The sequence below is a fragment of the Sinohyriopsis cumingii genome, chromosome 2, assembly GCF_028554795.1.
Source record: "Sinohyriopsis cumingii isolate HCF-2022 chromosome 2, ASM2855479v2, whole genome shotgun sequence".
Classification (NCBI taxonomy): domain Eukaryota; kingdom Metazoa; phylum Mollusca; class Bivalvia; order Unionida; family Unionidae; genus Sinohyriopsis; species Sinohyriopsis cumingii.
Genome location: NC_142962.1, coordinates 34,129,201 through 34,244,833, shown reverse-complemented (window position 1 = coordinate 34,244,833; position 115,633 = coordinate 34,129,201). Strand labels below are relative to the sequence as shown.

General features: G+C 36.5%; 2 protein-coding genes across 19 annotated transcripts in view; one reads left to right on the top strand and one right to left on the bottom strand.

Moving 5' to 3' along the window:
• The window catches only part of LOC149804603 (SPARC-related modular calcium-binding protein 1-like), a 144,316-nt gene extending 140,817 nt beyond the window's left edge, over nt 1-3,499 (top strand). For all 10 annotated transcript variants that reach the window (XM_089942303.1, XM_089942319.1, XM_089942325.1 and 7 more), the window contains one exon: nt 2,122-3,499. In XM_089942303.1, coding sequence (XP_089798429.1) covers nt 2,122-2,201 — 80 coding nt within the window. In that variant the 3' untranslated portion in view covers nt 2,202-3,499. The remainder of the gene's footprint in view (nt 1-2,121) is intronic.
• Nucleotides 3,500-27,783: 24,284 nt separating this feature from the next.
• LOC149804602 (uncharacterized) lies at nt 27,784-88,584 on the bottom strand. 9 transcript variants are annotated; one of them, XM_089942203.1, is made up of 10 exons: nt 88,453-88,561; nt 83,207-83,353; nt 82,531-82,602; nt 76,517-76,609; nt 75,560-75,653; nt 63,235-63,479; nt 60,946-61,089; nt 38,364-38,450; nt 28,989-29,071; nt 27,784-28,618 (listed from the first exon to the last, which is right to left on the bottom strand). In XM_089942203.1, the coding sequence occupies exons 4-9, from the start codon at nt 76,588-76,590 to the stop codon at nt 29,002-29,004; spliced, it is 714 nt and encodes a 237-aa protein (XP_089798329.1). In that variant the 5' UTR covers nt 76,591-76,609; nt 82,531-82,602; nt 83,207-83,353; nt 88,453-88,561; the 3' UTR covers nt 27,784-28,618; nt 28,989-29,001. The 9 variants fall into 9 exon arrangements, 8 of the variants coding, with proteins under 8 accessions (XP_089798329.1, XP_089798321.1, XP_089798374.1 ...); XR_016416192.1 differs by lacking the exons at nt 82,531-82,602; nt 83,207-83,353 and adding an exon at nt 35,475-35,547 and having other exon boundaries at nt 88,453-88,569; XM_089942195.1 differs by lacking the exon at nt 82,531-82,602.
• Nucleotides 88,585-115,633: the final 27,049 nt, after the last annotated feature.

The window sequence follows — 115,633 nt, the reverse complement described above, 5'->3', positions numbered from 1 at the left end:
CATCTCACTTCTGATCGCGTGGGCTCTAGTATCGGGCTCGGCCAATGTGGGTATGTGAGAAATCTTGCCAGTAGCTATCCTTGCGTCAGTGGACCTTGCCGGGGTTTTCCCGTGTTCTTCCTCCACCAGCTATACTGGACGCCATGTATAGCCTATTGTGTGCTGAAAAATGGCTTTAAACCCAAAACATTAAACAAACAACAAACATTTATAGGTATAACTTTATTGTTCCTTACCTATTTCCTTCACTTTTTCATATTTTTTTCAAAATGAAATTCAGTGCATTAGTTATAAGTTCAGGTGTAACAAGATTGACCTGTTTATGAAACAACGTTAAAAAAATCAGCATGGGTCATTTTGCATTATTTAGAAATAGTTGCAATCAATTAAAAGAAATAACTGGATCGTTAGTATATATGTCCTTTTCGGAATCAGTCGAATCAGACTTCTTAAATTGTCATCGTTCGTAAAAGCCAACAAGCAGAACTCAATATATATATTTTGTTTTCTCTTTAGACTTTTATGCTATTTTCAGCTGAATGGTTAGCAAATCTCCATATAAATCAGAGAAAACATAAACGACTTATTTAGAGACTCTAATATAGGATGCAATTACAACTCATTGGCTCAGTTAGTGTAGTGATACCATATATCAGGTGGTCCAACATCTTCAACAATGTGGACCACATAGTTAAAAAAATGCTAAGTCCCCCCCCCCCTTCTCTCTCTCTCTCTCTCTCTCTCTCTCTCTCTCTCTCTCTCTCACACACACACACACACACACACACAGAGTAAATATACTTTAATTATAGTATGAGCGCGGGCCACAGTTGTCTAATGGGCCTGTAGTTGGACCGCTCTGCTTTATACGATGAATTACAATGGAACGATTCTTCTTTTACTTAAACTACAGACTTAACTGACAGTCTCATGTTTGACTCTGAAAGCTTAATTTCGATACAAAATATTTATTCATGTCATCTTTGGGTCAATCCAACGCTATTTTCTGCTGCCTAATTGTCAAAAGTGATGAAACTCCAGATGAGTTATAATTTCCTGCATTGTGATAATGCTGATAAACATCGAGATGTTAATATGGCCCAATTAGTAAAATGCTTGCATGATGGTATGATTTATCTGAAGCTCGAATTAATCCCAATAAAAATTGGATGCAACGGACTTTGTCAGATAAACGACAATTTACTGTATGTTTCCCGAACTTGTGTGTGTGTGTGTGTGTGTATGTGTGTGTGTGTGTGTGTGCGATTTGGATTTTTAACGTAGATTTAACAATTGTTCAGTCATATCGCTACGATGTCTGCAGTGTGGCAGTTTATAGTGATGTCTAGCACTGGAGCATCATGCCGCAGACATGTAGCAGGATGTCCCACCCAGTCACATTATCCTGACACCAGGCTGACCAGTCCTAACACTAAGCTCTTAATGCTGAGCGACAAGCGAAGCAGCTGTTAGTACCATCTTTGTAAGTCTTTGGTATGACTCGGCCGGGATCGAACCCACGACCTCCCGTATCCTTGAGGCGGACGCTCTTACCACTAGGCCACCGGAGTTCTCGAACTTAAAGATTTGTGACTCGAACTCTGTCAAAAAGTGTGTGTGTGTGTGAGTGTGTGTGTGTGTGTGTGTGTGTTCTGAGTAAACCAGATTTTCTCCCTTCTAAAATTTGTCTTTGTTTTTCCTTCTCTCTTCGATATCGAAATTTAAAGACAAAATATGTTAAGCATTAATTATGTGCGATCTCAGTAATTTACAGCAGTTTTGATGGCAGGTATTTTCTAAGTTCACCTGATTAAAGACCAAAGCACAATATCACTATTTGTGGTGTAAATTCATTTTAGTCTAAGAAAGGCTTACATTCAATGAATGTAGAAAAAAAATCTGCTATTAATACTGCTATTATTAGCGTACAAAGACGGTAGTGGATTTTCACATGACATTCTCTGTCAAGGATTTTCGCAAATTACGAATTAAGACACACAAAACACACACAAGCAAATATGTTTTCAAGACAAAGGAAACTCGATCTAGTTCCTAGAAGAGTTTAGATGAATGGAGCTCTACTGTATGAATTTTAATAATTTTTCTGTTCCATTTTGATAGAAAAATTATCATCGAGTCTACCTTCAAATCCGAAAAGGAAGGGGAGGAATCCATTTGACCAGTTTCTTCAAGAGAGTTAGTAGCTGGATTTCTTGTAGTGATACTGTCTCTTGTACTAGTAAACGATCGAACCCAACCCCCCTCCCCTTTGCCAGGAAGAACAATATGGAACCGAAGTGCAACTTTCAAGGTACAAAATTACAAGACTGATTTTTTAACATTTTGATGTGTGTGATTCTATAGGAAGATGAATCACATCGATAGAAGAATGTGCGTTGTGAATTTACCCACGACACATTTACAGAAAATATATCACATGTGATGAAGCAGACGTGCCTTGCTCGTTTCCTGACAAAAAAAAAAAACAACGCTGTTTTCAGGAAGTATATTTAAGGAGCCCAGCCTGCATTAGGACAGAAAATTCAGTGATTATACATGCTTGATTTTGAAACTTCTTGTGAATTCCCATCTTGGAAGATGCATTCATTAATTCATGTTATGGATGGATTTCAAGACTGTACTAAAAGTGTCGATTTTAGGAAGAGATCTTGTGCTAAATACACGTGGCAAGCCTTGTTTTGATATTTCTCTGAGTGAAGCACCCATCAACAATTTTTGGAAGTATTCAACATCAAAACAGGTGGGCAACATAATTCGTATAACAATTGCATTTACAAATTGCCTGGTACCCTGATTCCTATCCTGTCGTAATTATGCTACTAGTGTATTGAGCTAGGGTACCAAACGAATCTAATACATATAATAGAGTGTCGTATACAGTTTTGAAAGTTCTGTGATTTCCTGAGCTGTTTTATTTAAAATGCCACGTTGTTTAAAAGTGGAATATGCTTACCCTTAAACTTGTTTCGATATGGCGAAATTGCAAAGCTTAGACGTCATGATTTCAGCCTATGTCTTCATTTGATCAGCTGAGGCTTGTGCGAAAGCTGCTTTGTAAGTGATTGTACATACCCTCTCCCCATTATTTTGTTTTGAGCATACATCAGGATTTGCGGTCATGGCATGGATGGTTTTAAATCCAGACCAATAGTGATTAGCAAGGGTGTACACATGTTTGTATTCAATGGCATTCGCATTTTATGGCAGATGTCCTGCTTCCGTCAAATTCTTATTTGTCGAAGACTAACCCTTACTTCGAAGTGTACTTTTTTAATTCTGATATACGGATGTTCATTTATACGCAGAGTAGGTGATTGGCAAAACAAAGATATAAACAAATAAATAAACTACCACAATCACTCATCTATGGATTGCAAATGTACAAAATAACGAACGTTTTCAAAACCTGCTGAAACGACATCATTATGATCTTCATTCTTCAAAAGTAGTAATAAAGATATGTATCGTTGTTTTTGCACATATTTTTGACTGAGTTTAATTATAATCTGAATTATGTATAGAGAATGTTGGTGTATATAAAAATACCTCTTTTCCTAAAGTACTGTTTAGTAGGTATTAGAAAACATCGCTGTTAAAATCAGCATGAGAACGATGACAAGAAACCACGGATACTCAAGCTAAAGCTTACACTATTTGTGCACTTGATGTGAACTTGCTCTACACCAGTCGTTCACAGAGGAAGCACACACCAGGCACTTCTACCTAATGCGTCACTACATTCTTAGCAATGCAAGAAACACTGGAGGTTAGCAGATGTATTATCGCTGTTTAGAAAAGGGGACAAATATATTACTTTCTACTAAAGATTCACGTAACTCCTCAAGAACGTCGGTAAGGTGTTCGAAAGAATGCTTTTATCTCATTCAAAATAGTATAACAAAATGTACGGTTTCGACACTCTCCTACCCTGCCTGCGTTGATCGCGGAACTTAACTGAATTACCAATAATCTTAAAGTGTGTGTCAATGTGGTCATGTAAGCACATTTACTAATCTGAAATTAAATATTAATTGTTGTTCTATAATTTAATACTAATATAGTTTAATTAAAGTCTATTTAGTCCTGATTATTGGAATGCTCTGCACAAAAATTATTGATCGCTAAAGACTATTATTATGTTTTCCAGGAACTAAAAGGGATTTTAAAAAAAATAGACGTTGAGTCTAATCATAACAAATAACAACGCAGAACGAATTCTTTTAAATGTACGCAGCTTTCATTGCGATAGCGCGCGACATTCAGTTCAGTTAGTCTTTATCACACCTCCAGATTGACTTAATCCCAAAAGGTCCACGTACTTTAAAATTGATTTTGCCTTATGTATTTCTTTGGGCGTGAGTACAATGATCTTCCGAGCAATATGGATGTAGCTGATGAATACTCACCATTTAATGGTATGTGTAATCAAATCCTAACAATAGACACTGATTACTGAAATAGTAGGTACGAGCGCATACATGATCTGTATTAATTGTACTATACTGTAAATATGATCTATTTCGGGGAGATCTGATTCCTCCTGATCCTACAGAGAATGATTAACTTCTCCGTGTAACTAAATTATAATCAAAAATAATATTTCAATAACTGAGCATTCTAGATTATGATACAGATGTTATTACTCTATGTTTGAAAGTGACTCATGTACCATTGAACGGGACAGCTGCATTTAAATTGAAACGCACAATTGATTTTTCAAATCAAGGGGATTTACCAATACCTATATGAGTTTTAGTTATAGTACTGTTTTATAGTCATATCATTCACAAAATAAATTAACAGATAGGCCCCATACTGATTACCAAATGAAGTTTCTTTTTCTAAAAATTATTATTATTATTATTATTATTATTATTATTATTATTATTATTATATATATATATATATATATATATATATATATATATATATATATATATATATATATATATATATATATATATATATATATATATATATATATATATATATTTTAAATTGAAAATATTGATTGTGTATACCTCTAGTCTACATGCTGATACCTTTAGAATGGAGAGGAACCAGCAAGTTGGAAAACATACTTTCGATCCATTAGCCTTGTAGAGGTTTTCCCTATCCCAGTACATTATCTTTAAGTTACATTTATGGGTGTAATGGAGTGCACACTATGTAAGATTTAGTGCAGCTAGTAATTCGAGAGCTGGATAAATAAGAAATATCATTTTGGGACTGATACATATGACCTTTCGTAAGTTATCTAAAGAACCATTTTCTCTTTACAATTTAAGATCTCTTACAGTGCTGTCAGTCTGAAAAAGGCACCATTTTATTTCTACTTTTCAGTGGGTTTTATTCTGTATGGTTTTTCCAGTTTGCTAGAGTATTGCATCGACCAAACAAATTTAATAAAATATTAAAAGATAAGTAGATCCATCTATTATATTACTCAAGAACGTCTTGAGGATAAAAACTGAACTCTGGCTTTCAACTATAGGAATTTAATTGTTAAATATCCCCGCTTTCAGTAAAATTACAATCATCCGAGAAACAGATGTTCTTATAAGCAGTACAAATATAAATACCAAATTTCAATAACATTTTTAACTGTTTGCTCAACTATTTTAAACTGAAATCTTAAGTATAAGCTGACTCTTTCAGCTAGGACATTTTTGTGCCAGTATGAATAGCTTTTCGTTCGCAGTCGTCCTGGAATCACAATGGAAACTACAAGTGCATATGTTTCCACGTTGCTAGCACCTCGGTTATTTGTAGCTTCGAATCGTACGGATCATCACTCGAGTGTATGTTGATAGCTGCCGTTCGGGTAACCTCAGTTATTTACGAAACAATAACTGACCAGATTTGTCTTTCGTAACTTCTCTGTTAATCCTAAGGTCAATTCAGTCGTAGAAATAGATGAGGTGGTACGAATAGATTACGCTTTCCTTTCTGCGAAAAAAAAAATCGCGGTTAAGAAAATGTATGACTTTTCTGTAAATTACTTTGCCAACATGTATCAGAGACATATTTCGCCGCTGATAAACAGCCGAAGTGGTCCGAATGGCACTTGCGTATGTAAATATGTATAAAATGAATGTTAATCTAAAAACTGATATAAAGGCAGATCTTCCACTCATTGATACCACAATCACATATTTTCAAACTCTTTTAAATTTATTGTCTGTGAACAGTGTAAAATATGTTGCGCTTAATAATGCATACGAAAAACTAAAACTTTACAAGTTACTGTCTTCTCATTTGTATATTAACTATAGGTCAAGCGCCGCGCATTAGAAATATAACTTATCACGATCCCATCTTAGATAATATGAAAATACATTTTTATTCTCATTTTTTGTGTATTAACTTACAATGCATTCCGCCGTACTGACAAAAGTTTTTGCACACAAAAACAGAATACAGAATTTAATCAAGACAACACATTTGGAAACAAAATGATCACGGTAGTTAGGCATTAGGAAATTAATACAAAAATATGTTGCAAACTACTTTCTTTCTGCATTTAAAAAAGCAAACCTTTATTCTAGATCAAGTTATTGAAATCATGTTTTTTAGTTTTAGAGTTCAGTTAACATCGTGCGCTCATGGTGTTTCTCAGTGACGAAATCTGGTCATATGAGGCCAATCAATATGTGTTGTGACGTCACTTCAAGACCAAGGCTCAAGAGGGAGCTTGTACCATTTCTTTTATTCTGAAGATCCCTGTCATATAAAGAGCAAGTTTATTTTTCTAAGAATGTATACCTGATCACTTCAACGTTAATAAAATAAACTATGCTACCTCCTGAATCCATCTCTCCCGAAAAGACGAAAAAAAATTCGTCATTTCCGTTCATGAGCAGTATAAACAATGGGAAGAAATGCTTAACATTACCTCCCCTTACCACCGCTGGATGCCTTTCCTTCAATCGGGTGTATACCAGTTTTACCCTGAGTGACGCATCAACTAGGATGTTCGTATGTGCGGGGAGGTGTTGGAAGGTTTTAATATTAATGCGACCGGGTAAGTATTCTCGAAGAAACTTAATTCACTAAAACCAAAGTTTGCTTTCACCTTTGGAAACGTGTCCCAATCACACAAACGATAGAAGAAATAGGTAATAGGAGTAGAAAATGCCGAGCTTCACACCTCTACACCGGGCACCATTCGGGAAAAGAATGATTACATTTCATATATAAAGGATTAACCACTCTCCTAACATGAGAGCAGCACAACCGACAGCTAAGTAACCCTTGACGATGACGACCATAGCTTGATACGAAGAAAACAAAGATTTCTTCTCACTAATAAAAAAAAAATCCAGAAAATCTAACGAAAGCACTAAACCCACGCACGCCAGGAGATTAGGTCTGGTGGTTATCTGGGATGAACCACTGGAACCACTATATTCAATTCTTGTCTCTGCTGTGAAGCTACATCACGGAGAAAGAAACTCGTTAAGGTTGAATGTATGTCTTACAAGATCTAGTATGCTCTGGATCGCGCGGGCGCGCGTGTGATTTTGATTTTTAACTTAGCTTTAAAAAAGATTCAGTCACATCTCTACGATGTCTGCAATGTGGCAGTTGATAATGATGTGTATAGCACTGGGGAATCATGCTGCAGACATAGCTTCATGTTCCACTCAGTCACATTACCCTAACACCAGGACGATCAGTCATAATACTAAGCCCTTAATGCTGAGCACCAAGTGAGGCAGCTGCTTGTACTATATTTATGTCTTTGGTATGACTTGGCCGGGGTTCGAACCCGTGACCTCCCGCATCCGAGGATGATATAACCATTTATGACACTGGAGCGGTAATTGGGGTGGGGGAGCAGTACATTATGATCCTTCCTGACGACCCCACCCCACCCCCGAGGGAGGGGGTAGGAAGGATCAGAATTTGCTGCTGCATTGAAAAAACAGAGGCGTTGCGAAAATGTGCTCGTTGAAATGAATCCCTTTTGGATATCGACTATAATCCGCGCCATGCGTACGTGAATGAGATGGACAAGACTGAGATTGATCAGGAGCTCCATGACCAGGTGGAACAAAATGCCTAGGTGGATTGAGGCCCGACCTTTCCTGTTCACTAAAATGACTAGATGGCCTGAAAGGGCCAGAAGATGGTTGCAGCCCGTTAGCAAAAATGAACTTACCATGGGTCTTTCGAGGATATTGCCCAGATGCGCAGCTGTCGCTGTTGACAAAGTCGATTGGAACCGAATGGCAACGCTTTCGATGACGTTTGCGAATGCCTTATAATTGAGGTTGAGATCGAATGGCAGTACAAGAAATTGATATAATTTTCGTTGTAGGCAGATCAAGGGAACTTGCGTGTAGCCGGATGAATAGGGCGGGGCGTGAAAGCATGCGTCTATTGAGTCTAGACTGTTAGCAAATTTATGCATTTTATGAAACGCATGAATGACTATACCATTTTTAATATTTTACTTCGTCGTGGCAAAGTATATGTTTAGCTAGCTGATGTCTATGTCTTGCCTGAGTTTCACACTATCTTTGGTCAGTAGAAAAAGATCGGAACAAAACCCCGCTTGTCGAATAGCGATCAGATCTTTTGCAACATTTTCGCTTTATCCAAATCTGACGACCCAATACTGATGAAAATTAATGTCTGACGCAAACCGTAGGCTGTCTGTGGACGAATGAGGTCGCGAATCAAAGAAGGTTGTTTGGAGGGTTTTGGAAGGAGAAAACATGCTCCTTATCCCTTTTAACTCAATTGCCTCCCGTTCTGAGGGAATTGTTCCTGCCTGAAACTGTTGTTTTTAGTCAGTATTCAGCCTCATCTCTTTTCCGACCACCATCTCTACGCTGAGGATAAGACTGGTTCAGCCTGAACGGCAAGTTGGAGAGGTAGTTCATGTGCTGCCTGCCTCCGCACGTCCTCTATTCTACTACCAAACAGTAATGGCGACCCGAAGAGTATTACACAGACAAGGAAGGAGTGATGAAGAGCGTCTCATATTACTAAATCTAAGTTAGCTGAAATCATAGAATTGTGCTCAGCCCTGTTAATGACCTTGGAAATGCTAGCAGTAGACTTATATGCGAGGCTTTGTTTTACATAGAAGATGTTGCCACACTGTTACGCACGAGCATAGACGCAATATGGAAAACATTTTTTCCCCATGCAAAACAGCGGGTCGTCATATGCACCTGTGTATTTTTTTTAAGTATGTAATGTCGGAAACTCAGTGGTAAATGTGTTCGATACCAGCGTGACGAAAACGTACCTGGTAGCTGGCTTTCTGAAATATATCACATAAATTATATAAGATGCGGTACGCTAGTTCCATTTTCTATGTCTTCTGCGGCAGCAGACGGAAGAAGGAACGTTCCTCCTCGTCTTCCAAGTCTACTGAAGCCTTCACTTTATATCGCAAAGTGGTGGGCATTCGGAAGTCGGCAACACACCATATACGAGGGGAATTAAAAAATAAATTAGTGCGCTGTACAACATAGTTCGTTATTTGTGAACAGTACGTAAGCACATCTCCTCAAAGTATTCCCCACGCACCACTTCAGACCTTCTTAGTCTGATTATCAAATTATTAAATGCTATTTTCCTTTCACTTTTTTTATATGTTGTTCATACACCGGAGAATCGCTCTTTCAACCGCATGGCTACTTTCAAGTCGTCTGCCCCCTCAACGAACCTGTGATGTGATTTGTGATGTGTGATTTGGATTTTTAACGTAGCTTTAACAATTTTTCAGTCATATCGCTACGATGTCTGCAATGTGTCAGTTTATAGTCATGTCTAGCACTGGGGCATCATGCCGCAGACATGTAGCATGATGTCCCACCCAGTCACATTATCCTGACATCGGGCCGACCAGTCCTAACACTAACCTCTTAATGCTGAGCGCCAAGCGAGGGAGCTGTTAGTACCATTTTTGTAAGTCTTTGGTATGACTCGGCCGGGGATCGAACCCACGACCTCATGCATCCGAGGCGGACGCTCTAACCACTAGGCCCCTGGAGCGGTACTCAACGAACCTGTCAGTACGGGACAAGATTATGTCAAAGTTTGTATGTTGTGCTGGCGAGTGCATGTTTGGTGATTTCAACTCCATTCTGATTTATATCAGCTTTAAAAAATGCAGGACGCATCTTCCACAAAGCATTCTGTGTCTCACTTGATTCGTCTCTATATTAAAAACAACTGAATAATTTATGCCAATGATAATTGTTATGACTCTATGGTCACAAACTAAGTAACATAAAGAAGAAAAGCCAACAAAACTTAAATGATTTAATTATCAAAGTTATAAAGGATAATGTGAGAGGAACTTACAATATTATGAAATGAATCCAAAATAATCCTGAAAACGTTCTATTAAAGTCCAAAAGAATGAAAAGTTCCGTATAAATATCAGAACCAGAAAGGCACTGGTCCGTCAAGAATCGTGACATTGTCAAGAAGTGGTTGTCCAGAATTCCTTTGAATAATTCACTAATATTATAGTGCAAATAATGAGCACTTTCTGTTTCCACTGAACAGTCCTAACAAATCGTTTTCCTCTCGAAATATATCTAAACCATAAAACACGTCTGCAGACTTTCAACAGGAAGACAAGAAATAAGGATGACTAAAAAATAAGTATTAATCTGACTGCTCAGTTCTCGCCTTATATACACATTCGTGTACGACTCATTTCACAACGTAACCAACTCCTCCGGTGGCACAGTGGTAAGAGCGTCCGCCTCGGATGCGAGAGGAAGGGTTCGAACCATGGCCAAGTCATACCAAAGACTTATAAAAAAAATGGTACTAACAGCTGTCTCGTTAGGCCCTCAGCATTAATAGGTTAGTGTTAGGACTGGTCGCCTGGTGTCAGGATAATGTGACTGGGTGGAAAAGTATGATACATGTCTGTGGCGTGATGCCCCAGTCCAAGACATCACTATAAACTGCCACACCGCAGACATCGTAGCGATATGACTAGAAAGAATGCAAGTGTAGGAATTTCGCAACACGTTGTTCCTCCAGTTCTCCTGATATAATCGTCGCAGTCTGCATCGCACGCAGAATTTTTCATGGTGGTTGGGAAACAATCATTACTATGCTGGTAATCGATGCAGTCTTCGGCCGAAGGCTCAATACGTCGAGCTCCGTCTGAGTCTTCACGTGTCTCTCCTTGCGCCTGATGCTGTTCCGAAACACAGTGGATCAGATGCCTTCTAGTCATAATACACAAACAATGCAGGCTGTGGATGATGAACATTAGTGCAAGCAAGACCCGTCTCGTGTGTTCTAATTAGGTTTCCATTTGTTACAGATACTGCATTTCCTAACCATTGCTTAACTGAAATGACAAAAACTAAATAAATTCGGAAAACACAACCCTAGAGTGTTTGCAAAATTGTAATAACAATACGACCTTCCTCATCTTTTCCAGAGGAAAGAAATTCGGGAGATAGTTTCTTTTCCTAATGCTGATGTGATTGGGGAATGTATTCAAAGGAAAAGTGACTCCTTGTCGTGATTTAATTGGCTGTTAGTAATTGAAAACTATATGAAATAGTGATTGTAACGGTGCAAAGTTTTGGAGATATTTCGCAGTACATCCTATCGTGGTCAGCGGGACACGTAACCACTAAGACTGACGTACGGGCTAGGCTCGCAATACAGTGCTGACTGCGAAGGGTATAATATGATCTATTTGTGGTATGAGTGGATTTTAATTAGGACCTGTAAGGAAAACGTCCTACAGATATGTAAATGTAGGGTTAATTGATGAAATGACATTGAGACAAGCCAGAGACATATATTGGGAAATCTTGGACTAGTTGAAATAGGTGTCATAAAATGATATTTTCCAGAATAATTATTAATAAAGGCGGACTAAAGAGAATTATTCTGAATTCGATGAGTGTTAAAATTTGGCGGCTAGAGAAAGTTAATTATGATTGGATAAGTTGTGTGTGTGTGTGTGTGTGTGTGTGTGTGTGTGTGTGTGTGTGTGTGCGTGCGTGTGTGTGTATGTGTGTGTGTGTGTGTTCAAAGACGAAATCATAAGTTTAAGTAATCTCCCTCGCGAAATCAGTCTTAAGTTTTCTGCTGGAAGGCTGAGGGACTCGGAGGAATTTAATAGGTAATTTATCTCGTTAAATAATTGTCCAGGGTACGTGGTTCTGGAAGCATTTGAGAGACCCGGAACCATAGAGAGAGAGAGAGAGAGAGATTTGGCTTCATGGAAAAGGGAGCAAGTATTCTGAAAGCACAAGTGAAAATAGCTCCATACTTCTGCACCACTTAGTGGGAGAAGATAGCAGACAGCCAAATTACGGTTGGTGACTCGAAGAGATTGGATGGAGAGAGATGAGAGAAAAGGAAAAGAAATACGCCAACTCTGACCTGTCACCAACATTGATTTGTAAAGGACAGGAAGCAATCAGGTTATGCTGACATGCCGGCAATTTGAGTTCGACCAATCATTCGAGTATACGATGAAATTTGTTTTATCATTATAACAGAAATTGCATTTCGATTAAATTTTGTAATTATGTTTCTAAGAGAAAGTGCATCCTTCAAATACCATGTTCAATTTAATTTTGTTTATGTGATTGATTAAATTTGTATATTTTACATATTTTACATATTTGGGCTCGTGTCATTCCATTCTATATCTCTGCTCAGATTTCGGTTATTCCATCCATTAATTTCATATTTTATGTTATTACATACTCGATCCGGGCCACAACGCCGTGGTCGATCACTCCTAGATAACGATAAACAAAGCACCAGAGCGGGTGGGGGATATAGCATGTATCATATTTCCCTCCACGCCCTAACATTGATTGGCAGCTGAAGTTTAACATCTTATTCACCATCTGTTACTCCACTCTACTACAACGATCTATTGGTGTTTTGCTATTTACACCTTGTCTGATACGGTTAAGTAACTTAGTTACATCTACTCACCGATCATAATTCATACTGAGATTACGGCACGTCTAACCGGTTTCGGACTTCGGTCATCAACAGAAATATTACAGAAACCGTGAGAGTATTTACTTTAAAAGAAAAAAAAAGCGCAAATGATACGATGCGTGAACTTATCGTCAATATTTTATTTTTAAAAAACATGAAAGATTAACGATACTTTCAATACGTGAATTATTATATTGCGATGTGACATTTTTTTATATTTTTTTATTTTTTTTTTTATAGTTGAGTCATAAACATTTAGCTCTTTTAAGTATTTCGTAATGAGATCACACGAATTGTCAATTAGTGATTCAGATAGTTATATGGGACGCTAGATTAGCTAAACTAAATGGCTGGAAACTACCTATTTTTCGCAAGCAATGAATTTACACTTTATCATAACATATAATAATGTATACGTTCAACGTACACGATATAAGTTTTTCTTCTTTTTTTAATGATCCGTCACGTTCCTCTACAGCCTACATTAAATTGTCACATTTAGTACTTTGTATTAAAGTTTAAATAAAACTTTTCACTATTTTGAGTTAGTACGTGCTTATCTTCTTTTTTTACCGAATAATTTTATCAATCACGGTAAACATAGTAACTGCCTTTTACAACCAGAAAATATGGTGCTTGGTGGAATAGAACAAACTCATAAAAATAAGACATTTAACAGAATGCATCTAAATGTTCCATTCTTTATTATTTAGCTGCGTTCATACTGGCATAATCACAGTTTTACATTCATATACTTTAAGATAGCTACTTATCATTTAATTAAAGAAAATATTGTAGCTCATGCTCGTTCCGTAAATTACTAATAGCCCCAGACCGCTCCGGTGGCCTAGTGGTTAGAGCGTCCGCCTCGGATGCGGGAGGTCGTGGGTTCGATCCTCGGCCGAGTCATACCAAAGACCTACAAAATGGTACTAACAGCTGCCTCGCTTGGAGCTCAGCATTAAGAGGTTAGTGTTAGGACTGGTCGGCCTGGTATCACGATAAAGTGACTGGGTGTGACATCCTGCTACATGTCTGCGGCATGATGCCCCAGGGCTAGATATCACTATAAACCGTCACACTGCAGACGTCGTAACGATATGACTGAAAAATTGTTAAAGCTACGTTAAAAATCCAAATCACACACACACACACACACACACACACACACACACACACACACACACAACCCATACTGGGAACTTTAACCTGATACAGGTGGCAGAATTCATAGCGTGATGCGAGTCAGTAAAATCGGTGAAACAAACCGTACCAAGTTCATCACGTTTAAAAAACTACCATTAATAGTGAAACGATAATATCATCATAATATTTAAGATATTCGTTTACACGATTTGATGAACCTAACGTCTCGAGTTTACATAGTACTGAACCATAACTTGAATAACTTTTGGCTCATCGGAAACAAGGGTGCGGGTCCAAATGAACACAGATGTGTGACATTAATCGTGTCACAAATAGTAGTTAAGGGCAAGTGATTGTGAATTAATAAGCGAGCTACAAGAAAGTTTTATTATACCGTATATACTCGCTCACACGTCGAGACAAAGTGTAAACAACAAAGAACCCGATCTACCGCAATGCATAATGCACCTGCAGATAAGGATCTATGTTGTTTGTTCTACTGATTACTTTTAACAAGCTGCAGAAACCCAGATCTGCTGGCGCGTTATGCGACGGCAGATATGGGTATGTGCAGTTTGCAGTTCGACTTGTGTTATAAGCGAGTACAAACGGTATATTGCTGCACCTGTCTTTTCATTTGCTTTCATTTACACGCATTCCAAATTCACGCTAGGTAATTTCGGGAGTATATTATTGCAGCATCTGTAATCTTGTATGTAAAGGTTACACACAAATTTAAAAACAAGTCTTAAGGTATATATTGGGAAACGAAATAAAGAACGTAATTAAAGCGAGAACAGAAAAAATGCAAAATTCATTTAGTGCAGCATTATCTACAGCAAATAATACAAAGGGAAGAAATCAAACGGTAAAACGAATTTATCAATCAGATTGATAATTCTGACATTTGAATTTGGTTTTTCTTCGATATCTGAATGCAACCATTTTACGCGTCCCATGCCCCCAAACGTAAAAGCAAAAGGCATTTCAAATCAGGCCAAGTTATTTAGTTGGGAATGCCCCATGTACCGTGATATTTAAATAACACTGAGATTTAAGTTGGATATATATCTTATTTTAGTTTAAAGTATTGTTTTGCCTTAAAATGAAGCAAAGGGATCGGACATTACTTTTTACAAAGAGATTGGAGACTAGTCCTCTTACTACGAGAAAAATTGCATACAGAGAAACCACAAATCATACATGGTATTTCGACAATGTATAAACCTGACTACTTCATCATATTAGTCATGGTATAAAAAAAGCGTAAAAACAAAGTATAAGCTAAAAACAAAACAAGCAAACGAAGGGATGAAAAAGAAAAATAGTAAAGAAACTATAACATAATGTATAGTAATATCCGAAATATTTACAAATAAGAGTATTGCTAACGGCACATGATACGCCCGTTTCGTGACCATGACCATACTAACGACCTTGATCTATGAGCAAGGAATTTGACTATTATATGATAAGGAACAGAACACAACAAAACTTTTCTGCCACTATTAAATTAATTATAGTGGTAATATAGCTGGTAGATAAAGATAGAAAAGAGATGGGAAGACAGATAAAAATATTTTGATCAATATTTAGATATATGCAATACAATGAAAAGAAAAAATCAAAATAGATGTAACTATGCTAAAAGAATGATGATACTATTAGTTCTGTATATTTACCCAATGTAAAAAGCACGTTAGCATTTATGCTCGTTTGTAACTCTATATTTTATGCATTAACATTTCTGAGATGACTTCTTACATATTGCCTTCAGCAAAATGTTGACGTTGAAAAAGAGGGTGAAATTTAACACCAGTGTCTTCTGAAAGGCATAATTTACATTTTCTTTCAGTTTGTTGATACTGATAATAAGTGCACATGAGTAAAGTTTCATCAAAATATCCGTTGTTGATAAGAGGTGACAACTAGAATAAGGAAACATGTCTCTGAGTTACATAATCCCTTGCTGTGAGCTTAAACTAGAGGCAAGGGTAAGAATGTGAATGAACAAGACACTGCTACGGCAAAATGTATAACAGGCTTAAGTTTCATTTACATATCATCATAAGTTTAAAAGTTATACCCGTTCATGCATACCGTCCACTGATTTATATTTCTCCTTTTCGTAACTTTGAAACTGAGGCAGGTTGGGTGGGGGTAGAGTGGGGTGGTGGACGTAGCTTTTTGCTACGTGACACTCTGTCCAGTCACAAAAATAACTTGCTAAAGCTTCATTAAACTATCTTACACGGTTCAAATCTTACAGTCTGAGCACAAGTCAGATATGCATCTTTTCCTTGCTGTGAACTTTATCTTGAGGCAGGGTGCATGGTCTGGTTTGTTGCTTTACGGTACAGAAACACAAGTAGGTTATTTAATGCCGAGGCACTGGGAGTAAAGTGCTTTGCCCAAAGGACACACCGTGGTAGCTGACAAAAGCTGGTCCAGTGGTAGAATCTGAGCCTACACCCTTTCGGTCTGAGTCCAGCGCGCTAACCTCACACATATATACTGGATAATACATATATTATGATAATGTATCAAACTATGATTACAATGTATCAAACATAAAGCGCACCGCTCCGGGGTGGCCTAGTGGTTAGAGCATCCGCCTCGGATGCGGGAGCTCGTGGGTTCGATCCCCGACCGAGTCATATTAAAGACTTACAAAAATGGTACTAACAGCTGCAACGCTTGGCGCTCAGCATTAAGAGGTTAGTGTTAGGACAAACCGGCCTGGTGTCAGGATAGTGTGACTGTGTGCGGGCATGATGCGTCATGTCTGCAGCATGATGCCCCAGCGCTAGACATAACTATAAACTGCCACACTGCAGTGATCGTAGCGATATGACTAAAATTTTGTTAAAGCTACGTTAAAAATCCAAATCACACACACACACACACACACACACACACACACACACACACAAACGTAAAGCACGAATTAGCGAATAACACTGTAATTGCTGTCACTATTTGCGAACGTAAAATGGTTACACTTTTTGATCAATATGAAAACTCAAACGGTGTTATTTGTTGTTTATATGATGGAAGCTGGTCGACTTACATTCAGAGCAAACGAGTCCCTATAACAAAAGTAAATCTAGTGTGAAAATATAAACACTTAAGGTTGAGCAAGTATTTTGCGATATCAATTTGAAACAAGGATACACTGATGTTTCAACGCTTCAGTGTGAACGACTGCTAATTTAGATACGTTTTTCCTCCTGATTCCATTTATTTTCTTCATCTACAGTAGATTTTTATTAGGTCGTCCATTCTTCAGCTTCTTTTTAGATGTTAACGGTAGCGGAAGATGTATTCACCATGATAATTACAATGACTATGCGCTGAATAAGTTCAAATTATATTCGGAATACGTTGCAAGCAATTAATTTGCACAGAGTGAGTAGGATATGCAGGATTTTCACTGTAATTCCATAGATTTCATCCAACGTTTCCCTTGACATTCACCATAAGCTGAATGTTCCAATTACTGAAATTTATAGAAGACATATAAATTACATTTAAATAGTTATTGCAAATTTTCATGCCATTCACGAACGATATTCTAAAAGATTTCTGGGGCTATGTTGTATTTCTCTATTGAAGTAAAAAAATAAATTCATTTGATGCATCTATTGCTTATTAGGTGATTTTCCCTTTTTAAACTAGTGCATATAATGTGAAAAAGAAACAGTTGCTGTAGTTAAATGTGCCTAAAAGATAAGCCAGAATTCTCCGGAAAGGCAGGTAAAACGAGTAACAACTCCAGGAAAGTGAACGGTGTGACACATTTGAACTCCCACCATAAAACGCTCCCATGACATTTGACAATGTAGAGCTTTATGCGGAGGAAGGTTCGCAAGCTCCGGAAATACCCCAAAATATTGCCACTGTGGATATATGTAAACAATGGCCAATTGCTTGATGATGAAACACACTCACGTAACTTTATGACCAAAAAAAAAATCACTGAAATCGATATTACATATTTGTTGTTTTTATACCCCGGTGAAGTGAGTGCTAATTATGAATCACTTTTTCAGTCTAACGCACCATCCCATCGCACATTCAACAAATACATATCTTGAATGCCTTATTACTGTAACAGGTTGTGAAAAATTCAACCGTCATTAGGTATCGAGTCCAGGAGTCTCGCTTTTAGGGCTAGAGCTGTATCACCGACCAATGGAAACCACGGTAGAATTGGCTATGAAATTATCACCATATTCAGATTATATTACCAAAACAAGATTTTGTTTTTTAAAATCAAGTATATTTATAGCAATATAGTACGGCTAGAGTTCAGGTTATTGCACTGCTTTTATCTCAAGAAAACAAAACAAAACAAAAAAAGAAAAAAAAAAAAAAAAAAAAAAGAGAGGGAAAAAAAACTGAAGGTAAACTAGCACCGCAATATGATCAATAAGTAAGGGGTCATCCATTTAGTACGTACGCAAGAATCTGGCAAAGCTTGACCCCTCCCCCTCCCTGTAAACACGCGTACTTTTTTTTACTACCCCACTTGCGTACGTACGCTTGACGCACCCCACCCCCGAATCATGTAGAACGGCCTATATTTAATCCACGCAGAAACCATAAAGGATTAATAATATTAACGTGTTTAATAAAACAGATAGTCCACCGACGTTGAAAATCTGGCTACATCAAAGAAATAAGCTGCGAAACTTTAAACAGTTTGTCTAGTGTCCGCTAAAATTCAAACGCCGACTAAACCCAGTCGAACAGGTTACGTAGTAGACAAATTATTGTCGAGGTTTCACCCCACCCCCCGTTTCCTATGCGTACGTACATTATCAGTAGACCCCCCACCCCCACAACAAGCGTATGCATTTGGTGGCAGGGGCCAGTTTTATGTACAAATTTAATGCCGCAATCAGCGACCTAGTATTTAAAAAAATCATAAAAAGTCAAATACACAAGTGAGGGAAAAAACAAGTCCATATTTTTTTTTATACCTTTATTAAAACAAAGCATAATAATATTATCAACTTGACCAAAGAAGTCGATGGCAGTTCATAGCAGAAGTATATGCACCACAATCCCAAATTTCTACCTGCAATTTTCATGTCCGAAGGTCATTTTTGACACCATGTGATGCTCACAGAGCAACCACAAGCCCTTTTCCTAAATGACATTTCTGCAAAACAATGTGTACTAAACAGGCTGATGCAATTAAAAATAGTTGTCATCCAAGCCGTTTTTGAGATATTCTACTCGTCCCAAACCCATGTGTTTACTGCTATGGGATGCTAGCTTTTCTTCCTAGCCGACTATTGGTATTTCACTATCAACATACCGCAGAGTAACTATGGAAGGTGTACATGCCTGACATCAATTTCAAGAACATCACAAGCCCGAAACACCTAGTTCACAAATATATCCATCTCTTTAAATAGTAAACGATAATAGCTGAAAAAGTCACACCATAGCCTTAAGTTAAGAAATTTTCCCGGGGCCAATTTACGAAACTGTACCCTGCCACCTTTGTGTTACCCCCCTCCCCTTCCATGCGTACGTACTAAATGGACGGCCCCTAACCATCACCATTAACAGCTCCGACTGGGGCTTCTTATTAACGAAAATTGTCGGAGCGTTTTACGTTGGGGGAACGATTTAAGGCATAAGAGTGCGTGCCATCCACCAAATTTGGCCAAGGAATGTACTCTAGAACAATCGTTATTCTGCAACAATGACCAGAACCGTTGACTCCATAGTCAATAGGTTTCATCCATACATGAAGTGGAAGCTGTCCACAAACTCTAGTCACGGTTCGAGGTGTAAAATAATAAAACATATCTTCTGTCAGACTTTTGACCCCCAAATCTATAAACTTTCTTTTTTTACCCAAAATATGTGCCATCAATACATTATATTAAACGTATATCCTCGAGAACTGAAATTTGTGTGCCGAAACAATTTTTCTTCTTTTAGAAAGAGTGACATTGAATTCTGAACTCTTGATCCTCAAATCGATTTGCTTCTTTCTAATACCAAGTACAAGCTATCTACAGAGACTGAGCCAGTTGTGTGTGATGAAGAACTAATGTTGCTGTCTGGAAACCACTCCTCTTCTTTCTGTCAAAGTGACTTTGATCTTAAACATTTTGACCTAGAAATCAACAGGCTTCTTTCTTGCCCGCGGAGATTGATAGCTGTATATTGTTGCGAGTCCTAGTTATTGTGCGGAGATGAAATTGGTAACAGACGTTCGGACGGACGGACATCATGTAAATTACTAAAAAAGACTACAAAATATTTTCTGAGAGGCAGTTCCATGTAACCCAAATTTTGTCTGATTACGAATATTATTGGAAGATGAGAAGTGGACTGAATACGTTTTATTTGGTTTGAGGAGTTTAACGCCATTTTCAGTACGTGATAGGCTATATATGACGGCCGGCATATTTTGGTGGATGATAACCAGGAAGAACCACTGACCCACGGGAAGTTACTGATAAGCTTTCTCACATACCCATGCTGGTCGAGCCTAGACTCGAACACATGCGGACAGAGGTGAGATGTGTGAGTGATCTGTAAAGGCAGGTGCCTTAAACAACTCGGTCACCCGAAGCCCAGTGGACCGAATACAATTTACATTCGGCAATTTCATGCATTAATATAGAAATATATCCATACTGCATTTAAATTTTCATAATACGAATTTCTCTTTCTTTTTTTTTTAAAAAAAGGGCTCTGCACTGATTTTGTTTAATGCCACCCATAATCATAAACTGCGATAAAGAGTACTGAAATTGTTTGGTGTTTATTTTCCCCATATATCAGTTTTGATGTGAGCGGTTGATATTGGCATATAAATGATAAATGTAAAAATATTTCAGTAGTCTTCAGTCCATATTACCGAGATTATATCTTATGAAGGTTATTTTATGATTTAATAAAGTAAAGAGCGACAGAAATACAAATAAACTCATTTATTACTTTTGGACCGTAGAGTTACTGTGATGTTTCATTGGCTCTAATTTCATCAAAGTATAAAACAGAGAAAATAGGGGAAACATGTTGGGTGAGTAAGACTAAATTTAATTATGTGGGACCTGTCACTATTGTGAAGCTTTATCTTTCCGTGATGGAAAAACCTTGTCCGTGCTAGATGCAGCATTCTCCTGTTGTAGAAATGTTTTAAACATATGCATTGACCCAATGAGACCTACATCTCGGCACATGCGCAATCTAGCAGTTTTTTTTCTTTCAGAGCCCACAATACACATAAAAGGTACGCATTAAGATCCGCCAAAAGAGGATCTGATTGACCTTTGGAGAATTTAAATGTGTTTGAAAACGCAGCACTGAACATTTTTGTTTTTGAGAATGAACAAGATATCTCCTTGAAAAAGAAACAGAAAATCAGCTACTGCAAGAGAGGGGCTACTAGGATTAACGCGTTTCCTTGTGCAATAGTCACATAAGTTTATCCATTTTGCATTGCAGACCTTTGATGTAGAACATCGTAGGGCTTGAATGATGCAGTCGGAAACTTTGCTCTAAACATCTGCCTGGCGAATAAATCGCTGGGGATGAGCCAAGCGTGAAGTGGAAAATCTGAGGCTTGATGTGAAGCAAAGCATCCCTGTGTTGAGAGAGCAAATTCTTCCAGTGAGGGAATACCCTGGATTGGTCGAGGACGTCCCTGAACTATGACCTTTAAGGCCAATGGGGAGCAATCAGGATGATCTAACCTGTGAATGTCCTGACCTTGTGAATTACTTGTGTAATCAAGCGGAAGGGTGTGAATGCGCAAATGGACAATTTTCCCACTTCTACTGACAAAGCTTTTTGGACTGGGACTGGGGGACCATAAAATGAAAGTTTGTTGTTAAGTTTCCTCGCAAACAAGTCCTCTAGAGCTTTTCCCCAAAGACTGGACAGAGACTCTGCAACTGCTTGATCTAGAGACCATTCGGTTAGGACTGTCTGGCCATACTATCCGCAAGTATTTTTAACTTTCCTAGAATGTGACGAACTCTAAGTGTAATCCTTTCTAAACGGGCCAAACGTAGGAGGTTTAAAACGTCCACGCTGACAGAAGATGCATGAGCGCCTCTTTGTTGTCTGAGGCATGCCATCACTGATGTGTTATCTGAGGAGGCCATGATGCAGTATCCTTTGACATGAATTATATACTGTTTTAAAGACTGGAACAGGGCTTTCATTTCTAAATTACTGATGTAAAGGGAAACTCTTTCTGTGATTAACATCCTTGATGAAAGATATTCGATCAGATATCAAGTCTTTATGGGGTTTCCAGACAGCCAACAAGAGAAACCGAAATGAACGTAAATTCAGCCTTCCATGGGATCCCAGATCCGCTGCGGAATGTAAGGTTCCCAGAACATACAGGTAAAGACAAGCTAACAATGACGACTTGGTCTTTAAGAGTTCACAGATTTTGTGTATCATTTCTTGGGGATCATGAAGCCGACCCAGAGAGTTAAGGAAATTCATTCCACTGTACATGAACTCCTGATATTTCTCATGGTTGAGACTAGAAGTCCTAAGTTACTACGGGCCAAAAGCGGGTCATGTGACGTAAATAGAGACTGTTGTTATGTAGCAGCCAGTCGTGGAAGTGCTGGATTATTGGAATCCCCAGATACCTCAAGTGCGCAGCTATTACTACCATAATTCTGGTGAAGACCTGGGGCGTTGAGGCTGCATCCAATAGCATATCCCTTAAGTTTAATACTTCATGTCTGATCGAAAACCGGAAGTAATTTTGTGAGGAGGAATTGTCGAAATGTGCAATTACGTATCTTGAAGATGGACGGAAACTGTCCAGTCTGCAGGTCAGATGTGTTACGGCTGCCGTTTCCATCCTGAAGGCCTACTATCGTAATTTTAGGGGCGGGGCGGGGAATAATCAACCCAAGTTCTCAGCCCATTTTGGAGATTAGAAACGACTGGATACTTTTAACCCTTCTTTTAAAAATTATCTGACCCATGCCTGATCAGGTTGTATTCATTGTTTGGCCGGTTTCGATGAAACAGTAACCGACGAAAGGACCTAAGTTACTACGACGTACAAGTGAGAGGTTTTGACTGGCCCGAAAGGTGAATGAACACTATAGCTAGAGGCTTGGATTACGGTTCTGAGTAAAAGTGCTTAATACCCTTTACTATGTGTAGCCGATCTTTGTCCTTTGTTCTGCCTTTGGCAACTTCTCTGACCACAGGCGAACACGTAGGCTCTGTGCATATATTAGGGGAAGGACGCTTTGTATTCCATTAACGGCCTTGTCAAATGACCACCTCCCCATATATTCGATCACTTGCGATGTTTGATGAGAAGGGTTCCAAGTTCCAAGAAGGGGAGTGTGTACTCTGTCAACAGCAAATTCTTACGAATCAGTTAGATTTGACAAGGCCTTGTCATCTTTCTCTTCCAGACCGCGGTGGGATAAAGGAGCATTACACCCGGAACAATCTGTGTGAGGGGATTGCAGGGAAATAGGGACATATATGTTCTTGACACTTCATAAGAAGCGATTTAACTGTCCATACGGGTCATCTAAGGTTAATAGCGATCTAGATCTAATGGAACTTCCCTCAGAACTAAAAGATCCAGAACAAACGTATTACCCTCTTCCGGTTACGTGAACTGCTCTTGAAATGACCTTGGGTACTTGGAACTCAGTTGTACCCTACACGGGGAGGGTAATACTGTGCTTCTGGAAAGTACTTACCCTCCCTCCTATATCTGGAGAAGGGTGCACTCAATCACAGGAAGCTCAGCACCCTTAACAATAGATGCGTCCTTCTTAGAAGACCCGCTATTTTTGTTGAGGAAGGTGCTGCCTTTCCTTCTCTTATTCGGCATATATCAGTAGTTCCCTCTTGGTAGATGCTGCCTCTCCCGTTTTATTCGGAAAGACGTAGCCAATTCCAGGTCGACTATGAACTATATGATATCTACTTGATTCAAAAGGGAAGAAGAATACACTTGTTTCCTCTTCCTATACGTTCTCCGACTTTCGGTCAGGTCACAGGTGTTTTCTGACCATATAAAAGGGGCGCCCATGCAAACATATACATTGTGTGCACGAAACACGTGTAGTGTGAGTGCCACATGGGGTTTTCTTGTGCCTACTTGCCCACACAATCGCACATCTATAACTAAAGTATTTGAAACGAAGCCCTTTTGTATAAACAAGAACTGATGAAGAATAGCAAAGATGATTGCATTATCCCCATTGTTACTTGTTACTACTTATTTTTAATTAAAACAAACAAAAAATTTCATAATTTCCACGTATTTCGAAGAACATAATTGCTATGAATTACATTAACACTAAAGGCATCAGTGAAACAACTGGAGGAACGTGTAAACTCTACAAAATGTCGTTAACAGATTTCTTCTTGTTATTAACACTAGCTGTATTAATAATAATAGTGTATGAACCCCTCTACGACATGTAAACAAACCATGAAAACAAGGGTGGGATAATTTGATGATCTGTTAGAAATATACATATTCCTACAGGCAATTTCCGTGTCCTTTTTACGAGAAGCGAGGGTAGTTGGCTCGTTGTGTTAGACGCACTAATTAAAGTATCACTGGTACTTTTCAAAACGACAGTTTTTGATAACCTAGGGATGATATTTTGCTGAAAGAACATGAGTATCAAGCCCTGATATTTAGCAAAATAACTACTGACGCGTTTCTTCTTCAAACCAATATGTCCGCGTGTTACTTAAGATATCAGGAGAAGAAGGAGAAGGTGATGTTGGGAATGGGCCGACGACGTAGGGCACACAAGATCGATACACAAGTTCCAAGAATATCTAGTATAGGAGAACGTTGCGTTTAGCACATACGGAAAGGTAAAGCTTAACAAGAGCGACAGGTAAAGTAATATTGCCATTAAATATACTTCCATGATCATTTAGGTATGTAATAATTTTCAGTGTATTCAGAGTGGTCATTACATAACTAAAACGGTTATCCCCTGTGGTACCACATGTGCGCCGTAAGAAGTTGGCAATAATTAGGATGGAGACATCAATATATAGGTTCAGGCTATTTGTTAGTTATGTGATTTAACGCCATGTTTCCGCACATGATAGGCTATACACAGCGGTCAGTATATTTGGTGGAGGAAGAACCTAGAAAATCCCCGATAAGAACCACCGACCCACGGGAAGCTACTAACAAGCTTTCTCACACAACCACGTTGGCCGAACTGAGACCCGAAAACAAACGGACATATGTGAAATGTGAGTAATCTGTAAAGGCGAGCGCCTTAGACCAATAGACCATCAGGGGGTCATGGGTTCAGACGGAATTTAATTATTCTAAATTTTACAATGTAAATTTATGAAACCGTTAATTTCTATTATTTCCAAAATGCCCTTTTATAACGAAATGAAAACTCCAAATATGCATTATTCGTTTGTTTCCTGTCGGCACGCCGATAAAAATTTAGAGCCTCTCTGGATAGAAACTTTAAAATGTTAGTTTTTCTCGAATACATGCTAACCATAATCATGTTCTATATGTTTATGTATTGTGTTTTTAATGTACGTCAGTTTATTATAGATTGTGATGTTCTATTTGCTGAATATAACTGCGTTGTGACGTAGACTGAAGGACAAAGAACATACACAGGTTTCCACGATCCAAAATTATTATTTTAAGAATAAACAGAAGAGCAGCATGAATCACAGTAATTGAGTACAAAATAGAGTTAAATTACATTTTCTGAGAAACAAAACAGAAAATTATCACCGTAATTGGGTATAAAATAGAGTTAAATTACATTTTCTGAGAAACTAAACAAATAATTTCGACCAAGCTCGAAATAAGAAATACTGGTTTCCGAGGCCCTTTAATTTACTACACAATGACACCGATTCAGCCTCTGAAGCTGCCCTCAAACAACAATCTCTCGAAACGACTGACGCTTTAGAGTCCGAAGAGAATTTTGCTGGAATCCAAGATAAGACTTTATTTTATTTTTTTAGCCAAAGAGTGTTGAAAATATTTCTAATATTCCTGAGCGAATACAATATTTTAATATTGTTGTTATTCACTTTGAATATCAATCTAGGGGTAGAAATTAACTTGTCCGGCAGCCTGTAGAAACTTTACCAATGGAAAGTAAAAGTTTCTGACAAGTGCCCTTAAGTTTATATCAAGGTAATTTTCATGAAAATCCTGATTCTGAGCAACTGAAATATTTTAGGATTTTTCAAGCGCTGAAAGCATATTTGAAATCAGAGAGAATAGGGGTGAATTTGAAGAAAAAAAAATCGTATCACAAAGGCGTCGAAATCGAGCTACTTGGAGTTAATTGACGACCAAGGTATAAAAAAATCTCCCTGTGCCCAATGCCACCGCTCGAGCTGAAATTCATTCCGACGTTATATTGCATGACCATGTTTGACATGGGTAATCTCTCCCTCTCTCTCTCGACTGATCGGTCCAAACAAAGTTTTCCTAATAATGGAAAATCTTACAATGACATGACTAGCAACGTCATGACAGGGTTACACATATTGCTTGAAATTTAATTTCAAAATAACAAGTCATGCGAGAAACACATATCTTGGAGCCTCTGAAAGTGTTCTACGAAATCGACACAAATTTGACATCTCTGATTATAAAATGGTCAACGATTTCTTTTAAAAATATCACGTACTCCAGATTCTATTAAATGCACTGAGTGTCGCATCCTATTGCGAGACATCTACTGTTCTGTTCCCAATTTTTCAGTCTAATAAACGGCAGTCGGAATGCTCCCCTATGGTGGAACAGTAATTTAGCAGGAATGGCCAATATACATTCATGACAACTATCGACTGATTGTTAATACTTGATAGTGTCACCTCATGTCATCATTCTTGGGCTTTGAGAATCAATTCTCTTTGAAACGCATATACTCAAGCAGGTGCGCGTTAAGGGTTGTTTATAAAATGTAAATATTACTTGAGACCAAAGTAGATGCTTTTACAATGAAGCCAAAAATATAGTAAAGACATTTAGAACTTCACTTGTATCCAACAAAGGCAAGTGAGCTTATTCACAGATTTTATCATTTACGGGCTTCAGAATTATGCCTACGATGAAACAGGCTATAGCCACTCTAGACTACGAAGGTTGTAAGGAGTTTAAGAAGCGCAGTCGTTGGTACGCTCAGACCCAATGGATAAAAAAAATGTGCCATAGGCGAAAAGTTGTTATTAATATGGAATATATTGTAACCATGGCATTAGTTTCTAGTTACATGATACAACGAATTTAAGACATGAAAATGAGAGTTATTAAAACTGTTCTTGTAGTTTGATAGAGGAAATAATGGTGTAAGAAAGTATTTTACAGAACAGTAGAACAGAAAGATACCTTTACTGACTATAATATACAGTTCCTAGTTTAAAAAACAAAACAAAACGACAAATGAAAAAAATACTGATAAAATTAGTGTTTCCAAATAACTGGGACGAACTTTTGCAGTTAGCAAGAAACTTTTTGAAAGTAGCAATAATCTTTTCTTTTCTTTAAACGGGAGTAATAGAGAACGTGAACGTACATTGCTGAACTTCTGCTATGAGGAAAACCATCCACCCCATAAAATATTAATCAAACAATAGAACATAAAAAGTCAATTCAGATGCACTGTATTTATTGATAAAAAAAAGTCAAAGTCAACATCATAAAAAGCGAGTAATTACATTTCTAAATGTAACATCGTTGCAAATACACATTTTTAAACAGTTTCCTAAGTTGCAAAGTACAAATATTTCACTAGTACAATAACAAGAAACCCATTCAAAAGTCAGTCTGTACATAACTTACATTACTTATATCATACCGCACGCGCAGTAATATTCTGTACTTAAAGAGCTGCTGCATCGACATAAAACTGAGTTTTACGAAAATAAACGTGCTTCCTTAACTTTGAACTCATCACTGTAAACTCCAAAGTAAGAAACTCGGAAATTTGAATTCTGTATTAGTATTATTCCTATACAAAGTCATGATAAATATCGGTAACCTACTAACCTGGCTCACGTTGACTGAAGTTGAATCTAAACTATAATGTTATGACTTACTGGAATACATCCAAATATTTTATATTTCAAGATTAAAGCTGCGGAAAATACATTAAATATTGATATGAATATGCCAAAACGTTTTATTACTAATTTGCTTCTTGAGAATGTCTGACCCAATGTAAGAGGAGTTGACTGGAAATAAAGATATAAGCCTACCAGATGTAAAATTATGGCAAAACTAAATACAGTTATTAGGACGCACAGTGGGTTTTGTTTTTATTAAAAAGTTGACTTGATATTTAGAAAAATATAACAAGTTTAGTATATTTTTTCCATGTCTGAATCATCAGCATGGCTGTTCTTGCCACAATTTATGGATACTTCTTCCCCGAATCAGGTAGGCCACTAATATAATATATGAGAAAATGCAAACCACCGAGTAAACCTGAAAAATAATAATAATAATAATAATAATAATAATAATAATAATAATTAGTTCATTAAAATTGTTGCCTTTGAAACCTTCAATTCTAAATTATTCAAACCAATTTTCAAAATGTTATATAATGCACATGCCCCTCTGAACATGAAAGAAACAGCTTAAATGACTGATTTTAATTTTGTCGTTTACAGTACAACAACCCATGAAGGATAGTAAGTGCCAAAGTCGAAGAACATAAATAGAATTGTTGATTTGAATAACATTTTTTAGATGGACAGCTCAATGAGCATTAGAAAGACATTATCACAGGTTAAATAAATCTGTCAAACAAAAGAATTGTTAATGCGATCAGGCTCAGATTTTGGAAAAATACCTCCAAAATTTCATCATGTCTTCCTCGCCTTATTTTCATCCATTGCCAATTTCAACTTCTCTTTCAAAGCTCCCGGATGTTCTCTGAAGTAAAATAAAGAAGTTCAAGAAGGACCGAGAATATTCACTTAGATTACATTGGTAAAAAGTCAAATTCAACAGAAGTTAAACTGGGTAATTCTGGATTGAAAATCCTATTCTAACATGATTTCCTATTTTGTCCGGTTTGACAGATGCGATTTTTCTTTACGCCAGCCTTACTCAAACAAACGAATCACACAAGTTTCTTAGTACAGACTGTTAGCGCGTGATAAAAAATCCATTTTGTAGGTATCTGATATTTAATATGTTTTATGTGACTAATCATAAGTAACGATAATACACGGTTACCTGTCCGCCAAGGTCTGCATAACCACTTAGGAAGGACTCTAAACATTCGGACTAAAACTCTTTGTTCATATTCCGGTAAACGTTTCCTCACAGCAAACCATCTATGGTCCCTTTATAAATAATCCCTTAAGGTCCCATGTAAACAAGACTACTATTAAAATTAAATAAAATATTATATTTAAAATCTTGTTATCACTTCTGTTCACGTCGTTCTGTCTCCTTCAATAAACAGTCGCCAGATGGTTTTGTGCAAAAAAAACATACAAGGACATAGGACACCTAAAGCTACCTTCATATTTGGTTTTAAAAAATGGTTAAATGCTTTTGGTTGCAAAGTTGTTCCAAAGTCTCTTTTTCTTTAATTTTTCTTCCCTTGTTCCCTCCTATGACCACTCCGGTGGCACAGTGGTTACAGCGTCCGCCTCGGATGCGGGAGCTCGTGGGTTCGATCCCCGGCCGATCATCATATCAAAGACTTACAAAAATGGTACTAACAGCTGCCTCGCTTGGCGCTCAGCACTAAGAGGTTAGTGTTAGGACTGGTCAGCCTGGTGTCAGGATAATGTGACTAGGTGGGACATCATGCTACATGTCTGCTGCATGATGCCCCAGTGCTAGACATCACTATAAACTGCCATACTGCAGACATCGTAGCGATATGGTTAAAAAATTGTTAAAGCTACTTTGAAAATCTAAGTCACATACAAACACACACCCTCCTATGTCTAGTCAAAATGTCCAAAATACCGTATTTTCCAATCTTCAGATGTATCGCATTAATGAATTTGTTTTAGCGGAGTTCCTCTGCGATGAATCGCCACATTATTTTATATTATCAGTTTTACTATTACACATAAACAGGAAGAGATTTTTAAAAAAATATAGTAATTGCAACTGGTAAGTTGTGTAGTATATGATGTTGTAAAGCAAAACTTCTAAATTTATCTGAAAAATGACGAGTACAATATTATTATATATACTACAAATCAACGAAAAGAAAGCAAATTTTGTAAATTCATTTATTCTATAGCTTTTCTTTTTTATTTAAACATAAATATCATAAATATGAGTAGCCTTAAAATAATTATATATTATATATTATTCAGTATATTATTATTTTTGAAGAAGGTAAAACTGTTCCATGTGCATTGCAAAATCGAATAAACCTTTTTTATGTAAGAAAATAATCAAATGGTAAGAGAAGATGGGATAATATAAAAAAAAAGAGCAACCCTGGATGTCAGTCGAAATATGAGTGGTGGTGGTGGGTGGGATAAAAACACTGCATTTACAAGATTAAGATCTTACGAAACTAACTAACTAATAATAATAATAATAATAATAATAATAATAATAATAATAATAATTATAATAATAATAATCCTTTTGATTTATTAAAATTATAAACCTGATTGATATTTTATACATTTTCCTCATGTGATTGTAGTCGTGTACCAATTTTTGATTCGATGTTTAACAGTGACAATATTTATATGTGATAAGTTTAATATAACTTCTACATTAAAACATGATTTGTCAGTCTACGTCTCATGAAGTAAGATCTTAAAACATGATTTTCTACTATTTATCAATGACACAGCCTTTATCCAGCGCACTCTAACACATCTCTTTCGCTGACGATTCTACATTGCATCTATCTGGTAAATCTCAAGACACCATTAAAAATAAACTTCAAATCGACCTCAACAATATATCAGTTTGGTGTCATCAAAACAAAATGCATATTAACATTTCTAAAACGAAATGTATGACAATAGGAACAAGGCAGGGTCTATCTACTAACATGGATTTACTTCTAACTCAAAATGGCTTAGACGTATCTATTGTCAAAAATCAAAAACTTCTTGGTATCTGCATTGATCAAAACCTCAGCTGGAATGCACATATCGATCACCTATGTACAATGGTAGTCAAAAGAATAATTCTGTTAAAATTGCTTTCGAAATTTCTACCTTCCCAATTACTTGAACATTATTTATCGGGTTATATACTACCACTGATAGAAAACGGCTGTACCGTATGAGAAAACACTTCCAATTATAATCTGTCCAGAATTGATAATCCTAAGGATCATAAATCGAATGAATGCCGATAGCTGCCATTAGCTCTCTATCGGACCCTCTCGGGTATTTACGAAACAAGTATTGACTGAGGTGATGCGAATGCGTTGAACTAACTTTTTAATTTGCAACTTCAGGATCTACGATCAATCCAATCGTTGAAGTAGTAGTGGTAATCGGATAAAACTATTTTTTCTGCAAATTACTATGTCGACATAAATCCGAGTAGATATATATATATATATATATATATATATATATATATATATATATATATATATATATATATATATATATATATATATATAGCACAGAATTTGGAAAATCTCCCACTGTCTTTTGTACCATCTAGCGGCGCCCTTTTTCATAACCAAATGAGGACGCTGACATGGTGCGCGTCCATGTAAGGGGCCGTTTATACTTGCGCGGTGGCTAACGAGCCAGGGATGTAAACTATCGGTAACCGTATGCACGATAGTAAACGAGTGACACTTTCGCCAGGTGTTTCGAGGGCGAAATTTTTTGTAGTAATGCGTTTTTGATCAAAAGTCCAAAATTTGTGACCAATAACGTAAAGCCAATTTATTAAGATTTTTGAGGATAAAACGCGACACTGTTTGGCACATCTACATTTAGCTATTTATATATCACCAGCGAAGTGAGTTCATAGTTAGACTCGAAACAACACCCAAAACTCTACGTTTGGCCCTTAAAATGAAAACGAATCCACTTAAGTTTGTGTAATTATCAGATCATTTATTTAGCTTTTAACTGATACCAAATATGACTTTACTGAACTGAAGATGAAGAAATGCAAAGAATAGTACGCCTAGTACGTATTGTAAAGTTACGACAGAAGAGCAGTTCAAGTTAATTCAAAGACAGAACCTTGGACATGGCCAATAAAATCAAAAATAGCATTCATAAAGCTTTGTGCAGTCAGAAGAAAATTTTATTCAGCTTTTAATTAATACCAATATAACTCGTTTTAATGCAAGATGAAGAAATGGTTTATACAACTATGTCACGCAAATATTATCCACTGATTTGGCGATCGATGTCACACCAACCCGTTGGACTTACTAGTCTCATACTGAAATCAGACACGTGTGTGAAGAGTCGCTATTCCATCGGTTTGTTGTTGTTGAGTTTAATTATAGTGGCGTGCGCACAATTGTGCATGTGCCACTTTTTTCTGACTGCACCGCAGCCTGCTAGTTGTTCCTGGAAAAGGGAATGGTGCCACCTCCCCCAGGCTTTTATGGGTTCAAGGAACCCTGATAGTTTGACCTCAATCTGTGGGTCCATAAAGGTCCCTTACAACTGAATGGTTGGCTGTCATTAGTGGGAAGGAGAGCTCGGTAACGGTCCTGGTTGCTTCACATCGCTGGTTTCTTGCTGCATTTGACTGGTTTTCTTGCGGGTTTTTTAAATTATTTTTTTCTCGTTTTTTCCCCTCCAAAATGTTCTAAAAAAGGTGTGTGTGTGTGTGTGTGTGTGTGTGTGTTCTATGCTGTGTATAGAGGTTGTTAGTGGAAATCATGTATGAAGAGAGATTTTCAAGGTTATTATGGTATTACTAGTTGAGGTGTTTAGTGTGTGCTTCCTACGTTATGTTATTTATAAGCTTTTAGATATTGCTTCTTTAAGTTATTTATTTATTAATGTTTTTAGAGATTGAGTGTTATTTATACTTTATTTAGCAAGAGACCGGAGTCGTTAAGGACATCTAGGACCGGAGTCCTAGCTGATTACTCGGTTCGTTAAGGACATCTAGGACATCCGATTTTGCGGTTTCCTTAGTTTTTGATAGGTGCTTCGTCAGTGAATTATTTATTAATATTTTTATAAAATTGAATGATATGTTATGGGTTTTTATGTGGGGGCTTCTAATTTATTTAGCTAGTTACTGGGTCTTTTGGTTTTGTGGGGATAGTAATTATATTTTGTTCCTAAGTCCTGCTGAGTCTATGAATTTATTTATATTTTTATATGCTGATTGTTTATTTTTATTAGTGTCCATAATTAACTCTGGGTACGTGTGTTGTGATCCAATCTCTTTTTGGTTTTTGATAAATATTTTCCTAGCGGGTTGATATTTTGGGCATATACTGAATACGTGGTATAGATCCTCGGTGGTGTGGCAGTTAAAGCAGTTAATGGTTGCTGGTTTGGGTCCTATAAATCTTCCAAAACTGCTTGCTAGTTTAGTTTTTCCATTTATTATCCTGTTTATGGTTTTCTGTTCTAAATAGGTACCCTTAGGTAGCTGTATGTTCCTATCTAGGATTTTTTGGTTTCATGGTGCTTTTTACCCTTTGTGGAGGAGTTCCAAAACTCTTGCCATTTTTGGTCTATATATGTTTGTGCGAAGCTTAGTACTTCTGCAGAGCTATAGTTAAGCTTGATAGAGTTTTGATCTCCAAGTTTGGTTTGTGCAACTTTGTCTGCTGTTTCGTTGCCAGAGATTCCAGTGTACGACGGTATCCACATGAGCTCGACTAATTGATGTGCTGTGGTGATATCGTCGATTAATTGTTCCCTAGAGTGTGTATTGTGATTTTGGATCGATTTGATAACGCTTAGGGAATCGCTTATAATGACTGCTTTAGGTATTTGGTTGTCTTTGATCCATTGTAGTGATTCAAGTATAGCCCAGAATTCAGTGGTGTAAATGGAGCAATAGTCTGGTAATCTGGATCCCGTTTGTATACTGAATTCAGGGATGACTATTACTGCTGCTGTTCTTGGTGGGTTGTTTGTTTTTGATCCATCGGTATACATTTTAACATAGTCTGGGTATTTTTGGTTGATTTCGTTTACCAGTACAGGTTTTAGTAAGTTTTCTTGTCCTTCTTTATTGCCTAATTTGGTAGCTTCAATGTTAATCCTTGGTGATTTGTTCTGGTCTGTATTGTTTGTTACCTGTTTTTTAAGTAGAGGTATCTTTTCTTTTAGTTCAAGGATTACTTTGCCACTTGGTGTGGTGGGTATGATTTTGGGTTTGAAGACAACTTTACACTTGTTTATAGCTATTTTGGTGGGATGGTTGTCTGGGTGGGTATCTAATTGAATGGAGTATCGGAGGAGCAGTTCTTGCCTACGTAATTTTAAGGGTAGATCTGTTAGTGTTTGTAGTTCTTCTAATGATGTTGAGGGGAGTGTTCCTGTGCATAATAGTAAGGCTTTTCTCTGGATAGTGTCAAGTTTTTGTAGTACAGGTTGCTTAGCCGAGTTATATGCTTGGCAACCGTAAACCAGTTTTGATCTAATTAGGCTTTTATATATCGTGAGGAGGGTTTCCTGGTTGGATCCCCAGTCAGTCCCTGTGATGTTCCTGAGTAAATTGAGATCTTTGTTACAATTCTGGGTGAGTTGTTCAATGTGCTGTTTCCATGTGAGGTGGTTGTCAAAGAACATTCCTAGGAATTTTACTACTGTTACGTACTTGATTAATTGATTTTGTATATATAAGTTTGGATAGACTAGGTTGTTATTTCGTTTTGGGGTGAATATGATTGCCAGTTTTTTCATGAGATATTTTGAAACCCCATTTGTCTGCCTATCTTCTATGTTGTCTAGGCTCTGCTGGATTTCTTTAACTACTGTTTTATTGGCAGGATTCCCATTCCTCCATATGCCACTATCATCTGCAAATTGTGACAAGTTTATTTTTGTGGAGGCTGCATTGAGATCAAGGTCCTTTACCATTAGGTTAAATAGTAGGGGACTTATTACACTGCCTTGTGGTGTTCCATTTTCAATCGGTGATGTTAAACTCCTCATTAGATTGCTGAAATGTTGAATTTAGTCGATAATTTTGTCGATGTACTAAAATTCCTTCCATACATGTGTTATATGTCTCTGATGAAATCCAGATCTCATACATTTTCAAAGGAAAGATACAAGTGATAACGTCATTTTATTTTCCTATTAAATATTAATGATATATCCAAGAGATATCACATAATAATAAAATGAATCTAAATTTTGAGAAGCAATATAAAGCCACATACGTGCGTTTAAGGTAGACTCTTGCCACGTGAGTCTTCTCGCTTAATCGTGCAGTTCCAAGTAACGTACCGAGAGCTTTTTGGTTATAAAAAAAATATAAAAAATAAATAATTTTTTTTATAAAAAAAATCAGGCGGCTGTGACGTATGTCTCTCATCCAAAGCAAATCTATCTCGCATACATAGCCAAGGTGGTCCGAATGCAGCTGATTGTGACAGGAGTTACGTAACTTGCTTAAAGGTCGGAAGTCATTTGGGAACTTTCCCGAACTGATTTTTCGAATTCATTAAATTCTAAAAACGGAAAGCATCAAAGAAACATGTACCAAATAGGTCTCAATTTGAACATAAACCAGTTCTTTAAAAAAGTGCTGTATTTTAGCTAGCAATTTCCGACATTTTATATTATAATTACAGACATTTTTCTCCCATAAATTATGACTTTCTGAACTCTTCACTGCACTATAAAACACGATCTGTGCAAAAAGATCGATTCGACTATTTATCAGCGTTATTCTTAAGTTTAATACCATAAAAAGGTCATTTAAGTATGCTAAGATCACGCAATATCATGCGATACGTCTTGTGGTTTTAATCATAGTCACAACCGGTTTATATATATTTTTTTATTTTTATATCATTTATTTGGTACTTGCAGGTGCCGTTTATGCATATTTTCATCACCTTGATAGTCCCTCGTTCCAGGCACACAAAAAAAATGTAATGTTTCTATGCACGCTAAGTCAAGCGCAGCAACAAAGATCACTTCGTGTCTTCATAATCGATCAGTATGAGTCTATTCATTGTTTTACAAACTACATTCATCTGGAAATAACACTATTTCAACCAATGCAACGAATGCAAGACAATTCTCCGAGTACAATCAATACAATATATAAATAATTATTTTATTAGTTGTAACTAAGGAAGCACGAATGGATTTTTTTTATAGATCGGATTCGTACTAAGTCCGCTTGTGAAATCAATGTCGCTGAAAGAAGTTAAAAAGGTCCCTACAGAGTATCCTCTTACGCTGACACACTACCGCGTTTTGTTACATAGGCAAAATGTTACCTTGCAAAATCGCAATATTACGTGGCAAAGTTGCATAATGCATGAATGGACAATTAAACTGGCTGTCCCCGCAACTCATAACAAACGTTGTTTTTTACGCACTGAACAGCTCCAATGTCCAGAGGTCAATTTTGACGTAAAATTGTATTTTTTGAGAAGGAATTTCGACAATTACACAGATAAATAATGCAGATTTTAGTCTATTTAAGGTGTGTGACATTAAAATAAATGTCTTTGGTAAATTAGATCGAATTCTTTTATTTCTTGTGATATATAGTGTTGCTTTTCTAAGGAACTTGAATGGCCTTATGCATTAGGACGCAAGTCGCGTCTGCTTTTGGAGAAAGTTTAGATTTGCGTATTTGTCTCGTTACATTGTTGTATCACTGAGAAATTTAGTACATGACTGGCGTTTTATTTAGTTTCTTTTTATTTTGAAAATAGCGGTTGCTCAGGACGAACGATGCACTACAGACGACGCACAGAAGAACTCTACACCATACACAGGCTCAAATGGCCCTTCGCTAATATAAGCATATATCATATTCACCCGTGTATATCAACTACAAACAGCTTAGATTGAGATCTGTCCTCGTGTAATGCCATAGGCAGATTTGGGTCTATACTGCTGTCATGAAGTCGTTTGGAGAACAGACGGCGTAGAACCTGGACCGCCAGCACATTAGGCAGCACGAACCAGTTTCGTACGGCTGTCCATAGTAAATTTTTGATTCAAGAAAACATCTAGCCTTCGAATCTGTGCTGCTCCCTCGTTACTTGTAATGTGTCAAAAATGCATTATTTTGTTGTATGCACAAAAAGACGATTCCAGTGCGGAAGGTATTTATGCTAAGATAAAGTTTTGCTCAAAATGCTTATGAGCGGCTGTCCACTGCCTCTCAGCTGCTTTTATGCGTTTAAGGAAATTTGTTTCCCTTTGTAATTTTCGGGGAAATCGGCCCGTTCATGTTTCCCTTTGCAATTTTCGGGGAAATCGGCCCATTCATGTTTCCTTTGTATTTTTGGGGGAATTCAAGTTTCCCTTTGTAAATATCGGGGAAATCGGCCCGTTAATGTTTCAGTTTGTGTTTTTCGGGGAATTAATGTTTCCCTTTGTAAATTTCGGGGAAAGCGGCCCGTTCATGTTTCCCTTTGTACTTTTCGGGGAAACCGGCCCGTTCATTTTTCCCTTTGTAATTTTCGGGGAAATTGGCCCGTTCATGTTTCCCTTTCCTCCTCATTAAAGTAACATCTAAGACCCAAGTGTGAAATATCTATGATTGTTTTTTTTTTTAGCATAGGTTCTTTAGTTTGTGGGGTTACAACTTTGGAGTTTTATAGATTTGCACGAGTAGCTGGGGAGGGGATTTGTATGAATCTAATGAGGTAGTCATATAACGATTAGCTTTGTCAAGCCAACCTTATTTAATGATTTAGTTTCTCCATTTACTGACGAGCTTGAAAACGTTTTTCGTGTGCATGGCTACGTAGTTTTATTTTCATAGCGGGTGACATTAGAAATGAGAAGGTACATCCTCGATCTCGGCCATAACCGAAAACTTTTTTAGCGTTGCCTTATGCGAATGCAGATCTGGGTGCATACAATCAAATGCAGTAAATATAAATTATCAATTTTTTCTTACTTACGTAATATGATATATGTACTGTCAAGAAAGTATGTACCCAGTATATAATATTGAATCAATAAAGCCAAGTGACACAAATAAATCTTCCATCGAAATAGAAGTTGATTTTAAATGATCTATCATATATGTTAACTAACACGTTTTGAAGAAATCAATCAACGAAGTGTACTACCTGTTGTATCTGACATTTTCTTCATACTCCTGTAAAATACGTCTACTCCTGGCATCGATGGCATCCTTGTTCCTGTGGTACCTCTTCCTTTAATAAAGTAAAATGTTCAACAATTTATACAGAAATGACCTTTTACCAATGACGGACATATTCCTAATAAAAATCCTTCTTAAGGTTGTAGTGAATTACATATATCATTTCAGATTTCTTACTTATGTGTTCAAGGTGTTAAATGTATTTTACAGAAACTTGATGGTACAAAGCAACAGGACTTGACGAAATCTCACCAAAAATACTCAAACAATCAGCTCAAGTTGCAGTACCTTCCCTTGCTAGCTTGATAAATACAAGTATTGGTATGGAAATCTTTCCAACTAATCGTACTTCATCTTCTCCACTTTTTTTAAAAAGAAATATAATCTTCAACATAAATCACAGTCAGGTTTCAAAGAAAAGTATCTTTGCCAAACCACTCTCACAAAGTTGGTTGATATATGACTAATAGATATATACAGCAGTGTTAGGTATATTTGATTTAATTATATCTGATTTAATATATAATTATTTCAATTTAATTGTTTGTTTTTCAGTTTAAATTTTTTAAAAATATTTTTTCATTACATGCTATTGTAATGTAATTTTATTCACTGGAAATTATACTTTTTCCAAAAAATATTTTGACCTTGACTATTCGTTTTAGAAAACACAAGGTGTTGACCTAGATCCTGACCTTGATTCAAAATTAGTAGCAACCACGTACATAAGTTCTATTTTTATTTTAAAATGATTGGTTAGTGTCGAGGTTATGATGGGACTAATGATTTAAGATGTAAACAATTTTATAAATTTTATTTCTTAGAGTAAAATGATTGGGTCTTATCAAAGACGTACAGGGACAACGTGATTTTTTTAAATATGTAAACAAGACCACATGACCCTTATCCGGCGCGTAAAATTCAGGTGTTAAACCATCGTATTAGAGAAGTAAACACAGCTGGGCTTTTTCCTTTACACTGGAAGGTGTTGTGTCGTTTGGAGTTATTTCAAATTACTTGGATTCAAAAGGATTAATTCTTTTTTTCCTGGAAAATACATGTGCTCACATGAAATTCCTGAACAAAGACAGCTCTTGTAGCAATTTATTCAGATTTCCAAAACCGGAGTGATATTTCTTGTTTCTACAAGGAACTGTAGACTTCAACACGACACGTTACAGAATACGTCATCTTGTTCCATCTTTGATTCTTCGTTGGGGCTCGAACTTGAAATCATTAGAACATATTATTATTAGGACTTCAAAATTTTTATTCGTGGATTAATCTTGGATTATGTTTGGATTTGCTTCTTAAAACCGTAAGTTCATATTTTTAATGTTTCCAGACTTTTTCCAGCGAAATAAATTATATTTTTTCAAAGCTTGCTGTTTTCACTCTTTCTTGTGTTATGTTTATTCGAGCCGAAACATGTAAAAGCAGGAAAATAACTGGAACAATGCAGTCAGATTTAAAAAGCGTCTGATTTAGTAGAGTATGAAATATTGATGCAAAAACTAATGGCATACAAAATCTTTGATAATTCTCTTCCTGTGTTTGTTTCGTACTCAACAAGAAAGCAACAGTGTGTTTCTGTGGACATTTTCTATAACCTGGGTACCGTCATCGCTATATGGTTCATTTCTCAAAGTATTATTTCCTTTTTATTTTCCCGCTGAGAACCCGTCAAAAATAAATTATCATTAATTAATAGCAACATACTGAGACTCTGGCTATATAGGTGTTTTCCATGATGATTAACATATGAGCCTTAACTTATCCAAAACGAGTCAAGGATTATGGTGTAAGCACCTTTTGATATAATCCGATCTTCCATGGCAATAAATTCCATGATAAAAACGATCGCAAGGAACTCTGTTTTTAATTTTCGCGACAGCGAACAAAGATATGACAATAAATTCAAAACGAGGCGATGAGGATACCATGTCTATTTTAAGAAATTAAGACACTTTGATCAGAGTTATCAAGCGTGAAAGAAGCCCATTTAATTCGAAGGGTAAAACAGAGGGCATAAAACTTTATGACAATTGATCGGACTGTAACCCAGATCATATCTTCTTTAAAATACGTCAGAAGTGGAGTTCTCAAGTGCACTAATGAAATCGGAAGTCGATCAACTGAGAGAAACTGCTGTTGTGAAATATTACTATAAATCTGCAAATTTAGCATTCAATATGCTAATTCAATATGCTAATCACAATTCTAATCTTGATCTTCGATAGTCAAACGTGTTTATCTCAACGAAAGTGGTAAAAGTAGCATCTGTAGTATCGGATTGCGTATAATCAAGATGTTAGGAGTTTGTTTTAAGTATTGATTTACTGGTGGAAAGCAAGACTCAGTTACACGGAATTCGTCTGCCGCAATACGTGTTGCACTGAAGGATTTGAAACTTCAAAGGTCCGAAATGGACGGAAATTATGATCAAAGCAAAAACGCATTCGGACTTATCAGGATCATTGGAAAAGGGCATGGTCATGGGTTGAGTACAATATCAAGATGTATGTTTTGTTCAGCATGTACATAATACTCAGAGTCAGACAATCGTTCAAGCGCCTTATTCAACGATACGTTAAATTTTATAACTGACCCAATGATAGCACGTAAAAGAAGCAAAGACCATGTGATGTGATGTGATTTGGATTTTTAACGTAGCTTTAACAATTTTCCAGTCATATCGCTACGATGTCTGCAATGTGGCAGTTTATAGTGATGTCTAGCACTGGGGCATCATGCCGCAGACATGTAGCATGATGTCCCACCCAGTCACATTATCCTGACACCGGGCCGACCAGTCCTAACACTAACCTCTTAATGCTGAGCGCCAAGCGAAGCAGCTGTTAGTACCATTTTTGTAAGTCTTTGGTATGACTTGGCCGGGGATCGAACCCACGACCTCCCGCATCAAAGACCATGTTACTTGCACCAGAAAAGTTACTGATGGTAAACATATCCCTCCAAATCATCAAAACCCTGATTATATGAGCTTTTACAAAGCTGAGTGCACAACCAGTTATTCATCGTGTAAGAGACTATTGTCCACTGACTACTTTCTTTTGGAAAGCAAAACACTTGACACACACACGCTCCAATGGCCAAAGCAAAGTTTAAAGGTGAAAGATCAATCCGTCAACGTGCCGAGTAGTCCGTGTTTTCCCTGACCGTTTCATTTCCACCCCATTTTAGATATTTCGACAACAAAAACGCATCACTATCTGCCAAGCGAATAGTTTACCCTTGTGGCTACTGATTGATCATAAACTGAATTAATGGTTGTTGTTCCTTCTGTTTCACTGAACGAGCTTTTAATGCAAAATGTGTTCTTTTCTATTCGTGCGATTGATATCTTAGAGTATGAGAACTTTAAGACTTGAAGTATAAGTTAATTAAAGCAGTGAGATTCAAAGAGAATCCACCAATAAAATGCACGATCATATGATCTGAAGATTGTAAAATGTTATGGTTAGTAAAATATTTATATGACTGAATAAGCAATAAAGTGGTTATCTGAATATTGAGTTGCCATTCATTTTGTTGTTATTCATGCCTTTCGTTCATGCACTAAAGTAAATAACTGCGTATTAGATTCAGCTGTTGGATCAGCCCCTGGCTTATGAGGACATGGACAATTTATAGTCCTACTGGTCCTGAATCAGTGAGTCAAAAGCGAAATTTTCAGATATGTGTCAGAATCTATGCTAAAATGTTTTATAATAGATTTAATTTGTTAATTTACAATGGTTTCCTTGCAGTTGTAGAGTAAAGTGCTTTAAAGCTATTTTGCCATATAAATCTTTTCATAAAATGTCCCCGCACTATATCAACGATCTCTTAAATCGAGAACCCCGTTTTTTTTTTTTTAGTATTATCCAATACTCAATTTCTGAGAACTATCCAACACCCACTTTTCAAGTACTCTCGAAAACTCTATATTTGATTAATATCCAAGATCCACCTTTTGGTTACTATCCAACACCCGAAATTTAATATTACTATCGAGCACACCATATGTAGTGACCAATACTTGGATATCTACTATGCAACACCCCATACTATACTCCAACACTCACCTTTTTATTACTATCCTGCAGCACATTATGATTACTATCCAAAACGCCTTGCGTTGTAACCAAAACCCCACAAATAACATTGAGTGAATATGGTAGGATGTAACAGAAGTGGGATGAAATCACACAAGAACACTATGATACCATACCAAGGCTCAAGTTCGGTACGCAGATGTGAAGACCAAATTTTGAATTTTATCCAGGACACATTTTCTGAGTATAATACATCTACTTTTTAGAACTATCCAACAAGTTGTGTGGAGTGACAAACTCGAAGTCTGCTACCATGCAACATTATACTATCCAATAGCGACTTTTTGATTACTATCCAACACTTCACAAATACTATCCTAAACGTCTTCTTTAGTAACTAAAAACCCCACAAGGCCTATCCAACGAAAAGGGTATGATGAAACAGAAGGGGGATGAACTCAAACAAATATACTTTCATACCAATTTAAAGGCTAAGTTTGGTAGCCGTACGTGACGAAACACGTGTTGTTTTTACAAAGACAGAATGTGAATGAGTATGCTCAAAATGATTTTGAAATGAACAGAATAAATCTAAATATTTTTCTAAAATCAACATTTTTTGTTTGTTTAATAAGCCTCGCTAACTCAAAACTAACTAAAAGGGCTACTCCCTATATATACATGTATAAATACCAGACATTAAACATGAATGTATTTACAAGGTTGCAAGGTTGACAATGTAGTGGAGAGAGAGAGAGAGAGAGAGAGAGAGAGAGAGAGAGAGAGATCACTGAACTGAAAACTTTCCACAAAAAGATGGATTTAAATTTGAGATGGTTGATTGTGGATTTTACGGCGCACAAGCACTGTTAGGTACAGAATGGTTAAGATGTTCTAAACACATCTTAAGTGCAATGCACCTTCAAATGTTCTTCACATATAATGAATTTTTAATTCAGGGATGCAAGAATGGAGATATTAATATCATTTAAAGAGTTACCTTCAAGTACTTTTTATCACAGCTAAACGCTTTGCGAAAATCAACTAAATACATGAAATATAACTGGGTTGAATCCATATTTCGAAACCAAAAGGTATTAAATTTAAGAACGGATGCGTGGCGCCTGCAATACCTCAAAAAAGTGATGCCCACTTGCACAAACTGACTAAAAGTGATCATTGCATTCATATGTGGAATGACAGACAACAGTAAAGCTGGTACCACAAAAAATTTTGTACCACGGTATTTCGGAACATGCCGCGATATCTACCACGGTATACCTTAATTATGTTAGGGACCTACAAAAACTTATATTCTAAGACAAAAGCCGTCTGTCAATATCCGGAAGAAAATATCTTGCTCTGAGTTATAGCAAAATAATATAGTATGTCCATTATATTATCTAAAAACAAAAAACAAAAAAAAATCATCTTGAGAAAAAAGAAAATAAGATATCTCAGCTCAAAAGAAAATCGCACCCCATCCCAAGAAAGTAAAATGTCGGTAACTTATGATGAACGAATTTATTATGTATTTTTTGCTGTATAAATTATAATCTAAAAACTTTAAAGTGAATAATTAAGCTGACACTATAGTTGAAACAATATGAAGGCTGTGCTGAAATGAGAGAGAATGTTGATAAAAACAAGTGTTGACAGTGAAGCATACACTCTAGCTGACACAATATGAAGAGACTGCTGAAATCAGAGAGATTGTTGATAAAAATAGAAAGTGTTGCCACTGAAGCCTACAATTTACTACCTATACTAGGCATTGATTTTGAGTGGGGTGCCAACACTTAGGGAATATATTTATCAGAGAGAGCCAGTAAACATAAAACAAACTTACCAAACAAACGTGAAAATATTATGTGGAATTAAGAATTTATGTAAAATTCAAACTCAGCATTAAGAGGTTAGTGTTAGGACTAGTCGGCCTGGTGTCAGGATAATGTGACTGGGTGGCCCAGTGCTAGACATCACTATAAACTGCCACACTGCAGACATCGTAGCGATATGACTGAAAAATTGTTAAAGCTACATTAAAATTCAAATTTCTTTCTCACACACACGCGATAATAGTACATTTACTAAGTACGATTGGGCATGTAATCCAAACACGGCGATCTCAATTTACTCAGTGGTCACTGTGAGATTTCTTTTTAATATAGTGTGATGTCCACTTAACAAACATTAACATAAAAGCTATTGGTCATAGGCATGAACATAACAGCTTACAACTGTGTTTTATTTAAATGCAATTAGGCATGAATGTGTTGAACACAGGTAACAGGAAACATACACTGAATTCACTGCACAGTTCAAGGTGGGTATGCGTAATTGGTGGTAAAGTGCAGACCAATCGCGGACACTGATTAAAGCTTACAAATCTGAATACTAAATTTAAATAGAAAACAAAGAAAACAAATATACTTATACTTAAGTTCAGTGATTTCATTGGGGCAAAACTGGATAGTTTCTCTGGAACAAAAACATAACGAATTCACAGTATAATTTCGGTAATGGTGCCATTTAACCACGTCTGAATCTTGTGCGATCATCAAAATATAGCATTTGGTTTGAAGATATGATTGTTCTCAGACTTGTCACTAAATTGCTAATGACTTTAATACATATGAAAATGTCCAAAGTTATAAGAATTTTACTCCATCAACACAAGAAACAAATCGTTGACAAATAAAGCATCGTTGTCAAGTAAGGTGCTGAGCACCTCACTCTGTTGGTCCACTGTCAGCATTGTGTATTAAATGAATGCTTGGATTTAATAATTCATAATCTGAAAAATGGGCAATCTAAATTTAAATTTTATTCAGACTATGAATAAATATGTATTCGAATCGTCTTCACAAATAAAAAGACTACCATATTGTAAAGGTTTTCTTGCCGTTTTATTCAAATTTCAGCAATGTTAAAAAAGATGCCATCAAGTCTGCCACCATTTTGAAACAGGGTTTTGCTCGTACCAGGAGCACATATTTGTGGCAGCTGTATAAGGGCCGGGAACCATGCCAGCTACCAGGCAGAAAGTCACTGCACACATCCTGTTGATGCCATAATGTGGGGCGTTATAAAGCAAATGAATGGGATGGGTACTGGCCATTACACATTGCGTGATGATGGCATAGTGTGGGATATTAGTCACTACACACTTTGTGTTGAATAGTAAGTGGGGAGTGTAAAGTGTGGATCACCTGGATAAAGGAAACGGAGAAAAAATACATTCAACATGACAATGATAAATAAACCAGGTTGCAAGATCGTATATTGTATTTTTTTTTCTTTTACAGAGAATGCACTAATGGATTCATTTTGATTTTCAACTAATTTAAAACTTTTTGTCTTGATTATAACGCAGGTGCGAAACTGTTTTGATGGTAATTTATGGAATGCATGGAAAATGTCTGATGGCGAGGCAAGCTTCTAAATTTGTTAAAAGTTATGTCAAAATAACAAAACCACCTAATTTGAAAATGTGTGTATCTGTTTGTAGCATTTTCCTGTATAATCAATGTTATCGTCATGGAAGCAAATGTATATGAAGAAAATGTTATTTAAATATTTTCATCGAAGTGCGAAGTTTCCAAATCATCAACCCAGTTTCTCTGTCAATGCTATGCGTAGCTATTGCAGCTCCAACTTTGTTCTGTGAAAAATGCAGGATGAGGACGACTGTCTGACGGACATATCCTTTTGATCATATTTCTTTTCAGTAGCTGTCAAATTTATCTCTTGATTTAACAGCTGATAAAACTTAATGACTCCATTGTGTTTTATATCATATATCAACGACTACACCTACGACGATTTCCACGGCCGTATCTAATCTTCCCTCGTCTGCTAGACAAAAACGAGACATCGTATCGCTATTTCTACAATGGTGGCGGCGTCAACAATTTAATAATTTTGTGTTGAAACTTTTGAAGTTCAAATTAGTATACATTAAATAATCATTTGCTGGCGAGTCCTTGCGTTTCGTGGAACTTATACTACTGTTATATGTTTTCAGCAAATGTCGTTAAGTAATATTTTTTGTAGTAGACAATCTACCATCGTAAAATGCACGAGGTAATGCTCGCTTCAAGTTAAAAGTAAGCAACAAGTGTAGATCAGGATCAACTTAAGCACGAGACAGTATGTCCGGATCAATCATTTCGTGTGGTATGAGTATAATTTAAGAACTGAATTTTGTTGTTGTTTTCTGTTTATTGTGTTATGAACTTATTGGACTCTCCCGTTTTAGATAAAAGTGGTTCTGATCTAAGAGGTCTTATTAAACTGATATCATGGGTTTAGAGAAAGGCAATGGCGTTGAATCTATCATGCCGTGATGTTCCAACTGACGCATAAAGATCGTGACGTTTCAAACGTATTTATGAGGCTAGTTTTTGCGACTCTTCAGTTTAATTGGTTGATGTGATCCCGAGTGCCTGATTTGTTAAAATGAGAAACCCGAACTCATGACTACGTACCTTTAAGTCGAGTTGATAAATTATACATGTCACGTCATACAAAATAGAACATACTTTTATCTAGATATTTGTATGACGGATCTGAGTGCAATGAGATGTATTTAAACTGTCTTTTAGCATCTAGATTGACTCAGATACGATTTACGTTATCATGGTAATTGCTCCTAAATATACAGCCGATTGAGATATAACAAGCAAAACATATTTTTTTGCAGTATGTATCGATCTCCAACCATACCGAAAACAATCACTATTAATAATGTCCCACATTTTCTTAAAAGAATAATACCCAAATTTGGGTATATCTTTGTCTGGAAGCAAGTTAGATATCGGAAATAGGGGAAGGGTGGGCTGTAAACATGGCGAACTTGATAATTACTAGCGCTTTTCTGTGTGTAAAACCAAGCAAATAACAACAACAACCATTTCCAACCAAGCAAGAAAACAAAACGAGTCGTCGAAAAAACAGCATAACGCACATACTGGAAACATAGCAGCAGCCATAACATTACGAATTGAAGGTTTACTGTAGTAGGGACTTTTTATATGATTTAACTGTTTTCCAATTTTCTAGTCTTGAACATAGTCATGTTGAATAAAATCCACATCTTCCAAAACAATACAAGTTGAACATAGTCATGTTGAATAAAATCCACATCTTCCAAAACAATACAAGTTGAACATAGTCATGTTGAATAAAATCCACATCTTCCAAAACAATACAAGTTGAACATAGTCATGTTGAATTAAATCCACATCTTCCAAAACAATACAAGCAGAATCTTTACAGCACACTCACCCCATTGGCCTTGTGGACATTAATCATTTGGCTTAACAGGTCTGGCTCTATGGTCTATGTAAGTGAGAACAGGCATTTGTATTTATGCAAATTAATTAAATGATTTTTTACAGGACTTAAAATTAGTTTTAGATTTTGAAAATGCTGATGGTATTAGAGACAAGATAGTAGATTAAGTTTCTCTAATTAGCAAGAGTATCTTATACACAGATTTTAAAGAAATATATATTTTATACTTGAACTCTGACAATTTTTGCCAACCCTTACACATAAACTACATTTATTTAACATTTATATTTTGAGAAAGATGTTGAAAGTGAGTGTGAGTCTGATCAGATATATTACAATCATTTATATGTTTTCAAATCAGCTTCTAGACAACTCGTTAGTGAGATATCAAATGTTTAGTTTAATGTAGGAAACACAGATCTGTGTACTAGAAACAATCAAGCCAGTTATAGAAATATGATATCAGAATGTCTCATGTGAAGTCCATTAGGGTGATATATAATATGTAACCTAGACGTTTGTTTGTTGGCTCTACCAGCTAATTCCCCAATATAGCTGTCGCCCTCCCCACACAGCTACAACATTACCATGGGCACGGGAAATAGTGATTGTGTGCTGTATCAGTACATGGAAGTGAACGGATGGATTCGCTGCCTTTACACAAATAAACACCAATCTCTCGATCTTGAACGTTATTTCTGGCTAATATATAGTGCCACCCCCACCCACCTTCCATATCTCTCTTTCTCTCATTCTTTCTCTCTCCACGAATGACCTGCACAGTATTTACTCGTGTATAATGTCCATCTAACTGAGTACAGAGTAGATAGAGATCTACCATCCCATCACCTGCCTCCTGATCTTAAGTCTCGGCTGATATCTTTAATTATTATTCACAGAACAGTGTAAGGATTCTCATCCGCCTGGCACATTATGTAATGTAACTTGTGTTTTGAGAGGCGCGTTATACACAGGAACAAACGGTATTTTGTTCTGCATTTTATGTTTTCGGGATTGATGAAACTCCATCAACAAAACTTTTTATGCACCCAGTTAACTTGAAAGTCACTGCACGACACAAGAAGACAATCTGCAGTTTCGATTCCTGATGTCAGAGTTTTAAATCTTGACACAAAAAAGTACGGCATATGTTATTCTAATATAAAATAAATGATTCAAACTGACAGGTATCTTCGTAACTTTCAAACAAGTGTGGGAATGTGTAGTAACATCTACGTCGATAAAATGTTTCCGCCACTCCCATTGCAGATTGATGGAAATAAAATTGTACAACGTCGGGCCAAGATGCATGCATGCTGAGTGCTTTTTTTAAGGCACATCTCAAGAATGCGTCCATTTAAGTGCCATATTACATACAAATAGAAGGCAAATCATATTATTTAATCATTCACTCAGTCAATTAAATAATGTCTGTTTGCTGTCTTTATGTTCATTTATACATTAATCAGTATATATTACTCTCTTTTTGTCTGTGTGGTGTTTGTCTATATGTCTGCATATTGGTCAGTCGATCAATTTATCTGTCACAGAGTTTTTTCCTTCCCATCTTTCTCTTCCCGTCTAACAAGCACAGCTTAGTAATTTTTAAAGTGCACGTAGCAAATATAGACCACACGTTTTAATTTTAACATTCACGCAACTTTCAATATGGTTCATATTACACCGGCGTTCAAAAATGGGATCGACGACCCGTAGCTATCAATGATATCATACCTGCAACAACCATCAAAATTTATTTCTTCTTCCATCTTGCCACTATTCTGAATATGCCAATATTTTGTGAGATGTCGGAGTTGTTACATGAACCAAAACATTAACCCCAAAGAAGCTCCGTTTCTTACTGTTCGCCCCCTAATCCTCCACCAACAGAAAGCATGTTCAACAAAAGCAGTGCATCAATTTTAGAAAGCATTCTAGTAGCACAGCGGTCTAAACAAGAGCCAGAAGAAACTAATTTAGTCCAATAATTTCATACTGCTGGACACTGTAAAGATTCTAGGGAAAAAGGTGCCGCCACAAAATGTAACGGCATCTGCTGCTACGCAACGCTGGATCTACGACGATCGATTTGCAAACTCTTATGTCACGTGTTGAGGCTCGAATAAACAGTAACGCAAGAAAGAGTGAAAACAACAAGCTTTGAAAAATATAATAATTTATTTCCCTAGAAAAATTCTATAAAAAATGAAAAAATGAACTTACTGTTTTATAGAATCAAATCCAAAAATAATCCAAGAATAAATTTTAGTAGTCCTAATAATAAAATGTTCTACTGATTTCAAGTTCGAATCCCGACGAAGAATCCAAGATGGAAGACGATGACGTATGCTGCAATCTGTAGTGTTAAAGTCTACAGTTCCTTGTAGAAACAACTATCACTCCGACTTCTGATAGCTGAATAAATTTTTATTTAAAAAACTGTCCTTGTTCAAAGATTTTACATGAACACAAGTATTTTCTAGAAAAATAACATAATTAATTCTTTTGAATCCAAGTCATTTGAAATAACTCCAAACAGCACAACATGCAACTTCTAGTGTAAGAAAAGGCTCAGCTGCAACTAAGAATAATTCTCCAAAACATGGGTTATATGGTCTTGTAAAACGTAAACAAAGGATCACGTGATCATCTTCTGGAAGGTTATAGAAACTACGTACTTGTTAGAGATCACGTCTACCCAGTGTGCCCCTGACGAAAACCAATCATTTTACTCTAAGTTAGAAAAGTATTTTAAAAAATGTTTACATCTTAAAGACGACGTCCCATCATGACCTTGACAACAACCAATTATTTTAAAATAAAGATAGACCTTGTTTACGTGACTGCCACAAATTTTGAAACAAGGTCAGCATTTAGATCAACACCAAGTTTTTATAAACAAACTATTTTCTGAAAAAAGTATCATCTCTAGTGAATAAATTTACATTACAATATCATGTCATGAAAAATATTAAAAAAAATTAAACTGACAAACAATTAAATTGAAATAGATATATATTAAATCAGATATAATTAAATCAAATATACATAACACAAACATAAAACTTTTAGGGATCTTGGATATTGGATGTTAGCCAATTTATACAAGGTATGTCTCTGATGAAGCATTAGGCAAAAGATTTTAGTTGTACATACAGCTGTATGCTTTATGATTTTAATGTTAGTTTTTATACTAAAGAAAACATTTTAGGGTCAAAAGATTAATTACTGAATATAGGTAAACAGTTGGATTTCTGTCTTACAGGTCGAACAAATTCTAAGACTGTAAAATCTCTTAATTTTAAAATCTCTTAATTTCATTTCCTACTGAAGTAGGGTGGTTCCTATTTTGGACGTATATATTCTCTTTTTGCGCTGCCGTGAGATAAACATTTTAAATACAGTCAAAGTTCGAAAGCATGCTTCGACTCCTTGCATACATAAGATTGTTTGAAAATTTACTTATAATGCTCATCTTTTCACATAAAAATATCTAGTTTGCTCAAAATGTTTTGGAAGAAATATGTAAACTTCTTAAGAAAAACCTTAACCATCCATACCAAAAAAACAACCTTAGCCACCCACACAAAAACTTAGACTGCCGCCCAAAATAACCAAAGCTTAATGAAAAAGTCGACAAATGGCTTCGGTCACTCCAGGGTCTAAGGAAAAGTATGCTCTCCGACCATTTTGGGATTTGGCCGGTGGGAAACTTAGAAATCCCACTTGAATACTCCAGGTTAGTTACGTATTAGTTTAGAATGAAAAAAAAAATTGTATCTATAGAGTACCGCACATAGACAGTTATTTATCGAAAACCAGTCATATAATAGAATTCATTCGGTTAAACTCCAAAAAGATGTTTTAAACTGTGTTGGTTTTGGTGAAGCATGGACGTTTCCCGATTCCATAAAATGTTCCAAGTATATTTCCAATTTTTTTAAAACAAAGGGTTGCAGATGCTTTCCTATAAGACTGGAACAATAAAATCACCAAATTCTGACAAAATGTCTCTATATAAACATATCAAAACCGAATCTGACCCTGCAAATTATCAAAAACTTTGGTGTAACCATAAACATACATCAGGTTTTCAGAACTCCTCGTGTCTTCCCATAATTCGGGAACTGAAACTAGGCGATATAGAAACAAGACTTGATAGAATTGAAAGATGCTATAAGTTAACCATGCTACTGAAGAGGAATATCATTTTCTTTTAATGTGTCCAGCACAAACAAATTTGTAAACTTAATTAAAAAAGGACTTCTGGAACAAATCATCTATGCATCATTCAAAAGTTAACTTCTGCTAATAAGAAAACAATACGTACATGAGCTGAAATATGTTTATGAAGCATCTAAAATAGGATATAGATAATTATTTTAAGCGTAATTTGTTATGATAATTGTTATATTTACTCTTCCACTCCTTTCCAGCAACTTTTGCTGTTAAAATTTTGGGAGTTTCTGCTAAAAGTAGCGCATGTAGCATTTGACAGTCACGCAACTTTTATAGTACGTGCTCTATGAGCATATATATACTAATGATACATAAACTATCGACTTGAAAACTTAATCAAGTTGTAACACTGGTAACGTCCATAGGTTTAATATTATGGGCCACTCCCAGGGTGGGGAGTGAAATTTAATATTAAGGATGCATCACTGTGTGTTTTTGTGTGTGCTGGTTGAAATTATATATAACACAGATGGTTCAGTGGGGGGATGAGAATTTAACGTTGCAGATGACTGAAAGTTTATGGTAGCGCCATAATTCAAGATGTCTAGTGAATGTATATGAGCTAGACAAAAGGAATAACTAAAATTCCAAAACTAACTCGGAATTTAGCTGTGACCAAAAAATCCAGAATGGTATCTTAAAAGGGACAAGATGAAAAGTAATAAATGTTCTAATAATTTCAAGTTCGAATCCTGATGGAAAATCCAAGATGGGTGACGATGACGTATGCTGTAGTCAGTACTGTGCTTATCTACAGTTCCTTGCAGAAATACAAATAATGGCACTCTGGTGCTGGAAATCCAAATTAAATTTGTAAGCAATGTCTTTCTAAAATTTCTGTGTGAGTACTCCTCAAAATATTTCCAGAGAAAAAAGAATGAATCCTTTTGAAATACAACTGATCTGAAGAAAATTATAACTCAAAATCTGGCTGTAACAAAATAACTTGACATCAGTGTAAAAGCACAAAACTGAGAAAAAAACTGAGAAATCTCTCTCTAAGCATCTCTATTAAAACTAACAAATGCACAGTAATGAAAAAACCGGAATTGCAAAATTGAAAGGGGGGTCATGTGATATTGTTTATGTCAGTTACAACAAAAATTACCCTGATGAAAACCAATCATTTTAAAATAAAATATAACTTGTTTATGAAGGTTGCTACAAATTCTGAAACAAGGTCAAGATTTAGATCAGTACCTGGTTTTTACGAAAGAATGATTCAGGTCAACTAATTTTCTGGAAAAATATCATCTCCAGTGAATAAATTTACATTATAATAGCATCTAATAGAACAAAAAATTTAAAACTGACAAACAATTAAATTAAAATAAATATTAATTAAATCAGATATATGTAACACTTGCACCGGCTGCAAACTGTAAACAACAGTTATTGTCTGGAAACCATTTTTCTTCTTTCAGACAGCGACCTTGACCTAACTTTTGTTTTAGCTCAGAATTGATATGATTCTTCCCTACCCCAAATACAGTTCATCCAATAAATCTAGAAAAGAATGGATAGCACAAACGTAAAGTTATTGTGTGGAAACCATTTTTCTTCTATTACTCTTAGTGAACTGACCTTTGCCTTTGCAACCATGAAATCCATTGGCTTCTTCCTTACGCCAAGTGCAAGCTATTCATAGTTTTGCAACAGATGGTGGAAAACTTGAGCTATTGTGCAGAAACCATTTTCCTTGTGTCAGTCACAGTGACTGTGCAAGAATATGACTTGACAACATGCATGTCTTCTGATGATGACCATAATAAGACCTAAGTTTCGTAGCAATCCAATCAAAACTTCAGGAGTAGTTGCCATAAAAAAAGGGGCAATAACTTATGAAAATCAAGGGAACTCAAAGATTTGTCAATATGTACATCTTTAGATGATGATAATTATATGTACCAAGTTTCATAGTGATCCATAAAATAAAAACTGCAAGACAATTGCTCAGGTAGCTGTGCTAATGAGATTAAGTGATACACTGTATTATGTTACAAGAAAAAATTGTTCAGGTGATAATTAAAATTTAAAACATTTCATGGCATTCCATCCAAAACTGCAGGACTAAATGCACTCACAAGATTATTTCATATACTGCATAAATGTACAATACACAAAGGGTAGTAACTCTGAAAAAATGCAAGTGCAAAGAGATTTGTCGAAATGAGCATTGTAAGGTGATAAACATAGTGTACCAAGTTTCATAGCAATCCAACCACTCCAGTGCCCTAAGTGGTTAGAGCGTCCACCTCAGGTGCTAGATGTTGCAGGTTCAAACCTGGACAAGTCATATCAAGGACTTATAAAAATGGAACAAACAGCTGCCTTGCTTGGCGCTCAGCATTATGAGGTAAGTGCTAGGCAGGATGGCATGCATACACGCATGCATGCACACACATCTCACTCACCCTTCTCTTTCTTTTGCTACGTTTCATTCCAAGAAAATCAACAAATCTATTTGCTAAGTGAACCTCATTTCTTTATGTGTATGATTTGGATTTTTAATGTAGCTTTAACAATTTTTCAGTCATATCGCTATGATGTCTGCAGTGAGGCAGTTTTAAAGTGATGCTTAGCACTGAACATCATGTCAAAGACGTAGCATGATGTCCCACCCAGTCACATTATCCTGACACCAGGCTGACCAGTCATAACATGAATCTCTTAATGCTGAGCACCAAGTGAGGCAGCTGTTAGTACCATTTTTGTAAGTCTTTGGTATGACTTGGCTGGGAATCAAACCCATGACCTCCCGCATCTGAGGCAGAGGCTCTAGCCACCGGAGTGGTGTCCTAATTTCTGTAATCTTGTACCAAAAAATTAGATATTACACATATTTGTGTTAACTTAATTATTTTAAAAAATAATTATAAAGTATTTCATTCTGTTTCATTATATATATATATATATATATATATATATATATATATATATATATATATATATATATATATGAGTTTAATAGCAAGTCAGCACAACTGTATGGTGTCATTTCAAATTAAACTTTAAAAAAAAATACAAAAGAATAAAGCAAAAAACTTCAGAAAGATAAACCATTCTAAATAAATATAAAATAACAGCAAATGGTAAACATTAAATATTAACTCAGTTTTCAATATAATTAACTTGATTCTAATGACACAATCTTTGGCCACTAATTCAGGCATACTTGCAGTATTCAAGTTTACCTTTTAAATGAGTTGGGTTAAAGGGAAACAATCTCAATGAGGATAAAACGATGAATAAATGGAGTTGTGCCCTTTAACTAATGAAATCTTCACAAATGGAGGTTTTCATCTTTTGTCGAACAAAAAAGGAAATAGCCTGAAAAAGCTTTGCAAAGTAGAATTCATAAAAAATTGGATAGATACACATATGATATAATTGCACATTTCAATTCAATATAATGTTCTCAATAATACAAAGCAAATTTATTCCTTTGGTATGATACATACATGACAACTGTGTTAATTTGGTATGATTCATACATAACAACTGTGTTAATTTGGTATGATTCATACATGACAACTGTGTTAATTTGGTATGATTCATACATGACAACTGTGTTAATTTGGTATGATTCATACATGACAACTGTGTTAATTTGGTATGATTCATACATGACATCTGTGTTAGTTTTGTATAATTCATACATGACAACTGTGTTACTTTGGTGTGATTCATATCTGGCAAATGTATTCCTTTGGTATGATTCATACATGACAACTGTGTTACTTTGGTATGATTCATACATGACAACTGTGTTAGTTTTGTATAATTCATACATGACAACTGTGTTACTTTGGTGTGATTCATATCTGGCAAATGTATTCCTTTGGTATGATTCATACATGACAACTGTGTTACTTTGGTGTGATTCATACAAGACAACTGTGTTACTTTTGCATAATTCATACATGACAACAGTGTTACTTTGATATAATTAATACATGACAACTGTGTTACTTTGGTCTGATTCACTCATGACAACTGTGTTACTTTCGCATAATTCATACATGACAAAAGTGTTACTTTGATATAATTTATACATGACAACCATGTTATTTTGGTGTGATTCATACATGACAACTGTGTTGCTTTGGTGTGATTCATATCTGGCAAATGTATTCCTTTGGTATGATTCATACATGACAACTGTGTTACTTTGGTGGTATGAATCATACATGACAACTGTGTTAATTTAGCATGATTCATACTTGGCAACTGTGTTCCTTTGATATGATCCATACATGGCAATTATGTTTCTATGATTCATAAATGGCAACTGTGTTCCTTTGGTATGATTCATACATGGTAACTGTTTCTTTGGTATGATTCATACATGGCAATTGTATTCCATTGGTGATTCATAAATTGCAACTGTGTTACTTTGATATGATTCATACATGGCAATTGTGTTCCTATGATTCATAAATGGCAACTGTGTTCCTTTGGTATTATTCATATCTGGCAACTGTGTTCCTTTGGTATGATTTATACATGGCAAGTGTTTCTTTGGTATGAATGGTACATGGCAACTGAATTCCTTTGGCATGATTCATACATGGTAACTGTTTTCTTTGATATGATTCATACATGGCAACTGTATTTCTTTTGGTGATTCATAAATTGCAACTGTGTTCCTTTGGTATGATTTATACATGGCAACTGTGTTTCTTTGGCATGAATGGTACATGGCAACTGTATTCCTTTGGTATGATTCATACATGGCAACTGTATTCCTTTGGTGATTCATAAACTGCAACTGTGTTCCTTTGATATGATTCATACATGGCAACTGTGTTCCTATGATTCATAAATGGCAACTGTGTTCCTTTGGTATTATTAATACCTGGCAACTGTGTTCCTTTGGTATGATTCATAAGGTAACTGTGTTCCTTTGGTGTGATTCATACCTGGCAAATTTGTTCCTTTAGTATGATTCATACCTGGTAACCATAGTTCCTTTGGTATGTCTGATATGTTGGAAATGTCAAAATATTATATTTTTATTTAGGAAGATACAGTGATGAAGTATCAAGAAAAGTTACTTTATCTTCAACAATTTCACATCTTTTTAGATACAGCATTCACTAAAAAGTGTGCTTATAAGTCAAGACCAAATACAAGCAATAGAGGCAATGATCTGCTTGTGCATAATGCACTGGCTGATCAAGGTGTATGATGCTTGTTCCTCTGAACACTCCTAACAAACTGCATATTTTGCAGTTAAACTTGACTTATAATTAAGTATATGTGGTAGTATGGTCTCTTGCTTATAACCTGAATTCCATCTATACCAAATGAGAGACAGGATCATATCTGATATCACTGCTTACTTAGACGATAGTACAGTTTTCAGATATAGGATAAACCCCAATGATTGAGTGGGTGGGGGTGTTAAAGGCTGGAAAATATTTTTAATGGCTTTCATCTCAAGTGTCATGAATAAAAAACTTGATCAAGTTCAATGACCTGGCATCAGCCAATCTTCATGATTTTTATTATACCAATCCCACAAATGCCATCCCTACCTTTTGGGATGGTGAAATAAGGGTCAGAATCTCAAATGTGATACATATGAAGTGGTCTCCTGTTTAAATAGTCCTTTCACAAGCACCCAATTGTTATTTACAGCCAGATTTTTTTTTACTTCAATGATTTATGTTAAAACCTCACAATTCTTTGATGGTAATCACTTTAAAATGGCCAATATATTAGTACAACAATGTCAGACATATCCTTCATATGCACATACTTTGGATTTTACAGAATGTCATGAATCTTTTTCAATTTTTAATTGACAATTAGATTTGTTGTTAAATGCCAACCTAATCTTAATCCACACAAAGACATATGCTTATTAACCTGATTATTCCTACTACTATGTGTTCCTTAGTAGTCAGAGTTTGTCACTTTGATAATTACTGGCTATTATTGCCACTGATAATCCTCAAGAAAACAAAAGCAAAGAAGATGAGAAGCACAATATTGTTTAGCTCAAAACAGCATGGCATCAAGTTGCTTCAAAGCAAATATGGCATAACAGCCTTCATGGTATTCCCAGCATAGATCATGAAAAATATTTTACAGGATACCAGTCAATCAATTTATCAAGCTATCTATCTTTGCTTCACCCCCTTACAAACTGTTTAGTATGATTGCTCTGCTAAAATGTTAGTTTAGCACAACAAGAGATAATTTTGTTTATACACTTGTGTGGAAGATCCCTGCATGATTCTGCACTTGATTACTGTCTCACCATTAAAAGTTTCCAAAGGCAAATCCAGCGAATGTGGCAAATTCAAGTATGGGTCTAAGATTGTGCTTTAATGAATTTGATGGTCACTGTATGTGCAGCTACCACTAACCAATCAAAATTCAGTTCTCTCCTTAGTGAGACCATGCCACACAAATGGAAGTTAGAACAGAGAGACTGGGCAAGCAGGTCAGCTGACTGTTATATCCCAAACTGAGATATTACATTCAAGGCCAGGCTCATGGAAGTCACTCATACTTTTTAGCTGAAATCTTCATTAGTGTACCTGAGACTGTGCCAGTCATAGTACACTGAATTAATAACTTCCTTTAGCGAAGCATCCACTTGAGTGGTTATGTCTTGCATTCCTGCCTTCAGCAGTGAAAATAGTCATTCACCGTTGATGCGGATATTGTCCATGCATACCTGATTACATCTGAGGGTACACGGTGTCCTGCAGCGTTGTTTCTCCTGATTGATCAATCAAGGAATTGTTATTGTTGGTTGACTAGTGATGGCAACCTTTTTTTAAGAAGCCAGGTTGTGTTATTGAAACAAAATTGGATTCCGACCACAGGCAAATTTTGGGTGGAACAAAATCAGGTCCACAAAATGAGGTTTATCCCTCTGTATTTTGTAGTGCAACTAGAACTTCTAGATTATCTGGTACCATTTGTAGAGCTACATCTGTCTACCTGTCTATAATACCACCCACTTCAGTGTATAATACATGACCTTGATGCTACAGAGCTCAGCAGTAGGCTACTACCTCCTGCCACGTAAACTCATCACCAGGGGTCAATGTGTTAACATCTGGCGCTATTTTCTTTAAAAATACAGAGTGGTTCTAAACTACCTAGCTTATCAGTAAATTAAATCTGTGAGGCAAAGTTCACATTTGAAGAAACCCATCTCTTTTCTTGGAAATGGGTCAGATACAGTTGCTATACATAGTAAAAAAAGAAAGTACTTTTACGTTATTCTCAAGCAGAAGTCAACTTTTTAAGAATATTCTCAAATTTATATCAACTTTTTATTGCTTAATATCTATTTTATTTTTAATGTACCTTAAAGGTGCAATTCATATATAGTCTAGCATAATGTGTAATTTGGTTTAAAAAAAGGGTAATGATTAGCCCAAAATCATAATGGTTGGCAAGTATGTGTCACTGATATGATACTACTCATTGATAATACATGATTTCCCCTTGTAGGTCATTAAAGTGAAAGATCTTAAGCTGTTGCACAAGAAGGGCTTTAAATGGTGGCCAGTATTTTTGGTGGAGGAAGAACCCCAGAAAACACCAAGAAGAACCACTGACCCACAGGAAACTACTGGCAAGCTTTCTCACACACCCACATTGGATGATCCTTAAGACTCAAACGCACACACAGAGGTAGGATGGCCATCATCAGTAAAGGCAAGAGCTTTAGACCACTTACTGTCATTAAGGAGAATGCCCTGGTGGAAAGCTCTCATTATCTGTAATATCTTGTGAAAGTTAAGATTCTATGCAAATCAAAATATCGAGTTTTTACGTATCTAGTAATGCAAGGAATTCTGCTAAGTGAAAAGTTATATGTAACACTTAAAGTTATTATTTTCTATTTTTCAAGCTGAATGTTGCAAATAAACTGGTTCTAACAAGGGTTGATGTCTTTGGTGAAGCTTTACCTGCTGGGTGAGGACAAAAAGGATAATGGAGTATTAAGCAGTAGTATAGTATGGCATACCACACTGAAGGCAAGTCCATGAATAACTTGAAACTGTGAAACAATGTCATACACTGATGAAGTGAGATTTTGACACTGGATAAAACCACACTTGACTGTATACCTTTGAGTGGATCATGGTATCTGTGTTAATACATAATAAGAGAGCAATTAATAAAAATCTAAGGTGCTTCAGTCCTAAATATACACAATTCAACTGAACATAAATGGGAAGAATTCTACAATCACTGTTAAGATATTTGATGTTGGAAAGACTCAAATGAACAAGATCATCAAATATAAAAAAGAACAATCTTCACCAGTGGGGAAATGGAACAGATGAGAAAGATAGTTACAGCATGATTTTTTAATCTAGACTTTAATGAGAAGGTTTCTGAATGGTTTTCACTGTTATTGATGATTATCCATAATAATTTGATATGACATTAATAAATTTTTTATCATATAGATGACATGCATGTGATTTTCAAATGAAAATATTAAATATTTTAATTTTAGTTCCCATCTATCATACTTCATAACTTATACAATTATTACTTACATCTATAATACCTCATTTAGAAAGGTGATCCCTTTTTATAAAGCCACTTTCCTGCTGCAGAAGTGCAGGTAACCTTATAAGAGGCTGATCAATGTACTTTGTGATTTCCTCAAATCTCTACCTAAATAATATTTGACCAGCAAATAGAAACTGTCACTGTCATTGCATATTTTGGACATTTGACTTTTGACCCACTAAAAGCTATTCAAGTGGAGGGAACCAAACATAATCCTGTCCTTGCACATGGTTACCATATTGACAAGATAACTACCAATGTTTAATCAACTGTCACCCTGGGGCTTAGGAGGACATGTAGTAATAGATGGATGGATTGGCAGACAGAGACCATCACAACGATGGGATGAAATCTTTGTCTACATTAAAAATGACAGTAGTTTATAAAGATACTTACAAGTAAAATTGCAAGAGGGTGAAGTTAACGATGACAGCAAAACATACAATCTGCAGGACCATCTTCATCAACCCTTTCCTATTAATCTGATATGGTCTTTGTGGCAGAATGGTCTCATCATAAAATGCCCGCTTTCCAGTCTCGCTGTAAAACATAACATACTAAAAACATAATATACTACTGTAACAGGATTTCTAAATAATTTTGTGCAAACTGGAATAACAGGACATAGCTATCACTTTTCTGATGACAGATGTGTTGACACCGATGTTATCATCAGTGGATTATAATATCATCGATATGTCACTTGGGTACTGAAATGCTATGAACTCTAGGAGAAAATTTAAATGCTAAGACTTCTGTATCTTATTAAAATATAAATAATACAAATTCTAATAAAATTTTATTAATCACAATAACTGTCCTGTGAAAGAAAATAATAAAGACAAAAATTATACAAGACCTCTGGAAATCATAACACACCCTTTTCTTTGTAAATTTGATGAGAGGATTTTATCTTCAACCTGTGCAAATTTGTCGAGTGTTAAAAACCTCATTTAGTTATTGCCCCTTACTTGTGAAATTTTTTAACTTAAACTATTGCAAAAAACCCACATACAAACCTATAAAATTTGTAAGTGATTCTGGATTGCTTAGACCCTTAGTTATGTAAAAGTATCTATTTATGAAACAGTTAAATACTCCAATATTTCAAATGTAGTCATCCTTAAAGATCCAATTAAAATACAACATAACCCCCTGCCCTATCCAGAAATTCAAGAAATGATGAATTTTAATTTATAGAAAAATCACAAATATTGTAAAGCAAACAAAATAAACAAATTTACTTCAGTTTTATATATACATACATTTCAGTGTTAGAAAAGATAATAGTGATTTTAAAATATAGTGAAATATACTGGAATCCTATGCTCTATATATATATATATATATATATATATATATATATATATATATATATATATATATATATATATACTGGGATCCTATGCTACATACATACTGTTTATACTGGAATCCTGTGCTATATACATACTATTTATACTGGGATCCTACGCTACATACATACTGTTTATACTGGAATCCTATGCTATATACACAGTGTTTATACTGGAGTCCTATGCTATACAAACTTCATCATTATGACTATTTGGATATAATGAAGATGGTTGTATAGTTATAATAAATACAATTTATAATGAAAACAAATTTTATGATAGTAGAGGACAACTGTATAAGTACATCTACAACAGACTCATGTTTATATTGAAACTCTGTTCATCAAAACCACATAATGATCCCCTAAAATGCATATTTGTACTATAGTTCTTTGGATAATCCCAAGAAAATGCTATGAAAGTGTGTGTGTGTGGGGTGAATTATCACAGACTAATTTATTTGTTAAACAAAATTTGCTAAATCTGGCGAAATTCAGAGAATGGCTCATCATCAAATACTGGTTTACCATTTGAGAAATATACCATATATGCTCACCAACTGCAAACTGCACAGACCCAGATCTGCTGTTACATAATGTACCAGCAAATCTGGGTCTGTGAAGTTTGTGAGCAGTAATCAGTAGAACAAACAATACAGACCCTAATCTGCAGGCATAAAATGCTATGGCAGAGAGGATCTTTGTTGTATCCAGTTTGTCTCGACTTATAAGCAAGTACAGACAGTAGGAACTGAAACTTGTTCATTCAAAACTTTTCATTTATCTAATGGTTGTTTATGTCCCCTGAGGAGTTCAGATAAAGGTTATATTTTAATTTTCTAAGATACCATACACATAACTTTTCACAAAAAATGTAGATGGAACCATAACATGTATGACATCACAAGCACTAAATATATTATCCAGTTAAACTAATATGACTAATTTACCTATCTACACATGCACAAACCTAAAGTGCTCATCTGCCAATAAATTTTAAGGTTAAAATCTAAAGTGTTACCTTATTTTCAGATGGTCAGAGGGATTGTTTCACTCTATAATACTGGGGCCCCAAGTGGCCAAGTGGTCTAAAGCACTTTCCATTACAGATCACTGCCATCTCACCTCTGTCTGCGCCAGTTCGAGTCTCAGATTCAGCCAATGTGGGTATGTGAGAACACTTGCCAGTAGCTTCTCGTGGGTCGGTGGTTCTTTCCTGGGTTTTCCTGGGTTCTTCCTCCACCATTAATACTGGCTGCCATGTATAGCCTATCACTGCTGAAAAATGGCGTTAAACACCACAACAACAACAACAACCCTACATTATTTACCTGTCATAGCCATACTGACTGGGTCCTGAAGCTGTCTCTTGTGATTGTCTTGGAGGTTTATAACCAAACTGCTGTTCAAAAATTCTCTCTTCTGCTGTACTGTATGGATTCCTTGAACTCTGTGGGCCAAATGTCATGTCATAATCTCTTCTTAATGAAGGCTTACCTAAAACATTGTAAGCCTCATTAACTCGTACAAATTTTTCATGGAATTTAGGATCTGATTTATTCATATCTGGATGCAACTGAAAGAAACAAAGACTGGTATTGTAAACAAAGTTTTGCTTGCTGGTTTTACTTTATTTATCATGTGTAAAGAAGCTAGTCAAAAGAAAGACAAAACTGTCAGCAGAGAAGGAAACAGTTACCAAAATTGTTTAATAATGCACTGCAATGTCACTAAATTCTTTACTTTTGCTTCACATATCATGCACCATATTCCAGAGATCCTTTACAATATTAAAAGAATTACTTTATTTCAAATACTTCTATATTTAATTATAAGAGCATCAAATGGGTCTGAGAATGCTCACTTGGCATGATGTCTACAAAAGAGCCATGTATACAGGCAGTTTTCCAAAACATCTGGGTTACTCACCCATGCCTAATCACCTTTTAAATGGTTTTTCCTGTTTTTAGTAACCATATATATTGATGTAGGAATGGCATTGTTTTGTACAATTTGTACAAATGTTTTAAAGGCCTTTATGTCAGTATGCTTTTTGTCAAATTTGGCCCAATTCACTTTACTATAAAACTGAAATGTCTTTATGTCAGTATGCTTTTTGTCCAATTTGGCCCAATTCACTTTACAATAAAACTGAAATGTCTTTATGTCAGTATGCTTTGTGTCAAATTTGGCCAGATTCACTTTACTATAAAACTAAAAAGTCTTTATCTCAGTATGCTTTATGTCAAATTTGGCCAAATTCACTTTACTATAAAACTGAAATGTCTTTATGTCAGTATGCTTTTTGTCAAATTTGGCCCAGTTCACTTTACTATAAAACTGAAATCTTTATGTCAATAGGCTTTTTGTCAAATTTGGCCAAATTCACTTCAAAATGAAACTGAAATGTCTTTATGTCAGTATGCCTTTTGTCAAATTTGGCCAAATTCACTTTACTATAAAACTGAAATGTCTTTATGTTAGTATGCTTTCTGTCAAATTTGCCAAATTCACTTTACTATAAAACTGAAATGTCTTTATGTCAGTATGCTTTTTGTCAAATTTGGCCAAATTCACTTTACTATAAAACTGAAATGTCTTTATGTTAGTATGCTTTCTGTCAAATTTGGCCAAATTCACTTTACTATAAAACTGAAATATTTATGTCAATATGCTTTTTGTCAAATTTGGCCAAATTCACTTTACTATAAAACTTAAATGTCTTTATGTTAGTATGCTGTCAAATTTGGCCAAATTCACTTTACTATAAAACTGAAATGTCTTTATGCCAGTATGCTTTTTGTCAAATTTGGCCAAATTCACTTTACTATAAAACTGAAATGTCTTTATGTCAGTATGCTTTTTGTCAAATTTGGCCAAATTCACTTTACTATAAAACTGAAATGTCTTTATGTCAGTATGCTTTTTGTCGAATTTGGCCAAATTCACTTTACTATAAAACTGAAATGTCTTTATGTCAGTATGCTTTTTGTCAAATTTGGCCAAATTCACTTTACTATAAAACTGAAATGTCTTTATGTTAGTATGCTTTCTGTCAAATTTGGCCAAATTCACTTTACTATAAAACTGAAATGTCTTTATGCCAGTATGCTTTTTGTCAAATTTGGCCAAATTCACTTTACTATAAAACTGAAATGTCTTTATGTTAGTATGCTTTCTGTCAAATTTAGCCCAATTCACTTTACTATAAAACTGAAATCTTTATGTCAATATGCTTTTTGTCAAATTTGGCCAAATTCACTTTACTATAAAACTGAAATGTCTTTATGTCAGTATGCTTTTTGTCAAATTTGGCCAAATTCACTTTACTATAAAACTGAAATGTCTTTATGTCAGTATGCTTTTTGTCAAATTTGGCCCAATTCACTTTACTATAAAACTGAAATGTCTTTATGTCAGTATGCTTTTTGTCAAATTTGGCCAAATTCACTTTACTATAAAACTGAAATGTCTTTATGTCAGTATGCTTTTTGTCAAATTTGGCCAAATTCACTTTACTATAAAACTGAAATGTCTTTATGTCAGTATGCTTTTTGTCAAATTTGGCCAAATTCACTTTACTATAAAACTGAAATGTCTTTATGTCAGTATGCTTTTTGTCAAATTTGGCCCAGTTCACTTTACTATAAAACTGAAATGTCTTTATGTCAGTATGCTTTTTGTCAAATTTGGCCAAATTCACTTTACTATAAAACTGAAATGTCTTTATGTCAGTATTCTTTTTGTCAAATTTGGCCAAATTCACTTTACTATAAAACTGAAATGTCTTTATGTCAGTATGCTTTTTGTCAAATTTGGCCAAATTCACTTTACTATAAAACTGAAATGTCTTTATGTCAGTGTGCTTTTTGTCAAATTTGGCCAAATTCACTTTACTATAAAACTGAAATGTCTTTATGTCAGTGTGCTTTTTGTCAAATTTGGCCAAATTCACTTTACTATAAAACTGAAATGTCTTTATGTCAGTGTGCTTTCTGTCAAATTTGGCCAAATTCACTTTACTATAAAACTGAAATGTCTTTATGTCAGTATGTTTTCTGTCAAATTTGGCCAAATTCACTTTACTATAAAACTGAAATGTCTTTATGTCAGTATGCTTTCTGTCAAATTTGGCCAAATTCACTTTACTATAAAACTGAAATGTCTTTATGTTAGTATGCTTTCTGTCAAATTTGGCCAAATTCACTTTACTATAAAACTGAAATGTCTTTATGTCAGTATGCTTTATGTCAAATTTGGCCAAATTCACTTTACTATAAAACTGAAATGTCTTTATGTCAGTATGCTTTCTGTCAAATTTGGCCAAATTCACTTTACTAGTTTTGAGAAGAAGCCTTTCAAAGGTTTTCTATTTTTAGTACTGGCAGTCATCACATTTGAAGATGGATCAGCATCATTTGTAAAAAACTGAAATGCCTTTATGTCAGGAGGATTTCAGTTGAATTCAGTTAAATTCTGTTCAGTGATTTTGTTATAAAACTGAAACACCTTTATGTCAGGATGTCTACAGTTAAATTTGGTTAAATGGTGTTCAGTAATTCTGTTAAACAACTTAAACGCCTTTATGATTCTATTATAGAACTGAAACGCCTTTATGTCAGGATGATTTCAGATGAATTTGGTTAAATTCTGTTCAGAGATTTTGTTATAAAAGTGAAACACCTCTATGTCAGGATGCTTACAGTCAATTTTGGTTAAATTCTGTTCAGTGATTTTGTTATAAAAGTGAAACACCTCTATGTCAAGATGAGTACATTTAAATTTGGTTAAATTCTATTCAATGATTCTGTTATAAAACTGAAACGCCTTTATGTCAGGATGATTTCAGTTGAACTTGGTTAAATTCTGTTCAGTGATGTTGTTATAAAAGTGAAACACCTTTATGTCAAGTTGATTACAGTTGAATTTGGTTAAATTCTGATCAGTGATTATGTTATAAAACTGAAACGCCTTTATGTCAGGATGATTTCAGTTAAATTTGGTTTAAATTCTGATCAGTGATTATGTTATAAAACTGAAATGCCTTTATGTCAGAATGATTTCAGTTAAATTTGGTTAAATTTTGATCAGTGATTATGTTATAAAACTGAAATGTCTTTATGTCAGGATGATTTCAGTTAAATTTGGTTAAATTCTGATCAGTGATTATGTTATAAAACTGAAACATCTTTAGGTTAGGATGATTTCAGTTAAACTTGGTTAAATTCTGATCAGTGATTATGTTATAAAACTGAAATGCCTTTATGTCAGAATGATTTCAGTTAAATTTGGTTAAATTTTGATCAGTGATTATGTTATAAAACTGAAATGTCTTTATGTCAGGATGATTTCAGTTAAATTTGGTTAAATTCTGATCAGTGATTATGTTATAAAACTGAAACATCTTTAGGTTAGGATGATTTCAGTTAAACTTGGTTAAATTCTGATCAGTGATTATGTTATAAAACTGAAACGCCTTTATGTCAGGATGATTTCAGTTAAATTTGGTTTAAATTCTGATCAGTGATTATGTTATAAAACTGAAATGTCTTTATGTCAGAATGATTTCAGTTAAACTTGGTTAAATTCTGATCAGTGATTATGTTATAAAACTGAAACACCTTTATGTCAGGATGATTTCAGTTAAATTTGGTTTAAATTCTGATCAGTGATTATGTTATAAAACTGAAATGTCTTTATGTCAGAATGATTTCACTTAAACTTGGTTAAATTCTGATCAGTGATTATGTTATAAAACTGAAATGCCTTTATGTCAGGATGATTTCAGTTAAATTTGGTTTAAATTCTGATCAGTGATTATGTTATAAAACTGAAATGTCTTTATGTCAGAATGATTTCAGTTAAACTTGGTTAAATTCTGATCAGTGATTATGTTATAAAACTGAAATGCCTTTATGTCAGGATGATTTCAGTTAAGCTTGGTTTAAATTCTGATCAGTGATTATGTTATAAAACTGAAATGTCTTTATGTCAGAATGATTTCAGTTAAACTTGGTTAAATTCTGATCAGTGATTATGTTATAAAACTGAAACGCCTTTATGTCAGGATGATTTCAGTTAAACTTCGTTAAATTCTGATCAGTGATTATGTTATAAAACTGAAATGCTTTTATGTCAGGATGATTTCAGTTAAATTTGGTTTAAATTCTGATCAGTGATTATGTTATAAAACTGAAATGTCTTTATGTCAGAATGATTTCAGTTAAACTTGGTTAAATTCTGATCAGTGATTATGTTATAAAACTGAAACGCCTTTATGTCAGGATGATTTCAGTTAAATTTGGTTTAAATTCTGATCAGTGATTTTGTTATAAAACTGAAATGTCTTTATGTCAGGATGATTTCAGTTAAACTTGGTTAAATTCTGATCAGTGATTATGTTATAAAAATGAAAAGTCTTTATGTCAGGATGATTTCAGTTAAATTTGGTTTAAATTCTGTTAGGTGATTTTGCTAAGTCTGATGTAGTTTTTTGTTGTTTATTTTAAACTGTAGTCGTATTTGATGACGGGTCTGAATAATTTGTACAAAATATATATACATTCATGCCATAATACTTTTGTAACATTTTTGAACATTTTTCTGTTCTATGGCCATTGAGAAGAACTTGTTTGAAATTTCTAAACATTTTTTTAATAACAGAGCCATAAAAGATGGTGAACTGAGATCACTTGCAGGAACTTGAAAGCCTTTATGCCAAAATGCTGTCCAATTTACCTCAAGTTGGTCCAGTGGATTTTGAGAAGCTGAGAAAAGCTGTTACTGATGGACAAGAGCTGATGAATGAACACAGCATGCATGCCATACTCAGAGCTATAACGGGCTATCTTGGTCTTATGGCCAAGTGAATTAACAAGATGTCAGAAGACAGCATGTCTTGCCAGTACACCAATGTCAACCTGTAACATTGGATGAAACCCTAATTGTTTTAATTCCTAAGGAAATAACTGCTTGAAAGAAAATTAGTGAATAACTTTTTCATAAAAAGTACCATAAAACTGCTATGACAGCAAGCACAGCTTACTTACTGGAACAGTATCAACCACTCATTTTTCATCATAATTTCAGCTAATGTAAGAAATAGCTACTGAATGCAGAGATATGAACAAAACACACTTTAAACAGGGACTTATGTAACTACTCACCATGGTCAATAAACCGACAAATACTTACCTGTAGAGTCAACAACATACTGATCACAAACAATGATGTCTAAGAAAAGTGGGTGAAGCATGCAATAAAGGTCACAATGACCCACTAAGAATCAGCACCTGAGTACAAAGCACTACCATAAGACTGCTTGAAAAACTGATGTAAAAGCATAGCTTAATCAAAGTAAAAGCATGAAATGTAGGTCACAGTGACCTATTTCTGATATGATGATCTTTTAATCAATATAATGAATCCATACAAAAACATCAATGTACAAAGTTGTATGCCACACTGAACATATGCCCAAAGCAAAATAAGTCAATAAAGTGTGAAAAGTATTTCATGGTAACCTACTTATGTATGACAGTTTAATTCTCTCCAGGTTTGATCTGCATGCTAAATTTCAAGACTATAACAGTAAGCGTGCCTTAAAAAGTATTGCAAACCTATACAAGGAGTGACAGACGGGTATGCAAATGAAGTTAACTCTTTTCACATTTATTATGGACAAATTGTTTTGTGTCCACTGAAAGCAATAATAAAATAATTTACTCTAAGGTAAAAAGAAAGAGTATTTCTAAATTTTGGCCTGACATCAATCTCATGCTTCTCATTACAAATTGTTATAAAAATAAGTCAAAACTGAATTTAAAAGAAGTGAAAGAGGCTGAATAATGCTGATAATACATAGGAGTGAAACTGAAATGTAGTTTCTGCAGATGTATTTGACCAAATCCTTCAATACAAACTTGAATCTGCTGTAAACAGATGATAAATGTAAACTTCAATTTTTACCCATCATTAACAAATCAGAACAAAATTAGTAAAACGGGGTAAAAAGTATAAAAATAGGTTAAGCACGTTCTATTTAACACAAACAAGTGAAATTCAAATGCATAGTTCTTGCTTAGAAGCAAAAACAAAACCTTAAACACAACCATAAATGTAAAAAATATCTTTCCATAAATAGTGAAACACTAAGCAAACTTTGGTAAATAAGAACATATTAAATAAACAGAATATTAAACACAATATTTAACCTGGTGTCTACATGTAGAAAACCTTAAATGCAAGCTTTAACCTCAAGTATTTCCTGCAAATTGGGTATACAAACAAATTCTGTGAATTTTTGTCCACTGCATAAAATGGTGAGGTCATAAAAGTTAACAATCATGAAATCTGACAATGTCTTTTCAGACAGGGCTGTAAATGAACAGGGCAAACCTTTAAAAAAATTGCCTTATCTCAAAGAACAATAAAGAGTGCAGAAAAGAGGTAAAAAAAATGATCAGTTATTTGACCTTGGAGATAAAACCTTGACTGATACATAAGATCTCATCAAACTTAGAAGCATAATCATACCATGGTTCATCCCAGTACCTTGCATGGCGTTCAGGATATAAAACAAACACAAAAGAAACTGTAACATCTTGAACTGTTACCTTGACCTTAAGGATAAAACCTCAAACACGCAGTGAAACATCTTCTAATTACAATATCTGAGTATATCAAGCTTTGTCCATTTTATTTTAAACAGCTGCTAAGTTAGAAAGCAGAAGGACTGATGTGACACAAGCCAAAACTATTGACCAGTGACACTGACCTTACAAGATTGGACCCCCATTGTGGCAATGCAACACAACTTTTATTGGTGATATATAATTATACTAATTTTCATCCCTCCCTCTAAAAGATTCTAAAACTATTGAGTGGAAAAGAAAGTGTGATAGAAAAATTTAACATATAACACATGATATTGACCTGGATGACAAAAGCCCCATTGTCATGCATAACACAAATGCTAATAATAAGATGTATGTATACCAAGTTCCATCATTAATCCCAAACAGCTCAAAAATATAGCATGGAAATAAAGTGTTGTGAAAACATAAAATACTGGGCTGCAACCTTGTTCTTGAAGAAAGAACCCCAAATATGGTATGTAAAACACAATCTGATGATGATATGCATGTATATCTAGTTCCATCCCTTAATTTCAACAGGCTTTAAAGTTATTGAGTATTAATTAAAGTTTGAAACTTGAAAATACATGTGACCTTGACCTTGAAGACACCTCACCCCCATGTCATAAATGACACCATTAAGCACAGATGAAAAAGTATACCACATTTCATCCTTTAAGCTCAAATGGCTTTAAAGCTAGAAAGCATAAAGGAAAGTGTGTTCAAATGTAGAATACTGAGTTATGACCTTGACCTTAGAGATTTATGGTATGCAACATATCTTCTAGTGATATGTAAAAGTATACCAACTTTCATCTCTTAATCTCAAATGGCCTTAATGTTACAGAGTAGAAGGGAAAGTATAGTAGAAGATGCAAAATACTGAACAGTGACCTTGAACGTTAAGATAGCACACCCTAATGTGTATACAATAAACCTTCTAGTGATTATGTACAAGTATACTAACTTTAATCTCTTAATTTCAAAAACCTTAATGTTATACAGTGGAAGGGAAAGTACAGTGAAAGTTGAAATATATTGCACAGAGACCTTGAACTTTAAGACAGCACCCCCAATGTCTACACAATAAACCTTCTAGTGATTATGTACACAAGTATAACAAATTACTGGATGTTACAAGACCCAACCATATCCTAATATTCAAAACCACCACAGACAGCGACCCATGGGTCATATTGTAATTACTCACATATGATTCATCTGCCTCCTGTGACTGCGTATATTAAGTTTGGTTGGAAAATATTTGAAAATTTAACTGTAACTGCATATTTCTGACATTTTATCTTTGATGCCTTTTCAAGGACCCCAGGAGTTGGAGCCAAGGATTATACCCTTCACACAAACGGTTACCAAATGGACAAAATAGTACAATTTATTGAATTTTGATCATACAGTTGATGAGGTGTTGCAATGGACAGATGGATTGACAGCTGGTTGGATTGACAGATAGATCGAGGATATCACAATATTCCAAATGCTGTTTAAGAAAAAAGTATGGGGATGTACACACTTGTGTTGAGCCAAAATCATCAATTCTGAAATCTGTCAAAATTTTCTCAGCCAGAAATCAAACATATTATTCTCTAAAAAAAACTGCATTTCACCTAACCTTTCCATGCATTCTGCTCGTTTTATTTTAGCTAAACAACCCTACCCCTATCATCATCTAAGCAAAATAGAGGCATGGTGATAAAGAGTTCATCCTCTAATCTTTTCCAAAAAGCAATTTTAAGGAAACATTGGTCTTGGACATTTAGTTGTTTTAGTGATGAATTCACATTCCCTGCTTCTACCTCTTTTGAAAATCTTAACTAAAATAACTCAATTGTAAACCAGAGATCACATTAAAATAACTTTAATGGAAGGGGGTTGCACTAACCTATAATAAAAGTCATACAGGTCATGTAGGAATTCAACACTGATTTTTTTCAGTAATAGGTGTCATTTTTGAATTTGATTTTACATACCTGTAATGGCAATTATTCACTTCATTTGGATTCTCAGACATCCATATTCCTTTGAACGATCATTATTTACATGTCCTGAGAAGTACATATGGCAAAATAAATGTTAAAGTATGTTGACATTTTTGGACAAAATCAACCTAAAGGTGTGATCCAGTAAATCCAGATTGAATATTGCATACTGTGATGTCACAATGAAAGCTACACATGTTGATAAACAAGTATGTACTACCCTATATTGTGAAAATTATATTCAATGTGCTCTTTTCTTGACCCATTTTAGTACATGGCAACCAATGTAAAACTCCACAGTAATCGATAATTTTTGTCTGAAAATTTCTTGTTACAGTTAAGTGCAGAGTATTCAATAATCAAGGATTGAAAAGACATTGGTTAAATTAAATAGCATTACATTTTAAAACAACAATTTATATTTAACATGAGTAAATGCACATTCATAACCAGCATGACTTTTACTATAAAGGAATCCTCACCAAAATGGTGTATTATTCTCTAACCAAAAGTGCATGACACTGACCTAAACATAAAAACTTCACAAAGTCAATGAAGCCTGAAATATAGGTCACACTAACCTACCTTTGGTTAAAGGGTGTTAAACCTAATTTGTGGCATCTTTATATGATGTTGTATGATTCTGCACCCAAACGTTTTTGAGAAACTGTGACCTAAACACACTTTATCAAAGCTACTAAAGCTGGAATTGTGGTTCACACTGATCTAATTTTGGTAACAGGGAGTTGTACAGGAATGCACACAAACAGTTGTATGGCCTTAATGCCAAAAGTGCATAAGAAACTGGCTTAAAAAAAAACTTGAATGACAGCTTGTGGAATGGACAGGGATCCAAATTTATGGCAGTGTATTAAGATGATAATTATTAGTGAAAAACTTCATAAAACAATGGCCTATTTGCAACAGTTTGTTTCTTTTACAAGTCGGATCTTTACTGGGTAACTTTTATGGAAAAATGACAAGAAATTAAGGCATTGTTGCAAATTAAATGCAAAGTGGTAGGCACCAGTCTGCATGTACATGTAAGGTATGGTGGTTGCTACTATGGTCTGTAGAAAGCCCCGACAGGTTAACCATGTGCGCAGATTTTTCTGCTGATGGCAGTTTTTTCATGGGCTCATGAAATTAGCATCAGCAAAGCCATTTTTGACAATTTTTGCCAGATACACAAGTCACCCCACCAAACACAACATTTTTTATTTTAACACTTAAGAAACATAGGTCAATAGTTGCAGATAAATCTGATGTTTTTTTCTTTAGCCATTAAGCAATCAATCACTGATGCAAGGAGTGAGCAAGATTCCATCAATGATTAGTTTTTATTAAACCCCAGCATATCAAGAGAGTCTACAATTCTGTCCAACATTCATTCCTGAGCAACTTACTTTGTAATCTATTTTGAGGATTACATCTCAATGTCGTGTGAACATTCTCACTGTCTTATCAATTCATTGTAACATTTACTACCATCTACTGATAATTAAAAAACAAGAGTCTTATGAAGGGACTGATGCTCTACTGGGGGAAAAGAATTTACAAGAATTCAAGATAAGACCATTTCTTCTTTTAACTGTCAGGAGTTGAAACTATCTCTGTAATTCTCCAGCAACAAAATATGTCAGCTTGTACCATTTTCATTTGCAACAAAGTGGATATCATTACAAGTCTTTTGGAGAAAACCCAATGTTATAATCATCATCCATGGAGGGGGGTAGTGGCAGCAAGATTTGATTTTTAAAACAGTTGTCATGGCAGCCATACTGAATGCATGACTGGCACCACTTCATTCAGGACCAACCAGGTATCATGTTGGTCTACTGCTCAAAACCCCATGGTGACATAGACATCCATTTGGAGAGAAATTGCGATAAACAATATTTTCAAGATATGGCATTTCATTCAGGAGTAGCAATAACAACATTTTCAAGACGAATGCCAAACAGGATGTCCGATCAGCACCATTTTCATTTAAACCAAATGAACTTCATAAGAAGTTCCTGGTGACAATGCAAAATAAAGCCAAACAGGATGTCCGATCAGCACCATTTTCATTTAAACCAAATGAACTTCATAAGAAGTTCCTGGTGAAAATTCAAAATAAAGCCAAACAGGATGTCCGATCAGCACCATTTTCATTTAAACCAAATGAACTTCATAAGAAGTTTCTGGTGAAAATTCAAAATAATTATGGCTTTCTGTTCTTATAGAGTTGTGGTAACAAGATTTTTCAGATGGCTGCCATGGTGGCTATATTGGATATCAGATTGGCATCATTTTTTTTTAGGACCAGCTAAACATCATAATAAGTCTTTTAGTAAAAAAAACCTTCTGATATGAATATCTGTTCAGTAAGAGTAGCGATAACATGTTTAAGATCACAACCCTAGCAGCCGTAATGGATGTCAGACTGGCACCATTTTCATTTAGGACAAGCAAGACATCATAAGAAGTCTTTCAGTGAAAACCCAATGCAGACATGACCATCCATGAAAGGAGTGATGACAAATGCAAAATAAATGTCATGCACAGGATTGCCCCAAAATGCAGAAAACTGATGGAAGGTTCATGGAGGGATAACTCTGTAAGAAGCAGTTGTCTTCTCTTGGCAATGAGTCAGTCAGGACTCCAAGCTGGCCAGGAATGTTTTGGACTTGAGTATTACTTGATATTGGGAGTACCCATGAAGGTATTCTCCTACTGTGGGGCAAAGGTCTGGTGATTGTTCCACTATTGCAGAGGTACATCACCACAACCGAATTGTCTGACATATCAGGAAAGTGTTTTCATAGATATGTTCCAACTACATGTGGAGGGCTTTGAGGATGGCTTTCATTTCCAAGAGGCTGTACTTTTGATGGAGGGAGGGAGGGATGGACGGACTGTGTGGATGGATGGAGCAATAGTCATGACCTATCAAAATGCATCTCCAATATGCTTATATAAACAGCTAATTAGGCAAACATGAGAATGGATAAACCTCATCGAAAACAACCCTTACTTACTTGCTTTGAAAGATTAATGTAGGCTGCCTTAATTTCATCTTGGGTTGCCTTTCTTGACACCCCAAGGACTTCATAATGAGTCTTTGCAATAACTCTGAAAAATTGCAAAATAAATTTGTATATTTTCTGGTGACATTATGCATTTAAATTGATTTTTTTTTTGAATCCTACTATGAAGATACATACCTTTTTTGTGTTACTAGTCAGTACTATGAAACTTGTATTATACTGATCAACAAAACTTGAGATGGTCTTTGAGCAACAATCCTAAGACTACTTTGCTGTTTGTTTTGACCTCAAATTTCACTGGAGAAGATACTAAACACCTGAAAGGACATGACAAAATTTGCATGCATGCATTTGCACACTGACACAAGAAACCCTAGCAATGATTTCAGGTGTTATATGTTAATTTGTACCAGGTCTGTTGTGTCACTACAGTTTATCACCACCCCATAATTATGTTTTTACCAAAAAACGATAAAGGCTAGACTTTTAAATGCCACTGAGTAATAGATTTTCTATTTACTTTACAAGATATGATCTCTGGTCCAGTTTTTTACTTCATAAAATTTCAAATTAGTTCAGTCAATGTATCATACAATGAGATTACAATCTGTGAAAACTAGCTATGTTTCACATTTTCCAAAGGTGTAAAACTAAAGCCTTTAAGAATATAAACAAACAAAATCCATTTTTTTCCCACTGTGCAAGTGCTGACCAAACAGCTTCTTCCACGTATGTAACTAACTGGAAATACAGAGTTATTAAGAATCAAACTTTGATTGGATTCACTTAGAATAAATAAGGATTGCTTTCCTATACACCCCTACTAGATCTATAAACTTGCCCCCATGTATATGAATTACCCTAGTACATGAAAATAAATAAGCATTTTATAGCTTTGAAACCCACTTCACTGTAGAGTAAAATCTGCTCAAAAAGTTACATTTTTACCTTTTGTGCTGCCACAGATGCCTAAAACCTGCCTGTAATCTTAGGCAACGACACGCCAGCAAGACACTTGTCATTTTTTACATGGCTGACAAACTGAAAGGATAAATCAAAAGAACTGAATAGAGAGCAAAATGATTCAGTTTAATAGAAATCTGTATAATTTAAAATGAAATTTTTTTTTTATAACTCAAGACAAAAAAGAACAGAGGTTTGTACATGTTTATAGACAAAGAACAATATATACTCAAGTATGATTAGAGTCAAACAGAAAACAACACAAACCCTGATCTGCTGTCATGTAAGGCACTGGCATATCAGGGTCTATGTTGTTTGTTCTTCTGATTACTCCCAGTAAACTGCAGAGAACAAGATCTGCCAATGCATTGTGCTATGGCAGATGTAAGTCTGTGCAGTAAGCAATTTGACTTGACTTGTAAGCAAGTATACATAATATTTAGTCAAAGATTATTCTAACTATTCAATTATTGATAATCTTAGCTGGAAATAATCAAGTATTACGTTTCTCAACAAACAAAAACTGATGCAAAGCACTAGAGTACACTGAGCACAAACTCATGCCTTCCCAGTTTGGCAGTAACTAAATTGTTGAATTCAGCCGCTTAAAACACTGACTTTTCAGAGTTCTCTTTAGCAAGAGTTATTGATTCCAGTACCTTCAGTTTCATATCCCAGACTCTCAGTTTGTTAACTCTGGCCTCCAGTTTTATAAATACTGAGTTCCAAGTTTCTGGAGAAATATGGCTTTGGACTTCCACTTTCAAAATCCAACATTGTAGCCTGGAATAAGTATGGTAAATAAGCAAAGACAACTACAAGTTCAACAAAACCATTACTGGAAGATGTAATTTGTATCAAGCAGACCTGCTGGCTGGATTACAGTAAACATAAACAATCCTAAAACCATTCAATATGGAGAAAGAACCGCTAAAGCACAAAAGGACCAAGGACAACTGTATTTTGGATTTTATTTTTTAGAGAAATGCATGCCTCCAACTAAATGCTGATAATTATTCATAAATTCAATACCTGTACATGAATAAAATTACTAATAGTATCAATTTTTTTGTTTAACCAATGATAAGAAAGTACGTTCTCCCCACTGAGAATAGCTCTATCATTAGAGTTAATTTTGAATTTTACCAACAAGGACCTTGCTATTATCACAGTACATCTGCCAACCAATACTGCATGCAGTTTTATATTTTCGTTACTTTCATAAAAATAATTCTGAATTTGATTGGCTGAACTGGTCTCCTCAAACATATTTTAGCTTTGCAAAACAACACACATGTATGCATATTGGGTTCATGTGACGATATATTTACATGAACAGTATACATGTAAAGTAATAAAATATATACTGGCTTTGTTTTACTAAATACATTATTTTATTATTCAATGAAATATAGATATTAGTCTTCAATAGTTTGTGTTGGTCACTGTCATATTTCACAGCTCAATAAAACAATCTAATGAAGTCAACAAAGTCCAAAACTCTATCAAATTGAAACTATTCTTTTGCTCTTTAGCTTGTTTTCATCACATCACCCAACACTTGTCGAATATTTTAAAAGTGAAGAGGCAATAATTTGTTATTGTTGAAATGCTTCAAAACTTGAATGACGGGTACTGCTAGAATGATTGGCTAACATAGCTATGATGTTGGACTCAAGGGAAATTAATGAAATTTGTCCTGATGTCTAACATAATATATATATATATATATATATATATATATATATATATATATATATATATATATATATATATATATATATATATATATATATATATATATATATATATATATTAATTATACCATATTGATAATTTCCTGTTATGAATACAGAACATTGACAATATGTCCAACAACATAATTTCTTTCATTTTAATTGCTGGCATATCTTCATTGACAAACCATTTCATACATTTTAAAAGAACCTGCTTACAGTTAATGTCATTGGCAATGAAGTGTCATGTGTTATATTCAATGAACTGAACCATTCAACAGTGTTGGCCAGACCTTGTTTTAAACAGCTAGCTAAGACAAGTTCTAATTGTATATTCAAGCCAACAAAACTAAATTTATGTTAGAAAGCCTACTGCATTTGCCATTTACAATGACAGTAATGGTTCTAGATAACCTGATGTGTTCTTGTGAATTTCGTTTTGTATGCAAGGAACTGAAAGAAACCAATGTACATAAATGAACTTGTGTATTGTTGTTCTTGTCTTCATCCAACAGAGAACGTACTTTTGATTTTTATGACATGCAAGCTTAGTGCAGCTGAAAATAAATAATGTGCTAAGGAGCTGGTGTTTGTATTTTGTGGGTTCAATGCCATTTTTCAACACCTCATAGGCTATATATAGATCCCCAGAAAACCGCTGGAAGCAAGCTTTCTCACATACCCACGCTGATCAAGCTGAGACTCAAACCCGCAGACAGTTAAAATCTCAGTGATCTGTAAAGGCAAGCAACTCAGACCACTCAGTCACCTGGGGCTGCATTCTGAGATGGGGATGATGCAACAAGTAAAAACAAAAGGAAAACAACTTGAACAAGAAAATATAATGGCTTTTTGTATAATTGAGTAAGAAAAAAAGGTATTTATTAAATTTATGTTTCAGTAACTCATTCACATGAAAACTTAACAGCATTAATAATCTGTACCAATGACATGGTTCACTATTTACATTGAAACTGCTTTCACTTATATGTTTAACAAAATGGCTGCCATTGAACTGGGCTTGGGAGCATTGATTTTTGTTTTGTTTTTGAGAAAAAAGGTACTCACTCCAGAAATGAAACTTTACAAATATTTTGTTACAAGGAAAAATATAAAAATACAAGACTAAGACAGTTTAACTGCTGTGTGGAATATATTCTCATCTTCAACTGTGCTGACTTTTAAACATCATTTCAATAAAAAAAAATTCCAATACTCTGCAACTTTATCTTTATTATCTTTTATTTTCAAGTGAGTTCTGAAAAAGATTTTTAAAAAATCATACATTAGAGCTGTAATTCAAGTCCCAGATACATGTGTTATTTAGCAAAGTACCAGAGTGACCAAACACTTGAACTCATCTTTATTCCCCACTCAAAGCATATGCTAAAACGATTGCTCCTCACAAACTGAAGCAGCTTGGTGACAAAACTTGTAGCACGGTTGATTAGCTAGAGTGTCATTTCCCCAGTAAATAAGGTAATAATGTACACCAGAAGGTCTTTTATATGGAGATTTTTAAATAACTAAAAAACAATAAAGCCATGTCACAGCTGCCCAAGCTTACATACATGCAGTTCTCTGCTGAACCATCATTTATAGCAGCTCTTCAATGATGCCATATAATTTTGGGAGAATGCATTTGATAATGCTCCTCAAGAATACTGACAATGCACTGATAGGAAATGTAGAGTTTTGGGGATGACCTTCAATTCAGGGACATCTTTCTTTTTTATGAGAACAAAAGTTTCTTTCGAGCCACCAAGCAGACAAAAAAAAATCTGATTTCAGTCCAATTAACATTCTGTATGCCTTAAGTGTGCACACAAAAACTTTGTTTTTTACTCTTTGAAAGACAGTCAATAAATTAAAGAGATTGTAATTGTATACAATCTGCACATTCTGACTGTGATGGCCAAGTAATTTAGATGCTGTCTAAATCTTTGTTCAAGGTCCTTCTGATCTAACATATTGCAAATGTAACACTATATATACTCACTTATAAGTTGGGTCAAACTGCAAATAACAAAGATCTTGATCTACCATTACATAATACACCTACAGATCAGGGTATATGTTGTTTGTTCTGCTGATTACTCCTATCAAACCGCACAGACCCAGATCTGCTGGCACATTATGCAATGGCTGATCTGGGTCTGTTCAGTTTGCATTTGGACTCATCTTATAAGCAAGAACATATGCTATGTGAAAAATCTGATTTATATTTGCTTATTAAGAATAGCGAAAGTAGTAGTGAATGCTTCATGATTGTATTTGACTGAATAGGTTCAATTTCAGCTCTTATTTTTTAGGTGATGATAACAGTGCAGATGTAACACTATCAGAATTGAATTACAATATAAAAAATATAATAAAAAGTTAACTGTAAAAGAATTTATTTTAATTTTAGGACTGTGTTAAACCTATTAGGAATAAAACAAACAAAATTTCTTATCACAATTTAAGTTACAATTTATTCTGCTTCAGATGTTACTTTTGATCTAAATAGATATAATTCAAGTTAAATACAACCTTAAAATTGTTGAATATGCAGTGTATCTCTCACAAAACATATTTCTGGTCAACCAAAATATTAAAAAAGCCATGAGCCCTAAAATAAAATTGGAAATAAGATGTCATTATGATGTACAGACATAAATATATATATGTTTATTATATATATATATATATATATATATATATATATATATATATATATATATATATATATATATATATTTCGACATCTGGACAGATTTCATTCATAATCCATTTAATTAAAATCTTAATTAAAATCATAAACACTTTGTACAAATCTGTAAAAATTTGGAAAGAAAGAATATAACCATTCAGTATGAAACATCAAATTTAATTTAATTTGCTTTCTTTTGTGAATTTACAGACTTTTATCAAAAGAAAACTTTGTATTAACTAATACAAAATTTTGTTGATAGAGTATAGTAGTCAAAGAAGAATATGTAAATTTGGATGCACTGAGTACATAACACAGACTGATGTTACTGTTTGACAAATTTCCATTTTGTGTATGCACATGTATATTCCTTGCATCAGGTGAATATTCTCACCAACCACAATTACATGTATATGGGAACAGTGAATGTGTTTAGTAATAGATGCTAGAGTGAGTAATGGATGCTAGAGTGATTTAATTGATTAGTATATGCTAGAGTGATTTAAAGGTTTAGTAATAGATGCCAGAGTGATTTAATTGTTTAGTAATAGATGCAAGAGTGATTTAATTGTTTAGTAATATATGCTAGAGTGATTTAATTGTTTAGTAATAGATGCTAGAGCGATTTAATTGTTTAGTAATAGATAGAAGAGTGATTTATTTGTTTAGTAATAGATGCTAGAGTGATTTAATTGTTTAGTAATAGATGCTAGAGCGATTTAATTGTTTAGTAATAGATGCTAGAGCGATTTAATTGTTTAGTAATAGATGCTAGAGTGATTTAATTGTTTAGTAATAGATGCTAGTGATTAAATTGTTTAGTAATAGATCCTAGAGTGATTTAATTGTTTAGTAATAGATGCAACAGTGATTTAATTGTTTAGTAATAGATGCAAGAGTGATTTAATTGTTTAGTAATAGATGCAAGAGTGATTTAATTGTTTACTAATAGATGCAAGAGTGATTTAATTGTTTAGTAATAGATACATGAGTGATTAAATACAACTCTGATCAGAAGATCAGGCATTGTTAAAAGAGTGAACCTTTAGTATCTCAAACACTGCTCTTTTGTCCAAAAAAAACAAACACATCAAAATGTGTTCCACAATTCAGGAATTTCATGTGTTTAAACCATCATTTAAAATGGACTAATTTGTAATAAAGTTTCCATTTCTTAAAACGAAACAACAGATTTTTTATTTGGATATTATTAAACACATCAATTAATGATATTTGATATGGGTAAAGATGTCAAATGTGTCAACCATAAAGCATACATGGAAGTACAACATTTGTAACATTGATGTGCCTTTGCAGCAAGCAGAAACACTTTCTAATCTAACCATTGTCACTGTTGATCAGAATAAATACTGCAAACCAATTTATGTATCATCTTTGTTTTTACTGCCATCCTCAAAACAGAGCAGACATTATACGTAATTTTCTCTTGAACAAAACAGTTACAACAGTACTTGATTTGAGCTTGGCTGGTTTTCCCCAAAGCAACACTTCTATGCAATCAGCAATGCATGATGTAGTACACATGCATCCAAAGTTTATTTATAGCTTACATGTTCATTCCATGAAGGACCGAGAGATTATCAATCCAATGAACTGTAAGGCCCTTTATTCTCCTGCAGTTACTGCACATGTTCAAACAAAATATATTGAAGTTAACCCAAATACAGAGTAGTCATGGAAGGAGTAGTGGTAAAATGTTCAATAATTAATTGAACTCATGGTCTAAATACTAAACCAACACCATAACACCAAATGTCTTACTTTCAAATCAAATAAAGAACACATAAATGTATTGTTAATTTATTATCTACACTGTATTGCATGATGAACACACTTGAAATAAAACTGGAAGAAAAGAATGTTTAACAACAGATTCTGATTTATTCTGTCTGGACCTTCTGCATAAGCATGGACTTTTTGTCCACAAAAGATGGTATAAAAATCTACAAGACTCTAAAGATTAAACTGAACATTAATAATCTTCCAAACAATATTACTTTTCTTATAAGTGTAGTCGTTTTATGACTCACAGTAACTAAGCAAATTGTAGCATTTGATCATGCAACATCTACCACCTGGGTAATGGTACAAATCACCCTTCACATAAAGAAAATATAAATGTCAAATGAGCAATATATTTTAAATGGGAATGTCTGCATCATTATTCTGGAGTTGGACTTTTGGAAATAAACTGGGATTTTGGATATATTTAGCTATAAATTTCACCTTTGGAAATGAAAAGTACACAAGATGCTGTAAGCTTATAATTTCCATTCAGATCTGGGTAGGAAAATCCATTGCCTGGTAGCTCCGGCCAACTAAAATTAAATGCTGGGCAACCTTATTTGCCAATGTAATAGTCCATTTGGGAAACTGAAAAATATTAATCAAAAATGTTCATTAAAAAATTTACAATGGAACATTACATTTTTATTCAGTGCCAAACATTTGAATCTTAACGTTGTCCCTCTGTGTACCGATAGCAGAATGCCCAAAATCTCTCCACATAATTCCATAGTTGTGATTACTAATGGTAACAGGCCACAGTACTCAACATGTTGGCAACTCATTATCTGATTAAGTAATCAAGTACATACTGCCAGTCTATAGGGAACCCTTAAAGAAACAAGACTTATGAAAGTCTGACTTTTGTCAACACACCAACACGTGGTGGCTGTTTCTTTCATCTTTGGCCTGACACGCTCTATGCCTATGATCTAGCATTATGCTATCTCATTGGTGTGCTAAAAATATGGCGACTTGCCGTAGAGCATATGAGAGTTGCTTCTGCTGGCTAACTTTAGCTAAGAAATATAGTAAGTAAAGTAATTAAACCAATCACAACTGTTATTTCATACTATACTGGATTGTGGGGTAATAGTTAAATCCATGAGGAAAGTTTACAGTTCCCTTAAAATTTAGACACAGGAATAACACTGGATTATGGAGGATGTGAGTTGCAATGATGTAAGCTCTGACAAACATAAAATATAGATAAACAAAACCTCAATTTAATGTGAAAAATGATGCACTTATATATAATACAATAATATAATGTACAACTTTATCTTGAAATCCAATTTAATAGTGACATATTTTCAAAGCAGCTTATTCATCTTTGTGCAAAATTTAACAGCTTACTTTGATTTATTAAACATTTAAAAAAAAGTCATCAAACTAGTACTCATGCAGTAATTTTTTTCATCCAAATATATTGGATAGAGTACTGTATGTTGATGCTTCTGCTAGATTTATTTAATCAATATTCTGTACATTTTACTCTAAAATATTAGTCCTAGATAACACATACCAGTATATACTATACTATTAAACTGGGACCCTGTCATATTCATGATTTATTTCAATACAGTATCAAATGTTAATATCATACATGAATATTCTGGTCATCTTGTGGATCTCAAAATAATTAAAATTTAAAAACATTATAATGAAAATGGTGGTGTCATCTCAGTTGAAAGATGAAATATATTTTATAAATATTTTGTTTTAAAGTGCAATATGCTATTTTTTTTTATGAATTCATAATCAATCAATTCTTCTTATGCAAATTGCTAACTGAAAATTATTTGAAAACATGGCCAATGCATGACCACGTGTTCATATGTCCGTCTATCTGTATTATGTATGTATATATGAATGTGTGAATGTTGTTGTTGTTGTTCTAGGGTTTAACGCCATTTTTCAGCACAAGATAGGCTATCCATGGCAGCCAGTATAACTGGTGGAGAAAGAACCCTGGAAAACCCAGGGAAGAACCACCAACCCACAAGAAGCTACTGGTGGCTTTCCCACGTACCCACGCTAGCTGAGCCTTGGACTCGAACCCACACAAAGAGAGGTGAGATGGCAGCAATCTGGAACGGTCAGCACTTTAGACCATTCGGCCACTCAGGGCTCCTATGTGTGAAGGTATGTATGTATGTATGTATTATGTATGTATGTAATGTATGTATAAATATATATTGGTCTGAATATGTTAATGCTTTTGTTATACTGTTTTTGTCAACATATACTGGTCTGGATATATTAATACACTTATTAGATTTAGGCAACAAAAAAAATATATGTATGTTCAAAGTTGGCTGACCTGTGTTTTCTGTTGTTGACCCTACCACTTTTTTCACCCCAGGGTAAACAAAATTAAAAAATAAAAATTTCCCAAAATTGATTTGTGCATCTAAATCGCCAGTTTTTCTCAGTAATTGAAGTGCTTAGTACATTATATATACTAATCATTATAATATATAATTTTACAACAACAAAAAACCTACCGGGTGACCGCTCTGGTGGCCTAGTGGTTAGAGCATCTGCCCTGGATGCATGAGGTCATGGGTTCAAACCCCGGCCGAGTCATACCAAAGACTTCTAAAAATGGTACTAACAGCTGCCTCGCTTGATGCTCAGCATTAAGAGGTTAGTGTTAGGACTGGTTAGCCTGGTGTCTGGATAATGTGACTGGGTGGGACATCATGCTACATGTCTGCGGCATGATGTCACAGTGCTAGACATCACTTTAAACTGCCACACTGCAGACATCGTAGTGATATGACTGAAAAAGTGTTATATTTATATTTATACTAAATAAACATTGTGCAAAAACAAAGAGCACATTAAGCTATTTTCATTATTCGAATTTATAATGTATTATTTAATTATATGCACATTGTTATTAAAAGTGTATACTGTACAAAAACAAAGACCAAAAGAAGCTTACTATTACTAGTTTCATTGCAAACAATGAAGCTGAATTTAATACCATTTTAGAAGACAAAATATAATGCTCACTTGAAACAACTTTGTAATCTTTGATTACATGGAAGTTTCATTTTATTATGTATATATTAAAATAATAAAATACCTTTTCAAAAACCAATATTTAATGAATTTAATATGTGGTTTAAATGAAAAGGGTTGAAATGAAAATAAGTTTGTTTACTGGGTCAAGCTTTTAATCATAATACAAATTCAACAATATCCATAAAGTATACCATTGTGTTAATTATCAATAACTCTTTACAAAAAACTTTTTGGTGATAAACACAATGCGAAGATAACACAATAAAAACCATAGTTAAATCCATAGGCATTACTGTTTGATAATGTTTGCAAATTTCTTCTGTGACAAAGTACAAACCATTAGAGATAAGCTTGACAACACAATTTCAGCTGACTCGTCGTCACCATACAGTTGCAATACAGAATTTCAGTGGCAACCATTAGCAGCATTTGAACCTGTCTCTATGGATTTCATACATACAATCGTGATGAAGAGTGCACTTCATGTGAAATTGATCCAGTTCCAACATCAATGCGCTTGAATGCTTAGATCCAATACTGCCTTCACTAACTGATGTTATTAATACCTCTCTCTTATCTGGGGAATTCCCATCATTTTTCAAAACTGCCATTGTAAAGCCTCTGCTGAAGAAACCAACACTAGATAATAATGATTTAAATGATTTAAAGAACTACCGCTCAGTTTCTAATCTCTCATTCATATAACAAATCTTAGAAAAGGTTGTTCTATCCAAGCTTGTATCTCATCTGAATTCAAACAGTCTTTTTAACAATGTACAATCAGCAAATTGCCCTTGCCACAGTACTGAAACTACTTTTCTAAAAGTAGTTAATGACCTTCTCTCTGCTTTGGATAGCATAAAAATTACAGTCTTCACTCTCCTTGCTTTGTCTGCAGCATCTGACACTACAGACCATGATATATTACTTCACCGTCTCCAGCATGTATTTGGCATTCGTGATACAGCCTTACTGTGGTTCAAGTCCTACTTGGCCAACAGGACACAAATTGTGTCTGCAAATGAAATACGCTCCAGCCCTGTTAATCTATGTTGTGGTGTTCCGCGGGGGTATGTTCTTGGACATGTTCTCTTCATTCTATACACTCAGCCACTCTCAAGTGTCATAAATCATCAGCCAGTGTCTCACCAATTGTATGCTGATGACACCAAAATAAAAAATCTAACCACCCAGCTGAAGTTGATGCTACCATCCAAGGTGTAGAGAGGTGCATTTCTGATGGGAAATCATGGATAACATGTAACAAGCTGCAGATGAATGACAATAAAACTGAATGTCGAACGCTGTGATGTCACAATGTTGATAAACAAATTCATACTACCCTATATTGTCATGATTAGACCTGACATGCTCTTTTCTAGACACAGTTTATTATCTGTCCACCATTGTAAAAGTCCATAGAAATCAATAATTTTCATCTGGAAGTTTCTTGATGAGAGTTAAAGTGCAGAGTTTCACTGATGGACTCCAGTCCAAGATACCTATCTGACCTCACCCATGTGTACACACCAGCAATATACTTAGGCTCCTCTTCTGACAATCGTATACTTATTCCCACTATGAAAACAAAGTCATATGGACAGCGTTCTTTTGTATACCAGGGCCCAGCAACATGGAATGAATTGCCCACTGAACTTAAGACACAAAGACAGTGATCCCATTCAAGAGTGCTCTTAAAACTCACTTATTTCGAATGCAAGAACAATCTTAAAGATATAATGTTTCCTACCTTAAATATTTTCAGCATGTTTTTCATGTTTTCTAATTTCATGATGTTTGTTTTTGTAATCATATCATTATATATGTTTTTACATTATAGGTGTTGTCAAATGTTGTAAAGTGCTTAGAGCTTCTAAAGATTAGGTGCTATACAAAGTCCTCATCATTATTATTATTATTATTATTAGAGCAGGACTGAATAGACTTTGGTTATTAAATTTTAAAACAAAAATTTAGATCTAATTTAAGGTGAGTAAATGTGCATATATGACCTGTGTGACTTTGACAATAATACAAGGCTAACACTAAACTTCCAAAGAGATCAATAATTTTAGTCTATAAGTTTTTGATGACATTTAAGGTGTCGATCATTTAACAATCAGGACTGAACAGACTTTGGTTACAAAATTTTGGTATTGTGTTTTTTATCAACAATTAGTACTTAATTGAACTTGAATAAATGTGCATACATGACCACATTGATGTACACTATAACATAAATCAGGTACGTGTGTTATATATCATAGTTTTAAACAAAGTAAAGGTCACATTTAAATCCTAGTCCTACGACGTAAGACACATCACCGGATATTTTTGTTCTGGAAGGTGCACTAAACAAAACCAACATGTACTATGTCTTACACTGTAGGACTAATTTAAATCCAAGACGAAACTAAATATTTCACATGGTCCAAATCGGTCTGGCATTTGGGAGGAATCAGTCCGTAATCTGGGCTGAATTAGCCATGGTCTGAATCAGCCTGGCATTATTATATTTGTGCTATAAGCAGAGCTGGAGAGAGGGAGGTTTAAACGCCTGGTCATCAATGTGTTCAAGACACGTACCATCTTATATATGAACTCAAGTGGATCAGTAGTTAAATATTGTCTCTAATACATTTTCTCGTACTTACTTCGAATGTAAAACGAAATTGTCATTAAAGCTACCTCAATTTGTATTCATACTCCAATTACTTTGTTTTTGTTATCTATGTTGCAAGCGGCCAAGGACCTCGATCTTAGTTGTAGAGACGATTGAATTTCCTGTTACATATTAATTTTTTCGTCTAGAGAACGAAAACCTTGACCGTAGAGTAACCGTCTGCTTATATAAGGAGGGGTGGGGTGAATTTTAAAGGAGCTTTAACATTTTTTCAGTCATATCGCTACGATGTCTGCAGTGTGGCAGTTTATAGTAATGTTTCGCACTGGTGCAACATGCCGCAGACATGTAGCATGATGTCCCACCCAGTCACATTATCCTGACACCAGGCCGACCAGTCCTAACACTAACCTCTTAATGTTGAGCGCCAAGCGAGGCGGCTGTTAGTACCATTTTTGTAAGTCTTTGGTATGGCTCAGCCTGGAATCGAACCCACGACCTCCCACATCCGAAGTGGATTTCTAACCACTAGGCCACCTGAGCGGTTCTTGTATAATTGTAGTTTTGTGCCAAGCTTTAGTAAATGAGAAAGTTGGTCACATCTGCATTTGAAAATCCTACGGGAAGCTAACAAAAACTTAATATTGAAGAAAAAAAATAAATAGTCTAAAGAAAAAGAAAAATAGCATAGAGTGATAAACGTCCCTCCGATTGCTACTATGACCTGACAATGACATTGGCTAAAAGACTAAGTAAGAAATTTAAAAAAACAGACCATTCCACATGTTACACTTCATCTCAGGCTGCTCTTGCGATCCACGCTGACAGAAAAAGGAAATCCAAAACGAAAATCATGGTTTAAACATATTTTATTCCCATATGTAGTATGTAGAAACTGCATATTTGGTGATTAAGGTTTGAAATGATGTCATAAATAATCTAGTCGCATAACCTATTACCCCAGCATTCCAAGCAGGAGAAAATGCATTGAAAATATTTATCACTCACATGGTTCTACAAGAATCGCGTGTTTGCTTTGACTACTCTTGCAACACATTACTCTTATTCCTTACACTATAATTAAGTAGGAGGAAAAATAGGTCGACGACAATAATAGTTATTATTATTATTATTATTATTATTATTATTATTATTATTATTTGTAGTAGTAGTAGTGTTATTATTGTTATTATTATTATTATTATTATTATTATTATTGTTGTTGTTATTATTATTATATTACCGCTCCGGTGGCCTAGTGGTTAGAGCGGCCGCTTCGGAAGCGGGAGTTCGTGGGTTCGAACCCCGGCCGAGTAATGATTGGTCGGCCTTGTGTCAGGATAATGTGACTGGGTGGGACATTATGCGACGTGTCTGCGGCATGATGCCCCAGTGCTAGACATCACTATCAACTGCCACACTGCAGACATGGTAGCGATATGACTAAACAAATTTTTAAAAGCTACGTAAAAAATCCTAATCACACACACACACACACACACACTATTATTATTATTATTATTATTTCCGGTGGCCTAAGTGAATAGAGCGTCCACCCCAGATGCGGAAGGTCGCGGGGTCGAACCTGGCCGAGTCATACCAAATAATTTTAAAAATGGTACTTGTAGCTGCCTCGTTTGGCGCTCAGCATTAAGAGGTTAGTGTCAGGACTGGTTGGCCTGGTATCAGAATTATGTGAACTGGAATTTGACATGATGAGTAGTAAGGTGGGTCACCCTAGGGACAATGGGAATTAGCATTAAAAACACCCCTGGGTCACTCTAGGGACAATGGAAATTTAACATGGAGAAAAACGCTGGGTCACTCTAGGGACAATGGGAATTTAACATAGAGTTTGGGCTTGTCTAGGGACAAGGGGAATTGAACATGGAATTTTTAAAAAAAAAAAAAAATTTAAAAAAAGGGGTAGGCAATTGAAAAGTCATTCTCTTTTCGAGAAATATGGCTGGCCCTGAAAAGGGCCTTTGGTTTCATCATTATCTTCTTCTTTTATTTCCTCCACTTCTGTAGCCATCTTCTAACTTTTGCCATTATTCCTGTCTTCTTTATTTCTGATTCAGGCATCCAGTCCGGGTGACCCATAGCTCGGAATTTCTCCTGTATTCGTATCCAGTTATTGTTGAGTTTCTCAAAGCTTTCTTTTCTCTTTCTATTTTCTTCTTCTTTTCTTTCCTTAGTCCACTTTTCTTTGATGTTCTTTACCTCTTCCGTCATCACTTTCCTCATTACTTCTTCCGTTTTTGTCAGCTGGTCCAACCCCCATTTTACATATCGCCACTCCGTCCTATTCAATATCTTTTCTAAGAAGCACCTGACTTCGATGACATTTTCAAGTGCTTCCTTTAAACTTCCCACTCTTACATAAGGCGGGTCAATCAATTCTCTAAGTCTCTTTGCCTCTTCTTCCATCATTCCTGTTACTATCTCCTTTGCTTCCTTCAAATTATTGAAACAGTCGAGACACTTTTCTAATTTGAATTCTTTCTCTATCTTTTCCATGACAAACGTAACATCTACTATCCAATAATAAATGCCTATCAAATGATTTAGTAACGCTGTTGCTACCACCATTTTCTTTGTCTTTATTCCATGGAATGGGTTCTAATGGCTAAACTGTTAGCTTTATAGTTAAAGTGCGGACGTGATTGAAAACATCCCCCTAAGACATAAAACTGATCTTACCTAGATCATGACCAAAAACAACAACGCGCGGACGTGAAGGAAAACATCCCCCTACTTTCTCATTTCGTATAATAAAACCCAAACTATACTCTTCACATACGCTAAGAAACAATAAACAAACCCATAATCTACTATTCACACAAACATACCTGAGCTCTTACAAACACTAACACACAAACACATACCCTCACATTTTTTAAAAAAGAGTGTTTATATTCACACTACTCTACCTACGCACATTGGCAAATGGATCGTTATTTCTTTTCTAGAGTATTGGGTAGCCCTGAAAAGGGCTGTTTTTTTTGGAACTTCATGGACACCTGGTTAATGGTGGCACCTTCCAGGCCTGGCGCCACATACACATCTTGTCCCCCAGTTACTTTTTACCTTTTGGGGGGAGAGAGCAGAGGCAGGATATGTGGCTTCAGAATCCCAATTTTCGCTCTCTGGGATTCTGAAATTTCTTCTTCTTCTTCTCTCCTTTTCCTCCTCCTCTTCTTTGTTTCTTCTCTCCTCCTCCTCTTCTTTGTATTTTCTCTCCTCCTCTTCTTTATTTCTTCTTTCCTCCTCCTCTGTCATCCTTCCGTCTTCCACAATGGCTTCCGCGGCCAGTTCATTCAACAGGCGCCTGGCATATTCCAGATGCACATGAAGTTCCAACAGTTTCGCCAGTCTCGTGTTCATTTTTGGTGTTGATCAATCAACAAGGGTAGCTAGACTGCCGAACGAGTTTCAATTTATAGTGAAAGCGCGGACGTGAAGGAAAACATCCCCCTAAAAACATAAAATTGATCTTACCTAGATCATGACCAAAGAAACAACGCGCGGACCTAAAAGAAACACTCACTCACTTTTTATGCTACCCATCACTATTTTAAATTTTTTTTCATAAATCACCTCAATAGACTATCCACATACGCAAAGCAATCCAATCTAACCCCAAATATACACCTCAAACACCAAAAAAGACATCATTTTAATCTACTATCCATACCAACTTACTTGAGCACTTACAAACACAAACACACAAACACATACCCTCACATTTTTTAGAAAAAGAGCTAGTGTTTATTTTCACACTACTCTACCTACACATTGGCAAATCGATCGTTATTTCTTTTCTAGAGTATTGGGTAGCCCTGAAAAGGGCTGTTTTTTTTTGTTTGCTATGGCATTCTTTTTTAGTTTCTAAGAATGCGATGTCCTCTGAGGATAGACTTTCTGGCGATAGGTCTGCTTCTTCGGAAAGAGAAGAAGAACTCTTTGGTGTCGATACGACAATCGACAAAGCCTCTGTCAGCTTCAGGTTGCTGCTGCTGTTGCTGCTGTCTCTGAAGTCTGTACTTCTCCGTCCATTCTTCTTTCTCTCTGTTCATTTCTTCTCTGAAGAGCTCTTCTATCAGGTCTTCAGTGACTTTTAACATTCTCACATTCTCTATTTCTTCTGGCTTCGGTATCAGACTGTGTCTGACCCTATGCAAATTCACGTAGGCTTCGTTGAGTTTAGCTAGTTTGGAGCACATCTTCGTAGGAGGATGAGTCGACAATGGATGGTTAGACTGGAAACAACCCCGGTTCTTAAAGTCAAAGCGCGGACGTGAAGGAAAACATCCCCCACGGTTTTCGAGTCGCAACGTTCAATGAGTGTCATGAGAGGGATAGTAAGAAATTAAAGAGCATCAATCCAACATTCTTATAGCTAAACAAAAGACAAAGGCATTTTTTTTCAAAACACAACATTTTTTATTCAAAAATCACTTAACACTAAACAACAACTCTAACATTTTTAACAATAATCCAACAATATAACATCAAACAATTTTTTCAAATCACAAACATTTTTTTCTCAATTGACAATCTACTTTAAACAGGGCTGACAACGTTGTGATTTCCACTGTTGGAAATCATTAGGCCATTGATGGACACTACGTTTCCTAGCTTGAGACAAAAGATAAGCATAATGGTCACAAAACCATCGATCTACTTTCACATCGTTTCTAGAAGAAGAACGAGGATCAAAATGAGTCACTAAATGTTCTAAGGAATAGCCCAGGCTGCGATGATGCAGAAAATACACACAATATTGTCCACACACCAAGGAATCTGTGCCTTGTAATTTCACATTATTGAATCGGGTAGTCTGAGCATTTCTTCTCATAAAGTCGATGATATCGTCTTCCAAAGGGGGCAATCCATACGAATCAAAATATTCCACACATCCTTTTTGAGGAAAGTAGACGGCTACCCAGTGGGTTCCTGGGAGATGACTTTCGTCCGTGTTGATCACGTAAGCTTGATGGTCTTTAGGTTTGCGATGAGGGAGTTCATCTTTAGCACATACGACAGGATTCCAAGAAGACGTATACGAACTGTGGTTCAAAAGGTAATAAAGTTCCCAGGTATCCATTGATTTGTGTGTGTTTTTTTTCTTCTTCTTCACAGGTAATAATAAGTCGTCAATTCGATCCTGACTTTTTGCTTGAAAATGTCTGACGAATAAACGGTTATTCGTTCTGTTTCCTCACTCTGATTCAGGAGAGCTTCGATACGATGGATCTCTTGAGTGGTTAATGGTGGACAAGAATGTTCACGCAAGTCTTTATACCACTGGTGCAACACGTCTTTGTCCGAGATGAGACTCCAAGCTTCGTCCAGATACTCGTCCAATTTTTCTTCTTGACTCAGCATCAGGCATTTATCGTGTTGAATTTGACTGGGATGATCGTTTTGACATCCATAACAATTTTTCTTGATCAATTCCGTCATTTTTTCCACCAAGTGTTTGGCAAAACAGGAGACTAAATGGGGTTCTTGTTCTGGCCATCTTGACTTCATCATGAACACTTCTTCTTTTTCCACGGTCTCCTCACATTTCATGTCCAAAGTTTCTCCACTAGGTAAAGAGGGATAACAGTCTTCCATGGCTTCTAGTAATCTAGAATAACTTCTCTCAAACTGTTGATTTCTATGGTATTATCGAATTCTGCATACAGGATGACGTTCACCGTTTCATCAGGGTCTCGGTCTTTAAACTGAATTTCCACACGAATCTAGCCGGATTTTATAGGGTGGAAATGTCCCTCGTCGCTGCCTTGGTCTGGAGTGAAATCAAAAGCCCACAAAGCGTAGCCTCCTGCATAATCCTCGTACGTAATGCCGTGACTGGTATTGGTTCCTAACTGTCCGGTGGCTTCGTACAAGGACAAGTACGATCTCAAGTAATTCTTCTTGGTAAAGTCAGGTTCAAAAGGTCGGGTACACAAGGTTTTGCCATCGCGACTGACTTCGATTTTGGACACGCCAAAGTGTTGAAAGTAGAAAGGATTTTTTTCGGCAGCTCCGTTGAAGGCTGTATTCTCGACGATACCAACGATCAAACGTTTGGGTAACTGTCCTTGGAACAGATGATCTTCGATCATGGATCGCTGTCCCTTGGGAATGGTGAAGGTTTTCACTTCCACGCGTCGAATGGGATACTTGGCGGTCGTTCTGCTCAACGTCTGACTGATGTCGTTTCCCACTTTAGGTAACACTTCCACACGGCGTACGTAGAGTCTGGCTTCTTGGATTTTGGTTTTGTAACCGTCACTATCAGCCAATAAATGGAAAGCGGTACTGCTACGATTCAGTCTCAGGCGGACATCCACCCCGTTCAGCAAATACTTTTCTTGCAACCACATGTCCAAATGCAAACGATCCATCAGTTCTAAACTTGTGTCGACTCCCGTGATTCTCTTTCTTCGTTCTACAAATCCATCATTGTTGTCTTTCTTTTCATCAGTTTCCAATATTTCAAACTTGGTAGGTTCGTCAGCTTCCCATACCACACAGGCATTGAGATGAGTGTTCTTGGCATCTATTCCGTACGTCAAGAGATTTTCCAGGTAGGCACGATAAGGGTAAGTATCCATGCTGCTACTGACCAGTTTGTTATTCAAGTACAAGTCCACTCCACTGAACAAGGAATGCATGAAATTGTTGACGGGAGCTACTGCTTCATCGTCTATAGGACCTCCAGTCTTATCTAGAATTTTGACTTTCAGGTACAAGTAACTGCTATTCAGATCGATGTAATCTTCGGGCTGTCCTTTGATTTCAAACTCGATGGGAGCGGAATCGGTCAGTGAGGAGACGGGGTGAAATTCCACCCATTGGGATTCTTGCATGGTCATCATCGTGGGGGGCATGGCAAACAGGTCCAGTTCCGTCTTGGAACAAGCGCAAGATTCTCGGTGCATCATTTTTTCTCTGTGTCTCAATAATCGAAAACGTCTAAGTCTCGAACGGTTCATTTTTCTTGGCCTTTCTCGCTTGAAGTCTGGTGAAAGGGTGTTTTCTTCGTCGTCTCTTTCTGCCTTGTCCTTGCTGAATGCCTGACTCGGTAGCGTGCAGAGCATTTATAGGTGTTTCTCGGCGACCCAAAATGTCTTTGCCCGTTTGCAGCAAGACATTTTTGCCTGCCCTCATGAAGGCTTCTTTAGGGTTTTGTTTGTCGATGATGACATTTTGGAGAAATTCTTTGCCTTGCGTCAGTGCCGCATCTTTCAAGGCGTGCAATCCGCGTGTCACCATCGGTTTCAACACTGGGGCCACCGAACGAAAGGCCGATTTTAACATATCTCCTAAACCGTGTCCTCGCTGTCGAGCAACCCCTCGGTACACTGGATACATGACTTAAGAGTCGTGAGAAAACCGTTTTCGAAAATGGAGTTTCACCGTGACTTTCCCTTTGCTGAATGGAATATTTTGTCCCAAATCTCCTTTTATAGTAATGTTGACCGTGTCCAAATACGACTTGCTGACAGGCAAATAGTGAGGATGTACAAATTCGCGGTGGACGTGGTAAGTGTTTCCACCTTCCTCGTCAGCGTTCGTGGCAGAATCCACTTTGAAAGGAATGACACGTAGTAACGGTACGGAGGCGTGTCCCACCACGTTGTACTCCACCACATCGGAATACACGAACATCAAATTCAGTCCTTGATTCAGTTCTACCGGGGTACGAAATAACTTGCTAAACGACTCGTTGTCGTAAACGATGGGTAATTCGTTTTTCTTGAGCATGGCCATTCTCATGTTCATGTCTCCGCCCAACATGTCAAACAATTCAGGACAAAATAAAATGGACATGATTTTACTCCGTTCAAATTTCATCGAGAAGCGACGAGCTGCTTTGTGGTACTCCATGGTGACACTTTTGTTGATATGCTCCAAAGCTTTCAGAAACACGCCATTAAACCTGGTGGCTATGGTGCTGACCAAATATTGACCACTAAAATAATAGCCTGGGGGAATAAACAAGTGATAGGTGGTGTACTTTTGTGTACGGGTTTTCTTGTCATATTTGACATTGCTATCCATCCACTGTTGCATTTGCTCGTCATGAACTTCCACATCAAAAAAATTTTGATTGGGAAGGATATTGAGGACTTGGGTCGGGTGAATGATTTCTACTAAAGCCACTTCCTAATGGGCTTCGTGATCTAAGGGGATGGCCTGAGGTAATTTGGCCGTGTAACAGCACAACGTGTTGTGGGGAAACACCTCCATGGAACTGTCACTGGGTAAGGTTAAGTAAAATTGGTTTTGGTGACTCATAATTCCAGAGTTCTGTGGCTGTCCGAGGGGTTAGTGGATGTCAGAATCGTGTCTCCGCCCAAAATGGGGTTCTGATTGTGGTTGGAGTGGTGACTGGCACTGGCACTGGACACAAGGTTCCTGTTGGAAGAGAATTTCAGGGAGGGATTGGGAAGCAGGTAACCGATGCAACTGCTCAATAAAATGGTCCACAATTGTTTGTCTCCTTGTTGCAAACTCAAATTGGCAATGGCTGCACCGATGACACAATACACCACGAAGATTTGGCAGAAAAAGACGATTTGCGTTTTAGGCACACGTTCTCCACACCACACCCACAAGGGTTGTTTTTGTAAATCTTGCACAGAAGAACTGAGTGAAGAAGGAGTGGTCGACGTAGCTGCGTCTGCTGTGTGAAAGGGCATGATGGTCACTTCTTTTTATAGTCGATGACTTGCGAAGCGTCGATCCAAGAATCGAAACTGGGCGGATATCCTTTCCAACGTACTTTGACTTCTTTGACACGTCGCTTGCCCACTTTACGGGTTCTGCGTTCGAGAATGCTTTCGATGTCGTACACGTCGTCTTCTTTTTTGGTGACACGTTGTAACTCGGGCAAATAAAACGTTCCTTTGAGTACTTCTCCGTTCATGTCTTCCAATTTATAGACGGCAGGATGACGGCCATGCACTCGTCCAGTGACGCGAAACAATTCGGTCGTCCAGTTAGGTAAGTAACCTTTGTCAAAAGTGCGTTTGGTTTTGCCAATGCGCACCCAATCTCCTACGGCCAACTCTCCACTTTTCTTGGGGACAGCCCTCGTCGGGGACGTACCAAACAGACGCTCAAACACCAGCACTTCGTTGTCGGTAGTCACGTCTTGCGGGGCACGTCCGATGCTTCGATGGTAAGATTGGTTGTACGCTTGCACCAGGTGCGGTAAGATGTCGATGTACTTCAGAGTGTGGTGATGTGTAAAATATTTCCACATGCGTTCTTTCAAAGTGCGTTGAAAACGTTCCACGATGCTGGCTTTGGTTTCGGGATTCTCGGTGGTAAAAAAATGAATGTCACGTTTCTTTAATTCTTTTTGGAAAGCTTGGTTAAAAAATTCGGTGCCTTTGTCCGTTTGAGGGTGACGACCGCTTTGTTTCAGCACTCGTTGCAGGGCTCGCACTAACTCGCTGCTCGATTTGGAAGTCAAGGGCACGACCCAGGCAAATTTGGAAAAGACGTCGATGACACAAAACAAATATTTGTAGCCACGATTGTAGCTGGCCAAATGAGAGACATCGGCTAAATCGGCTTGCCATTGATGATCGATGCCTTCCACTCGGGTGCGACTTCTGGCAAACTTGCGTCGAATGGGTTTGTGCAAAGTGTAGGTAGCTTGTTCTTGTAACCATCGTTGCACTTGAGGTAAACGGAGACTTTTCAGTCGAGTTTTGGCAGCACGATACAATTTTTGAACTCCTGCGTAACCTGCAGGATGCGAGGGATCGTAGTAAATGCTGGCTAAGACTTTTTCCATTTTTTATTTTTTTGTGTTGGTTGGTTGGTGTGTTAATAAGGCACCCACTCCTGGAAGAGGCTACTCTTTTTCTCTTGGGGTATTTTCTTGGATTGCAATGCTTTGCGTGTGCGACCGGCAATAGGTGTTGAAGAGGAGGATGTCTGAGCGGGGGATATCGGTTCTTGTTTCACTTCTGTCTTCACTTCTGTCTTCACTTTCTTTTTCTCTTGTGATGAAGAAGGGGTGGCCATCATCTTTTTAATTCATCCAATTCTGGAGGTAGGTGGTGTTGTTAACTTGCGTACTTTTTCTGGTGGAGTTTGAAACCCTTCTTCTTCTTCTTTTCCTTTTTCTGTCTTGGTCACGGGTAGTGATGGTACTGGTACTGGTACTGGTGATGGTGTTGGACTTTTCATCAAGGTCTTAAAATCTTTCAAAGTGGGTAGAGCTGTTTCGTCTAAAGCTTTCTGGTGAAAGAGTTGCAGTCGTTGCAAGAGTTGACCGTACTTTTGCGATTTTTCTGTTTCGGACAAATCTTGGCGATCCATCAAGGTCTGCAATTCGTGTTGTAACTGGGACATCTCGCTCAAATTGGGATTGGGAGGTAAATGCCGGGTACGTTGTTCTTGCCACCGATGGTATTCCATCCATCGTTTGTAAGGCACTAAAGCTAGTTTTCGTCCTTCCATGCGGTTGTCAGGGGTCAATTCTGAGATCTTGGGACTTCCGAGGGCCTTTTTATCTTGCTCCCACCAGTCCTCCCAACATGGTTCCCAAGACTCCTTTCAGTATGGGGCCTAACAAGAGAGGCAAAATGCCTCCACGTTGGACTAACATCTTCTTCTTTTGACGAATGGGAATTTTCTTTCGAACCATTTGGCGAAGAACCTGACGATGTTTGCTTAAGCATTGTTTCTGGTGTTTGGACAAAGGGATCGTGCCTTTCAAAACGTTCAAACAACATTCGCACACGGTATCGATGACCTCTTTGGAGGCTGATTGAATGAGTTTTTTTCGTAGGGGTGGAGAAGCTTTGGACAGGACAGATAACATGTCCCCATGTTTGAGTAAACGTGGAGGCAATCCTTTCCTTTTCTTTCCTTGGGGTTTTCTGGAGGGTGACATCTTTGCTTGTGGGTTCCGGGACATTCACCAAACAGACACTAACGTCGATGACTTAACACACACCCTTTTATCTTTTTTGGGACTATCGCTTTGTCATAAAGGTGACAATGTTTTTCCCAAAATCGCCAAGGAATCCTCCCCTTTGTTGACGCCTCTTTTTCTTGGAACGACTGTGTCTTTTCTTAGGGTAATGTCGATGCTTGACTAAGCGCTTTGTCGGATGACGCGTCTGCCTTTTTCTCTTTCTTTTTTGGCTTTTTGGAGGTGACATCTTTTACAAGTTCACTGATACCCCTACTTGGTCACAGGCCTTTTTTATACTGGAACGCGTCGCCACTGATTGTCTTTACGTCGTATTAGTTTGAGGACAGGCATGACACGTCGTGCAGGGGTACGCAACGGACTAAATCGAGCCAGTTCTTGCTTGGACAAATCCAGTAAACTTTGTAACATGCCCGATCTTTCATGGACTTTGATTTTGGGAGAAGGTACTTTGTGAGCAGCAGCCACTGCCACTAAATTGGAGGGTCCTGCCACTGGGGAAGTTCTTTTGGGGGTCATCAACGGAGAAGTTCTTGGTGTGATCAACGTCTCCAAGTACTCTTCAGTTCCAGGTGTCATCAACGGAGAAGTGGACAAACGTGAGGATGCCGGAGACGCAGTCACCGCCGTGGCAGATCGTGGTTTGCGAGTGTAAGGTTGCGTCCTGGCCGAAGTGCCTCTCTTGCGACTAGTTTTCTTCTGTGGACTTTTCTTTTTCTGGGGACTTTTTTTCTGTTTCTTTTTCTGAGGGCTTCTTTTCTTTTTCCGGGGTGGTGTCTGGTCAGAGGAGGGTCCTGCCACTGGAGAAGTTCTCCTTGGGGACCTGGTCTTTTTCTTTTTCTTCTTGGGGCTTCGTTGGACTTTTGTCTTGGGTATAACTTTGGGGGCATTAGGATCCCATCTTAAGAGTGAGCGAATGATGACCCCTCCTAGAGTACCGCTCCCTCCAGGTTTCAAAATGATTTGTTTTTTGGTTTGAGTGTCGATACGAGGATCGGCCAGTTGGACCAAAGCGACTTTGTTTCGATCGAAAAAGCGTTTGGTTTGATGAGGAATCTGAATGATTCCTTGGAGTATTTGACGTGCCGTCACCGTGAACCATCGTAAGACTTCTTTGAGACTAGCTTCTAAGACACGAGCTCGTGTTTGTGGATTTTTTTCTCGACTGATGACATACAAGGCACGAATCAATTTGACGGGAAGATGCGACTGAAGGGACGTCATGTTTAAAATGTGTGTGAGACAGACGAAAAGGGTCTGAGGTTTTTATAGATTTTTTTATGGAGAGTGAAATGAAGTCGAGGACGGAGACGTGTACAGGACAGGTCCTCCGTCTTGGCACCAGTGGTGAAACAAGTGGGTACGAAATCGCAAATCCTCGGGGGTCGTAGGTTTCAAATCGACGAGTAAATAGGCGTGTGGTGTTTGAGTGGCATCGTCGTACGCCTGAGTCAGCCAAGGCGTTCCTAACTGTTTGGCTAAGACTTGCACTTGCGATTTATCTCGAGGGCTTTTAAACAAGACCACGTAATGCGCATTGAGACTGACGGTGCGATGGGCTTTACTTTGTTGAAACAAATTTTGGGTGATGTAAACGACACTGGCATTACGGTGATGCCCTTTGCGCGTGAACCACAATTTAATTTCTTCTTCGTCTTCTCCTAACATGTCGTCGAAAATAACCAAATGGGTTAGACGGGAGTCAGAGACGATGCCGTCGTCTTCTTTAGGAATGCCTTCCACAAACATGATGGAATCGCCTTGACTTTCTCGCAAGAGGCTGTACGCCGATTGCCACTCTTTGTAACACCACACGATCCGCTGAGGTGGCCGATCGATCAAATGATGTTTATGTTCGATCAAACGTTTGACGAATTCGGTTTTGCCTGAACCGCTAGGTCCAGCAATGAGCATGTTAAAGGGATGGCGAAGATACAAAGCCTCCCAACTGGCACGATCTAAGTGTTCGTCAATGACTTTGACAGTAGAGGAAGAGGGAGCAGAGACAGCAGAGGTAGCCATAGTGTGAGAAATGTCACTTGTGACACGAAAACAAACAAGACAAGAGTTTATATACTTTTTTCAGAACACGTTTATTGAATGTTTCAAACATGAATACGAAAGACAAAAATACATAAAAGCCAAAGGCTTAAGTACAAGGATAAAATGCACATGATAACCATTAACGTGGAATAAAAACAAGTGTCTGTACAACAACATGTTTTGGGTAATGTTCTAACCAGTTCTATAGTAGGGGGTAAGGTCACACAAGTGTCCTCCCGAAAGGGTCTTTCAGGCCTGTCCACGACAGTCCCGTCCTGGGTGGCGGGTTCTTCTGGCACCGTCACTAACACGGGTTGAAAAGTAACTTTTTTCCTTGAACAACTCTCGTGCATACTGGGCCACTTCTTGGGTCCAAACCTCAAAACCCCATTCTTTCCAGGCACGGACATCTGTCCAATGGGGATGTAAGTCACAAGCTACACACACATCGTCATACACGTCTTGGGTAGCTAAAAGTTGACGAATCTTTTTTTCCTGTTGAGGTCGAGAAGTATCCAGATGAAAACGCAAGGCTTTGAGCAAAAGGAGTTTTTCGTGACCATTTAAGGCCATTGAGGTGGTAAGTACTGATCGTAAAGAGTCCACAAAGAATCGGCTGGTAAACGAAATCCCAGAAAACAAGTCACTAAGACACACACCACTTGTCGTCCCAAATTGAATGGATACAGTTCTTGTAATAATCGATGGTAATGATCCACGGTTTGAATATGGTCATTAAGTACCTTCCACGGAATCTGTTCAATGATATGTGATATAATCCGTGGCATGGCAACTTGATTTTATAGTGTCTTTGTTTCGGAAGCAATAAAGGTAATTTCTAACCAAACATGTTCGTTCTCCAGTAGGGAATTTAAATGTTACATACTGTAACTGAAACGTCAGAGTTTGTCTAGATGTTTCGTCTTTTTCTAAGCAGATTCCATGTAACAAATGTTGGTAATCCTTTAACTCGTCTTCCTCAATACGTTGCAGTAAGTGAATCTCGAAGTAACCAAAATTACGAACGTCTGGTCCATCATCATCCCCAAACTGAAAGTGTTCAACAAGGTCTGACCACTGAAACAATTTCTGACGAATCAGTCCTCTTATACCATTCAGGTACCAGTGGTTAAAGATCTGGTGACGTAACGGATGCAATTGTTCTTTACGTTTCACTTGTATTTTCACCAGCTCTCGGTAAATCCTTTCTCTCAACTCCTCAGGCAAGCCCAAAATGTTCTCTTGAAAAGTATCCATAAGTATATACACTGTTTTTGGAATCGTTGGGTGGTGTCCAATAGCCTCGTTTAACTTTGTGCCTAATGTAATATCCACTCATAATCAGTCTTCTTGTACTTTGGAACAGAGCATAATTTAAAAACGGATGAATCACTTTGAGTTTGCGTTTCACTTGTATTTTAATCAGTTCTCGGTAAATGCGTTCTCTCAACTCCACAGGCAAAGCACGAATGTTCTCTAACAAAGTATCCATGAATAGGTCGTACTAAATCCTCTTTGGTCTGACACAAGAAATGTACTGTTTGCACAAACATGGTTTTACTTTAGTGTCGAATTTAAATCGTTCAGTCACTAATCTACACATTACAATTCTTTCAGAAGTTTCCTCTTTCACCAAGTTGACATTGTGTTCAAGATGTTGGTAATTCGTTAACTCTTCCTCTGGAATTCGATGCAGTAAGTTTACAATGATGTAGGTAGAATCGTCCATACCAAACCAATCCTTTTTAAAACTAGAGGATCGTTCATCAATGTCTGTCCGATGGAACACTTTCAATTGAATCAATCCTTGTATAGCCTTCAGCTACCAGTGGTTCAAACACCGGTAACGTAACGGATGCAATTGTTCTTTACGTTTCACTTGTATTTTGACCAGCTCTCGGTAAATGCGTTCTCTCAACTCCACAGGCAAAGCACAAATGTTCTCTTGTAAAGTATCCATGAACAGATTATGGTAAGAAGTTACTTCAATGTCTCGGTCCCACTAAGGGTAAGTAATGACAATTCGGTGACCATCGAGCATGTTCAACGTAGGCCGAATCTTGCGGTTCCCAGTGGTGAAGTGACACACCGCAACTGAAGCACTTAACTTTATCTCCTTCGCCCAAGTAGAAAAATCCGGCTCTGGCTAATTCTTCGGGAGACGGTCCTCCCAGATACTTAGGCCATTTTCCTTTGAACGATTGAAGACGATTTTCAAAGTCGCAGTATTCCGACAAACGCACAGGAAACGAATATTCGTTTTTCACAGGTTCGTTTCGATGAGGGTTGGGTGACATGAACAGGAGTTTGCTCAGGGCTGGATGACATCCGTAGGGGGGTAGACGTGAAGGTAAACATTCCCCTTTAAACCCAGTAAAATGTCTAAGAGGACGAGCGGCATCGCTTTCGCATCCCTCAGGTTTGACACGCACAGCATCCCTTTCCATGATACGGGTAGTGACACTAAAGTTCCCATGATGCTTTACGGCATCGCTAAGGTCACAACGTACAGCATCGTACCCATCGCAAGGCTCACAATCGCACTCGTCTGCAAACTCCGTTACGCAATTAGAATGGTAACCACATGGACAATCGCAGTTTCCTTCCGGACATTTTCCGTCGCAATGCCTGGGTCTTATCCATCCAGTATTAGTCACACTAGAGGAAGATACAACTTTTTTACAATCCCCAAACTGGAACGATGTCTCTTTCAAAGTATTCATCTTGTTCGCTCGGTCTTGGTAGTCCCAATGAACTATCGATTTTGCCTAGGGTTCCTTTTTATATACAGACCAATACCGACGTGACCGTACGGCAACGTAAAGTGATTGGGAAGTCTCACTCGCTTCTGGTACACGATTTGATAGACTTTTTCCAAGGGCCGACTGACGATGTGGTGAGTGGGTAAACGTACAATCTTGTTCGGTTGGTAAGTGGTCACTTTAAAGTTTCCATCCTCTCCCGATTGCAAGGCTTCTTTCAATACCCCAAAGTTGACCACTCGACCGGTACGATGATTCAGAGTCAGTCCTTTCACTTTGCACGTCGTGTGCACTTCTCCTTGTTTGTCATGGTATTCGTAGCCGTAATTTTTGGGACCGCCACTGACGAAACTTAGAATCTTGTCGTCGGGATGCTCGTCTGTCCAGGCTCCTAAACGGTCTCCTTCGATGTCAGGGTGATGTTGAATCGGGTGATGGATGTAAATGCAACTGTCCGTGTCAAAGTACAGGACACGTTCCCCTAACAGTTCTAAAGCTTCGTACAATTTTAAGCGAGCATGGGCTGTCACGTAAGCCGCAATGATGACATTTCCAAAAGGGTCGTCTTGTACAAAGTCCAGATCTTCTTCGTAATTGACCAAGATCAAATCCTCTCGAACGACGTCCACGTGTTTCATGTATTTGGTTTTGTCGTGAATCATCTGGAAGTAGCGGGAAGGTTCTGTCAAATATTCCGTCTTGGGTAAACACGGTCGTTGTGCCATTTTACCCCACAAGCAATTTAACATCACTTTGGCAAACGATCGCCTCCCTTCGTTTTTCTCTATGTGGTCTAAAGAGATGCCTTCTTGTTCATAGTATTTCTCTTTGAATTGTATTTGGTCTTCGGGAGTGTGACACCAGGACGGATAGCCGCTGGCTTCTTGTTTCAGTTTCAAAAAGGCATCCACGTAGTCAGCGAAAATGCCTTTCTGCGTGGGGTCACCCTTGTGGTATTGTTGTGTCTTGGGAAAGTGACAAATTTCGTACACTTCTAACAGTTGGTATCCCATGTCCAGAGCTTTGAACAATTCTACGCTGACCCAGGTTCCCGTCAAGGCACGTTCTTCCTGGGTGTGATGGCAAGGCTGGTCTTGGTTGGACGTTTCGGCACAAGTACGGCACAAGGGAAACATCAGTTTGCCTTGACAATGGTGAGGTAAGACGGGATGGTATAGGTTCGTGGGAGGCAAAACTTTGCACTTGATTAAGCCTTCGTATTGTCGAATGTTTTTCAGGTCGATGTGTTCCGTCAGCAATTGTGGGTGCCCTACAGGAAAGCGACAATATTTGCACACGTAGGGATACAGCGAACACACGTCCAAGTATTTGATTTCTTCTCCTTTCTCTTCGTCGGCTTGGTACAGCAAACAGGTGGCATTGGTCCTTCCTCGGTACAAACTATCCCTCGGGTGCAGCGGGTCCATGAACTGGTAACTTTCCACGAGGCGTTTAAACTCGGGATCGGTTTTCAAACGGTGATCGTACTCGTGTTCCCACATTTCCACCACTTGCTATCCTTGCTGTTCTAACTTTAGGCGTCGCTGACAAGTGTCCTGGTACAAGTCTTCCATGGTCCGTTGTAAAAACTGATTTTTAGTGTCACGGTCAGGGTAACAGACGGGACATCCGTGAAATAAGCAACCGTTAAACTCGTACACAATCTTGGGGTTTTCTAAGTCTCAGCCATCGACCGAATACGTTCCGATGGTTTTTTCACCCCCTCCGTTGCGAGCATGCTGAATCCACTTGTCTTCCTTGTCGCACAAGTAATGTAACCAACGTAGGCTTTGACCGAGTATTGACGTTTGACAAAGTGGGTCGTTTGAGGGCTGATGACAGCCACGGTGTTTTCAGGCATGAATCGTTGTCGATACACTAAGGAACACGCTTTGGCAATGGTGCAAGCTTCTTTCAAAGGATCGACCACTCCGTGTTCCATGAACAGTTCTCGAAATTTTCCACAGCAACGCCGTAAAATGTCCACGTCGGAACGACAATACTTTAACATTTCTTCCTGAAAGTCGAAAGGGTCCGAGGCGTGAGCCTGGTAGCAAGCGTAGAAAGCTTCTCGTTGTTCGGTGCGCATGTTGTCGGGGTCGTAATAGTGAGCCTCAGGCAAATGGGGTAGAACGGCGTGTTGATTGGCTTCCGTATTGAAAAAGTGTGGAAAGTACCCTTTAGCCATTTCTGTCATTCCAAACGTTTTAGGCATTCGACTCAAAGGCATGGCCAAATAGCTCATCGAATCTTTAAACTGTACTTGTCCCACTTGCATGAAAATGATTTTGGCTCCGTTCAAAGTCACTTTAGGACGCTCGGTGCCTTGTTCCGTATAGTATCTCAAAAGAAACTGTCCATCGTATCCGGAGAAATTGTGAGCCATCACCGTGGCATGACGATGACAATCTCCATAACGTTCGATGTCCTCTTGGCTCCACGTCTTGTCGATGGGGTCTAAAACCCATTGGGCAAAATCGGCTAACGTGTTCGGTCCCCGAAAGATTTTTTCACGCCCTCCAGGAATCTTGCTGCAGTGAGGGCAATGACTGAAGATAGGTTCTTGAATGCACTTCTCGCACGCTCGATGAGCCACGCAAAAATTAGGAATGTGAATGCCGGTCTCTTGCATGCATTCGAAATCGAAAAAGATGAAATTGCCTTTCTTCTTGTGACCGTCCTCTTTCTCTGGTGGGGGTTGGTATTTTTGCACGTAGCATTGGTGTTCCAAGTCCACGATGTGGTGACAAATGTGACATTTTTTCTTTCCTCGACATACGTGTGCCTTGGCATTATTGGTAAGTATGCCTTGTCCACACGTAGGGCACAATCTCAGGAGTTGACAAGCACATTTCTTCTGTGAACCTTGTGTTTTCAAATGTTGTTGGTAACAGGTAGGGCTAACAAACGTGCGCAGACAAGTTGAACAAGGCACTGGTTCTTCGCTCAGACAGGGTGGAGAGGCCAAACATCCTGGGCATTTCCATCCACAATGCTTGTTTTGCTCTCGATTATTATAACCATAGTCACATTTCTCACAATAATAAACATATCCCAGGAATCCGGTGATACTGGTAATGGTATCGAAATGTTCATCGTGATGATAAACATGAATGTATTTTCCATCCTTAAAATCTTGGCCTCGAAACAACAGAGGCCCACGCACTTCTTGAGGGTGAACTTTCAAGGTGTAGCGTGGAGCTAGGGCATCTTGCAATTTTTGCATCTCAGGAATGTCACAGGGTGTGTCTTTGGACAGGCCAGCTTGTTGCAACAGGAGTTCTGCTTCGTTTCGTTGTTTGGTTCGGTTCGATTTTCGAATGTTCTCCCAGGTTCTTTTCCATTCTACCGTGTCGTTCTTGTTGGCATAGGTTCGTCCCACCACGATGGCACGGGCTAAACACATCTGGTCTTGAGGGTTGTTAATTCGGACGAGACTTGTTTTGGTGTTGCGAAGGTCGTCCACCAATAACATCTTTTTGCGTCCAGTCCCTTGAGGAGGAGAGACGTGGGCCATTTTCAGTGTGGCTTTACCATCGGTGATGTCAAACTGGTCATTAGATTGTTGTACGTGTTGAATCTTGTCCATGACTTTGGAAGGGGTTAGTTCTGCGGGTCTGCTAAACTCGATCCAAACAGGGGATTTCAAACCGTCGTGATCTATGGATAGTGTCAAGCGATCGTCTTCTTTGGGTTGACATTGTCGCTTGAGTGCGGTGAGCAAAGAATCCCACATCTCGGTGATAAACCCTTCTGCTTTCTCCAAGGGTACGTCGGCCTTGAAATCTTTAAACTTCACCGTGTAGGTGTAAGCCGTGGTTCTAAATTTTCTAGAGGAGCGCTTTTCCGTCTCTCGAATGGAATAGTATTTTTCAGGGTTGACTAAGGGTGGTGAACTTGGTTTAGAGGTTTCAAATTCTGGTTCACTCATGTCCTCTTCAAAATCACTGGCATGAGTTTGTGCCAAAATTTCAGCCCTGGTACGAGGCGATAGATCACGTTTCTGCCTCTTACTTTCTTCTTCTTTCTTCTCGAATGAATAGGATCGTTTGATCTTGAGTGCAAAACGTCAATTGACTCAAGTTTAAACACCATAGACTAATTTATAGTCATGGCAGACCAACGTATATAAAAGGGTGTGTGTCTTGTCCTTTCACTATTCATTTCACTCTCAAACCGAGCACAACGATGGAAGAGACTAACCAAATCGAACGTTTCGTCAGAGCTTTGCGAGGGGTCATTAGAAAATTCTCTTCAGACCAGCCGACGGACTACTCTCCTTCCTTTCGAGATAAAAGTCAAGATACTTGCTATATCTGTCAGAAGAAAGGGCATTGGTCTTCAGAATGTCCAGACCGTCAAAAAAGAAAAAAAAAACCAGGGGCTAAAAAAGACAAAAGTCAAGATACCTGTTATTATTGTAAAGAAAAAGGACATTGGTCTCCAGATTGCCCAAAAAAGAAACAAGAGGAATCAGAAGAAAAGAGGAATTCTTCAGAAGAAGAGAGGGATTCTTCGGAAGAAGAGAGGGATTCTTCAGAGGAAGAAGAGGAAGAAAGAAGACAATTCTATTTAAAAGAGGCAAAGAAACAGGAGAAGAAAAGAAGAAGGGAAGAAAATGAGGAAAAAACGGTGAAGAAATTGAAAAAACAGAGACTAAACAAGGAGAAAGAAGAAGTCAATGAACTTTTAATTAAAGTGTTGTGTTGTGAATTGTGAATTGTGAATTGGATTGTAACAATGGATAAAAGAATAAATTAATGATACAAGGTAAGTGTCTTTGAGTTGTGATTTTAAAATAAGAAGCTACACTCACGCACTCATACACAGACACGTACTATAAGGGTAAAATGGGTGGTTTTTTTTTTTTTTTTTTTGAGTTATTGGCAAATTGAAATTGTATTTCTTTTCGAGAAATGTGGGTGGCCCTGAAAAGGGCCTTTTTTCTTTATGGTGTAGGGGTGAGTTTAAGCAATCAACTTTAACTGCCTTAAGCCTTTGCCACGGCGAAGGCCTACTTCTGGACTGCGTAATGTTGATGATGATGATTGGGTTGAAATCACTAAGGGTGGTACGGTAGGCTTAGTCACAGGGTTGACATGTTTAGCTCGGGAAGGTCGTGATCTCTTCGGTCGTAATAAAGAAGTCTGATACATTTGTTTCAGACTTCTTAACTCCGCTAAAATGTCCAACAATACCGTGACCGTTTGATTTTCACCCTCTTGTTTCTTTGCTGCTACTTCTTCTTGCTATTGTTGCTGTTGTTTTTTTCTTACCTCTTCTTCTTGCTGCTGTTGCTGTAAGAGAAAAGCTTGTTACGCTTCCTTTTGTCGTTGTATAAATTTCTCCAGTTCTTCTTTCTGTCTCTGTCTAAAATTCTCCACTTGCGGTAATGAAGAAGGTAACGAAGGTTCCGGAACAAATTCTTGCGAGGAGAGAAAATCCACAAAATCCCAATTCACCTCTTCTGAAAGTAAGTCCGGGTTCCCTTGGGCAGTCTCCCCTGCTGGTGCACCCCAATGGATCGTTTTCTGAATTTCCGTCATGTTGAATCACTGTCGCATAGATTGACTGTACACAAGCACTAGCGAATCTATATAGACCACGTGACGTCACAGACTGCTCTTTTCGGATTGGATGTGGGCTGACTGAATTTTGTAACGCGTGTTCAGATTGGTGAATGAACTCAATCCGTTTCAATCCTTCCTCTACCTATAAATAAGCGCAGTTCACTGCATTGATTCACCTGTTCTCGTCGCTTCAAGATGTGGACCACAGTTGAATCATCCACCCTTGTGTCTTCCATGATGTTTAGGACGGACATGCTCATGTATGTCCGGTCCAAGTGGACCGTTGTCCACAGGACAAACACCAGCCTGTGGATACGTAGGATCTACGTTGAAAGACAAGGATGCCTGAAAAGAGTGCTGATTTACGGGCCAACAGTGAGACGCAGCCTAAGGACAAGAAGAAGACCAATGCGGTGCCCTTTATGTTAATGAATACATTAACATAAACCCAAAGGCCCTTTTCAGGGCCAGCCATATTTCTCGAAAAGAGAATGACTTTTCAATTGCCTACCCCTTTTTTTAAATTTTTTTTTTTAAAAAAAAATCCCATGTTCAATTCCCCTTGTCCCTAGACAAGCCCAAACTCTATGTTAAATTCCCATTGTCCCTAGAGTGACCCAGCGTTTTTCTCCATGTTAAATTTCCATTGTCCCTAGAGTGACCCAGGGGTGTTTTTAATGCTAATTCCCATTGTCCCTAGGGTGACCCACCTTACTACTATGATGATACATGTCTGCGGCATGATGCCCCAGTGCTAGACATCACTATAAACTGCCACACTGCAGACATCGTAGCAATATGTTTGGAACAATAGTTAAAGCTACATTAAAAATTGAAATCACACACACAATAAATGGTTTGGTTTGGCTGGACTACGCTCTGCTCTCTAGCTTATTTTTCCTAAAAGCCACTCATCAGCTGCCCTCTATCTCTGTTAATTTAATTTAATACTATTGTTGATCAGCGTAGATTAAGGCGCTTCTATTGTTAGATCAGTGAATGTTGTTTCGGTCATGTGCGTTGAATAACTTCATGACTTTGTTTAAAATTTTAAAGAACCCATAAAACAATTGATGGCTTATTTTGTGTCATTATTTATGTCGTACTGACACGTTAAAGGAGAGATAAACATTCATAGGTCAATCTGTATTGACAAATCAATCGATGAACACGAATCATGCGCTTTATTGTTGTTTTATTCTTTTTAACCGAATGGATTATCTAATTAATTTAGTTATGAAAATAGGTTCTGCAACACCCCCATATATCTTGTTGTTTTTTTTGTTTTTTTTACATTTAATTTTTTATTGTGTGATTGGCTTTTTCCATAATTGAGAGTGGGAGTCTGGACCTGCATGACCAAAGTCATATTTTGAAAACATGTTCATTTGGGTTTGAGTTTTAGATACAACCCTGATTCTGATATCAGAAGATTCTAGAATTAAATTTTGTTTACAATATGATGAAAATTTTCATTAAGACTAAAGTTTTTCCGAAAATTGTTATAGCGACACACACACACACACACACACACACACACACACACACACATATATATATATATATATATATATATATATATATATATATATATATATATATATATATATATATATATATATATATATATATATATATATATATATATATATATATAAGTTTATTTACATCAGGGTTTTTAATTCATATATTATCAATAGTAGTGGAATCGGTCTTTTAGTTGTGTTCATTTATAATCTGAGATGATTTATTTATTTAAATTATTCATTGCAATTACAAAGTGCGCATTGATACTGTTGTTATAAATCTCTATTGTGGATCCATTTCACGACATTCTGGATTATGTCATTGTGATATACGAGATTATTGGCACATCAAACTACAAACTATTACTACCTATTTGGCACACTGCACATTCAAGATTGGAATTCATTCGGAACACTAATGTGATTCGTTTGGAACACTACTGTAATTCATTCGGAACACTAATGTAATTCATTTGGAACACTACTGTAATTCATTTGGAACACTATACTTCTGGACTAGTGATAAAACTTTAAGAACTATTTCGGATTTCATTCACAATACTGTAAGTTCTTTTTAAATTTTCACTTTTTATTCTGGGTCAATGAATTATTCGTTGAATGATACTAAACTTGTAAGTTTTGTTCTTTTCTATTAGAAAACTTTAATTTGCCTCTGAAATTTAAATTCAGTTTGTTTCGATATTTCCTTTCATCATGGCATTTTAATATCAAACTTTGAGAAATTTTGAGTGAAACCACAAGCTTTCACTTCTTCTAAAGTGGTGAATTTTGTTTCAAATCCTACAGGGGAAGGGCTATAGTCGTTGCAAAAGAAAGAGTTAATTGAAGTTGCGAGGCATTATTATATTTCGAAAGGAAATCCATCTTTGGTAGAACGAAAATAGTAAAAAAAAATAAAACGTTTTAATCCAGTATTTGGTGGAAAAGAGATTTTGTTCATAAAATTCCTTTGGGTTTGATTAATAAGTCTCCATTTGGCTCTGAAATGAAATTAAAAGAATTGAAATAAGAAAACTAGATCGAAATAAAGTTAAAAACCTTTAGCTTCTAAACGAAATAATGGAAATCCAAAGTCATAAAGATGATAGAAAGAAGAAACGGAAAAAGGAGAGAAGCAAATGCAAATGCAAATTCAAAAGTGTAAGAAGAAATAGAAGGGAGACAAATGCAAATGGAAAGAGAAAGAGACTACAGCGAAATACAGATGCAGAGAGAAGAAAGAGAAATGCGATTAAAGTGAAAAGAATTAGAAATGGCATCATCCATTTCCACACAAGGTCAGGTTTTAATGTTACCAAAAATACTTGGTTAGTACTCCCTTTTAATGAAAAAGAGGGAGATCATTTTTTCCCCCTCATTTTGCTGAAAATTTCAAATGGCCAAGAGAGCATTGGACTCTATTATTACAAAGTGTATTTATTGATGGTTAAGGAATGCATCTTGAAAAGTTACTAGTTAGTACCTAAGGCATGCCCACAAAGGTTTAGGAACTGTTGAAAAGAAAATTAACAAACTCATGTTAAATTTGCAAGGAAAAACGTACAACTATTTGATAGGTGGTAATTAGCCATTTAGTTTGATCAAGACTGCGATAATATCAGACAGCTCATATTAATTGAAGAGTTCAATGATTGCGTCCATAATGGCGTCAAGAACTACCCTGATGAGCAAAAGGTCGAAAAATTGGCACATGCTGTTAGAACAGCTGATGAATATTCCTTAGATCACAAAATTTTATTTGTTAATATGTCTTCCTCTCAAAAAGCCATCTCAGTCTCATACGAATACTTCAAAATCTCAATCTGGCACAACTTGAAGATATCAAACTTTCTAAAAAGATTGATAAGAAATCCTCATCTCGTCCTATGTGCTCTTATTATCATAGGAAAGGACACATCATTTTTGAATGGTACAGACAGAAAAAGAAGCAACAGAATCAAGACAAAGCTTTTCTAAATGCTCTTTTTTGTAAGAGGTCGTGGTCACGGTCTTATATTGAAAGCAATACATTTGTTGGGTTAAACAAACCCCAGTCTGACTTAATTATGTGAAATTATGAACCATTCATTTCGAAAGGTTCTATATCACCTATATGTGATTCTGTCAATTCTATCACTATTAAAATATTCAATTAAGGGACACAGGAGCTGCTCAGAGTCTTTTACTCTTGTGTATTTTGTCTTTATCTGAGAAGTCTTCTTCTTGCGAAAGTGTTCTTATTCAGGGACTAGAGTGCGGCTTTGTTAATGTTCCTCTCCGTTGTGCATAATTTGTCATCACACTTGGTCTCAGGACCCGTGACAGTCGGAAAAGTGTTTCTTTACCAATTTACGGTTTTTGTTCATTAATATGAGGTGACCTAGCTTGTCATAAGTTTTGTAGTTAATCCACTTGTAACTTACAAGCCCTGTTTGGATCAAAACGCTTGTCCTATTGAAAATTGAACCCCTGATTTATACCTTGATTGTGCAGTTACTTGCGCTATGGCAAAAAGAGCTATGGCGTAAAGATATGAGATTGGTTTCTCACTGTATAAACAAACGCCCTTTTGACAAAGGATATTTACCCAGCTGCACCACGGAAATGTTTCATGTGATGCCACGTCACCTGCCTATCTATAAATTACAAGAGATTAACGGAGAACACAGGTATTGAGACAAATGCTAAGACGAATAATTTCTTTGCCACGAGCAAAGTCCTCGATCGGTCCTCATAGTATCCAGAGTAAAAAGAAGAGACTTCAGAAGAAACAGCAAATGAAGCAATATAACTCTAACATACATACATACATACATACATACATCCATCCATCCATCCATCCATCCATCCATGCATGCATGCATGCATGCATACTTACTGACTGACTGACTGACTGACTTACTTACTTACTTACTTACTTACTAACTTACTTACATGCATGCATGCATAAAGACAAAATTTCGATGAGTTTATTAGAATCGGAGTATGGTTTTCAAATGTGCGTTCGTCTTAATTTTGTGTGCAAACACTGTTATGACAACCACTCGAGCTTAATAGTGCTTGAAAACTTTAATCATTTGCTCGAAGACAAGGCTAATCAAAACCAAAATGTAACAGCATTTTGCACATACTTATTAATAAGAACCCATCATACACTTCTTTATGTATCTCATGTAATCATACAAACTCTGTCTCTCACGCTCCCGTATATATTTTTCATATGTTGATATTTCCACGCGTTAGAGTATAGAATTATACCAACTCAGACTTAGTGAATCTCTTACATTCAAATGTATTTGTACCAATTAAACAAACACGTCGATACTTACCAATTTTGCACGTCACGTTTACATATATCATTAAAACACGGCCAAATATTTGTCAGTCCAGGGGTGTAATTAACGAAAATTCTATACAGACTTCTTTACTTCTGCCAGATACGAATACGTTTTGGTATCGCATTTTGATGATTTCACTATAAGAATGCGTACTCTCTGTTTATATACGCGCGTATTTGTATGTGTGTGTTTGTGTGCGAAATAGTGGCGATATATCAACGTAAGGATGCAGATAAAATACTGTGTTCCACATAACACTTGCCTGTACTATTGAGAGAGAGAGAGAGAGAGAGAGAGAGAGAGAGAGAGAGAGAGAGAGAGAGGGTGGTGGTGGTGGTGGTGGTAGTGGTGTGTTCTTTCTCATCAATCCTGTAATCCTGACAGGTATGTATTTCGCATTTCTTATTCAGGTATGTAATGAAATGATATTATTGAGGCTGATGTCAGAATTCTGAGGATCTGCTTTGCTCAATAGTTTTCGCACTCCATTAGGTTTTTGAAGGAGAGTAATCGTGAGAGTCAAAATAATTGGAGGGCACACATTACCTCCCATGACGCGTACAACTTAACTTGCGCTGACAAATCGTGCAGACTATGTATGTATGTATGTATGTATGTATGCAGGGGCGGATTAAGGCTCACTGGTGCCCTAAGCACTGACAAATCTTGGTGCCCCCCTCCTTTCCACGTACACCTGGGAAGATAACCCTAGGGTGCACCATGATCAAGAAACAGAACATTATGATCAATTTGCACTAGTTTTATCAATTTTTTTTACAAATCTTCATTCGTTTTTTTTTCTTTTCACCCTTTTCTCAACTTTGTGGTGCCCCCTTTGGCCCTGGTGCCCTAAGCACGTGCGTAGTCTGCTTAATGGTTACTACGCCCCTGTATGTATGTATGTATGTATGTATGTATGTATGTATGTGTTTAACGGTATATTAGCACAAACCTGGTTCTATAGTGGCGAGTAGGGTTAGGAGTCCAAATCAAGGTATGCAAACAAAGATATA

Excerpts from the sequence above, each read along its gene's own strand:
- LOC149804602 (XM_089942230.1), bottom strand. The coding sequence starts at position 76,590 with ATGACAAGTGTCTTGCTGGCGTGTCGTTGCCTAAGATTACAGGCAGGT. Across the intron at positions 63,480-75,559 it reads ACATTAATCTTTCAAAGCAA|TTGCATCCAGATATGAATAA; the intron begins GTAAGTAAGGGT and ends TGTTTCTTTCAG. Across the intron at positions 29,072-38,363 it reads GAAAATGTCAGATACAACAG|AGAACATCCGGGAGCTTTGA; the intron begins GTAGTACACTTC and ends ATTTTACTTCAG.